The 107,012-nt window shown below is 39.5% G+C and overlaps 1 protein-coding gene across 1 annotated transcript; it reads right to left on the reverse strand.

Annotated features, from left to right (window-relative positions):
* Positions 1-1,079: 1,079 nt before the first annotated feature.
* Positions 1,080-83,109, reverse strand: gli2a (GLI family zinc finger 2a). The gene is made up of 14 exons (XM_077617559.1): positions 82,710-83,109; positions 58,699-58,828; positions 37,467-37,572; positions 31,371-31,576; positions 29,685-29,891; positions 19,777-19,978; positions 17,554-17,752; positions 14,514-14,624; positions 11,293-11,433; positions 9,122-9,271; positions 8,267-8,431; positions 7,749-8,030; positions 5,333-5,699; positions 1,080-5,248 (listed from the first exon to the last, which is right to left on the reverse strand). Exons 2-14 carry the CDS (start codon positions 58,805-58,807, stop codon positions 2,988-2,990), a joined length of 4,506 nt encoding a protein of 1,501 aa, XP_077473685.1. The 5' UTR covers positions 58,808-58,828; positions 82,710-83,109; the 3' UTR covers positions 1,080-2,987.
* Between the last annotated feature and the right edge of the window lie 23,903 nt (positions 83,110-107,012).

Genomic DNA, 107,012 nt, shown 5'->3' on the forward strand with positions numbered 1-107,012 from the left:
AATTGAAACCTGAGAGCAAAAGCCAGGCATACAGCACAAAATTTTATTTAAATACTGTAGTTCACACCCATGGCCTGGTGGGCGAGTGATTTAGCGCATCGGTGTCACAGTTCTGAGATCCCAGGTGGGTCCTCACTGTGTAGAGTTTGTATGTTCTCCCTGGGGTTGCATTGGTTTTCTCCGGGTACTCCGTTTTCATCCGATGTCCCACAAACATACAAAAGAATCTGGTTCAACACTCTAAATTGTCCCCAGAGTATGTGTATGCCATGACTGGTTGTCCGTCTCCTTCTGCCCTGCGATTGGCCTGCCACTGAATTAGGGTTTTCCCCGCCTAGTGCCCGGAGTTATCTGGGATAGGCTCCAGCACCCCCCACGACCCTAGTGAGGATAAAAAAATGAATTCTCTATTAACAGAAAATCAAAGTGACGAAAAAAGTTCTTGGACCAATTAATTAAGTAGCGGTACCACTGCATTTTGATTCTTTGAGCAACCATCGTTTACAAGAACGATATTTATACAGTAATCCCTCGAATATAGCGGCTTCACTACATCGCAGATTTTTTTCTGGGGTGAATTTTTTTTTTTTAATACATTTTTCTTTGGTAAGTTCATTAAAATGTGAAATTCCACGCTGAAACTCGCAAGGAGAAGCCACTCCCCTTTCCTGCGCTTGCTACTAGGACTCAGCACTGAAGTTAATAAAAATAAAATGTTTTTTCGTTTATCGCGGCCATGCCTGGTCTACATTAACTGCGATAATCGAGGGATTACTGTATTAGCCCTTTATGCCGATTACATCGTTTGAAAATGTTTTGACATTGTACTGACACCGTACTCTCTTTTAGTCATTTTAGTTAACTGCCTTATTTTTCCAGTTTTCCCAAATGTTTGTCTATTTCTGCTTTCAAATGTTGTATTTGTTAATAATTTAAACCCCAATACCTTGTGTATAAAATGTCCGATATCAATGAAGCTACCTTGCCATGGCCGAAGTGTGAGTGAGCCCTGTAGCCATTGTGCGACCCCAGTTAGGAAAATATGTGAATGGATAAATCAAAAGAATTTGAAACACAGAAAAAAGGGACATGGTTTATTTGAAATTTACAAATGCTATATACACTGTCAAACAAAGCCAAACAAACCTGTAAAAGTATACACTGTTGTTGCAAATAATCAAACACTTAAAAGCTACTAAGAAATACAGGGTACCTAACAAAATTGAAATTTTGCTGGGTGATGTCAGAACAGGATTTTGAATATCAAAGTCTGTCCCTTCTGCAGTTCATCCAATGTCTAGGGAGAGAAATGGGCTGTATCAAAAAGGTGGTGGGGGTGATGTTATGAATGTGTTAATTAGAGTTGGATCCCATTAGGAACACACAGAGGTACTTGTATATTCTTTTAGAGAATGTTCTTCCTCACACACAGGGGTCCAAATTCCTTGATAGACCAAAGCATGCCCTTGTCCATTTCAATCATTTACCCTTGTGGATTTGACACCCCCGAGAGTTCATGCCTGTGATCCAAAGGGGCATCCTCAAAAGTTCAGACCATGATCAAAAAGCGAGTTTGTGGAGCCATATGTAAATGTATAACATTTTACCATGATTCTGTAACTCAAGTCAGTCATTATGTCAAATAGTTGGCAGACATACTGGTTATCTTTGTGTCATCATGAATGCATATAACTTTTTACAAATTACAATGACCTCTATGGTCTGCAACACATGAAGAATTTCCAGGGGGGAAAGATTGGGAGGCGCGACACCTTCCAGTTCCATTTGTTTCAAGCTGCATTGAATTGTGTAAAAGGTATTGTTAATAGTTTGTTACTGGTAAAAAATGTCTGTTAACGACAAAGGTTTAGCTCGCATAGCCAACACTTGGATGTAATGCTGAACAATTTATTGCTTGTAAATTGAAATTGTGATTTGTAAACAGGATGTTGAAAACTGCCAAAGCCATAATATTTTCCATTTACACCTGAGTGACCCAGAATCACAACCCGTATGCTTATTTCATTCATACAGTACATATAGAATTCATAACTTATTAGGTCAAAAAAGTACTGGGTCTGTCCTACAATAGTTTGCCCCGAATGTGGCCCACGGACAAAAATGAGTTTGACAACAATGCTTTACAAGAACCAGCTGGGTGATTAGGGAAATGAGTGAGACAGCAATTAAAGTAATTGTTTTGAGATAAGTCTTTGTTTCTGCTGAGCCATTCAGATTTAATCTGCAAAATCCTGAAAGGCGATGCGACATATAGCAAAAGTCCTAGGACTGAGTTATACAGTGATTATTGATGAGAAAGAATTTGCATTAGCTGCTGTTTAACTACATATACACATTGATAGATGGTTAGATATGACAGTGTATTTATTATTTAAGGATATTTGAATGTTTGATTTGAACATGTTTAACAGTGAACCACCTTTAGCAAAAGGAAAATGAAAACTCAACATTCACTGTTATTGTCATTTCTATGCGTTAGCCCGGTAACAAGAAAGTAGCACGCCTCCCAAAACACAGACATGTGCATGCATAGTCCATTACAAAAGCCATGATTTTAAGGAAGTACCATTTGTTAAATACAAAAAAACGTGGACTCCATTGAAAAATATAGCGCAATGGATACAAAAAAAATCCTTTTTCTAGATCTGCATTATTCTCATAATCAATTATCCTTAGCAAGACAATGTGAAATGTCAGTGCAACACTATACAGTACTATACAGTGTGTGTGTGTGTGTATGTGTGTGTGTGTGTGTGTGTCTCAGCACGCGTGTGCATGAATGACTCTTTTCTACTATCTACTTAATTCTTGAGGTAACATATAGTCTGGTACAAATATAATATACTGATATAGACAGTGTCAACAAAACAGATGAAATGGCCGCTCATTTCTCATTAAATCAGTGCTTTACCTAGTTCCTGATGTGTGTATTATTGTGACAAAAAGTCTTACATCTCTCTTCGTTTCTAACTAATCATGGTGAGGAACTTACTTTCTTCAGCCAGTGCTGTCAGCATTGAGCTCATATCACCAATGGCCATGTTGCCAATTCCTGCTGGTACTGATGCAAGTGTAACAGAATTGCGAGGAGTAGTGAGGCGAGATGAATTCTGGGAGAGGCTCTGCAAAAGGCCAGGACTCAGGGTGCCTGACATCAGGCTAGAGTGATCCCCATCATCTAACATGGACTCGAAATCTATTTGGGTGTGTTCGGCACCACCGTTCCCATTTGTGGAGGAATCCACCGTACTGCTGGAGACCTGGTTGACTCCTGGTGAGGCCATGCTACCCACAGCAATGTTGTTAGTGGCAACGGTCTGGCTCCCATTGGGAGACATTGGGGAATCAAAGTTGGCAGGAGTTGGTTCAATCAAATGAATCTCACCTGTATAAAACATTGGATGGTGGGGATTCTCAGAGTTGTTTTGTTGGGCTGTTGACCCATTGGTCCTTTTTGGACTTGCCTCTGACGTATCATTACACAAGCCGGGACTCATGTCATTTAATTTGGGTAATCGGTTTAATTGCATCATGCCGGTCCCAGGATGCTGCCTGCTACCTGGCTTGGGCTCTACCGGAGGTCTTGGTGGCAACATTCCACTCATACCGTTACGTACATTGTTGTGTTGGGGTGAAATATTGTGCTGCTGTTGATAAAGCACGCGAGTCACATGAGAATAATCATCAGTTTGTGTTTTTTCTCGGTAATTTTGCAGTCCTTGATCTGTCACTACATTCCATGTTGGTCTCATATTATTATTTTGAGAAATAAAACTTTGAATTGTGTCTTGGCTAAACCCTTGCAATGGATTTTGATCACTAAATTTCAAATTTCCGCAATGTCGTTGCCGATGGTGAGGGTTGATCAACTTGCTGTTGTTTGCGTAGCCCTGCTTGAAAATGTTCGGATTCGTAAGTATGACCTGCTGGTTGCTGCCAATGCTTTGACCTTGTGCCTGAAAGGAACCAAAATTGCTTCGCTGTGGAACAACAGCTAGGTTATCCCTGAGAGAATTTTGCTGTTTGGGGTTCTTTGTTACAGTGTCCACAGTTCCTGAACTCACCTCATTCCACTGCACTGGCATATTGTTCTTATTTAAGTGTGGCGAACCTGGAAAGGGGTGTTGCGCGTCACTATGATCCATATTCTGACCAGATTGTATTATGCCGGCATCAACCACGGCTAATCTTCTTTGGGAATAAAGTGAGGCTCGTGGGGCAATGCTTGGTTGATAACCCTGAGACTGGTTATTCAACTGGTTGTTCCCATGTCCAAAATTGTGACCTTGGGTGCTAGAGTTTTGGGACCTCAGGTATTGCACCATGTCATCTGGAAGAACTAAATCATCCACTGTACCTTGTTCACCCCCATTTCCCATTCCATCTATTGCCATGTTCTCCATAACCACATTCTCTGAAATGCTTGGTGGTCTGGGGTTAAACGGGTAGCGTTGCAGGTTACCATCAGAACGAGTGTACCCATGCATTGCCAATGCTTGTTGGCATTCTGCTGAACTATTCATACTGTTCATACTGTTGTAGCGCTGAACTGCTGAAAGGGCCAGGTGGTCAAGTGTGGGTCGACGCACTGGGTCACTGGCTCGGCGTGGAAGGTTGGTAGGTACCTCATGGGGCATCATGCTGCGATTGCTGTATCCAATATCACTACATCGCCTGGCCACAGTTCCTGAGGGTGGCTGGTGGTACTGGTGTGATGAACATTCCTGAGAGTCACTATAGAGGGCCATTCGGGTTCTTAGGCTCATTCTTTCCAGGTTAGGTAAGGGGGTAGGTGGGGCTCCACCAATGGCAGCTGCATACTTTGCCTTAAGACGATAATGCTGAGCTGGAGTCAAACTGAGGACGCTCGGGAGATTCCCCCCACCTGCTACACCGACAGTGCCACCTCCACATTGGCTAGCCTCACTGGAGCGTCGGGATAAATCAGTAGAGATTGGGTCGTAAGAATCAGCTGAACTGATATTGTTGTGACGATTAACCCCAAATTGCGATGCTTCACTGGAGCGTCGGCTGGAGTAGCAAGGTGAGATGCCGGAGGAGCGCCGACTCGTGGTGTATGTTGAACTGATCGTGCTGGTTGTGCTGTTACGTCGATCATTTAGCTGGTTGAGCAGAGTCAATTCACAAAAAGACTGGTCTCCGAAACGCTGGCCATTGTGTAAATTGTTAAGATTATTTATTAAATTTGAATTCTCCAGCAGTGAACCTGTAGATGGAGTAGACATGATTAATGGTTTTCATAATTTTGTCTTGAATTCATCTTACTCAAGATGTCAGAAATCATACTTACCAATTGCAGGTATCGGGGGCAGCTTTGTGTTGCAGCATTGGCCATGCTGGGGCTGTGGTGCTGAATTGACCCATGGGCAGGGATTTCTAACTGTCATCAGTCTTTCTTTCTTGATATTCTCAATTTTGATGGTATCTGTGCCACAATGACCCACTGCTTTCCTCAGATGGACACCCAACCCTACCTGATGGCCCCCGGCAGAAACAGTAGAGTCAACCATGGGGCACTCATCCTGTGCACTCAGGTCCCCGAAGCTGCCCCCACTGTGCAGGGCCATCTCTACCCCACTGTCGTTGTTGTTGGTGCTGCTGAGAGGTGATGGTTGACTGCTACATGACGAGTGACCACCAGGACTGGACTGATACATCTAGTGAGGGAAAGCAAGAAAGAAATGAATGCAAGGAAACTTTATAAGCCATAATGTAACCCCGAAAGGAAAAGCAATGTAACTTGTTCATCCAATTTAACTGGGAACAACAGTGTCCTTAGATCAATGGTATATAACAAGCACGACATGTCATGAGGTGTAGTCTATCTGTTACAACCCAGCCAAATCATTTGGTACATGTCCTAGCTTTCCTACAATATCAAAGTCATATATGTGTGAGTACCAATAACAAAAGAAAACCACATTTAATTTTTAAGTAATGCTACTAAAACATTTAAATACAAACATCGTTATTGCCGAAGAATTGTAACTGTAAATTCTTCATGCATGTCATCAGACATTTTACACAAACACACACCCATTTACATGTTTCAAAATAGGCAATGAATGAATGAAGGGCCAATTAACTCTTGCAAACTACATCACAAGACAAAGAAACTGGTGTAGTGCTCACCTCATTGAAGACTATCCATTACGATGGTTTTGAGGGAAAGAGAAAATCGTTCAAGCCAAAATGTGACTTAAGGATGCAAACAATTGTCACTTAAACATTTAAGTGTCATGTTAGTAAAATGGAAAATAAAATTCGGACAAGTAAGAAGCCTGGTAATGTTCCGGTGTTTACTCGAGTCGTGCTTGTGTGTGAACACAATGACCCTGTTCAGCAGACCAGGACCATTTTCCCAAAATGTATTGCCTCTCAACCTGGTCACAACTCAGGATCATTGACGGGTTGCATCGTGTCTAAAAGATGGAGATAATTTTTTACTTTGGAGCGTGGAGCTTGATGACTAAGCTATCATGTGACTACAGTGCGCCGCACTACTTTCCTCATTTTACCATTATATTAAATAACATCCTATATACACACAGTGGTATAGTAGAAATACTTTATTACTCTATACATTAGATTGTAAACTACATTCAACAACTTTTAGAACTAAGATTGGCCTTAGGGTTTAGGAAGAGACTTAACTTTTGGGACTATATGTGGGCTGAAGAATGGGCCAAACCTATGAGTAATTATAGTGTCTTCTTTTATGAGTTATTTTATATGTAATTTTGTGAGTGACAATGTGCCATTGTTTAATCTATGTCTGAAAGTAGCTGTAAAACTTCAATATCACTGTATGATGTGACTCCCATTCAAATCAATATAACCTCTGAGTCGATTTTTCAGTCAGTATTTCATAGCATGAGAAGTAAGAAGTGGCAAAATATAGCGAGACAAGCTGAAAATACCACTTCTGTCGTCCTGCACATAGGGGCTACTCGCTGCTACACCATAATGATAACCCCGCCACTGCCATGTAGTTAGTGCTTTGCTGGCACTTGCTTGGCCCAACAAAGAGTTGGTTGCTAAGTCCTCGTTTCCAGCCCTCGAACGTAGTCCTTGCTTGGTCAAAAGAAAAGAACCGGTGCTAATCTAAGTACAACCATGGTATGAGCACGAGCCAAGTGACCATTGGTATGACCTGGATCAGTTGTGTATGCTGACACTTCTGTTATAATGAGGTCATTCAATGAGATTTACAAGCTAACCTTTCCGCATCCCTGGTTTCCATTTCGGCGGGGTGTTCCTATTTGAGGGCTAACAGATTCTTCCTAAACCCTAAAATTGAAGAACAGTTGTCAGATCTCGTTTGGCATCTCTAAATATTTTTGCTTACTGCTTGTCAAATGTTGCTATTCTTTCTTGGTGAAGAAGAATGAGAAAATTACAATCTTTAAGCGCAGAGGCGCTGTAGTCACATGATAGTTACGGCATCAACCACGTGTTCTAAAGCCCAATATTACCAACTCTATTAAGGCATAACACATACCACAAATTATCCGGAATTGTGAGTACCTGCCTATGGGATGAGTTTCTGGGTTTCAGTCAACAGAACTGGTGTAGTCACATGAAAGTTGAACCAGCTAAAATTGTTCCATTATTCAACTTCACATCATGTCTCAAAGGGGTCAAAGAAACAATTGCACTTAAATGACAAGAGTAATGACAAATGAATTGTAAGTAATCCAACTCACAATGGAATTCTCAGTCTTGATTGATTTGACTTGTAGACAGTCTTCCATGGTTCGAGTGGTGCCTTTGGCATCAGTCCTCTCATCTGCACTTCCTGTGCCATTCTTAGAAAGGAAGTCATTCTCTCCATTGTCTTTGGGTGGCTGCAGTCCTCGAGGAGCATCACTTCGCTGTTTCTTCGTCACATGAGCTTCAGGTCCGTGAACAGTTTTAACATGCTTCCTTAGCGAGCTGGGGTCCGTGTAACGTTTGGTGCAACCCGCAATTTTACATACGTAAGGTTTCTGTAAAGATATTTAACATATTTTGTTTTAGTAGACCTGTGATTGGAAGGCTACCAATCCAGGGTGTCTGCTGCCTGGTGCCCACAGTTGGCTGGGCTAGGCTCCAGCACACCCCTTTTGAGGTTAAGTGGTATGGAAAATGAATAAATGAATGTTTTAGTAGAATTGCAATTCTGTATCAGACAGGCAGTGAAGATAAGTTGATAATAAAAATACATTAAAGCTGATTGACATACCTCATTAGAATGTGTGCGGTTCTGGTGCTTGGCACGGTCTGAAGCATTTGAGAAAGCCTTGTTGCAACCTTCATGCTCACAAACATATGGCTTTTCCCCTGTGTGGGATCGAAGGTGGGTCTTAAGATTCTCTAAACGGGAGTAAGCTTTTGTGCAGCCCTCAAACTGAAAGTAGAGAGAAATCCAGAATATAACACTTTGTTTTGGTTAAATTCAGTGACACCTTTTTCAGGTCAAACCACTTAACAATAAATAATTAATAATTGTAGTAAGGCTTTTCAGAGTTAGGGTACGACAGCAGTACAGAGTACAGTGGTACCTCGACAGACAAGTGCCCCGACATACGAGCAATTTGAGATACGAGTAAAATTTCAGGAAAAATATTTATCTTGAGATACGAATAAAATTTCGGAGCGCATTGCCGTGCAAAAAGTCTCTCCCACGAAATCTGTCTAATTTTAGTAGTATTAAACACATCTTAGTACTATTAAACCACTAGTTATTTGTTACTTTGTCAATGGATGGCGAATTAGAACAAATAAAAATGTTTTTCCAATCCAATATCCTGTTTTGGGTGTTTTTTCAGAGGGTTGGAACGAATTAATTTGTTTTTAGTTCATTTCTATGGGAAACGTTCATTTGAGCTACGAGTAAATCGACATACGAGCTCAGTCCCGGAATGAATTAAGCTCGTATCTCGAGGTACCACTGTATTGTCATCAGTAAGTACAACACATTGCAGCTTTCAATAATATGAATGTAATATAAATGTGCATCATATGAATAACTTTTAGGAATACAGAAAACCATTAGTTGGCTCATGTATTCCTGTGTGTGGTGCTCCTTTCTACTTACGGTGCATTTATGTGGCTTCTCGCCTGTGTGTCTCCTCATGTGGACCACCAGCATATATTGGGCCTTGAAGGGTTTTTGCTCCCGTGAACACTCCATCCACCGACACACAAATTCCTTCTTTTCGCCATGGATATGGTCATTGTTAATGTGCTGAAAATACAATACATGTTACAATGAGGCACAGTTGTGCAATAGGGTTTCAGTCCAATTGCTTGATGACAAAAAATGAGTCAGCAAATTCTTGGGTTTTACAAGTACTCACACACAATAATGAGACACGTCGTGATTGACACTGCCATAAATAATCTCTGGCAGTCATTGTGCTTTTGTCAACAGTAGTTAAAAAAACAACAACTACAAAAACAGCATATGTTTGTTCAGGCTGTCTGAAAGCTTGTGTTGGTAAAGAACTGGGGAGTCCCTTGAAAAAGGATTTGCTGCTAAGGGTGGATCTTTTCTCCTTGTATCCTGCTCAAATTTATTAGGCTCTTAAACAAAGCTGGAGTTTATTGAATTAATGTAACTTGAATTGTTTTGTTCAAAGTGACAAGGGACACTTAAAACGCCCATGCACTGCATATAAATACAGTATCTACATCCATTTACACAGGAAACACCCAAAGTGCGCCACATTTCATTACTTTTTCACTAGCTAAAACCATTGAGTTGCACGGAATTCAGCTGAGTTCTATTTTGAGTGAAGGAAAAGGAATGGAAACAAATGTGTGGCTCAGCACAGACTACTATTTTCAGGTTGCACACACCACAGGTCTTTTATTTGTGGCAGTTTGAAAAAAGATTATTTCGCTTAATCAGAAGCCAAAATTCACAGCTGCAAAAAAAACACCTTCAACATGAGATACTGTCAGGACTTCCTGTACGGATAGAAAAAAACACACACAAACCATCAAACTTCACCTCTGCCAGTTTGCAATCTCTCACAGATTGTGTCAGGAGTTGGGCCAATGGTTTTTAAAAGTAACATTGATCTTGGCTTGTCAAGTGAAAAATAAGATCCCTTCTCACTCACCCAATCTCAATTATGCAACTGACCAAGCTCTGAGGCATAGTCAGTCAGTCAAGAAGTAGAAAGCACACGTTTTCTAAACCCCAGAACTGCTGGCATGGAGTTGGATTTATGAGTTGCCCGCTGGGCTTCAGGAGTAGGGGGTGTTACTAAGAAAGAGGTTGGGGGTTTCGGCCCAAGGGGCTGTGGCCCAGTGGCGCAAACCCGCAAGGTGGAATTTGGCGAGAGCAGGAAGCCTCATGAACGTGAATGTGTGTCAACTCAAAAAACGCATTCATTCATTCGTACCGCTTATCCTCAAAAGGGTCGCGGGGGGTGTTGGAACCTAACCCAGCCAACTACTATGGGCACCAGGCGCGGTTGCAGGGCACAAGGAGATGGACAACCATTCACGGTCATATTCATACATAGGGGCAATTTACAGTGTTGAACAAGCCCTCCATGCATGGTTTTGGGAAGTGGGAGAATCCGAAGAAAACCCACACAAGCCCAGGGTCAACATGAGAACTTCACACAGGAAGGTCCGAACCTGGGATTGAACCCACGATTTCAGAACTGTGAGATAAACCGGTCGAGGGCCGGACCTAAAAGACTTGATCAAGAAGAATTTAACAAGTTTCTGAACCCATCAAATTATTTTAAGCTTTAACTTAACTTCCGAGGCGGCCCGGTGGAGCGAGTGGTTAGTGCGTCGGCCTAACAACTCTGGGGTCCTGGGTTCAAATCCAGGTCACGTCCACCTGTGTGGAGCTTGCATGTTCTCCCCGGGCCTGCGTGGGTTACCTCCGGGTACTCCGGTTTCCTCCCACATTCCAAAAACATGCATGGTAGGCTGATTGGACACTCTAAGTTGCCCCTAGGTATGGGTGTGAGTGTACATGGTTGTCCGTCTCCTTGTGCCCTGCGATCGGCTGGCCACCGATTCAGGGTGTCCCCCGCCTATGGCCCGGAGTCAGCTGGGAAAGGCTCCAGCACCCCCACGACCCTAATGAGGATAAAACGGTTCAGACAATGAGATGAGAACTTAACTTCCTAATGCTATACACTGATGAGGCTAATGGAATTGGTTTAGATAAATAAGGAAAATAAAACAGATTTTCTAGATATTGAGTAATGACTAGTAGGTCTTTTATCAGGTACTTACGTGTACAAGTTGTTCTTGGGTATCATACTCCTTGCTACAACCCTCCCAGTGGCAGTTGGTCTCATATACGGCCTCAGGCTCCTGTTTGCATTCGTCTTTATCAAGTTCCTCACTCAGGTCTAATGTCCCTTCACTGTGGTCCTATAGAAAAGAGAAATCTTTTTTTCATCCAATTCCATCTTTTTTCCATTGCTACCATTCATCTTAGACAATTTATAACCAACTACAGAGCATCCACAACCACTACAGTTCGTACACTTTGTTTGGCTTTTGTTGTTGCTGGGGGAGTTCGTTGTCATCAGTTCTATTAGCTAAAAAATAAAAGTACAAAGCCAACTTACATTTCCAAGCCTGTAAACTGACCAAAAGCAATAAATCAATTTAAAATGAGCACGGACACAGTTATAAGACCGCTTTAGATGATAGCCAATTCCAATACAGTAAAACCTTGAGATACGAGCTTAATGCATTCCTGGACCGAGCTCTTACGTTGATTTACTAGTATCTCAAATCAACTTTTCCCATAGAAATGAACTAAATACAAATTAATTCATTCCCACCCTCTGAAAAAAACCCACCAAAACAGAATATTACAATGGAAAAACATTTTTATTGGTTCTAATTCACCATCTGCGAACAGAGTAACAAATAACTATCGAGTGGTTATGACGTTCAATACTAAAATGAGACATTATTCAGTACAACGCGGAGTGCGTGGAGGGGAGAGAGAGAGGGAGAGAGAGAGAGAGAGAGAGAGAGAGAGAGAGAGAGAGAGAGAGAGAGAGAGAGAGAGAGAGAGAGAGAGAGAGAGAGAGAAAGAGACATTTTTTGGACGACAGCACACATAACATGAACATGAATTTAACTTAAATGAACTTAGATTACGATACAGTCATTTAAAAATAAGTTTTAAACTTAACTTACACTAAACTTGATACTAATTTTGTTTTAATTTTTTTACTTTTCTTCTTCCGGCTTGGCTCTTTTTGCCTTGCTTCCACCTTCACTTTTCGCCCGAGTTTTTAAAAGGAACCTATCTAGGGTTGTTTGCTTTTGTCTCCCCTTCAAAATATTACGGAAATGACACACACAAACATCCTTACAATAGGATAACGCACGACCACTTGCCAACTTGCCCGGGTGCTCCTCTCGTATTGGCGAGGCAGCTCTGTCACGCGTACAGCACTCTCATGTTTTTCGATTATTTTGTGCTTAATATCGATTTTGATCATATGCTTTTTGTCCGCACTACGCTTCATTGCACCTGCTTGCTTTGGACCCATTGTTTTTCCCTTAATTCTGGACTGCCTAATGCAAAAAACAAGAAAAAAATGCAACGCTCTGGCTGCACTTGTAAAACTTTGGATAGGTGAAAATGTGCTGCTTTAAGTGTATCGGTGCTCTTTTAAACAGCTCACTATATATTTATTTGTTATTGCTATTATTATTGATCATTCATTCATTTTCTTAATTGCTTTTCCTACTGCCTACGATGACCTGTCTTTTCAGCAGCTGATTAATACAACGAGACGGGCGGTATCAACACACCTGCAGTAGATTGAGGCATCCGGAATGTAAGAACTCTGGCCTCATCCGACAGATTGTGGAGTGTTGCGTGCCTTGCCCTTGCTTACCGTCCTGCCTGCCCAACACTTTGTTGTGACTTTCCCCAAGATTTTGACGTTTGCATTTTGTACTTTGAAAACCTTAGCTTCTTCGCCTACTCGGTCGTGCTGTTTTGTTGTACCGTAATTACTCGAATATAACACGCAGATTTTTGCTATATAATTAATTCCAATAGTTGGGGGTGCGTGTTATAATCAATAACTAAAATAAATTACAAATTTTCGATCGAAAAAAGCATTGTCAAACTCACTTTGACGCACGGATTTTACGTCATCTCGTAGAGCCGACGCACGGATTTTACGTCATCTCGTAAAGCCGACGCACGGATTTTACGTCATCTCGTAAAGCCGAGACCACCACTGCCCCCCTCTAGCCTCGTACTCGTCTCAGTTCACCCTCTCTCAGTTCAGTGTTATAATCAATAACTAAAATAAATTACAAATTTTCGATCGAAAAAAGCATTGTCAAACTTACTTTGACGCACGGATTTTACGTCATCTCGTAAAGCCAATCGGATGATGTGTTGTGGGAGGAAGAGGAAGTGGATGAAGGAAGCGTGGATGTTGATAGGATTCTCAATGAAGAGATGTATGAGAGGTGTCAGGAGTGGCCCTTTTGGCCCTCCTGGGTTGCCGTTGACGCATACCGGCTGTAGCCAATCCATTGATTGCTTTCGTTTCCTGTATTTAAGTAGCGACGCGTCATCACACGTCGCCGGATCGTTCACTATCGTTGACTATCATTGACTGTTGTTAGCGGTTGCTAGCGGTCGCTAGCTGTCGTTATTCTGTTGCCTCTGTCCGTATGCGCGCCGCATGCGGCCACGTTTGTTTCCATGCCTTGGTTGATTCATTAAAGGACTCCGTATCACGCTGAATGCCTCGTCCTCTCCTGCTTCCTGCATTTGGGTCTACCTACATCCACGGTCGCGTCGCACAACGCGGCGCGACCGTAACAGATGCCCCCGATCGCGCTGCGACGACCCAGCGACGCGGCGCGATCATAACAAGAGGACAGACAAAGAGAGAGAGGAACTCTTCATTTGAAGGATTCTAATGAATAAATTTGTTTGAACAAAACAATCGTGAAACGAAGAAAAAAAGGTAAGATTTCTGATTTTCGTCAGCGGGAAATTTTAGGTGCGTACTATATTCGATTACTGCGTTTTTCCAGATATTTTTGGCCCAAAATTACCTGCGTGTTATTTTCGAGTGCGCGTTATATTCGAGTAATTACGGTACTTTTGATCCTTAGGCCAGCCAATCGCAGGGCACAAGGAGACGGACAATCATGCACACACACACACATACCTAGGGGCAATTTAGAGTGTCCAATCAGCCTACAATGCATGTTTTTGGAATGTGGGAGGAAATCGGAGTACCCGGAGGAAACCCACGCAGGTCCAGGGAGAACATGCAAACTCCACACAGATGGACATGACCCTGATTTGAACCCAGGACCCCAGAGCTGTGAGGCCGAGGCGCTAACCACTCGCTCCACCGGGCCGCCCCCCATGGATAATGCTATCAAATAAATATTTTTTTGTGTATTGATATTGTTCAAAAAGATTTAGAATGTATTGTGGGTTCCCTCACCAGAGAAGATGGTGAGATGGGCAGAAGTCCTTCTACTTCCATCTTAACCTTTGTCCTTTTGGAGTTTAGGGGGTTGACTGTGCTGCTTACTGCGGGGTCTCCACTAGCATTCTGAAGGAGAGATATGACAGACACTTTCAAACAGTCATCGACATTGTTCAATCTATTTCAAGAGGAAGTCATGAATCAGACTAGGACCGGCTGTGGAGACTAAACAATTTAGAGTGGTTTATGATAGTCCAGCCATTGGGAAATATGAAAGCAGTGGAGTTATTAGCCTTGTTAGCAAGGGCAATGGTGTGTTTGTTATACTATATTAACAATGGGGAGGCTTTGACTTTTTTTCAGTATCTTAATTTGACAAAAACACAAAGAAACATGACATCTGAAAGCTTTAATGGAGTTGGGAAACAAGACCAATATTAATGGCATGCATGATAGGTGTGTCCTAAATCCCACACAGTGACCGCCCTTGATAGCTGTACAGATTTGAGTGCTCAGATATATACTGTCTATTGTTTGCAAGTCAAAATCACGTTGTCGGAAATGATGAAGCAGAAGCTGAACATTCAATATGTGTAATGCAAAATTATTCACTACGTGAATGTTTACAGAAGGAGTTACAGCAATCCCTCGAATATCGCGGTTATTGTAGCCGCGATAAACGAAAAACAGCGAAGTAGGATTACCCCCATTCTAACTACCACAATACATGTTTTCGCGCCTATACAGAAATACAATTACAAGTACAATTATCAAAGTGTATATTTATTAAATATTCTAGCTTTAAGCATGTCAAAAGACTGTAATGCATTAATATCTAAATATAATATATATTTAAAAATGTAATTACCCTATTTTCACGACTATAAGGCGCACTAAAAAGTCTTAAATTTTCTCCAAAATAGACAGGGCGCCTTATAATGTGTAAGCTCCAAAGCCTGACTGAGAGCACTTCTTGCCAACACGCTTCTTATATAGAGACAAGGCGGACGTGGGTGGGGTCAGACGCTAAAGGCACGCCCCTACCAGGTACCCGTAATAGTGTGGACATGTGTTTATTGCAAAACAATTTCGGTTTGGTTTCTAAGGCCCCCCGAAAATGAATAATACAAATAGACACGCTTATGAAGCTCAGTTCAAAATTCAAGCCGTCAATTATGCAGGGGAACATGGGAATAGAGCAACCGCGAGGGAATTTTAGATCAACGAATCCATGGTTAGCAAATGGAGGAAGCAGGAGAACGAGCTTCGCCAAGTCAAGAAGAAGAAAAAGCTGAGTTGATTTGCGCGTGCCCATCTCGCAGCAGCGGTGAAAAACCAAGTCACGAAAATGAACTCTGAGCTTGCCGTCATTCCCGGAGGCTTAACTAAAGAACTCCAACCGCTGGACATCGGCATCAACCGGGCGTTCAAAGCAAAGTTGCGAGCGGCATGGGAACAATGGATGATAGGTGGCGAACACAGCTTTACGAAGGGTGGCAAGCAGCGCCGGGCTAGTTACGCCACTACTTGCGAATGGATTGTGTCCGCTTGGACGAACGTGTCTGCTTGCACTGCTGTTCAAGCTTTTGCCAAAGCCGGCATCATTTCTGTAGAGCCACATGGCAATGTGAGTGACTCTGACAACGAAGAGAGGGAACCCGGCGTTTTTGATGAATCATTTGGACAATTGTTCAATTCGGACACAGAAAATGAGGACTTTGATGGATTTGTGGGTGATGATTGATCAAAAAACGTGAGTACATTGTAAAATGGCTAAATAAAGTACAACCGAACTCAGTTTTGCTTTGGTAGCCTTTGTGTTTTTAGCATGTGTCTGTATGTTTAAGATGGTGTATGTTTAAGCTGGTGTGTGTTTTGCCATGCCTGGCTGCATGTTTTGGTGCGGTGCGTCTTGTGTGTGTCAAATACAGAAATAGCACTCGTTACTGACACTGCGCCTTTAAATGCGGTGTGCCACATAGTCGTGAAAATACGGTACTTTAAATACTGTACTCAGTGAAAATAGTTCCTCTCCGCTTGATTTAAATAAAATAAATAAAAAAAACAGGTAAATTGGAGTTTTAGTCCAAGTCCTTTGTCTTCTTGGGCCATGGTTTCATTGTCCGCGATATTTGGGGGATTAGTGTACTCGCCTGACTAAACGAATCTGTCAAAAAATAGGCTTTGTTCTTATTTTTTAAACCATGAAGACAGTCGGCTTGTGGATCAAGGCTGGTTTTTCCATGAAGCCAGCCAGCAACATCCCCACACATGCGATGCGTGTGAAGCCTGGATTTTTCAGTGTGTTTTTTTTAAATAAAAAATGTCCGGCATCATCTTACAAAAAAACGTATCGCTGCCTGTTCCGGGGCTGACCTCGCTTGTCTTGGGATCATCGGCCGACGTCGTGGGCACGTCCCGCCGAAGCTCTGGCCAACGCCTCAAGCACGGGCCGCCGAATCGTCGGCCGACGCCACGAGCACGGGCCGCCAAAGCCCCGGCCAACGCCGCAGGCATGGGCCGTCGAATCGTCGGCCCACTGGTCGGGAAATTAAACTTCCACTGCAGCGTCCATCGCCCAGGCCCAGGGCTTGCATTTCTAAAAAAAATCTCCCTTCGCTGATTCTCTGCCGTCCAATTCGAGGAGCAAGTTTTATTTTCAAATAAGCACTACGGCATAAGGCCATAAGGTTGCACGGGGCTCACATTTCTGATAACAATCTACCCGCACACCGGCTCCCGGCCGCTAAGAAAGCTCTATTTTCGGATAAAAATGTCCTCTGCCTTCCCCCATTTTCCTAGTGGCAAACGGAAGAGAGGGGAGTGGCTTCCGCTTGTGAGTTTCAGCGTGGATTTTCACGTTTATGAACTTTTTTTCCAGAAGGAAATCTGCGAAGTAGTGAATCCGCGAAAGTTGAAGCTGCAATATTTGACACCGTCTGTGTCCTATGATACACCGGCATTATCAATCAAAAATTGAACTATTTCACAAACAGTGCTGCTTCGTCAATATCATAAATCATAGATTTAGGTTCATTAGTGAATCTAATCTCACCTGATTAGCTTCTGAGTTGGTGCTGTTATGGGAGGTAGACATAGGCGGAGTGGCCAGGGACTGTTGGCGAGCAGAGAATGAGGACGGTGGTGGTTGAATGAGAGGGGGAGTGTGGCCAAAGGCATTCAGACCCCTCTGCTGAGACAACAACTGTTGATATGCCACCGGGTTAATGGGATGAGGGAAGCTGAATGAAGGGCTGGGTAGAGAGCAGAAGAAATGTTATTACTTCACAGGAAAAGAGAAACACAATTTGGTGCTTACACAACATTGTAATTGCCAAAATTAAAGATGTTCTTGGTACATGAGCATCACCGTCCATGATCCAAAATTGATTGCGCACATTTTGGCGCTTCTGTGACTTGGGCTAGTCTAGTCTAGTCTACACCAACACATTCTTCATATTGTACAGGCACTCGAGGTAATATTGGTACGATGTGGCAAAGCGACGCTCCTATTAACCCCTCACTCTGGGGCATGACTGTAAATAGCAGTGCATGATGTTACCTATGCTGTATTGCCAAATTTGAGTGTGTCAAAAATGAGCCATGACACTGTAAGGATAAAAACAACTTAATTTTGGCTATATCAAAACTGTTCTATTTTTTCATGATTTCCATTTGAAGAAGAAAAAAAACACCAGCTATTTCCAATACCAGCTTTTTTTTTCCTCTGTGTGGAAATTATTCCATAACAGGATGCTGCAAACTTTTACACTGTTGTCCGATTCACTTTTTTTAATAGAGAACACACGAAGGTGGCACCTAATGACAAGCAGGGGGCTAATTAGATTTTAATATTTTTCTAGAAGAAAGAAATTGTGATGTTTCACAAGATTGAAAACCCTGATGACCAGATCCAATGTGGCGACAGTATTTGCTCCGTGTCTCCTACCTCCTCCCAGCAAGGCAGAGCTGTCTGAAGGGCACTTTGCGCTGCAAATTCATGTCCTGCGCACTTTCATTAACCCCTCACTCTGGGGCATGACTGTAAATAGCAGTGCATGATGTTACCTATGCTGTATTGCCAAATTTGAGTGTGTCAAAAATGAGCCATGACACTGTAAGGATAAAAACAACTTAATTTTGGCTCAATGCTTCCAAGTCCAAATTGGTATTTTGTTTGGGAATGTCTCAGAGTCTAGGTGATGAAATAAGAGGCTGAGAATTTACAGTACGCTGCATTACGCTGAGAGTAATCTCTCCACAGTCTGTGATAATTTGTGATGCCATGGCGTCTATGTTTGCTGAAGTCTAGATGCATTTGACTACCAAGCATAGCACTTCCCTCAGTCAAAGCTGAATGGTGATGCTGAATTTTTTTCCAGTAGGACGTGATACGTATCCACAATTCTAAAGTTACCAAAAAATGGTTCAGTGACCATGGTGTGACCATGCTAGATTGGTCAGCAAATTTGCCTGGCCTGCACCCCAAAGAAAATCTGTGTGCTATTGTCGTGGAGAGGATGAGAGAAATCAGAGCCAACAATGGTGATCGCTTCAAGGTATTTTTTAAAAGCAACCTGATCCACCATTTCGCAGGGCCACAGGTTGATCACAACCATGTCAATGTGCAATGATGCAGCAATTCATGCAAAAGTAGGCCGGGGAAAGTATTGAAAGTATACAATTAACGTCATTATTATTAATCCTTATCTCTTAGAAAAAAAGATTAAAGAATATGAATCTGTGTGATTAATTCTTAAGATTAACAGTTTCTGATTCTGAAACTACCAACACATTTTAAAAAAATGTGAAAAATGGTGATATTACTCTTTTTTATAGGTATGCCTGTTCATGATACAGAGCTGCCAACCACTCTGGAATTTCAGGAGTTTACCCAAAAATGCAAGGCAAACTCCGGGACTCCGGACAACATCCCTAAACTCCGGAAATCCCCAAAATGTGTCACTTAAATGTTTTGGGAAGCAAGCATTTCAGAAAAGTACCAAATTTCCAATTTAAATGCCTCGAAATTCACACCATTGCTAAGGCTTCCGCCATCTTGATTCAACTGCACTGTAAACCGGAAGAAAAGAGTAACAAGAGTGCATTGTGAATCATCCAAGTTACAAGTTCTGACGAATGATTCGTCTTCAGCGCATATCGATTTAGCGTGAATCGCATTCACTCCGGACAAACTCCGAAAATGTGACAAGGGTACTCCTGAAATGGGGTCGACGGAGTTTGGCAGCTCTGATGATATATAATTGCTCATTTCTACCTGATTCCTCCAACTGAAAGATGCCCATATGAGCTGCTGGCAGCTGAACTAGAACGGGAGTTGTTGATGTAGGCAACCAGGGAGTTGGGCGAGGTACGGATCATGGTCTGCAGGTCAATGCTGGCATCTGATAGTGGAGAGATGGATAGCGCTCTCTTCCTGCTCATTCGGGGTGTCATTCGAGGACTGGAGAAACGTGAAACTGCATGTAAAACAGAAAAGCCAAAACATTACGTAATTTTCATCGTTACATGCATTCTTGTAGATGCAATGAAAATATTAGCACAGTTCCATACACTAATTCTTGTTTTAAACTAAAGATTGTAGAACCAAAAGTTTACCTTGGATGAAAAAAATCTTTAGACACTCTCATGGAGGTCACATCAATGCTAGACTACACTATCGCTGGGATCTCTTACTTGCACAAACAGCTCTTCTGTTTAACATTTGCATCCTTTTATGCATAATGAACACCCACTAATCATTCCCAGTAATTACCATGATAACAATCTTCAAAGTTACATGGAGACAATTTAAACAAATTGATCACAGAATACCATTATAAAGTGCAAGCCTGACTCAGAAAGATTATTTACGTATGTAAAGTAGTAAACTGGTTGTATGCAACTAGAATCTGGACCATCTCACAAATGGCACAGAAAGTTTTTTTTCTCCCATACAGTAATTCCTCGATTATCGCGGTTAATGTAGATGCATCATTTATGATGAAAAAAAGAAGAAAACTGTGCAATCGTCGTTAGATCGCTTCTTTCGGCCAGTTTCTAATACATAAATCTCTCTCTCTCTATACAGTACTGTACATATTCTCTCCATTTTATTAAATGTTTTTTTCAGTACAAACCAATGCGTGTTACTTATACAAGCCTTAAACATACAAATGCACTTATATAAACCTTCAATATACTTATATAGGCCTTAAACATAAATTATAATACAAAACATAGCACTCAATCAACTTACAAACAAATTCAACTTATGAACAATCTCTCGGAACCTAACTAATATATATTTACTTCAGTCCTGAGTCCTAGTAGCAAGCTGCGGACGGGGAGTGGCTTCTGCTTGCGAGTTTCACCGTGGATTTTACTTTGAAAATTATATATATATTTAATTACTTCAGTGCTGAGTTGTAGTAGCAAGCGGAGGACAGGGGAGTGGCTTCCGCTTGCGAGTTTCAGCGTGGATTTTCAAATTTTTATGAACTTAAATTTTTTTTTAACTTTACTAAAAATTCTCGATGCAGTGAAGCTGCGATATTCGAGGGATTACTGTACATATTAAGAGTATCTCACCCTTGCTAATCTATGCAGTTTACATGATCAAGACCTGCCAACCAACCCCTTTTTCTAGACAAGTCCCTTGTTTGGATCAACAGCTGTTGATTCATAGTGTGAGAGGATAGAAAGCAGAACTAGTTGTTTGCAAGCACATGTAATTAGGTCTTGCAGCACATTATTAGAGGTGCGAGAGGCAGGAAGCTCTTAATGGGCATATCACAACTCACCTAAGCGTATGCAGCGACCTGACAAACACAGTTTCCACACCTCAACTCCTGTCAATATATAGCAATGACTGAGAGTAGCCGGTGGCCCTCAAAGCACTTTCAGCCAAATGAATCCTGGCACCATAATTACTATGCCAGACAGTTGGCCATAAACCTGGGTCTTACTCCCAAAACTATTATGTTTGGATGTGGTTGTCATAAACTAAAGACATATGTACGATGTTAAAAGGCCTGTGAAATACAAAAGCAGATTTGAGGATAAATGCTAAAATGTCAACTTTAAACATGGCTATATAGAATGTGCCTATCCTTCTTACAAGCAGTGTTTCTTTGTAATGCCAAGTATTATAGCATTGCCAAGAGTTTTAATGGTTACATATGTGTATTGCAGTTTTACGTACCTGCTGAAACACTAAATCCCATTGTCTAAATTAAATTAATTAAAACACTCTTTTGGCCAAACCTTTAACACTATTCAGGTGCTTTGAATCAAATTGCAAACCTAGTTACTCTTTTCAGTTTTTTTTGTAAGACCTGAAACACATTTTCATTCCCAGTTATGTAGCACATTGTAATAAGCGTGTGATTAAAATATTACGGAGACTCCCAAAAAGCGGGCAACTCTGTCTCCATGATGCCATATAGAGTAACATTTTTTGGGGGGAGAAATTAATGATTTTGGTGCAAAAAAATCACCCTGTACTATTGTCAAGAAGCAACAATTTCACCATAAAGACCAATTTCAAAGTTCATACAAGGCTGTTTTTTAATGGGGAAGTTGGGATCATTAAAATTAAGCGAAGGTCTATGAAAAATTGTTGTTTTGACACGATCAAGGCAGCACAATTCACTTTTCTGAGCGAGTATACAATATAATTTTATTACCATATAACTATCACATCTTTTTTCCTTCAAATTTCAAACTTCTGTGAATTAGTAAATAAATTACTCTCCCCGTTATTCAATTATGAAAGGAACTGTGTTACCCTACTTTATAAGAAAAGAGAATTTAAATATGATGATTTTAAAAAGACTTTTTGTTAATCCTTACACTATGATAAGTAATGAATAATAAAACATGCAGAAATTTTGACAGGCGTCTTTATTTTTATAAATTTGCCTTCAAACCAAAAGTTGTAGTGCAATATGAAATAATCAACCGAAGACATCGTCACCATTGGCAAGCAGACTATTTTCAGCCTCACAAAAAGAAATGATGTAAATTTACCTCACATGGCCATTTAAAAAATGTATTTCAAAAAGTTGCATGAACTTAACCCATTTTAACCCAACTTTTAGAATTTTGCAATGCTTTCCATAAAATTTACATAAAATGGCAAAACTCCTTGAGACTGTCCTCAAATAGGGAGAGTGGGTTAAAATGGGCAAAGGAAGATTTTTATAAGGCTGCTGTTTGTGCACTTAAGTACTTAAGAGGCTTTAGAAAAAAAGAAAGAAAATGACAGTGAGACTTCACTTGGATCTTTTAGTGGGTTGGCTCGGTGTTGTCCAGCATCCTATAATCGCTCGTTTTCGCTGTGTTTTAGTCTTTTTGCTTTCATGCTCTGTGTTAGCAGTTCTATTGCTAACCATGCTAAAACAGCTTTTCCTTACCATCTTCTACTTGAACGTTGGTCTGGAACTGGCGTTCACGTTGCATCATCTTTGCGGTGTTCGGGTGGTATAATTGCAGTTTAAATATATTTAAATTTATTAAAAGTTTTTATTATTATTATTGTTGACAAAACTTCTCTGACGATAATTAACGTTATTGTTTTATCACCCAGGTCTAGGTGCAAGTTTCATGAAATGTGTTTTAGCAATTTGAAAAAAATGGTCATAATCCCTTTTATAACGCAGGAAATGGGTTTTGCAGTCTGGAAAACGGGTAACCTGGCGCCTTAGCCTCGCCCATTTGGGCCCTTGCCTATATCAAAGCAATCTTCTCCATCTTCTAACACTTTCTTCAAACTATGCCCCAACCCTTGTGAAGGCTTTCTGGCTCTAGCAATCAAGCCACATGCTATTCTTTACACTGAATAAATGAAGATTAGTTTCCAACTGAGGTGTTGTGCCATCGGATGTTATTGTTCAAAACTAACATGGAATAAATTGTCACTCTTTAGGAATGAGTATTTTAGAAGTGGTGACTATACTTGAAAGGGTGAATGGGTTCCGGCATGGAGTGGGAAAACAGATGTGCAGGCCATGTTTGTTAAGATATGTGCACTCATACTAAATTGCGTTTTGCGTGTGTGCGTGCACTTGTGTGTGTGTGTGCGTGTAACAATCCACCGTCTGGTGGAGATACTGATCCCAAATTTACAGCGAGTGCTCACTTGTGTGCACTGATTTATTCAAGAAAAACAAAAGTAGTAGTTATGCCAGTACGGTTAGTTTATCAGTAACAAGGAATCTAAAAATAATAGCCATATTACATTGAGCATAGAAGTAACTTAACTATAATTACTTCTACAGGTAAGTGGATCGAAAACTTTCACTGTAAAATCTGTAAAATTGGTGTTCTAAGTGGATTTGCTCAAGTAAAGTAATCAAATTTCACATAGGTACAACAATTAAATGAGACAATATAATTCAGAGTTACTTTGAAACAAAAGAAATTTAAAAACACAAAAATAATTACAAATAAACAGCCCATTAAATTTTTCATCTTGCGTTTTAAATCAAGTAGTTAGTAAATTTACTTTTTAAATCAAGTACAGTAATACCTCGACATATGAGTGCCCCAACATACGAGGAATTTGGAATAAGAGTAAAATTCCGAGCAAATATTTACCTTAAGATACGAGACAAATTTTGAGATACGACCATTTGAGACAGCTAGTTGGCCAAGCCGCGAGAGGCTGCTTTATGATTTCACCGCACTGTCTCTCTCTCCGCATCTCTCTCGTACAAAGATCTCTATGAGCACTGCGCGGAGCGTTGCATTTTTTCAATTTTTTCCCATAAAGTCAGTGCAGAATTAAGGGAAACACAATGGATCAAAGCAAGCCGGTGCAATGAAGGGTAGTGCTAAGAAAAGGCGTATGATGACAATCGATATTAAGCACGAAATAATCGAAAAACCTGAGTAGTATACGCATGATGAGCTGGCTCATCAATACGTATGGAGAAGCAGGAAGTCTGCCTCGAAAGCCACGGTGGAATACATTAACCTCTTTGCCTGGGTTATTGCACAATAAGTTTTAAATTTAGTGTAACGTAAGATTAAACCACAAGTGTGTGTGTATCGGAATCTAAGTTCAATTCAGTTCAGTTAAATTGAAAGTTTATGTTACGTTACGAGCACATCCGTCAAGTGACTCTCTTGCTCTCTCTTTCCCCCATCCACGAACTTGGACATTTCGTCGACGGACACTTCGTCGCCGGACGTTTCGTCCCCGGACGGTTCATCAAACGGACGCTTTGTTGCCGGACAGTTCGTCGACCGGACACTTCGTCGACGGACAATTCGTCGCCGGACAGTTCGCCTAACCTAAACCACTAACCTTAACCACTATTAAAGAAGACAAAGGAAATTCACATATAAAAGAAAATAAAACAGCAAAAACTCGCTCGACAACACAAACACATTAACATTTGGGCGTGTGCAAGTACTAAATGTGCTCGTCTCCAAACACACTATCACGAAACGGTTCCTACGTTGAGCGCTCCACGTTTGGAAAGACCCCCAAAAGAATCAACGTGAAATTCACAGATGGGAGTTTTTCTTTTTCTTTATTAAAGAAAATAAAACAGCAAAAACTCGCTCGACAACACAAACACATTAACATTTGGGCGTGTGCAAGTACTAAATGTGCTCGTCTCTAAACACACTACGCACAAAACGGACCACATTTAGTACTTGCACACGGCCAAATGTTAATGTTTGTGTTGTCGAGCGAGTTTTTGCTGTTTTATTTTCTTTAATAAAGAATGTGAATTTCCTTTGTCTTCTTTTTAATACAATTTTTGATAAAATAATTTTATTTATTGCCTTTTATTTAAAAAAAATCGTTTGCGAGTCCGGTGACGAATTGTCCGTCGACTAAATGTCCGGCGACAATATGTCTGTTCGACGAACTGTCCGGCGACGAAGCGTCTGTTCGACAAACCGTCCGGGGACGAAGCGTGTCTGTCTGTCGACGAAATGTCCGGTCACGGTTCTCCCCGGGCTTGCGTGGGTTTTCTTCTAGTTCTCCGGTTTCCTCCAACATCCCCGAAACATTTGGTAGGCTGGTTGAACACTCTAACTTATCCCTTGATACGAGTGTAAGCATGAATTGTTATCGTCTCCTTGTGCCCTGCAATTGGCTGGCCACCAATTCAGGGTGTCTGGAGCCCGTAATCTGTTTAGATGGGCTCCAGCTCCCCCCACGACCCTTGTTAGGATAAACGGTACGGAAAATGAATAAATGATTACGTGAAAATGACAAACAAACTTATATGCTCATAATAATATCCTACCCCATTTTAGGTGATCCAAACAGTGTTTTATGACTGAAATGTAGGATTAGTGATTCTTTTACAATATAGTGGTCAAGATTGTTCTTTGCTGCAGAGCTGGTAAGTATTTGGCCTTAAACAGTGCGTAGTCTTTGGCTTGTCCCCCTTGACCTTGACATAAATAAATAAAACCTCATCACACTCCCCCTCTGAGGTGAACAGAACCTGCTCTACATTAGACCAACACCCCTCCCAGACTTCTTGAATTGATGCCAGCAGGACTCAAGGCCTCCACATCTACCACCAGCCAACCCCCAGAGAGGGGAAAATACATGTTTTCTTTCTTAAATTTTACTAATACTAACACTGTGATTTTCTAATAGAAAAGGAACTTGTATCAGGTCCTATATGAGGCTATTAAAAAAGCTGTTGTTGTGATTAACATTTTACGCATAAACTCACACTCATGCATATAGTCAAGTGTTTGTGTATATGTAGTCTTAAGTAAAAGTCCCACCTCTCAATCATCTCACCACCACTTGGTTACACACAACTATCTTGCTCACCCGAACTGATGCATCAACAGAGAAATCCCTCTTTCCGACATTTACCTTGGCAGCTGCTTTTGTCCTGGGAACCTCAACACTTTTCAAAATGCCAACCTGATATTTTTCTGCCCAACCTTCTCCTAACAGCCGCTTTTTAGAACTTTGATTCTGAATGTCTCCCATTGTAAAATATGTGCAGTAATCCCTCAATTATCGCGGTTAATGTAGACCAGACATGGCCGCGATAAACAAAAAAAACGCAAAGTAGGGTGACCCCTATTTAAAAAATATATATATATGTATATATATATATATATATATATATATATATATATATATATATATATATATATATATATATGTGTGTGTATATATATCTGTGTGTATATATATCTGTGTATATATATATATGTGTATATATATATATATATATAACTTCGGTGTTGAGTCCTAGTAGCAAGCGGAGGACAGGGGAGTGGCTTCCGCTTGCGAGTTTCAGCATGGATTTTCAAATTTTTGTGAACTTACAAAAAATGTAATTAACAAAAAAAACATTACCCAGAAAAAAACCGCACTGTAGTGAAACCACGATAGTTGAAGCCGCAATATTCGAGGGATTACAGTAAATGTCCTTGTATTTGTTTTGTTTTGGCTATGGTTGCATTTGTGACCTGTTTTTATACTACCTACACATTATTCATTCATTCGTTCATCTTTTGTACTGCACATCCTCGTAAGGGTTGCGGGGGATACTGGAGCCTCTCCCAGCTGACTACACCCTGGACTGGTCGCCAGTCAGTCGTAGGCCACACTACATTAATTTTAAGAAACAGTGCCTCTATAAATCGTAGAAATTTTAAGATCACTAATTGTAGATATTCAAATCATTTAAAGGAAAACAGCTAGTATAAATGATCACATAAAATACTTTCTCAAAGTACTTTAAGGTATTTTATGGAAGTTTTTCAAACTTTGATAATGAAGAAAATGTGTCCACACAAAGAAAAGAAACCACCTATGAGGGCAGCCATCAGTTACATGCACACTCGGCCATCCGTGGACTCTAATGAACTCAAAAACGAAACGAGTGTAAGAAGCCAATAAAAATATATAGTTTCTGTACCTGTTTAATCCATTGCTATCTTTCTCTTTTATCCAAATGAGACACAGACAAAACTCATAGGGTCCTCATGTACAGCGTGGACCCATTTCCAACTTAAAGCATTATTTAAAATCGTCCTATTCGTACCACCGAAGCGAAACAATAAAAAAAAGATCACTGAATCATGGTTACGGCTTAAATGCGCACAAGACTAACAGCAATTTTCACCAGTAGATGTTGGCAAATTAACATTTACTATTTGTTGGTTATTTTATTTGTACCACTGAAGCTAAACAATATGGTGTACTGAAACTCATAAAGTGATTTTTCGAGCTAAATCAGTGTACAAAACGACTATTGAAATGATCGCTTGCATATAATCAGTGTTAATGCTCTATATTGGTAAAATTGGGTATGACTGACATCAGTAGGAAAAGCGGGCAATTTGGGATACTCACATAAAACTGTAATGGCCTTTAAACTACCGTATTTTCTCGCATATAAGCCGTATTTGTCACAAAAAACTGATGACTGAATCCAGGTTTGCTATATTCCTTTTTACCAGTAGATGTAGGCAAATAAACATTTAATATTTGTTTGTTATTTTCTGTTTTGCAGTAAGAAAACAATCATTACTGGATGAAAACTGTTTTTTTCTGTATGTAGCCAGATTAAATTTTTGTACCTATAGTTTTTTTTTCTGAAAATCCGCATGCGAATGAATATTTTGCTTTTCCATGTTCCCCCTCTGATAATGACTTCCTTTTTGAATTCGTCCACGTGCAGGCAACATCCTTTTGGAATGTGCAATCAAGCAGACGATCCTTTGGATTCATACAGTATCTCAGAAATACCACGTGCAATGATTTTTCTTAAGATTTTCTTTTCAAAGTAACACATTTGTACTCCCTATTAAATCGATGAATATGGAGGTGAAAATTGTGAATCAGGGGGCGGCTTATATGCGCGAAATGGTAAAATTCAACGTTTTTAAGGCAATTTTAAGGGGATGGCATGTACGCGAGGTAGGCTTATATGCGAGAAAATACGGTATGTCTGACCCCACTAATGATGGTCACTTGGAGGGAAATACTGGCTTTAATGTATATTTTAATACACCTTAAAAGATAACAAAAGAAAAAAAAGTAATTTTCATTTATCAAATGAGATTATTTCCGCTGGGATGCACATGATAAAGGTGTTAAATGATAAATGAAATTGTAAACAGGTTTTCATTTATGTATTTTTTTCAACAGAGGATGAAAAATAAACATTAAAAAGCAGCATTTTTCTAACACTACATATACTATCCAAGCGGGCATCGTTCGATATCTTTTAGGATGAAGAGATCACATGGGTGGCTGCATTATAATATAATAAATGGAGTAAATAAGTCTATAGCCATGTAAGACAATCTGTTTTTTGTAAAAGTCCAATCAAAGGTCTTGAAATTCACTCTCTTTTAACAGTGTGAGTAGAAACTCTTTGATAAGCCAATTTTGGGGTCACTCAGGCCTCCTACCTTTTGCAGTGGGTCTACCGAATGTTACTGTCTATATGAAGTAATTTCTTTACTGTGGTTTAATCTAGGTTGCCATCCAAAGCAAACAAACTAAGTGATGAAGCACATATTTACCACCTTAGCCACTACTCGTCTTCTCTTACACCGGCAGTAAAATAAGGTCTTTGATTCAGGCTGAGGCTGCCAGCACAGGCCGTTAGATGGCTGCCTGGGTCTATGTGGGCCCTGTGTACTGTCAAGGCTGCAACGCACGCACTTTCATGCAAGTACAAGGCCAAATATTGACCACATCGTGAACACAAAATACAAATTGCTGGGTTGGTGACAGTCAGAATATAGTGGGGGAAGGGGTGTTCAATTTAATAGTTTCTCAAAAGAATTACACTGTTGTGGTTGATGTAATTTTTGTGCTCTTTGGTTTAACGATCAATTTATGGTCCGTGTGCATCAATGTTTGTTCATTGGAGCTTGCACAAAAACGTTAAATTTACCATGAACTATTGGTAGTTTAGTGGACAGAATTATTTTGTTAAAAAAAAGAAAATTGGACAATCATATATGGTTTACTGTCAAATTGCCAGCAAGCTCCTATAAAAGAAAAAAATCCAAATGTTGTTGTTTTACAGTAGGGCAACCTTGCCTCACAGTTCCTAGATCGAGGTTCCAACTTTACTGTATGGAGTTTGTATGCTATCTCTGTGCTTACATGGGATTTTCCCGGGTACTCCCCCATACCAAAGTAGTAGTGTGTTAACTTGTTCTTACCATCCACTGGATTGATGTAATCTGGTAAATGAGCCGCTGCCGCCGCTGCTGCTGCAGCAGCTGCAACACCACCCTGCATTAAAAGGTCGCCATAAGGGTTCCGCTGGCTGGCACTGGCCATCAAATGGTAGTATTCTGTTGGGTTCGCCCCTGGTGGTGGTGGTGGAAGAGTGAATAGACCTCGTTCTTTTAAGTGTTCATGGGTAACTGCGAAAGAAATAGGAAACAGAAAATCAATGTAAGGGCTGCTGGATTGACGTTTTGAGTTATACAGTGAGTTTGGTAATTTTTGATTTTCATGGAATGATTGGTATCAAATACATGTAAAATACCTTAGAATACTGAAATGTATTGTTGTGAATATATTTTTGTTGCCTCAATCGGTTCCTATATTGACCACAACAAGCTTATCACCAGGAAGACTGTTTAGGCACGTTATTAGGCAATCACGTGCTTTAACCCTAGAATTAACCCCCTATTTCAGAAGCGTGAAAGGTAACCCTTTTCATGCCCTGTATCTAACAGTTGAGTGTATGTATAGTACTGTATGTGTTTCATTTATGTACTTTGAGTCATTTGAAGCATAATTTGCCATACTGAAAGTGTTGAAAGGAAAAAAAAATTTTTGGTACGTACTGAAAAATTGTAAAAAAAAATTCTGTCTCCCATACAGATTGTAGACACCCGGTCAGCCCAGGTTACCGTATTAGGGTTAAACATTCCAGAACAATTCTTTTTTTTTTAAATCTGAATGTAGGTTTAAGTTTTGGAGAAATTTAATATTTCATTAATGTTATGTTCATTTTTTGTAAGTTTGTACAACCCTAACAACTCCAATTCTAAGTAAGTCTTAACATTACAAATGTTTTTTTTTAAATAAAATTGCCTCAATGGGAAAATTTTGCCCCATAATAAATTTTAAAAAAAGCTAAGAAGCACAAAATCTCAGAAAAAAATTCAGACACCCACCAAAATGTTAATACACTTCCTGTCTTTTATTTTGAAATTGGCATGGTAGAGTTGCTCTCCCAACACCGCGTGGGCCCATCATTGGCTGCATGATGTTAGTCATAAAGGAAATTTATTAGTGTTATGTGAGTTTTTTGAGTGTGCTTGAAGCATTGTTTTTGCCAAACGTTTGTCTCCTTCTCTCTCACCTACACCCTTGTCCTTAAACAACAATAGAATACTATACATGTCCTTGTAATTTATATTAATGGCTTGACAAATAATTGTATTGTGTTTGTACTTTTTTGTGTTTCCCACATATTTCATACAAACTTTGTATACTTTAATCATTTTTTAAAGTGTTTAGTTTGTAGGACTTGGGACAATGGAAAATGTGTTAAATTAACATTTCAGTCAAGTTTGCTTCTTTCATGTATAAAAAATGATGTCATTATATTTTTGTAAAAACAAGCACGTTAGGTACAGTGTTTTAGTTCTACAGTTCAAAAATGTGTTGCTTCATAATGTAACTAAAAACATCTGTCAGATGTACAACATCAAAAATTGTGCTTCCCATTGTAATTGTGTGACATAAGATGTCCTACAAATGCACGATGGGGTCCTATCGAAAGCGGGGTGAGTGTTGGTTTTGATTGAAATCAATTTCTGCAAAATGTGCCTTAATATTTTTGTCATATAATATTACAGAAATATCACAGAGGACTCAACTTATCTCACCTTCGGCAGGGCTCAGTCCTCGTGCTGCAGAGATCATGGAGAGTGTGGGGCTTCCATGCACTGATCTCAGGTAATGTTCCATGTGGGGGCTGACGTAGGGATGTGGAGGGCTGAAAGGAGACTCACCCGGCCCAGTCTGTGCATGAGGTGATAGACGAATCAAGGAGATATCTGAGATTACTGGACTGCCACTAAGGCCTGGAGCTCTGTGGGGAGATGAATCACACAGCCTATTTTGGTTACCATTTTCACAGCTTTTTTATTTTGTTTTTCCATTTCAACAGCGCTCTCCGATAAAAACATGTTTAGTTGTCATTAAAAGTTATCAACAATAGGAATAAAAGGGTTCAAACTAAGATTTTATGCAGTCTTAGAGCAACGGTAACGAACGATTTCCACATTCAGCACCGTAGAAAGAGGAGCCTGACTTGGCACGCTACATTGATTGTTCTATATTGCTGCAACGAGTATATTTACTTATATCAATCTAGGCAAGCTCTAATTGAAGCCTTTTTAATGGTACGAACCTTCAAAATGTAGGATCTAATTGGATGGCTTGTCTAGTCACACTTGCGCAAACATTGTTTTTCTGCTTTTCGTGGCATACTTTGCGTATTTCTCTGTGTACACGTTGCACTCGAACATTATATTTAACCAGATATTCTCTACCTGGCCATGTATCTTGCCTCATTTTCCTGATTAACGCGGTAATCAGATGGTCGCGAAGTGGTTTTTGTATGATAAATCATTGAATCAGAGCTGTATGGTGAAGCAATTGACTCGTGTTAACCAGAATGCCCTGAATGACAGTCTTGAACCTTTGCTCCAGGACCACTCCCAGACAGTATACCTTCTTTGTAATCATAGAAACACACCTCCTGATCAGCTTATCCAGACAGTTCCTGTCTCTCAGGGTCATTCTTTCGTCCCTAAAAGGGAACCCCCAAAAAACTGCGCTGGCTACTACAGACTGAAAAATAAGATGTGCTGCATGTCCCTGCTCAGAACCAGACCCCTAAGTCTCCTCAAGAATTGGAGCCTGGTATATCTACATCTTTTCTTGAAATACATATACCGTAATTACTCGAATATAACACGCAGGTTTTTGCAAAATAATTAATTCCAATAGTTGGGGGTGCGTGTTATAATCAAAAACTAATTTTTTTTTTTTTTTGTGTTTTTTTTTTTTGTGTCTTGTTACATGGCCCTTAGCCTGGTGCTTTTTCTTGCCAAATAAATTGAATTGAAATTGAATTGAATAAAATAAATTACAAATTTTCGATCGAAAAAAGCATTGTCAAACTCACTTTGACGCACGGATTTTACGTCATCTCGTAGAGCCGACGCACGGATTTTACGTCATCTCGTGAAGCCGAGACCACCACTGCCCCCCTCTAGCCTCGTACCCGTCTCAGTTCACCCTCTCTCAGTTCAGTGTTATAATCAATAACTAAAATAAATTACAAATTTTCGATCGAAAAAAGCATTGTCAAACTCACTTTGACGCACGGATTTTACGTCATCTCGTAAAGCCAATCGGATGATGTGTTGTGGGAGGAAGAGGAAGTGGATGAAGGAAGCGTGGACGTTGATAGGATTCTCAACGAAGAGATGTATGAGAGGACAGACAAAGAGAGAGAGGAACTTTTCATTTGAAGGATTCTAATGAATAAATTTGTTTGAACAAAACAATCGTGAAACGAAGAAAAAAAGGTAAGATTTCTGATTTTCGTCAGCGGGAAATTTTAGGTGCGCACTATATTCGAGTACTGCGTTTTTCCAGATTTTTTTGGCCCAAAGTTATACCTGCGTGTTATTTTCGAGTGCGCGTTATATTCGAGTAATTACGGTATGGCTTTTGGACATTGCCTTTTCTCACTCATTGTTGATATTGTTAAAACAACATGAGCATCAAGGGAGGGGAAGAAATCTACAACTCCTGTATGCCAAGCAAAATGCTTTGGTAACTAGATTATAAAAAAAAGAAAAGTACTATTACAGTAAAATACTGGACACTGAATGTGCTATAATCTTTAAAAAAAAGAGTATAGAAGGGAAAACCGTAAAATACATGTGACTGTCACAATGAAATTTCCCGAATACGGGATGAATAAAGTTATCCAATCCAAAATAGCCATCATGTTTCATTGGTTCTTTGGTCTAACTTAGGTGCGAGCAGCAAGGGATTGATTCCCACTCAGTGGCAGTGTAATTGTGAGTGCAAATTGTTGTGTGTCTCTATGTATTTCCTTTGACTGAGTAGTGACCACTCTAGGGTATAGTCCAACTTTTGACAAAAGTCAGCTCCAGGACAGGGAGAATAAGTGGGGTTAAAGATGAATGAATAAATACATGTGAAAAAGGTTGGTAACTGTAGATTTTATGGCATATATTTGTAGATAAAAAAAATCTAAATCATGGTAGTATAAATTTAATGCAGATGGTTTTTATCCTGTATTGAAGATGTGAGCCCGCCGCATCATTTTGTGTGGGCCGGGAAAGTAAATCATGAGTGCCGACTTTCTGTTTTAGAATCAAATTAAAATGAAGAGTATAGATGTATATTACATTTCCTGATTTCGCCCCTTTTAAATCAATAATTGTAATTTTTTAATCCATTTTTTCTGTGTTTTTAGTTCAAAAATCATTTTGTAAAATCTAAAAATATATTAAAAAAGCTAAAATAAACACTGTTTTAGATCTATAAAAAAAACTGAATATTCAGGGCTTTTAATCCAGTTCTTTTAATCCGTTTATAAAAAGTCTATCTAAGTTTATCTAAAATGGTCCGGCCCACATGAAATCGAGTTGACGTTAACACGGCCCGCGAACCAACCCGAGTCTGACACCCCTGTTCTAACCAATCTACTAACCTAACCCTACCCCAGACCAGTTGGTAGAAGCGGTGTATTTCTAGAAGTTTAGAAAAACGTGGTTTCCTGAGAGGTTAAAAATGCATTGACAGCTGAAGCTAGACTGTGCTGTTTGCACAGCAATCAGCACACCTGACTCCCACAGTGACAACGTGGGTTTATTCTCTAGTAAAAAAAAGGGGAACGCACAAAAGGTAGCACTGTGACGTCACTACCAATAAACGTAATTCTTCTATCCAAATCACTCAACTCTTCAGCTGCCGTACTCAGACTCTCATCGACCCATCCCTGGTCAGACACCAACCAGCATCAACAAAGCCCTCCCCACTTCAGGCTGGGCCAATGAACCAAGAGTCTTGGCTCTTGTTCCATTTCCAGTAAACGTCTGCAGACTGCCGGCCTTGTCTAAGAGCCAACTTTCTGCCATCGGTCCCAGTCTTCCACTACAAACAACTAAAAGGAGCCTTCTGTCTTGAATGAGAGGGGAGAGGTGAGAAGAAACTTTCACCCCATAAACAAAAACACACGTCCTTTGGTCCAAATCAAAGCTGTATACATATACTGTAATTTCAACACTACCTCCTCAGACCTGAGCTTGGTTGTTTCACTTAAGGGTTGAAGTCCTTTCTGTTTCAAGGCAGTTTCATAATAACTAGTCAGCCGTAGGGCACACAGAGATAGACAACCATTCGCGCTTATAATCATATCACCACCAAGTGGGAATCGATCTCATACTTGCCTGCACCGAACTCAGACGAGTGAACCACTACACAATCAGGTGGCCTTAGCTGTACATGATCAATGTATTTTTCTATTAACAATATTATTCAATGACACGGTCAAGTAAGGGCCACTGACACCGAGATCAGTGAGGGACAATGTTGTATCAGTCCACACGACTAAGCAATGTTGCTGCTTAAACAAATGCATCCTCCAAATTTGGAAACAACTTTCCATAACCAAACTTGAGTTTATCACTCATAAGACATAAATTGAGTAGAAGACATTTACAACTGCCTGTTAGCCGGTTTTAAATAATAGTCCTGTCTGGTATGAGCCATTATTGAAGCTTTGTTGATCCACCCTTCCTGACAAGATGTTACTTGAAGACTGTGAAAATTCCTGAGGCTTCCTGTGAATGAATGGGCAGCAGTTTGAGGAACTCAGAGGCCTTGCAAAGCAGGATTCTCTAAATCAGTAGCTGCCATTTTTAGGAACATCCACCATACCGCCAAACAATTCCACACACACAAATAACTTAACAATAGACATGAATATGCCATTTAAAAATCGAAATTCTTTCAAAAATTGGAAGAGAGTGAGGGAAGCAGCTGACATATTGAGAGAGCGCAGCACCGCGAGTGAGAGTAATCTTGTTTGTCATGCTTTGAACACGATAATTGCTATTGGTCTTTGACATTCATATAATCCTATGCTCAGGTGTTCCATTGTTAAAATTTAGCTGTGAGTAAAATGTCATTTGGACATGGCACAGCTTGTTGGGCCAATAAATAATGAGTACGAGCATACCAGTGTGCATACGCATGTGCATTCCTCGGGAGTGTGATTCCGTGGCATTGGATGCAGGCAGGCGCGGGCTCGATTCCCGATGGTGGTGGTATGATTAGGAGTGATTGGTCGTTTGTCTCTCTGTGTCCCCTATGGCTGACTGGCGACCAGTCTAGGGTGTAGTCAACTGGGTTAGGCTCCAGCAACCCTGCAACCCTTTCGAGGATGCGCAGTATGGAAGATGAATGAATAAAAGAGTTTACTCGTGAATCTTCTCATTTTGCTTGTTATACCCAATCCCTATTCATCTATTATTATAGGATGGTTTACGCCTACTACTGACTGCCTTCACTGTGATGTGGATAAGGGTATCAATTAAAAATATAATAATTAGGCAGGTTTCTGAAATTAAGTTCCAACCTTTGAAGTTTTAAAGGATACAAAGTGTTGGACAGCAAATCTGGCTTTAGGAGGAATGTTGAAATATTTAGTCCCTACATGATGCCCTCAATTCTGTGTTTAGCCAAGCGGCAACTTCGGTAACAAAACAGCAGGTAATGGAGTCATCTTGCTTAACCACAACTCAGAAACAGTCGCCTAAGGCCCTCATTATTATGGATGCCAATGTAATGTTTTTGATCTCTGATAGGAACAAGAATCTATTAACCTCAAAGCAGCCGACAGCTGTTGAAGTCTATGACCAAGTGCCATGCACCTCTTGCCCTTTGTAGCACGTTATAGTCATATTTGACACTCAGAAGAACAGCTGGATTAAGGTGATAATAGGGTGTTTTCTGTATAAAAGGCATTACATTAACAAAACAAAACAAGTACACTTAGTTTTGTTTTAATGCATAACGTAAGAAGGCCCCATACAATAGAATAGCTCAGAAAATAACTATAGACTCAATTTAGATTATACAAAAGTCTCGAGTTAAAATTTGCTAAGCATCAGTGACAGGGAGTTTAGCACAAATATTATTCTTAAAAATATACCAGAAAGTTTGACATTAGCCTGCGTAATCGGGAAAGTTGATCATTTTTACCTCTTGATTAAAAGACAAGAAATTAATTCAAATAGACAGTCCACAAAATGCCCAAAAATAAATGTATTCTAATGTCATTGGTGGTTTAGTAAATGCTGGAACATCGGATTTTTTAAAACTGCATTTGCATATTTTGATTTTATATAAAGATCTGGCCACATGGAGAAACACAGAAATTTGTGGATTTTTTCTGTTGAAACTGTCGAATTTTAAGTCAGAGGGGTTTAAACAATCAATTAAGTTGTCATCATTAGATATTCAATTGGCTGGCCATGAATTAATTAAATTGCTATACCTCGGGGGATGATGCGATGTATCCATCACGGCAGAATGCCAAATTATGAGTCCGAAATTATCACTTATTTGGGTCTTTTGCCGGGAAAACCTAATGGAGAAGCACTACCAATTTCGTCATACGCAGTTTCTGGGTATAATGACAATTAGGCTTTTTGTCGAGTTTGTTGTCCAGTAAAAATAAACCCCAAAACAGACAAGCAGATGCTCTATTTTTTTCATAATGGCTTCCGAACCCCCCTTTTCACGTCTATTCTGCTTCAGGAAAAGTTTTACTATAAAACCCTGCAATTCTCATGTTTTACTACTTCTCATTGCATATAGTATGTAGCTTTCATCTAATAGGGAGTATAGATACTGTTGAATAAACTTACCCATGCATAGCGTGCAACGGGTGAGGCTCATAATGGTACCGTCCCTCATGGTGTCTCATGTCGATTGGGATGGGTGTGTGAAATGTCGGGAAGATATGGTGAACACCTGTAAATTAACACAAAATACATCATTATGACAGCAAAAAAACTGAACGCAAAAAAGCAAACCTCTATAATAAGAACCTCACAATTTCAGCATGAGTTCCAAGGGAATGAGTTCACCACAGTATGAGATCTGACTACTGTTTTACGGTTCCTGTAACTGGTAAGTAATGTGTACCCTCTACACTTCTGGTGCCTTAGGCCTGAACAACTCTAGTTAATTAATGCCTTTTTGTATCCAATAATACCAACACATATTTTACACAGCAATGAAAGTGTTTTTATGCGTGAGACAACAACTGCACAAACACCATTTCCTGCTATAAAATGATCTGTTGGATTATGGGAATGCTCATTACAACAGCACACAGCTGACGCTCATTAATGGGCATTATAACAGCTGCAGTGAAAGAAATTCTATTCTTTAAACTTCACTTGAAATAGATAGCTAGTAAAAAAAATCATACATTGAGATAATTTTATCATGTTTTTCTTATCTCGTGTACATGGTACAACCACCCATTTAATATGAAGAATTTATCAGTGTGTAAAAGAAGCATTTTATACTATAAGGCAAAACTAAAAGACCCAATTTTCTGTGCGCCTTATAATCCCTCAAATATCACAGATAATGTAGACCAGACATGGCCGCGATAATCGGAAAAAACGCGAAGTAACATCACCCCTATTATTACTACCATACGACATGTATGAGTAGGAAAGGACGTTGGAACTGAGTTTGTTTTTGTCAGTGTAGCTGACCACGGTCTGTGCCGAGCAAACTAAGTATCATGCAAAATAAAAAGTACAAATATCAGTGTCTTCATCAAAATGCTAGAAGACACCACCCAGCTGTCTTACCCGTCCAGATAGCTCTAATTTCAGATAAGAGCAACGGTGTCAACACTTAGAGGAAAATGCAGCTTGCACTCTGCTCCTTCGCGACGTCCTGCCATTTTACCCACCCAGAGAGCTCTATTTTCGGATAAGAGTGACGCCGTCTCCCTGGTGCCCTCCATTTTTCTTCTTCGGCGCAGAGTTGAGTGGCGGCCCCTTGTCTTCTGCTTGTGCGTTTCAACGCGAATTTTGACATTTTTTAAAACATTTTTGATTTGGATACTTAATATAACATAATAGACTGAAGCCGTGAAGTGGTGAAGGATGACAGTATAATTATGATTGCTATCGGACATCTATCGCTCCTAAGCTGTTCGCCTTACATCTGCGGAAACTCAGCGTTGTCTTTACTACTTGTCGAAGTTTATTTTCCAGCTCCATCCTCTTGCAAACCATGGATTTATTTATGTTTTCCAGGTTTTTCCACGTAGCAGGTCACAGTTTAAACTGTGTCTCATAAGGTAATGTCTTTGCAGGTGCCATTTTGGGGGGGTCAAACCAATATTGTTTTCCAAAATGCATATTGAAATACGTTCCTATTGGTACATGCTCTTTTCTTGCATCTTTCATGTCAGGCCTTTTCCTGTATATAGAAGTAGCTTGTCGGCAAGAAATACACCCAGACAGTCAAGCGATCAGGGTCATACAGTGATGTCTACAGGATTTTTAATTTAGTGCATACACAGGATCATTGTAGAGAAAATTTTAGACTTTTAAGTGCGCCTATAAGCGTGAAAATACGGTACATGAAAATATTGACCAGTCAGCAGGCCTTTGTATCTTTGAATGTTCGCAAGTCGGATGATCGTAAATTGGGAACCTATGTATATGAATTTTTTTTTAAGAGAGGCCATTTAATGAGTGTGCATCACTCGTGTGCCTTATAGTGTATAGACGCTAAACTCCAGTAAATACTAAGATTTAGAAATTATTATCGGTGCTTAAAGTGTAAAACATCACCTTATGTGTATATACAACTTACATTTCACACCCTCAATCACACATGGAGAATTTGGATAGTCCAATCAGCCTATCATGGGTTGTCTTTCACCATTAAATTATTGTCTATAATAGGTTTACACTTCAATTAAATAAACCACAAACCTCGTAATGTTAATTCCCTCTCTCTTACACTTGGTTTTGGGGTCAGAAGGTCAAAGACCCTGTGTTTCTATCTTTGATCTTTCTCACTGGATGACAGCCAGAGGTTCTTGTATGTGAGACACTCAACCAATGCCGAGTCAACAAGTGTACAGAGCCAAGAGAGGCACCTAATAAATTAATTCATGCAAATAAAAGGAAAGAAAAGGGGAGTGAGCCTGGTTTGGGACCAGACGTTTGGACACTCTGTGAACAACAGTGAATAATTTGCATGGCCTGTCACATCTTTGGTGGAGAGTGTACGAAGGGTCCAAGACAAGAGGTTACACTATTTCAACACACTTGAAGTGGTATGGGACGTACTACAGCTGACTTTGTCTTCGAGAATATCAGTAGTTGGTGCCAACAGTTTTTAGAGTTACTACTTCAATTACACTAGGGGATGAAATTAGGCAGATGAGAATGGGAGACTCAGTGGCAAATCCTGATGGAATGTATGAGACTGCACATTTACGAGAAACCACAAGGTCCTCAACAATAGGATTTGACACCCAAGGTGTCATCAGTACATTTATGACTGCGTAGTACAAAACTGTCATTAGACAAACTTTTCAAATTGCAACTCCAAAAATATCAGTCAATTAATTTAATTCCATTTCCATGTCACTTTAAAGATCAAACTTATGTCCCTCTGTCCAGGCCTTTTGAGATTTGTTAATTGTGGCAAACACTGTGTTCCTCATCTTCTTCTTTTCAATTTGCATCCAAAAGCACTGTCTGAATCTTGCACTGAAGACAATGCCAACATACTCACCCTGTTTACACAGAGACACTCCAATTAAGACAACATGAAACGCCCTGTTCCAAATTTTCAGTCACACCACAAATAATTTGAGTGTAAAAGAAACAAAAAAACCAGAAGAAAACTATGAGCAATGTTGGGGCTCGTTATGTTTTTGAGCAATATATTAGACATTCTCGTAACAGTTGCGGGGGCTACCAGAGCCTATCCCAGCTGACTTTGGGCAAAAGATCATAATGATCATACTGGGTGTATTGAAGAACTGTGTGTATTGAAGAACTGGGTGTATTGAAGAACTGGGTGTATTAAGAACTCGATATCCCAGCAGTCACTGCGCAGCACTTTATCTACGGGAAATAGTAGAGTCTGGGGCTGCTTGGCGTATAGTTGTATATAAATATACATATAGTTCACAGTCTAGCTTTGAATGCTCTGTTGACAGGATTTCTTTTGTAAATATAGCCGAAATGACGACGAGCACCAAATTAGTGTGCTCACGGGACGTCATACTGGGTGTATTGAAGAACTGGGTGTATTAAGAACTCGATATCCCAGCAGTCACTGCGCAGCACTTTATCTACGGGAAATAGTAGAGTCTGGGGCTGCTTGCCGTAGTTGTCCTATCGACTGATTTATTTGATTTTATCGTGATAACAATTTTAGTACTGGTCCATATATAAAGCGCACTGGATTATAAGGTGCCCTGTCTATTTTGGAGAAAATTTTAGACTTTTATGTGCGCCTTAAAGTCGTGAAAATACGGTAGGTTCTTTTAATAGCAAAAGTTGAATATTCAAGTGACAAACTAAACAGGAGGAGGACGCACACCGACAAAAACCAAAACATGACTTACTGGTGCGAGACGCATGAGGTAAAGGTAGTAATACTCCCACACCGTCGTCACCAAACATTCTCCTTATATACCTCCCAGGGCTAATCAAATTAACACAAAACAGCAGACTAAGAGGGGAGGTGAAAACATGCACACACATACACACTCCACCAGAATGTGACACACACACGCTCACAAACACACACTATTGGGGAACTCAAAACAAGTGATTTATTTCACATATTGTTTTATCCATCTTGAGACTTAAGAGACCACAACAAAGATTAATAGGAAAAATTAACAAATCTTATTCAATGTTGACTACTTATCTAGGTTGGCAACTACTTATTTATTATATTGACTACTTATTTATTTATAATGTATTTATTATAATGTATTGATTATTTATCTGTTTGTTTGTTTGTTGTTATGTTTGCACTTCCATTCTTATTTATTGATTATTTATTTGTCTGTTTGTTTGTTGTTGTTATTTGTGCACTTTGTGGTGAAAGCTTTAAATCTAATTATACTTGTATAATGACAATAAAAGCATTCAATTCAATTCACCCAGGTACATTGCTGTGGTAGTCAAATGACAACCGGGTTTTAGACCTTGCGGCTTCGATACGCAACGCTGTACCATGCACAGTTGTTGATGGGTCGTCTCGGCTGTTCATTGGCAGCCTGCATGGGAGCTTAGCTTAGCGGTTATAGCACTTAGATGTAGGATCCACCCTCAACTATTGGTCCAGGTTAGCAATAAAATTGTTAGCCAGTAGTCACACAGATGAAGTCTATGACTTTGTATTGTACTGTTATTTTTCTTAATTAATATAACACAATCGTATAAAGAACAAAACTACCCAGAAAAATACGATTTTTTTTATATTATACTTTTGTTGGTCTTATCAGCAAAACTACTGTAGTTTTATTCCACCTTAATGGTTGGTGTATTTTCACGTACTTGATGTTCCTCCACCCACTGCATGTAGTTTATGATATAAATACAACACAACGTGACCAAATTTTTCAGGATACACAAGACAAGGTGGCAATTTGCGTGGTCAAAATGAGGTGTTCTATGTGGGCATGTCATTGCAGCAGCAAAGTTCGCTGAGGTTTCTGTTTAAACGGCTGCGGTGTAAACCCCGCAATAGAATCCTACTTTAGATCCAGCAGTTGAAAGCAGGCACTTTTACTCTCCGATTTGACTGTGGTTGTCAAAACACGAGGCCTATTCGCAACACAATCATTGTGGATTGGTTTCGCGGCATCATCTATGGAATTTTCTGTCCAAACAAAGTTGGTTTACAGGATTGTTCTGAGGCAAAGCATGGAGTCTGCTCATGCATTTAAGGAAGTTCGTAACAATAATAATAATTTACCTCAGAGAGAAAGCCAGGGGGAAAAAGTCTTTGTTATGCCATAAAAGAAAGGGGCAGCAAGAGAAAGACTACAAGAGGCCTTGAGAGAAAAAGAAGCAAACAGTAAAAGAGATGTGAAGAGCAGAAGAGTAGCACTAGAGGTGGGGGTGCTCCATTCAGACAGGAAATTCCATCAGAAAATGTTGGCTAGGTTCCTAACTACAAAGCAGAATGCCAATGGCCATACACAAATTCTCATAAGCGTCCATGCCCCTGCACGTACATGCATGCCCGCACACACACACACACACACACACACACACACACACACACACACACACACACACACACACACACACACACACACACACACACACACACACACACACACACACACACACACACACACACACACACACATTTGTTCTAATTAGTTCTGCAGTTCAATCTTAGTAGGCAGTCCAAAGGCACAAACGCATGTATCTTACTTAAATGAAATCAGACCCGGAGATTTGAAAACACATGCTGTTCCCAACAACAATACAAACTTATGTTAGTCCATTACATGCTGCAAAACATTGTGAATCCTGCTGAATTAGTTTGCCAAGACATTGCTTCCTCCAGGGCAACATATGCAGGTGAGTAATGGCGACACAGGGATTAAGGGGTTTATAGCAGTGGATGTAGCACTACTATCCAAGCAGAAATCTTAACAGAACAACCTTAGACTTTTAAAAGCCTCGGAGCAAGTAAAACGATATGTTTTTTATTGATAGAAGGATAAGGGTAGAAGATAAGTGGATTACTTCAATTGTCTCCACAAAGGTTTGAACGGAAATTCATTTGTCCCCTGGGAACATTCCAGGGGTTCTTATGTAAACATGAAATAGTCAGTGCTAGGGATAACCTACTAGCCATTGGATTATAAAATAAAATGGTCGTTATTAACTAATGCATCAGCAAAGTATTTAAAAATACGTGTGTATTTGTTTTTTTTTTTGATATGTAATTTCTAAGACTTAGTTATCTAAGTGACGGGCTGAACAATAAAATGTTCACAGATTATAGATTTTGGAGGATAAAAAGCTGATGGAATTCATAAAATAGCTTTTTGCACATAGAGTGCATGAGCTTTATGTTAATTTTAAAATGCCCACATTTCATACAAACTAAAAGAGATAACCGTATCATTTTCTGATAGTATTCACACTTTATTTGATGGTGTGCTGGTGAGATTCGTCTTTTCAATGGGTGCCTTGGCAAGAAAAAAAATCACCAGTTATCAGAGACTCAATTAATTATGGTCGCCACTTATGTTCTCTGGTCATGCATGGATCAGTGCGAAGTTGTCACTGTTTTCTTGGGACATTTGAAAGGAATAAGAGGATACAATTTATTGGCTCTGTAAGGAATCAGCATATTTGTACCAATGGTGCTGGAAACCACAGCTACAAACAAGGGAGATTACTAATACCCATAATTGTTATATTTGCAGAGTGTGAAGCGTGGTAGGACCCAAATGCGGGGAAGCAGGGAGAGACAGGGAATGAGGGTGCACTAACAAAACTTTAATAACTGAGGAACGTTCTCAAATATAGCAAAGACATAAAAACCAAAGAACAAAACCACGCCTTGTGGTGAAACGAGGAGGATTGGACATTGTGAGAGCACATGTGAACACAAGACAATCCAACAATGACTGACAAATACACAGGGTTTAAATAGACACACATAGGTTGACGAGACAATCAGAAAGACCTGGGTCACACAAGAGGCAGCAAGCAGGAGATAAACCAGGGGCGGAGAAACGACAGGTGAACTCAATGGGCAATAGCAAGGACGAGTCACACAGGGGCAAAATCCACCAATCCCTGACCAAACCAATATCTAGCAATAATCTCCCAAATTGAGCGTTTGTGTTGATCTGTGCTAGTTATGAAGTGTCCACCGTTTTACTTCTTTTAATATTAGGTCAACCAGTGCCATACCAAATTACATTGGGGAAAAATCTCCTATGATCAGTCTCTGTCTTATCCATACACTTGCAAGTGTCTAATACCAAGTCTCTTGTCAACATTGTAAAATCACTGAAAGTATAATCTATCACAATAGCTACAAAGTGCTAGGTCACCACACCACTCAGTTTTTCATGTCTTCCTCCACCACCACACCTGAATCAAATAATCGGGATCCGTATGAAGCTTCTGGAGAGCTTGCTGTAGAGTTGATCATTTGATTCAGTTGTGGTAGAGGATGGAGACATGGAAAACAGACTGGATAAGGGCTCTCGATGACCGGACTTGGCCACCCCTCTACCACTAGAGAGATCCTGAGTTTCACCTGGATTTACATTAGCTAGTGGTACTTTAAGATCTCCCATCTCATTTTCTGAACTGCTTTATCCTCATTAGAGTAACAGGGGGTGCCAGAGCCTATCCCAGCTGACTTTGGGCCAGAGGCGGGGGACACCCTGAATCGGTGGCCAGCCGATCGCAGGGCACAAGGAGACGGACAACCATGCACACTCACACCCATATCTAGGGGCAATTTAGAGTTATGTCTCCGATAATGGAAGTAAGTACACTGAAATGAATGAAGTTACAGTATAATGTGCCTGTCTTATTTTGACTACTTGAGATGTGGCATTGTTTGGACAAGGGTAATAAGAAATTGTTGGCTAGTTTCCACTAAAGTGATGAAAATCACACATATATATGTATATATATATATATATATATATATATATATATATATATATATATATATATACACAGTGGTAACTACTTACAAAATTAATTTATGGATGAGCTTTAATACATTCCGTCCATTCTAAAATCCCAAATAGCACCCCCGAAAATCCTTTGTATGAAATATTTAAAAAACACGAAAAAGAGAAAAAAAATATTTATCAAGCCATTAAAATTAATAGAATCAAAGACGTTTTTCCAAGGCATATGTTGTTAAGCTGAGCTATACCAAAATGTGCGAACACAATAAAAACATAGCATGCTTCTTCTTTTCACCTTCTTGGGGGAAAATTATCCCAGGCAAAGAATAAAGATGCATTAAGCCTGGAAAGGGGGCTTTTGGTTGGGCGGTCACCGTCATAGTGCTGCGGTGGCCGCCTGTCTGTTGTTTTCGGGTGGAGCTTCATTGAGATGCAGCCCCTCTGCGCTTTACAACTTTTACAAATTTCTTTTGTTTCAAGAGACAAAAAGTTTTCGTTGAGGGATTTCGTAACCTGAATCCTTTGAATATAGAGACATTCGTAAATAGAGTCAGCACTATATTCGTATAAAAAAGGATCCTGAATGTTTATGGTTAAACCATTATTCAAGCCAACGTACTTCAAACGGCGGGAGCTCAGAGGCCAGAGTTTCTCCATCTTCCATGAGCCTTTTAACCTCAAAGACACAGCTGACTGAGAAGCTGCCAGTTCACACAATGAGTGTCCTCATTGCCTTATGGCGACATTCTTGGTGCAAGCTTGGCACACCCCTCCCCCTTGCCTCGTAAATAAGGCATTTTTTTAAAATGGAAAGATAGAAAGAAAGCAGGGGAAATACCCAAAACAGAATACAATGTGTGTGAAAAGCAGGCAGCGCACATCAATCTGGAGTGTCACAGACGGGGGTCACTCTGAGGTGAGGGAAACTGTTCTCCAACCCTGAGTGGGAGTCTAGGAAGTATACACTAAACCTGGTCTGGGCTTCATCAAACTGCTACATGTAGCCTGTTCCTGAAGAACGGTTATATCCTTTGTTGGCTGCTTATTATAAATGACAACTATTTTGTGGTGGCTTGAAGAGGGAAAATATTTGTAAGTGGGCTCTGAGGTGGAACCTTTGCTACCTACATGTTGGCAGGCAGTGTAAACTTTGGAAAGCATTCTGGCCTATGCCACTAGAGAGCCAGCAGATTAATTAGATTTTTTTTTTTTAAATACTAAGTTGATTTGCAGTGACATCTTATAAATCTTACAAATACAAATGTACCGTATTTTCACACCTATAGGGCACACCTAACAGTATAAAATTTTGTCTAAAATGGGCTGCGCCCAATCAGTCGATGTGTGCATTGTGTTTCGACTAAATTCAAAATTTTGTATGACCCTGACCGCTTGACTGACTGGTTTCATTTCTTGCCGACACACTACTTACTGCGGTCAACCCAGGAGATTTTCATGTTCTCACGGTCAATGACAACCTCCCTAAACTGCGGAAATCCCCAAAAATTGTCACTTAATTTTTTTTGGGAAGCAACCATTTCAGAAAAGTACCAAATTTCCAATTTAAATGCCTCCAAATTCGTACCATTGCTACGGCTTCCGCCATCTTGATCCAACTGCACTGTAAACTGGAAGAATTCGGTAACAAGAGTGCATTGTGAATCATCCAAGTTACAAGTTCAGACGAACAATTCGTCTTGTGCGACTTCAGTGCATATCGATCTTGCGAGAATCGCATTCACTCCGGATAAACTCCGGAAATGGGACAAGGGTACTCCTGAAATGGGGTCGATGGAGGTTGACAGCTCTGTGGCCCTGACAGTGAGATGGAACCCAGTATGTTGTACGGCGAGCTCGCCCATTTGTCCGAACTCTTTATGTCAGATACAGAAGATGAGGACTTTGACAAATTTGTAGATGTTTGAATGCTTTGACTTATATTACCACAAATACATATTAATTCAATCAAACTCAGTTTTGATACTTTTGCCATTTTAAAACATACGCCAGAGTCAGGAGCGCCCCGTTTTGTCCCTCCTGGCCTGCCGTAGAGGCAGAGCAGCTGGAATCAATCATGTTGATGACTTCCTGAGTTAGTATTTAAACACCAATAGTTCTATTATCATTGTCTGATCGTTCCTGCAAGCTCCTGCACAATTCCTGCATGTTCCTGGAGGTCACTGCGTGGATTCAGTAGCCATGCAGCCACGCTACCTTTCTCCTCGATACCTCTCGTTCTCCTGTTTCCGGTTTGGTATCGCTTTCGTTTCACAAGTCCTCGTTGCTTTTAAGATCCCTTCTGAGTTATTAAATATGTTGCTTTGAAGCTAACTGCCTCGTTCCCCTCCTGCTTCCCGCACCTGGGTCCTAATCCATTCCCGATCGCGCCACGACAACGCGGCGCGATCGTAACAGCTAGCATGTATGCTAGTTTATGTGTCATGCTAGCATTACCATATGTTGCGGCCATTGAGCCGAAGCACCTTGTGTATGGTCAAAATACAGAAATGGCACCCGCAAATGAGACAGCGCCTTTTCAGTCGGTGCGCCCCATAGGCATAAAAATACGGTATTCTTAAGAATGTCTGGATTTGGCATGACATAGTGTTGAACTCAATTTTATCATTAGATCTGTGACATTGAGTTTTTTGTAGCATTTTTGGATAGTTTTATTTACCAGGGGGTTTTAGTTGTAAGATGGCTTTTATTTTACATTTTATAATTGTTTAGTGGACACATTTTGACTTTTGCTTAAAGCAGTAATATCCAACATTTGCATTACAATTATTCTGTTCCTAATATTTCAATAGACATTAAAGAAACATGTTCATTGGAAATACTCATAACATGATTCTCAAAGGTTTGGCTGATTTTTTTACCCATTTCAAAAGTTGATTATAAGCCCCTATCAGTCGGTAATTTAAAAAAAAAGGGCTTACAATGTTTTTTTTCTCTCCACCAATCAGTCAATTACGAGAGATGTTCCCAGAGCTCTGTTGGCTGCATACACTAAGTTAAATGTACATGCATATATCTTGCACTTGTACTACAACTATCTGTACTTGTACTATTACAAGCATGTGTACAAGAACGTGAATGTGTAGTTGTGAGTACTTGTGCTCCAAATACACTCATACCTCTACTTACGAATGCCTCCAGGTACGGAAGTTTTAGGTTACGAATTTTTTTATATGCAAATGAGTGACTCGAGATACGAGAATGGTCCAAGTCACGAAATCCTCCAAAAAGTAAATGCATTTCCTTGTCCGTTATTTTATTTTGAATTCCCTTTATTAAGCGATTACAAACTGTACAAATGCAACGTGGCACACATTTTCACATACACACACAGGGGACAAAGTAAAAGTCTAAAATGTACTACAAAGTGGACGGCTTTCAACCCTGGTAGAACGGGCTCTTGCCGCCATCTGGCGGACAAACATGGGTATTACATCTATAATGGCTGCGGAGGGAGATAGCTCAGCGGCACAGGGCACATTTTCATATACTTATTTATTTTAAGACATTAATTAATAATTTCCTTATAATTTTCTCTCATTTTTCTGTGTGTCCTCACATCTTTCATACAAAATTGGTAACGAATTACAGAATTTACATATAAAGTACACCTCTACTTACGAAATTTTCAAGTTACAAAAAGGTCTTGGAAACAATTAATTTCGTAAATAGAGCTACGACTGTACATACATACGCGAGTGTACTAATCCAACAAGTATGTGTACTAGCACCTTAAGTACATATATGTGTACCGTAATTACTCGAATATAACGCGCACTCGAAAATAACACGCAGGTATAACTTTGGGCCAAAAAAATCTGGAAAAACGCAGTACTCGAATATAGTGCGCACCTAAAATTTCCCGCTGACGAAAATCAGAAATCTTACCTTTTTTTCTTCGTTTCACGATTGTTTTGTTCAAACAAATTTATTCATTAGAATCCTTCAAATGAAAAGTTCCTCTCTCTCTTTGTCTGTCCTCTCATACATCTCTTCGTTGAGAATCCTATCAACGTCCACGCTTCCTTCATCCACTTCCTCTTCCTCCCACAACACATCATCCGATTGGCTTTACGAGATGACGTAAAATCCGTGCGTCAAAGTGAGTTTGACAATGCTTTTTTCGATCGAAAATTTGTAATTTATTTTAGTTATTGATTATAACACTGAACTGAGAGAGGGTGAACTGAGACGGGTACGAGGCTAGAGGGGGGCAGTGGTGGTCTCGGCTTTACGAGATGACATAAAATCCGTGCGTCGGCTTCACGAGATGACGTAAAATCCGTGCGTCGGCTCTACGAGATGACGTAAAATCCGTGCGTCAAAGTGAGTTTGACAATGCTTTTTTCGATCGAAAATTTGTAATTTATTTTATTCAATTCAATTTCAATTCAATTTATTTGGCAAGAAAAAGCACCAGGCTAAGGGCCATGTAACAAGACACAAAAAAAAAATAAAAAAAAATAAATAAATAAAAAATAAAAAAAAAATTAGTTTTTGATTATAACACGCACCCCCAACTATTGGAATTAATTATTTTGCAAAAACCTGCGTGTTATATTCGAGTAATTACGGTAGTTGAAATGTAACATTAGTATTATAACACAGCTTAATTCTCCAATGCAGATCACATATCTGGCTGCCCAAAGGGTAAGGGGATGTTGTGTGCAATATTTTTATCCACCCTGAAGTAACATTTTTGGTAAACATACTTACACTAAATTACCAATGTTGGCTTATCTTTGAATCTGTATGTGACACCATACTTTCGCTCATGCATTTTGTTCTTATATTTTCTATAAAAATCTTTAAAAGCTTAAACTTGATGGTCTGTTAATCCGAGGGTTATTTTGACTTAATACAAGTATGGTGCCCTACGACTGACTGGCGACCAGTCTATGATGTAGTCTGCCTTTCGCCCGAAGGCAGCTGGGTTAGGCTCGAGCAACCCCTGCAACCTTTTGAGGATGGGCGGTGTGGAAAATGAATGAATGAATGAATACAAGGATGGAAATGAAACAAACAGGCCTAATGAGAAGCACATGTTGCTTTCAACAGCTTCGTTTTGGCGTTGGAGGTTTAACTGTTTAGGGTTTTGTGACTTTGACAGAGAAAAACGACGACACCATGTTAGTTTATATGTCGATCTTCATTAGATTTTAAGAACACAAATGGGAGGAGAGGCGAAAGCTCAGGTCACATCTAAACTATCAACAGCTATGCCTGTAATTTTAAGACAATTGCATTTGTGCAAGAAATATATTCATGTGCATATTTCATCTTCAATACACTGACCTGTACATTCTTTTGCCATTTTTTCTAAAAGATTAAAATAAGGACCGAGACTTTGTGTTTTGATGGATACAGATTTGATTGTGCTTAACTATTCCCTACATCGGTGCCGATTCATTTAATACCCGAGGGTGTACTGGTAAAATGCATGAATTGACTGATAAAATATAACCAACATTTTAATGCATTCCTGCCACTGGAGGAAATGTGTGAGAGAAAATCTTTGACAAATTTATATGGGTAGGTAGGGTTTTTATTAGATTTTAAGAACACAAATGGGAGGAGAGGCGAAAGCTCAGGTCACATCTAAACTATCAACAGCTATGCCTGTAATTTTAAGACAATTGCATTTGTGCAAGAAATATATTCATGTGCATATTTCATCTTCAATACACTGACCTGTACATTCTTTTGCCATTTTTTCTAAAAGATTAAAATAAGGACCGAGACTTTGTGTTTTGATGGATACAGATTTGATTGTGCTTAACTATTCCCTACATCGGTGCCGATTCATTTAATACCCGAGGGTGTACTGGTAAAATGCATGAATTGACTGATAAAATATAACCAACATTTTAATGCATTCCTGCCACTGGAGGAAATGTGTGAGAGAAAATCTTTGACAAATTTATATGGGTAGGTAGGGTTTTTATCCACTGGGAAGTTGCTCAACGTTTAAGGTCATTTTTAAACTTAAGTATAATTGAGGACGGCCCGGCGGCTGAGTGGTTAGCTCGAGGGCCTCACAGTGAGGATCTGGGTTCAAATCCTGAGCGGTTCACCTGTGTGGAGTTTGAATGAACTCCCCAAGCCTGAGTATAATTGATTGAATTTAAATACGTTACATTATATCTATCCTACATATTTTATTGGGAAATAAATATTACAGGCGGCCCGGTGGAGCGAGTGGTTAGTGTGTCGGCCTCACAGCTCTGGGGTTCTAGGTTCAAATCCAGGTCACGTCCATCTGTGTGGAGTTTGCATGTTCTCCGCTTTGTCCTCACTAGGGTCCAATCAGGAATGTGGGAGGAAACTGGAGTACCCGGAGAAAACCCACACAGGCGTGGGTTTCCTCCCATATTTCCAAAAAAATGCATGGTAGGCTGGCCAACGATTAATGGTGTCCCACGCCTCTGGCCTGATGTCAGCTGGGATAGACTCCAGCACCCCCTGTGACCCTTGTGAGGATAAAGCTGTTCAGAAAATGAATGCATTGTGAAGAAATTACAGTGCAATTTTAAGGTGACAATACAAAAACAAATAAAAATCATATCCCCAGTTCAATGTTTTATGAAAGATATTGAGACCAGATGTTATTGGTGGAGTCGAAAATAACTGCCTGAGAGATATGGTACACCCTTTTCGCAAGTTTCATTCATTTTCTGAACCGCTTATCCTCAAAAGGATCGCCGGGGGTGCTGGAGCATATCACAACTGACTTTGGGCACGAGCCGGCCTGAATTCATGGCCAGCTAATCGCAGGGCACGAGCAGACAGACAACCATTCAAGCTCACTCATAACTAAGGGCAATTTAGTGTTCAATTAACCTACCCTGCATGTGTTTGGAATGTGAGAGGAAACTGAAGTACCCGGAGAAAACCCACGCAGGGCCAGGGAGAACATCCAAACTCCACACAGGAGGACCGACCTGGATTCAAACCCAGGACCCCAGAACTGTGAGACCAATGCGCTAACCACTCACCCGCCAGCCCGCCAGCTTTTCGCAGGTTAATCACAAATAACCATTTACGTACACTCAATTTGATAGACAATAGGAGTTTTCAATTAAGCAATTATAAATGTTTTTCTCCATGGCAGAAAACCAAAGTAGTACAAAAAGCAACGTGCAAGTATTGGGAGGATAAATATACCATAAGCTTAATTAGATTAGCATTTTTTCTTTTTTGATTACAATAAAGTGTTGAAAAGGTTTTGACAGCACCTCTTTGCTCTCGTATGTTTGAATTAACGTTACAAAATTTGGATAGTTGTTCAACAGTCTCAAGGTTTTTATTTCATTTTAATATACATTTTCATATAAAATCTAATGCTAATGCTAAAAAATCTTTTGCCACCTTTGTCATGGTGATTGACATGGCAACAGTCAAAGGTAGCACAACCTTTTTGTCCTTATAAAAGAGGTAAGTAGAGTAATTACATTTTCAAAAGTGCTCTGCTAAGATTATGCATAACATCCTAAATATTCATATAAGATCAAATACTAAAAAAATATTTTCTCACCTTGGCCATGGTGATTGACATAGCAACTGCCCATGATAGCACAAACCTTTTCTTTCTTTTAAAAGATGTAAGTAGACTACCATACTTTTCGGAATATAAGTCACACTAAAATATAAGTCGCAAGAGTACACAATGAAAAGGACAAAACAATTTTTGGGAGGGAACAAACAAACGTTAAAGCAACGATAGTCAAGTAAAGAACAACAGGCTAAATAGGAATATATTAACATAATAGTTTTTTCCGATAACTATAGCCTAAAAAAACAACATATGTCGGACTTTATTATTAGTTGCAGGCCCAGCCAAACTATCAAAAAACAGTAATTAGATGTTTAACATTTTCAACTTCAAATTTTAAAGAGCATACTTTTTGTCTGCTCATAAACGATCTCTGAGTAAGATCAGACTTGCAAGTCTAAGCATGTAAGTAAGATCCTTTGCAGAGTTCAGCACTGTGGTTTATTCTTTTCCCCATTAATGTTTTTATAAGAGTGAACCATAGATGTATCTTCAGGTGAGTGTGGGTTGGAAGGGTTTGGAGCCTGACCAAATACTGTCCTTCTCTAGATCAGCTAACTCCTGCAAAAGAGGGTCAGTTTACACAAGCAACTCCTGCCCATGTTTAGAGTTAGTACACATTTTTGTTTTACTATGTCTAAGCTATTTCAATGTTTATTTTGTCTCTCTCATACTGTGAGGTTTACAAGACCTAATCAAATTATCCCACACCAAAGGTTAGGCTGGTTCAGAGGCAAGCACATGACACAAATTCACACGAAATAACTTTCTCATGTTTGCGTCAAATACTTTGATGGCCTGAGGCGACACCTCAAGAGAGGAGGAAAAGGCTGGGTACCTTATTGCACCAATTCCTATCAGTTCTCCAAGCAAAGAGTATGTATGAGCATGTGGTACATTTATTTTGAGTTTTGAACATTTTTCAGTAGCATTATTAAAAAACAACAAGATCGAAAAAGGAATTGTGACATTTTTTTAAGCTTGGTAACATAAATTTGAGCATCCAAGCAACAAATAGAAACAATCTGAATCTTCTTTGCACTAGGTTCCTTAGATCAACAGTAAATATTATCAACCTGGAGGACAACAACTATAATTACTATTATATATAAAAATTGTTAGCGATAATACCAGATTTTTTCTTAGGCTTGTAAATACACATTGGGATAAATGATAACAGGTGTGGTGACGTCTGGAGCCAAATTGTTAATGTACAGACATCGTGTTGTTAAAAATGAACTGTTTCAGTAGTCTTAGCCAAAAACAACTCGCTCACTCGAATGTCTTTGATTCCCCCCACTGAGAAGAGGAATTTGCTGATTCTTTCAACTAAGGTGGAGGGCCAAGAAGTTAAAACCAAAGGGGGCAAAAGGATCTGGCATGCATGCGGTCATCTCTGGATAATGCTGACCTCTGTGCCCCCACCCCATTCCTCTACCTCTCACCCAGTCTGTGAAAACCACAGCAGCATAAGAGCCTCATTTAGGGACACAGAAAGAAAGGCAGAATTCCCTTTCTCAGGAAGATTAGTGGCTGTCCCTTTGGAGTAGGCCTTTGGATAGAGCAAAAAGTGGGGAGGAGTGCATTTTTTGTTGTTGTTTTTTTCCTTTTTTTTAATTCGCTAGGACATTTTTCTCTGCCAAAGGGGCCGTGACCTGCTCCAGAGCGCCCTCCAGAGAGACACAGTTAAGCGCCTGACCTGCATCTGAAATTGAGCCACGATAGCCATGATTAACACCCCAATTTTTTTTTATCTCGATAGCCACATTCTTCTTCGAACAGTAGTCGTTATTCAAGTTGTTATTTACGGAGCAACGTAGGGACAGGGTTCTCTACTTATGAACAATGTTTAGAGTGAGACTGTGTTTGTATACAGTGTTTTTTTTAAAAATTTAATTCATTTAAAAATGATTTTATCTATTCATTCATTCATCTTTGATATCACGCATCTCGAAAGGGTTGCGGAAGTTGCTGTAGCCCAGGGGTAGGGAACCTATGGCTCGGGAGCCACATGTGGCTCTTTCGATGGGTGCATCTGGCTCTTCGCTAACCTGTGAGCTAAAATATGGAACCCGCTGGTGACAGAACTGAGATACTACGTCCAGTGCTGCTTAAGGCTTCTTTTTTTGCATCTGCTAGAATGCATACTCTCATTGATTAGCAACTGCATAAGAATGTTGTCAAAAGTATTCTTTTTTTCCACTTTAAAAGTGGTGAAATTACTAAAATAAAAGACACCCATTTACATGTATTTTGACTTTTAAATTCAGAGTATGGCTCTCAAGGAATAACATTAGAAAATATGAATTGTTTATGGCTCTCTTCGTCAAAAAGGTTCCCGACCCCTGCTGTAGCCTAACCCAGCTCACTTTGAGCGAAAGCCAGACTAGACCCTAGACTGGTCGCCAGTCAGGCGTAGGGCACACAAAGAGACAATCAACATACTCACAATCAGACCGCCACCAGTGGGAATCGAGCACTTGACTGCCCGGATCAAGTTAGGCGAGAGAACCACTACGCCATGAGGTGGCATGTGACAGAAATATTATCATTATAAAAATTACACAAAAAATAGAGGGAAGAAAGGGTTTAAAAACAACCTTATTATTAGTGTAGTTGAGCCCTATGTCAGTAAACAGCTAGCCATATCAGATTAGCCTCATCTTTGTCTTTTGAGAGAAATATTTCAATAAAATCTTTGGAAAAATGCAGTCAACAAATATATGATAGTGTGTAGGTATTAACAGCCTATTGCTGTCAGCAGTTTACTCAAGCTAGTAATACGGAGTTGGGACTGGCCAAATAAACTTTGTTACGTAACGTTAGTTGGTCATCAATAAATTGTAAAGGTCTTTTTAACTTTCACGACATGCGAATGAGAAGTGCGAAGCATTTATACTTTGTCGTTAAACATAACTATACAGTCAATAGTGTTTTCTTTGAAATAGTTACAGATTATTCAATTTATAACTGAATTTGGAATGACTTGGTTCATTATAAAGGTTAGCGATGCAGCAATTTTAATGCTATTTGAAAATTCTTTATAATTTCATTCTAAAAAACTTTTGGGGGGGCTTGTGCACTGTCAAAGGTCATAAAAATATGATGGCTTGTCATGGAAAATCAACAAAATAACTATAAGCGTATGCACTTTGCTGGTGATAATCAATAGGGTCAGTGATTTTCAGATGCGCACCCAACTCAGGATATCTTATTTAAAGGATTATTTTTGTGTGACCATAATGCTGTGACCAAGGGGCTGGCACTGAGCCGTACTTTTAATAATCCAATCACTACTTGAGTAGGAAGCATGGGATCAGTTTCTTCCAGGAGGCCTTGAACAGACTGAGAATACTTTTAATAAGGTTGTAAAACAAGTTGTAGCAGCTCCAATTAAAGCCACCTAATAAGTTGCAAACACAAAAGACAAGAACATTTGCAGTATGTTGTCAAAAATGGAAGTGAAGGCATGTTTTTCATAGTTTTTACTTAAGAAAGGGTTTGATGTTTTACTGCCCTGGAAGCAGGCACCTTACCTGAACACGTTACACTGACATAATTAAGGCTCAGGTTAATGTAGGCTCGTAAATCCTGGGAAAATGGAGTCCGGTTGCAAAGACAAGCTTGTGGAAGCATGAGAAAGATGCAGGTTGTCTCACCAAAGGCGGGTGTCCATTTAGAACCATTAACTAGAAAGCAGTTTTATCCTTATCTTACATTGACTTTAGAAAACCTGCACTTGTTTTACACACATCTCAAAGCTCTCTTCTTCCTCCAAGATGTCTTCACACTCCTAAACCGAACAGCTAAAAAAAGTAGGAATACCTCCATTTTCTTGATGGCGAATAAAGAACCCAAACACATTTTAGTGTGTTTATAAGTTGTTGTCTTTTTTTAACCTTGTAAAATTATTGAAGTTCCTGGTTTGGATTTGAAATTCTTAAATACACCCAAGCTAAATGAATAATGCCCCTTTAGAATAATGTTCGCCAAACTAAAAAGGGATTTAAACCTTGATGTACTATATACACATTTGCTCTACTTTTTTTTGCACATGCATGCTTAAAAACTGGAACACTGAATGAATAAAGGAAATGACAACAAAAGCAGAGCAAATGTCAACAAATGTTCTACTTTTGCATTCCTCCTGAGTGTTTAAATCAGTTTTATGGTGGTATTAATGATTTGATCCTGCAGTTGCCCTAAGATAATGCCTTTGTGTCTTTCTAAGGGGCTTCAAAGTCTACAAGCTGGGTCCACCACCAGCATTAAGTAATTTATAACGTCGGTGCCTTAGAGGCATGAGCAGGGTCCTGCGACCTCATTAAACCCCATTTTCATCACATTTTCGCAAATTAAAACAAAAGCTCTAATTTAATGGTTATTTTTGTTTTGTGACTTTGACCTAGGTTGAACTCTCAAATGTTATATTACTTCCCCATACTTCCCCAGATCAGTGAGAATTCCTTTTTGTCAATGAGGTAAGGTAATGAATTGTCAAGCCTTATTGAGTGACACGACATGCAATGGTCATAACTATAAATAATTGATCTCCAAGCTAGTTAGATATTTCCTTTGCTGACTTGAAAATACTTGCAGACCCTTTGTGGAGATGCCAAGGAGGGTGCGCTGAAACGTCCTAGTTTCAACCCCGCATCCCTAAACAATTAATGCTCACGGCTCATCTTATGGCAGGCCACCAAGATCATTATTACGAAGAAAAAAAAATACCACAATATCGTATGACATCTTGTTTGCATTTCAAAGGACCTCTCTTTTTTTCAGCCTTTACCAGAGGCCTCTGATTCACCATGTCGTCCACTCCTATGGCAGGCTTTTTCTTTTTTTAAGTAATTCATGAAATGTACACGCGGGAGGTGAGAACAAGGTCTTTCGACCTCATTATAGCATTTTTTTATCAGCTCTCTGACACCCCTAAATGATGTAGCCCCTATCTATGTCTTTTCGTGTTGCTTTGACAGATCGTGTTGTACATTATTTTCATACCAATCTTGAAGATTGTCCAAAAGGAAATACAAACTACACTAATCCCTCGAATTTCGTCGATATTGTAGACCAGATATGGCCGCGATAATAGAAAAACCGCAAAGTAGGATCACCCATATTATTACTAGCATACCATAAGTACACAAGTACAATTATCAAGAAGTGTGTTTATTAAATTTGACAGTTATAGCCATATGAAAAGACTACAATGTAGTAATATCTAAATATAATCCATGTATTTATAAAATTGTAAATAAATTAAGTACTGTACTCTCTCCGCTTGATTTAAATAAAAAAAAACACGTTATTAGGAGCTTTAGTCTAAGTCCTTTTGAGAAGCATTGGATCATCGATGGAATCTTTAAGAGGCACTGTAAGGGCAGCAGGAGGAGCTTGCAGCGCATATGCAAGTAAATACGGTATACGAAACTGGATGACTATGTGGAGAGCCATTAGACCATAGCAAAATGGCAACCGCTACTCACAGTACAGCTATGACTGGAGAAAAGTTTATTTATTTCGTTACAGTCGTCCTCCATACACTGGATATTAAAATGTCATCGACATGGGGCAATACAGAGTACAACAGTGAAAACCAGATTTAATTTACTCTAAAGAAGTCCACACCTCCCATTATAATGAAATTTGCAATAACTTGGTAGTATTGTAGCGGCTAAATTAGAATGTCGCAATACTGTAATGGAAGAGTTTAGGCCTGCTTTGAATGTGAATTTAAAGATTTGAAACAGCGTTCATCATAACTATCCACTTTGAAAAGATTCGGTAACTCTAATTTTGACATGAATAAAGTTATGGAAAAATGCTCTACCTCTGGAGGTGGGAGATGGCTTCTTTGGAATTTCTGAAAAGCTGCTTCCATCCATACTAGGACCCTTGCATTCCTTTTTTTCATTCGGAGTTGGAGCTGAGGTCTCCATACTCTTTCAGTGTCGGTCAACCTGGACAGAAACATGGACAATAGTAAGGTTTGGTCGTTAACATACGAGGAATAGTACAATTCATTTGCCTTTCACGCAGATACCACGTTATACTTGACATTTTTTTGTTCTTTTTTTCACGCGAATCACATGATTTCTATTTCAACATTTCTAAAGAAAAAAACACAATAAAAACGTACAGGTCCATTTTTTAAATTCAAACGATCCCATTTTTTTTTTTACCAAAACTTCCCATGAAATTATACTGATTTATCCAAATACTTGGTTCACTTGCGTTCCAATTTTTACACTTTATTTGAGATAAGATTAAAAACATTTTTACCCAAAAAAGTGACCATTAGCATGTTAGCATTTCCATGCCCTTTTTCGAGAAGTTGCACAATTTAGTAAGGTGAGTAACATAGTGATGTGGTAAAGGTGTCTTAATGTTTGATTAGTCAATAGAATTAATTTTTGGTTTGTTGTCCTTTTTTCTGCTAAATTAGTAAGTGTTTAAGGTTTGGAGTTTTTCTAGAGAAGGTAAGAGCAAGTATAATTCAATATTTACATGGTTATTTCATTATGGTTGTCGACATATTTATTCTGTCAGTGTAAATAATGTCAGGTCAAACCCTAAACACACATGGGTTTTTCTCAGTTTGATGTAATGAGTTCACAGTGCTCACTCTGTTCCAATTGTAAATGTGAGAGGCTCTTAGTGGTGAGGTTTTAGTCACACACTGTGTCAATACAGCCTCGTGTGTTTGAATGGATTGGTGACGTGGCAACGTGCCACTTGTTTGACTTGAGCGGATCTTTCTCTGCTGCTAACAAACATGATTTGGTCAAGTTTTGTGAGTAAAACATTCCACGCTCTCATGCAAGTTGGTTTTCATTCATTTTCAGACCTTTGTGAGAAAATGTCTACAGACGTTTACATAATGTTGTGAGGAAAGGGAACACTTTAATGTGAATAAATAGAGTCATTCACCCAAAGTCAACTGGAATAGGCTCCAGCAACCCGCGCGGGACCCTGATGAGCTCATCTTTTAGTGATGTTACTAGAATGATTCTTATTTATGGCGATAGCATACAGTAGTGGTCTCCAAACTATTCCACAAAGGTGATGCAGGTTTTCATTCCAACCCAGAAAGAGGACACATTTTTTCACCAATTTGGTGTCCTACAAGTGCAATCAGTGGATGCCAGTCAGGTGCTTCTTGTTTTCTGCAGAAATCTCATTCATCAAAATGTCTGTGCTGGATCGGTTGGAAAAAAAAACCTGCACCCACAGCGGCCCCCGAGGCCCGGTTTGGGCACCCCTGGAACATAGTATCAATTATATCCCTTGAACCTGTTATTTGTATATTTAATGTTATTCCAGTGAGAAGATGCTGCATCTGATGCTGTATTTGCATGACAGTTTTTCACATAATAAAAGTGATATTTTGAAAATGTTGCATGTTTACGTAAGTTTAAGCCTGGTTTTGGAAAAAGCCTTGTAAATCTTATGAAGTCTCATTTCATGAAATTTCACTGAAGGCAAATGAACTGTGGCATATACTATAAATTTGATAAAAGTGACGTTATTACGTGCTCGTGTTGTACTGTATTTTAGTATTAAAAACTCTCAATAACATCCTCCTGGAAACCTAAAAACATTGTTGAGATATTTGAGTGTGTTTATGAAATTTGGCCATTTCCATATTTTGTTTGTCACATTTCGGTTGGGCAACGATTGACTACAAATGTAAAACAGCTGCAGATATAGTATCGTTGGTTTCAAATTCGGCGACCGGTGGCCATATACGACCCGCCACATCATTTTAGGTCACTTTCAAAATCTAATTATGTAAAACAACTTTATGTTTCTGGCTGAAATATTAAAACTACAGATTCTCGTCACAAAAAAATCTTGATATGTCATAAACCATTTTTGGAACCAACATCCATTTCAGCAATTTAATGGTATATTAAGAAAATCTAATTGTTGAGATTATGTTTAAAAGGTGATTATGGGGTCCACAGTCTTAATAGCTCTCCAAGGAAAACTGAAACCACGACGAGGACTGAGACAAAAATGTGTTTGAGAGCTACTTCAATCAAGGTCAGCAAAAATAGTCTTCACAATTATTACAATTTTAAAACAATGCTTAAATGAAATCCCATTTTATCGATAAATTGTGAACCTTTTAACCCTCGATTCTAAGGTCAACCCTAATTTTAACTGAAAGCCTCTACTGAGATACAAATTCAAGAAAAAATAAACATGGCTTTAATTTAACAAAAACAGTAGCCACGAACATTCCTTCATTCATTTTCTGAACCGCTTTATCTTCACTAGGGTCGTGGGGGGTGTTGGAGCCCATCCCAGCTGACTTCGGGCCAGAGGCAGGGCACAGCCTGTATCAGTGGCCAGCCGATCGTGGGGCACGAGTAGATGGACAACCATTCACACCCATACCTAGAGGCAATTTAGAGTGTCCAATCAGCCTACGATGCATGTCTTTGGAATGTGGCATGAAACCGGAGTTCCCAGAGAAAACCCACGCAGGCCCGGGGAGAACATGCAAACTCCACACAGGTGGACCGAACTGGATTTGAACTCAGCACCCCAGAGCTGTAAGGCCGACGCGCTAAGCACTCATCCGCCATAGCTACGAACAGCAATTCCAATTTCATTTCGTGTAGCACATCCACCCAAAAAAATCTTCAACCAAGTAATACATTTCTAAGATTACTGTCCGCACAAATATAATTGCCAACAGTTTTTCTTTTATGTATTTTTTTTTTCACCATGCTCGGCTAAAGAGGCACCTTTCTTTTTTATACGGATCAGGTCGAAACAAAAACTGGCTTCAGGTTAGAAAGTAAAATGCAGCTTCAGAATTTGATTGAATGTGTGACGAGCTGCTGACGGTTTCATGCGGCAGTGCAACATGTCATCTTCTATTATGACATGAATGTGAACTAGCACACGTCTGTGAGTCTTCAGAGGTGCCAGCCGCCTGTCACAGAGCCAATGTAGGCCAATTAGACGTGAACAACAAACAGGGTTTTCCTGCACCTGTTTCTTTTTTTCCCAGCTGGTAGTACTCAGCAAGCTGATTTGTCTCAACTCAGGTACATCATATTTATTTATTTATTTTCATTATTCATTTTCCTGTCACACTTTGAATTGATTAAATTGGGGAAAAACTGAATCTTCAATTAAAAATGTTCAAATATCTTCTTATAAAGACTCCCTTATAAACAATCTTCCTATAAGATTTGTGCCAGAAATACAACTGGTATCTTCATATCCATAACAAAATGGGGTAAATATACCTAATGGAACTTTTGCACACTGCTCATTTGGTCCGAGTCTACAGCAAATATTATATTGTACAAAATTGTATGAGGGGTTCTCCAAACTCTGTGAAGCACTATACATAGTTCCCATATTCACTATGCCTCTCAACAGGCTCGTGCCATGACACTACCAGAGACTGGTGGCCTAGCATGCAGGCGTCAGAAAGCAACTGGCAGAGGCCGAAAGAGAATAAAAGGGTCCATTTTTTCCCATTTTCTGGTTGACTAGCCAACCCAGAGCAACATGAACAGGCTTTACATGAGAAAGTTCATTCATTCATCTTCTGTACCGCACATCCTTGCAAGGGTTGCTGGAGCCTATCCCAGCGGACTTTGGGCAAAAGGTAGAATACACCCTAGACCAGGGGTCGGCAACGCAAAATGTTGAACGAGCCATATTGGATGAAAAAAAAAACACAAAACAAATATAATAGTATATTCAAATTTCGTGGACAAAAGACATTTGGATATAGAACTTTTTGCCATACTTAATGCATTTCCAGGGTATCTGATCGGGACTCGGTATCGGCAAATTCTGCAAATCAGGCCACTCAGTCATGCAAAAATATGTGATCGGGACAACCCTAATTTGTAAGGGCTCTTATATGGGGATCCTAGATTTAGACATAGATATAAAAAAGTCAGGCTCACTGTCATGGATATGCAATTACAGAAAGTACATTTTAACAATAGAGAGCCTCCCTTTTTCCCTCTCGATACTTTGTCTTCTCTCTATCTCCTACCCCCTTTCCTGAGACGTGTAGATTTGTGTTCAAACATGCAGTGTTTTCTTAAAGCCTTGTTCAGTTTCAAGTGTTCCTCTCCTCTACTACCGTTCAACAGATCCCCTTTCACCAACACTGAAAGGAATGAAAACACAGATCAAACAAGACCATTTCATTTTGAAGATATCCAGGCTTCTAACTTTCTTCCTGCCTATCTTTCAGTCAATGTGATCCGCATGCTGGTAGCCTCACGTTCCACAAAGGATATTATGCACATACTTGCTAACTACTGCAACAGACTCCGTCCGATTCGCAGATACTGGAGATGAGTAGCTAAGGTCTGGCACCTGTAGACCTTCAAACTCAGGTTTCGGAAGGTGACAAGTATGCAGGTTATCAAAACAACATCTAAAAGCCAAAATACAGCTTTGTTTGACATATTTTTGTGTCCTTATCATACCGGATTCTTTCCGAGCTGGAGAAAGAACAGTCATTATGTGATGTGCTCTAGATATTTAAATGTTTTTATTTTTATTTGAAGGAATTAGTAATTGATATTTTACAAGCAAACTAATTCGGAGTAATAATAATTAGAATAATTGACTGCTTTCTAAAACAGCCCAATGAATATCCAAGCCTTTTTAGACGCGCCAAACATTCCAAACCCCCTAGCACCCTTTTGGAAAGAATTAGTCACGACAACCATTATAATTTACCTTTAAAGAAGATTCACCACATCCAAGGTTAAAATTTGATTAACCTTCTGCTTGGTTAAGGACAGATTTGGTCATGGACCCAAGAGCCCAATGACAACCGTCGGTATGTGACAACCCCTGAAATGGATGACAGAATGGTCTTTTTGCTCCTCACAGGGGGGCTGCCGAAAGCAAATAACTGTTTTGGACAGCTTTTAAATAGTCCTTTCACTTGTGGTAAACTTTACGGCCTATGGACACAGGTTTCCGGATTATGCTGAAATGTGAAAAAATTAAAAGGAATGCCTGTGCCAACTCACCAAATTTACAGGTGGACAGGTGTCATGACTATAAATAAGAGGCATGAATAATTGTATTTTTCGAGATCCAGTTCCGAACAGATGCTTTGCCATTCAATACTGTGTCCACCAGGAACTTGACCCATCTTAGAAAAGATCCACTCTCTACAAAAAAAATCTCCAAGATTTTAGTAGTTGCTTAGGGGTTAAGCTGAAATGTCACTCTTTTTAGTAACGCCAGCACCCTGCAACCCTAAATAGGATAAAAGGTGTTGAAAATCAATGGCTAGAAAAAAACCAACCAAATTCATTAAATCTTTGACTGTACTGTCTAACTTATAACTATGCCTTTTCTTGCTACTGTCACAATGAAATTTCCCGAATACGGGATGAATAAAGTTATCCAATCCAATCCAAATACTACTACATCCAGTCAAGTATTCCTATTGGTAAGAAAAGCTACTATTACTCAGTTACTTTGGGCTGCATTTATCTTGCTATATCAATATCATTGCAGTAGTAGTACTTGTGACAGTAATATGTTCCGTCTTACACATTTGCATTTAATTATTGCCTGTCTCTTTTTCCGTTGAGAAAATACAGTATTTACTAAAGAAGTTCTTTCAAAGTCCTACTTTCAAAATTAAGTAATTGTACTTGAATAAAAAAAATGACTACATTTTCCAATTCTACCCAACATTGAACCTTATTAATTAATTGTTGACTTCTGCATGGGTTTTGATCGCTGGGAGAATAATCAACAAATTCTCATATTCTTATTCAGATATAGCTCCTATGTACTGTGTCTGAATCCAAAATACTCCAAATATAATTCCGACAAAAAACAGCTATAAATGAAAATGGCCTCAAATTACCAAACTCTGACCAGCACAGGGGACGTGCCCTAGATTTGTGAAGCAATTTAATGAGAGCCCTTTAATTTACACTTCTATTTGTTCTCCCTAATGTGAGCTCTCTTCTCTAACCAAACACGTCCTTCTTTAGCTCATATTTAGTCCTTGCAGTGGTGGTTTCAAGCAGGCAACTAATTTGAAAACCACAGTCTAAAACTTTGTTGTATGGTTTACCACATTGTAAACTGTATTTCTACCACCAACAAGATGATTTAACAGCAACTATTTTAAGCTGGAATTAGTTATCCAAGCAGTTAGTCATTTTCTGTCTCTGTTGTGCGAGCCCTTCATTACGACATTGTCCTTCTCAGTATTCTCATGGAAAGTGTAGTATAATGAACAAATAATATAGATCGATGTAAAGTTAAAAAAAAACCCATCTAAGACAGGACGGAATACTGCCTCAAGGATGAATGCTTACCCCACCTCTCAGTCTAACCCTTCTTACAAAGCAATATCCTGTAGTTGATCTGTCTCCTTGAACCAATTGAAAACACATGTGAAGCTGATGGTATTCAACCTCAAAAGAAATGAATGAAAGAAAAGATGCATGTTTGAGTTTTTATTTGGGAACCGATCCTTTGATGCTAAGTGATGCAGGTGTAGTACCGTATTTTCTCGCATATTGACCTCCGCGTATAAGCCGCACCCTTAAAATTGCCTTAAAATCGTTGAATTTTATGATTTCTCTCATATAAGACGCCCCCTGATTCACAATTTTCGCCTCCATATTCATGGTTTTAATAGGGAGTACAAATGTATTACTTAGAAGGGAAAAATCATTGCACCCGGTATTTCTGAAATACTGCATGAATCGAAAGGATTGTCTACTGGATTTCCGAAAGGGTGTTCCCTGCACGCGGATGAATTCAAAAAGGAAGTCACGTGAGCAGTACAACCAGGAAGTGTGTCTGTAGTGGTCTAGGTCTAGGCTACTCGAGTCGGGCCAGTCAGAGCACGTTTAACTACCAGTAAAAGGTAAGATGGTGGCGCCCCGAGAGAGCAATGCCAGGCACAAGTAAGTTTTTTCACGTTTTATGCAAGATACATTTTTTTTGCTTGAATTTCATTCAAAGATGTCAAAATTAATTTTGTTTAGCGTTTTATCTGTTTAGCTTTTCTCTATTTTGAAATAAATGACCATATCGGCCGCATTGTCTTGCATTATGGCATTTTGTCTTTGTCACCTTGCAGTTTTGTGCATGTCAAGTCTAATTTGTGCACATATAAGCCATACCCTTGATTCAGTCATTATATTTTTGAGTTACAAATACCGTCTAACTTAGAGGTGGGAATATTGCAGTTTCTACATACGTATATCACATACTCTGCTAACCTCATTGGACTACTTATTTATTCATTTCTTATTTATTGATTATTTATTTGTCTGTTTGATGTTGTTATCTGTGCGCTATGTGGTGAAAGCTTTAATTCTCATTATACTTGTATAATGACAATAAAAGCATTCAATTCAATTCAATTCAATTCAAATTTTAATTTAATGGTAATGAATAAGAAGTTCATACGATAAGTGTGGATTTGTTTTGACTTGTACATAATTCAAATATTTAGGCCATAAACCATCTGAAAGAAGAACACTAGCACGTTGTTGATGATTCTGTACTGAAAGGGGCATTGATTTAATAACTTCTGTTCATTCTCAGAGTTTGTAAAAGGCCTTGAAAAACAAAATGCATGACATTAGTGTCGAGTACCATTCCATAACGACTGCATACCTAAGACTCCTCTCTTACATAAAAAAACAACTGCAAATCACAGCAAGTATGAATTTCTTCAACACCAAACTGTTACAGTCATGACTCTAAGGGCAGTTCTGTGGGGACAAAGAAATAGGGAAAAAAACGGGTTTCCGAAAACTCTTCCCACAAATTTGAAACCATATAATTGTCTAAACTTAATTCGTAATAGGAACCCAGATGAGGGAATAACTATCTTACATTAGCATAGAGGAATAAAGATTTAATATGAAATGCAAATGTCATTTATATCAGTCAATGTAATCTCGGCAATTAGCCAGACCTTTAATTAATTAACAATTTATGATATGACTATCTTTAAATGCATGGAGGACTTTCCTAACGTTGAACAAAGTCAACGTGTAACGGAATGTAACAGCTGACTTAACACTTAAATAACCCTTTGGCTGTGTGTTAAAAGATACATCTGTCATTGGTACCAAATTGCACATTGCTGAGTCAAGCTGGCAGAAACATTTGGCTCTGGTCATTAGACCTAAATGTGTTGTCAACTCTCAATCTTCTTTCCTCTCACCTGTTAAAAGCAACAGAAAAATCTTCTTTGTGTTTGAGTATGCTCTAAATAGTAGAAAGCTACAACTTGTGATTGGTGGACATCCCAAAAAATTCCCCTCACATTTGACTTTAGTACATATTGTTCCAATAAATTTACCACACTATTTGAAATCCCAATGAGCACTGTGGCTTAACTATTTCAAATTCCAATTCAGATCTAAGACTTTCACAGACAAGAGATGCCCTGAAGTTCATGATGTGATTGTGTGCATCTGTGGCAGTGAGGACACCAGTTGACTGCTACAGCACACCCTGTATCTCATTTTAACAAGTATCGGACTGGAATGGTTGCACTAAAGAGGTCAGACGGAGTGCCTACTTTCAACAAAAATTAATAGAATAAAAGTATAACAAATAATTCCATTGGCGAAATGTGTAATGTGTGTATTGTCAATATTTGTATGGAATCCATGGCAGACAGTCAATCTAATCTAACCTAATGTAATCCTGATTGTCGGTGCAAAGATGAGTAAGTACCGTATTTTCTGGACTATAAATGGCAGGTTTTTATATATAGTTTGGCCGCCGATGCAAAATTATTCACACATTATTGTATCATTTCACATGTTATCTTTATTTGAACTGTGAGAAGGCGGTCTAGGCCTGTGTTGATTATTTCAACATTGGCAGTGGATGGACTTTTGAATTATTCTCTCAGGGGTCGCCATGGTGAATCTGTAGAATAGCTTGTAAAAACATCTGAGAAGGGCTTACCCAAAAATTTTTATTGCTTTTTTTTAACTTTTTTGTAAAGAAATGACATTCAGTCTGTTGTTGCCTCTATTCTGATTTGTATTATTATTATTTATTTATTTATTTTAAATGCTTTTCAAGGCGACATGTCTGTTCTTTGTTTTGGAATTTATCAAATAAAATTAACCTAAAAATGCAACTTAGACTCCAGTGTGACTTACTTTATATGTTTTTTTCCCTTTCATTATGCATGTTTTGGGTAGTGTGACTCAGGTGACTTATATAGTGTGTGTGTGTGTGTGTGTGTGTGTGTGTGTGTGTGTGTGTGTGTGTGTGTGTGTGTGTGCGTGTGTGCGTGTGTGCGTGTGCGTGTGTGAAAAATGTGTGTGTGAAAAACGTGTGTGTGAAAAATGTGTGTGTGTGTGAAAAACGTGTGCGTGTGAAAATATGTGTCATGTTGCATTTGTACGTTTTTTAACCGCTTAATAAGGGGAATTCCAATCATTAATAAGGGGAGCATTTTGCCGAGTTGGACAGGTATGTAAGAGAGAATCTTGAAACATGGATAGTGGTTGTTGTGAGACAGCCAATTGAATTGAATGCTTTTATTGTCATTATATGAGATAGAATGAGAGCGATTTAATGAGAGCCCAGTAGAGGGTAGCAATGTTCTAAAGAATCAATGCATTAGCGACAATATTTTCAAAATAAAATAACGGATAAGGAAATGCATTTACTTTTGGGGGGATTTCGTAACTTGGATCTTTTTCGTACATCTAGTCACTCATTTGCATGTAAAAAAATTGTAACCTGAAAATTTCGTACCTGCAGGCATTCGTAACTAGAGGTATGATTGTACTAAGATTATATGGACTAAATTGTCAAGGTTAAGCTCATTTATACAATGAGCCATGTTTTTGTCAGCAACTAAATTACTGTAATATGCTTGTGCCTTGCAATTGGTGGTAAAGGAACTTTAGGGAGACCACACCACCAGCAAGGGGGTGCTAATGATACTAGGGATTGACAGTGGTTACAGGTAGAGGGTGGTGACAAAGTTTCTCATGCTTGTAATTTCTACCATACAATCTTACATATGAAACATCTGAAATGTTTCTGTTCACAACCTTGATCTGAGTACCCTGTGAAAATTCTAAACAAACGAGCAAATCTCATTTGCTTTGAGCTGGGGTGAGAGAGTTAAAGTCTATCATGTTTTTAGAGTGGACGAGAAGTGGGGGGAACTTGAGTCATAAAGACAACCACATTTCTACTGTACCGTATATCTGAGTATGACCATGTCTGAAGTGTTTATACCAGAGGAGTCTGTGGCCTGGCACTTCATCAGTACAAATTAGAATATAGTCTCTTCCAACATATAGATATACTGGGGGAAAACATCTGCACAGCTTTTGCATTCTGGCAATTTACGTGTTAAGACCTCAATATACGATAAATCATGACATACATATGGTTGCAGTTTGTTGTCAAGCATTTACATTGGATTAGGCATGTATTAAAGATTGGAGGCAGCATACCATTCCTGTAGCCTGGCAAGACAGCCTGACTTTCACCATGTACACAATCTATTGCTAGTCAGTCTGCTATTTTGTGCTTTCAATTGGATTTCAACTCCAGTCTAATATCGACGAATGAATCAGCCTTGTGATGCGTCACTAAGGTGGCGAAAGCAAATCTAATTTATTCTCGTCTTTTTTCCGATCATGAGGCTACTCAGGGGAATCAATAGCCCTTTTTTCAGTGTCATTCTATTGGCTGTACAAGGTTAAATCTTGCTTGAAACGTGAGAAAACTCCAAACTTTGGTCCTCTATCAAATAGACCTTTAGTGTTTGTTCTTGTTCCCCAAAAGATTCTCTACACAACAGTATATCATGTACTTTTTTTTTTTTACACAAAAATGGCAGTTATCGTGCTTAAGAACTACAAATTGACTACAACCGACAGCGCAAGTCATACTTTCAATGTCACAGCCGCGCTTCTGAGATTGGTTTTTAGATTCACTCAGTGCTTGTTAGCACTGACTGAAGTCAGGGTGGCATACCAGGCTATACATATATATATATATATATATATATATATATATATATATATATATATATATATATATATATATATATATATATATATATGTATATATATATATATATATATATATATATATATAGTTGTACTCCCTATTAAAACCATGAATATGGAGGTGAAAATTTTGAATCAGGGGGCGGCTTATACACGCGGGTGGCTTATATGGGAGTAAATGCGGTCTGTGTATGTGTATGTATATACAGACGCTCCCCTACTTACGAACGAGTTAGGTTCCGAGCGATTGTTCGTAAGTTGCTCAGTGCTATATTTTGTATTATAATTTATGTTTAAGGCCTATGTAAGTCTATTGAAGCCTATACAGACGCTCCCCTACTTACGAACGCAATTGGTTCCGAGCGATTGTTCATAAGTTGAATTTGTTTGTAAGTTGATTCAGTGCTATATTTTGTATTATAATTTATGTTTAAGGCCGATATAAGTATATTGAAGGTTTATATAAGTGCATTTGTATGTTTAAGGCTTGTATAAGTAACACGCATTGGTTTGTACTGAAAAAAAAATAATAATAAAATTGAGAGAATATGTACAGTACTGTAGAGAGAGAGAGAGAGATTTATGTATTAGAAACTGGCCAAAAGAAGCGACCTAATGACGATTGCACAGTTTTCTTCTTTTTTTCATCATAAATGATGCGGTAGCACTGTATGGCATCATTCAATTGATTTGCAAACTTTGTGCAACGTTCAATATTTGGGTCCTGCTGCTCGATCTTTCTGTTTATAAATGGTACTGACGGTCGAACGATTCAATGCCCGTGAAACGCTCACCACTCTCACGCGCATCAAGCTTCGTTATTATTGGCACTCGTTTCAAATGAAATGGCTTGCCTCTTCCTTGCAACTCCCTCAATAGAAGCCTTTAGCTTTTTACCAACCATATTCAATATTGGATGCATGAGATATTTAATGATACAAATGAAAAAGGTTCTTTGCACACTGGAGATACATTCACGCACTTCCGCATTGCAACGAAGAAGGTAGATGCTGGGTGAGCTGAGCTCTCACAGCGCCAGGCGTCGGTATTAGCGGCGGAAAGAAGTACTACTCCAAAAAAGGCGCGAAATACAAAATTGGACTTGCGAACATTTTTGGACTTAAACGCAATTTGCAGACATGTTCGTATGTACCGTTGTTCGTAAGTTGAATGTTCGTAAGTAGGGGAGCGTCTGTATAAGCATATTGAAGGTTTATATAAGTTCATTTGTATGTTTAAGGCTTGTATAAGTAACACACATTGGTTTGTACTGAAAAAAACATTTAATAAAATGGAGAGAATACATACAGTACTGTATACATAAATTAGAGAGAGAGAGATTTACTAGAAACTGGCCGAAAGAAGCTATCTAATGACGATTGCAGTTTTCTTTTTTTCATCATAAATGACGCGGTAGCACTGTATGGCATCATTCAATTGATTTGCAAACTTTGTGCAACTTTCAATATTTGGGTCCTGCTGCTCGATCTTTATGTTTATAAATGGTACTGACGGTCGAACAATTCAAGTTGTATTCGCGTGCAACGCTCACCACTTTATCACGCGCATCAAGCTTCGTTATTATTGCCACTCATTTCAAATGAAATGGCTTGCCTCTTCCTTGCACCTCCCTCAATAGAAACCTTTCGCTTTTCACCAACCATATTGAATAATGGATGCACGAGATATTTAATGATAAAAATGAAAAAGGTTCTTTGCGCACTGGAGATACGTTCACGCACTTCCGCACTGCAACGCACTGGGCAGAGGAAGGTGGATGCTGGCTGAGCTCTCACAGCGCCAGGCGTCGGTATTCGCGGCGGAAAGAAGCACTACTCGGAAAAAGGCGCGCAATACAAAATCGAACTTACGAACATTTTTCGACATAAACGCAATTTATATATATATATATATATATATATATATATATTTATATATATATATATATATATATATATATATATATATATATATATATATATATATATATATATATATATAAGTCTATCTTGATGAAAACCTGAGGCTTTCTAATGACAGAAATTACAATTTTCTTACCAGAAGTTTAAGATGTTGTGGCAGCCATATTGCGTCTAATGTCAAAATATCTCAATTCTTTCGATGCTTCGTATTTTTGCAATAGGTGTCACTTTCGAACAAGAAATACAATGAAAAAAAATCAAGCTGGAATTTCGTTTTATTTCAAAATCAAGGCTACTCGCTCGCATCTGGCCAGCCAGAACACGTTTAACTAGGTAAAACGGCTGCGTAAGATGGCGGCCCTAGGTAAAATGGTGACACCCTGAGCAAGCAGTGACAGGCACAAGTGAGTTTTTTCACGTTTTTACACGTCAAAATAAATATTGTTTAGCATTTTATCTGTTTATCTTTTCTCTATTTTGAAATAAATGACTATATTGGCCGCATTGTCTTGTGTCATTGCGTCATGGCGCCATTGCATCACGACGTCATGACGTTACGGTGTTATGGTGTTGTTACCATGCAGTTTTGTGCATGTTGTCGTTTTATGCGCATATAAGCCGTACCTTCAATTCAGTCATAATTTTTCTATCTGAAAAACGCGCCTTATATACATATAAATATATATATATGTGATTTAATAAAGTTCAAGGCTGTCATTATTCACTTTTTTACACTTTTATGGCCAATGAATATCGGCTCTAAATATTGGCTATTGGCCTCCTTTTTCTAGTAATAAAATAAATTTAGCACCTCCAAGACTTTAATGAGGATAATCAGTACTGAAGATGAATGAATGGATTTACTGTATGTAGAGTTATGAAACTCTCCAAGCCATGACTTTATGGACCTTTGTTGTCTGTGCAACTATGCTACAATGTGCCCTTCCAAAACCGTTCCCAGAAATTTGGAAGTATATTCGAAACGTAATGGTTTCATGAATAATTGAATGAATAATGAATCTAAATTATTGTAAAAGTCTGGTTAAATGTTAAAATGCATGCAACTATGTTTTCCACATAGTATTTAGTGGACCCCCATATATGTTTAGTTTAGCATTTGCAAATTTACTTATTTGCTGATTTATCTTTTACCCCAGTGGTCTCCAAACTATTCCAAAAAAGCCACAGTGGGTGCAGGATTTCATTCCAACAGAGCAAGACAACACCTTTTCACCAATCTGGTGTCTTACAAGTGTAAACATTTGATTGCAGTCAGGTGACGCTTGTTTTAGCAGAAACATCTTTGGTTAAATTGTTTGTCCTGGATTGATTGGAACAAATCCAGGACCCACCACGGCCTTTGGGAAACGGTTTGAGGACCACTGTTTATAAAGCTAACCTACCACATTTCTGACTCAAATAGGTTCAAAAACTTTTTTTAAAATTTATTTTTTAATGTCTTTTAAAATTTGAAGATCCTAAGGTAACCACAGGCAGTATTTTCATGCATTTTCTTGGGATTAATTAGAAAGGGAGTGTTAGGAGCAACACTCAAACAGAGAACAGATAATAACAGATTTATTCATTCATTTTCTGAACTGCTTTATCCTCACAAGGGTCGCAGGGGGTGCTGGAGCCTATTCCAGCTGACTTTCGGGCACGTAGCAGAGGACACCCTGAATCGGTGGCCAGCCAATCAAAAGACACAAGAAGATAGACAACCATTCAGGCTCACACTCATGCCCAGGGGCAATTTAGAGTATCCAACCAGCCTACCATGGATGCCTTTGGAATGTGGGAGGAAACCGGAGTACTTCGAGAAAACCCACGCAAGCCCAGGGAGTACATGCAGACTCCACACAGGAGGACCACCCTGGGATCGAACTCAGGACCCTGGAACTGTGAAGCCGACACGCTAACCACTCACCTACCTGCCTTCCTGCTAAGATATGCATCAGTTTATAAACTATCTACTATCTACTATTTCAACCCTTTTTTAAAATTTGAGAAACAAAAACTTTGAAACTTTTTGTTCTTCTGAATATTAAAGAACGAAAAAGGATGGAAACACATTACAGAGAATTCTTTCATTTGAATGTCAGTGTGCCTAATGTACGTGTTGTGGACTTTGAAAGGTCAGTTATTGTTATTCACAGATTATAAATACTGTAAACTGAACAAGAGCTAAAGCAACGCACTATACAGAGAATGTGAGATAAACATAAAGAAAACCAACAATTGGTTTTAATAGTTATGACTCTGCACTCTGCAAAACAACAATGGTTGTAAGTGTGCAATGTTAGGTAATTTGGGATAGTTTGTGGTAGCTTATAGCATACACTCTACTATAAACCAATATAATTACTCTTATGGCAGTGTTATTTTTGTGGTAATTACCTGTTTGTGGTTAGGCTCAGTCCATATTTCCTACAAATTGTGAGGCTGCACTGTAATCCAAATCCAGAAAACCTACACTGTCTAAAAATATTGCATTAAATATGAACTGTCAAGGAAATTCAAAGTCTATGTACAGTATACGCTTCCAGTTAAATATCAACATTAGCCAAATAGTGCCACATTGACTACTAACCAGACTGTCTGAACACGCTAAAATAGTGATGTAACTTCGCAGAAGATCATGAACAATGATTTCACCTATTAAGTAGATGCAAAACTATTAATTCACATCAAAAAAATTTATCACTGTCTGAACAAAAGAATTCGACACATTGTGGTCTTGTGTAATTCCTATGTTATATCGACTTTAAATTGCTTGTTTGTTTCTATTGGGTAAACACTTCTTTTTGGTTATTGTAGGGATTTTTTGAAGTGCAGTATAAATGTTACTAAAATGGCAAGTACTGCAGGAGGAAAAAATAATTTCGACATGTTAAAAAGTCTATTCAAAAGCTTTAGATTTACCACCAATTTTTAAAGAGGACAGAGAAAGAAGAATCTGACTCTTTCCATTGTCTATTGTCAGGAGAGTTAATCTTGTGTTGAGATAATGAAATGTGTCTTGCCATCCCCCTTTTACAAACTTTCTAACCTCCCATGACCTGGGCTGGGTTTCCCCAAAAGACTTTTGAATTGCATCATCATTGTTCCTTTGTAAGTCAATAGACAAAGATAATATTACTGATGAAATGGATTTCTTTGAGATACAAGTTCATGAAAAGTGTGGTCAGCGTTATTTTACTTTTGATTATCCACATGGATCAAAAACATTTCCTGAAATGAATTACTCTGATTTACAATATTTTTTTCTGAATTAACCTAGTCACTGTTAAAACTCAACAAAGAAACTGAAATCTGCTTCAACACTATTATTTATGAAGATTAGTTTTTTTGAGCTGAACATAACTATAAGATTCAAGTGAATTATTTATATACATGTCAAACCAGAGAGTTGATGGTCTGAAATAGAATGACTCTAATATTCTCAACGACTTCTATGTTCACAACTTTAAATAGAAATGATAGTTTTGCTATGACTATGTTTTGAATGCCAACTATTTAAATTACTTCTGGAAGGCTATATTTTTTTCAGTGGTATTATACTGTAAAATTATCCTGCTTACTTGCTCCTAGCAGGATAACGACAAAAGTCGAGTGGTGATCTATATTTAGGTGGTGATCGTTAGTGGTTAGTAGCCCCTTATGTTTAACCTAACCACCATGTGTGCTGTAAATTACAGTTACCAGTGAATTCAAACATTTTACAGAATGATACCTGACGGCACCATTTTCTTTAGTAAGGTACCGTATTTTCTCGCATATAAGCCGCCTCCGCGTATAAGCCGTACCCTTAAAATTACCTTAAAATCGTTGAATTTTACAATTTCTCTCGTATGAGACGCCGCCTGATTCACAATGTTCCCCTCCATATTCATGGTTTTAATAGGGAGTACAAATGTGTTACTTTGAAGGAAAAATCTTAAGGAAAATCATCGCAGGTTGCATTTCTGAAATATTGTATGTATCGAAAGGATTGTCTGCTGGATTACACATTATTTGGGTCAATATCATAAGGAAGTTAATATGCCTGCCTTTGCAAATGCAAAATTTCAAATTATTCAATTTGAAAAAAGAAATAAGTCTATCTTGACAAGAACCTGGTGCTTTTCAATGACAGAAACTACAATTTTCTTACCAGAAGTTTAAGATGTTGTGGTGGCCATATTACTTCTAATGTGGAAATATCTCAATTCTTTCGATGGTTTGTATTACTGCAATAGTTGTCACTTTTGAACAATAAATAAAAAGAAAAAAAAATCTAAGAAGAATGTTGTCCCTTTTCTTTGTTGCAAAAGGTTTTGCCTGCAAGTAGACAAAAATGATTTTCTAAAAGGAGAAATTCTAAAAGGAAGTCGTGTGAGCAGTACAGCCAGGAAGTGTGTCCGTAGCGGTCTAGTGTTCACCAAGTCTCTGGGTGCAATAATAGCATGAGATACACATTACGCAGGTATCAAGGCTGGTATTTTAATGATCGACCGCAAGACCTTCGATCAGCCTTAACAACTACAGTGGTACCTCGACCTACGAGCAGCTCTACCTACGAGATGCTCGAGATACAATGAAAATTTTGATCAAATAATTCGCCCTAGATATGAGAAAAATTTCGAGATGTGAGAAAGCCAGGTGGCCATGACATGAGAGGCTGTTTATAATTGTAGCGCACTGTCTTTTTTGCTGCATCTCTTTCGTGTATAACAGATATCTACGAGCACTGAACGATTTATTCAGACGAGTTTCCGCTACACATGGACCAGAAAACGCACAACGCGCATGCGCGGGCAAAAGGAGGGCTTTCTGGGCAACGAAGTATACTTGTGCACACAACACCGATAGCCAATGGCACCCTTTCTCAGAATAAAACTTCATTACCCACAATCAATACGTGGGTAAGCTCAGCTGTTGCATTTCCTGTTATTCCTTCCTTAGCATGTTAGCTGCCGCGATCGCTCATTCAAGACTACTTCTCGTTGGCAAGTGGTCGTGCATTATCCTATTGTGAGGACATTTGTGTGCATCATTTTCGGAATATTTTGAAGGGAATACAACAGCAAACAGCCCATCGATAGCGAACGTGAGGGTGGAGGCGTGGCAAACAGCTAACCTGGCCAGGAGAAGGTAAAAATATTAAAACTAAATTAGAATTCAGTTTTGTGTAAAGTTACATTAAACGCCTGCTTCTGTGTGTATCCGTCTGTGTATCCTCTCCGTCTAATTTTATAGTTCTATTAAACACATTTTAGTACTATTAAACCAATCGTTATTTGTTACTTTGTCAATATATGGAGAATTAGAACAAATAAAAATGTTTTTCCAATCCAATATCCTGTTTTTGGTGTTTTTTCAGAGGGTTGGAACGAATTAATTTGTTTTTAGTTCATTTCAATGGGAAACGTATTGGATTGGAAAAAATGTTTTATTTCTTCTAATTCGCCATATATAAACAAAGTAACACATAACTAGTGGTTTAATAGTAATAAAATGTGTTTAATCTAACTAAAATTGGGCAGATTTCACCGACGGGAGACAGAGACGTTTGGGGGCGTGGGGGGGTTCGTTGTATTTCCATGACAACGCACTCGTAAACGGAACAAACAAATTTAAATTAACTTGGATTAATATATACAGACACTCAAACATACGTTTAATGTAACTTTACACAAAACTGAATTCTAATTTTGTTGTAATCTTTTGTTACCTTCGTTTTTCGGGTTGGCGGTTTGCCACGCCTCCGCCCTCACGTTCGCTATCGATGGACTGTTTGCTGTTGTATTGCCTTCAAAATATTCCCAAAATGATGCACACAAATGTCCTCACAATAGGATAACGCACAACCACTTGCCAACGAGAAATAGTCTTTAAGGAACGATCGCGGGACCTTTCCTAAGAAAGAATAACAGGAAATGACATAGCTGAGCTTCTCACGTATTGATTGTGGGTAATGAAGTTTTATTCTGAGAAAGGTTGCCATTGCCTATGGGTGTTGTGTGCAGGAGTATACTTCATTACCCAGAAAGCCCTCTTTTTGCATGCGCGTTGTGCGTTTTCTGGTCCTAGGAGGAACTCGTCTGAATTAATCGTTCCGTGCTCGTAAATATTGTTATACACGAAAGATATGCAAAAAAGACCTGGCTTGGTCGCATCACGAAATTTTGACCGCATAACGGGCGAATTATTTGATCAAAATTTCCTCCGTAAGACGAGCATTTTGTATGACGAGCGGTCGTATGACGAGGTACCACTATATATGCAAGATACAGGTTTTTTTTCTTGAATTTCATTCACAGCGTTTTATCTGTTTATCTTTTCTCTATTTTGAAATCAATGACCGTATCGGCCGCATTGTCTTGCGTTGTGGCGTTTCATCTTTGCAGTTTTGTGCGTGTCAAGTCTAATTTGTGCACATATAAGCCGTACCTTGGATTCAGTCCTCATTTTTTTGCGACAAATACAGCTTATATGCGAGAAAATATGGTACATTTTTCTAATACGTAGTGTAGTTATTCATTCAGACATGATGTTTAGTGGCTGAAATTTTTGTTGTTTGTTTCGTATTGTTAAGTTTAAAACCTGCTGTACTGTGAAGCCGTAAATGGGTAAACTCTTGTTGTGTTTCAGTTTGACAGGGATTTGCTTAAATGGCAGAATGCTATTACCCGCAAGTAACACAACCAGATGTAGATAAATGGGGAGCGTACTGTCTCAGGTTTCAAAGGTTGTGGGTTTGAACCCCAGCTCAGTTAACCCTGTGTGTAGTTTGACTCTTTCAAACATTATGTTAAACTGAATATCTTTGGCTGTAAAAGATAAACATGAACATTGCACCAATATGTGACTTGCAATAGAAAAATGGTTGGAAGTTACACAGATGAATTCCGAGAAAAAAGGCATCACAAATTCAGTCAAAATATTCTACATTTCCTCCTTTAACATTCCATAAACAGCTCTTATCGACTTCAAAGTTCCACTATCATTTTTTCTGTGCCAAGTCACATACATGAGGGTGTAGGTATATCATATCCTTTTAAAAAAAACATGATGGAAATACATTTTTTTAAATTTTTAAATTTTAGACACTTAAACAATTGTCTTCATCAAATTATTACTTGATCGGTAATGTTAAGGATAATGTTTACAGAAATACTATTTTGTGGTATATGTCATCCTGTTTTCCTGGCAGAAGCACATAAGCTGTATGATCTCATAGTTTCTCTTCAGGGGATTGAGTGCTCTCTCATTCCTGCTCTTGTATAAAGAGGTAGTAGTAAGAGAGGGTTAAATGTGCTCACCCTGATTTCCTTCACCTCATTCTTCCCATCCAGGATATGATGGGTGTCTATTTAACTTCACACTTGAAGAAGAATTAGTAGGATTTCTCAAGTAGTGTGAAACAATGCGCCTTGAAACAAGCAAGGCTTGCTGCTGTCCACATGCCAAAAGCAAAGAGGACAGAATTCATTGAAGTGCTCTACAAATGAATGTAAGCAACCATCTCCGGCTCACTCTTTCACTTCTCCCTCTATTTTAAGTCCAGACTCAAGATTGTAATGGATTCTTTACATCACTCTCCCCATTGCCATTCCAGTTTCATTAATTTACTTCTGCAAAAGTGTAAATACAGTAAATTATGTGCTACTCTCCTTGTGCATACTGTATATTAAACTGGTGTACACAAAAGGGGACTATTACTTCTAGATATTTTCCAGTACTTGTGTAATGCACTTTTTTTTTATTAATAAAACATATCATCATGTTTTAAAGTGGCGATACATAGGCACATGCAGAATTCTGAGATTATTATTCAGGAGCCAGAGTCTGGATTGATGACTGACCCTTCAGTTATTGAATACCTTGCCCTACCTGCAGCAAAGAAAAAATGTAGGAACTCATTGCATAATATGTGACCACTCATTATGTATAAATTCATGTTCTAATATTGATGTTGTTAACGCGCCTTTTAAATCATATTTTTAAAAATTAAACTCTTCCCCATGCATATCGTCATTGATACTCATTGATTAGCAACGGCATAACAATGTTGTCAAAATAATTCAGTCTTTTTGTACTTTAAAAGTGGTGAAATGACAAAAAAACCCACACATTTTCATGTATTTTGACTTTTAAAGTATGGCTCTCAAGGAAGAAAATATGAATTTTTTATGGCTCTCTCTGTCAAAAAGGTTCCCAACCCCTGCACTACGGCATATTATGATAATTTTGTTTTGTCTTTTTGTCATGTTAATGATGTTGAAATATTTGCAAAGAATGTTTCATGTGTAATACTGTATGTATATATTATGTATGTAAATATATTTCAACCAAACCACAGAGGCCTCAATAACCCTGCACAAGCTGTATTTTCTTACGGTGGCTGCTAAATGGCTTCATTGGAATAGCACAGTGACTTAGCTGAATGAACCAAGTGCTGGCTAGGCATGGGTTTGGTTTGAGCGCCTTCTCCTTCCTTCTCTTTTGAGGTCACTCAGCAGGAGTGGGTGGTTGTAGTAAAAGAGGGTACTCCTCCCCCACCTTGGAGTCACTGTGTTCACCCGCTCCTCTAACACTCCTTTCTGTCCCTGTACGCTAGACTTCATCGGTATTTGCTTTCAAAAAAGCTGTTCCGCCTCCTCTCACTTGCTGTCTTCTTGGGCTCTCTAACACACACATACACACACACACACACAACCCAAGCACCCCACTATACTTTTCTCCAGAAATATAGACAAAAAGGATCGGATCAATAAAGCAAGATATGTGTGGAGCAGCGATGTGTGAAAATAGGGGCTAGAACAGCATACAGTACATACACATCGTGCCCCTTGCCCCACTACACACACACACACACACACACACACACACACACACACACACACACACACACCGGGTTGCAAAGATGAAAGTGACATGACCACTATAGGTCTCTGAACGCTGCAGAGCGAAGCCCCCGAATTGAGACTGAATGAGTTGAATAGGCTCAGCCTTTCTTTACTCCTTTCACTCTCTATAGGCTTTAACTGTTGGAACTCTTCATTTCTCACAATAGACAAATGCACTAAAACTCTTTTTTTTCCACAACCATGCAAATCAGCTCAACTCTGACTAAGGCTGTTAACTTGTGGAGAGAAATACATACACTCTAAACGAAAATTGTTTCGCAAATATGTGATGTTATACATTTGTTTAACCTTTTTGAAATTTATTATTTTTATTTAACCTTTATTTAACCAGATAGAACCTATTGAGATCTCATTTGGAAGGGCTACCTGGCCACGTTCACACTCACAATCATACCTAGGGGTAATTTAGAGTTATCAAACAGCCTAGTATGCATGTTTTTTTTGGGAAAGTGTGAGGAAGCCGGAGTACCCAGAGAAAACCCGTGCAAACTCCAAACAGGAGGACTAACCTGGATTTGAACCCAGGACCCCAGAAGACACTCATCCACTCATTCTTTTCCTTAAATTATATGTTTGTATTAAGTGAAAAGGTTGTGCACATACTCAATTTCTTCAGCTTAATTTAATATTTGGTTTCAGTTTTGTTCACAATAGTAGTAAGCCAAACTTTTTTTGTAATTTAAAAAATGCATTTCACAAAAATAAACTATATATGTGAAATGCCTTGGGTACACAAAAGTATTCCCAGAACTTTGCAATCGAGAAAGTAAAGCTTCTCCATATAACAAGTGCATTTCCATAACTTGTGTTTAATTAACTTGACATTTACACGAGATGAAGTGAAACTCATAAGTCCAAAGATGAGTTTGAAGATCATTAGCAGTGTCTAAGAGATAATAGTGAAAGCCAACAGCAAATATCTCTGCTAAAGGGGCTCACAAAGACATCAAGTGTTTGTTGACTGCTCAGGCTGAAGAGCAAACACAAAACTTTGAATCTTTCAACAATAATTACACTTTTACCATAGCTCTGCGATGCTCTGTATCTGTTCTCGCAGCTACTGCATTCCCCACACGCTGATGTTTATTTATTTGTGGCTTAGTGGTATTAGGAAACCAGGAGATGGGATTGTGTTACTGTATTTACTCTCATCCAAGCAGACAACTAAAATAAATAGATAAATAAATAAAATAATATAAAGGGCGTCCCGGTGGAGCGAGTGGTTAGCGTGTCGGCCTCACAGCTCTGGGGTCCTGGGTTCAAATCCAGGTCGGTCCACCTGTGTGGAGTTTGTATGTTCTCCCTGGGCCTGCGTGGTTTTCCTCCGGGTACTCCAGTTTCCGCCCACATTCAAAAAACATGCATTTTAGGCGGATTGGACACTCTAAATTGCCCCTAGGTAATAGTGAGAGCGTGAATGGTTGTTTGTCTCCTTGTGCCCTGCGATTGGCTGGTTAGGGTGTCCCCCGCCTCTGGCCCGGAGTCAGCTGGGATAGGCTCCAGCACCCTCCGTGATCCCAATGAGGATAAAGCGGTTCAGAAAATGAGATGATAAAATAAAATAATAAGCAGTTTGTATTACACGTATTATCACGTTATCATACAGTTTATATTTAAAATTGTATGACTTAATAGAGAATGCAGGGAGAGGAAAAACAAGTCATGAAGATTTTTTGCCATTTGAGTTTCATGGGCAAAGGAGCTTAGTTTTTTCGCATAATGGATCAAGTTGCAAAAGGAAAAAAATGTTTGGATTCCGATGTCGGATAAGTTCAAAGATCAAATATGAGGTGGAACTGTCTTGTCCACGCGATGCAAAACCAAGTGGAGGAGGATGGCAGTAAAACACTTCTAGCGGGTTTGAATTTGGAATAGAAATGCGTGAAAGACGTATCCGTGACAAAAGAAAGTCAAGTGAAAGTCACTTAGTTAATGTCAACATCACCACAAACTTCTTACCTCTTTTCACTGTGTCGCTGGTACTCTTCTTTTTGTCCAATTTTAACTTTGACTCTCCGATTCCTCCGGGAATGCCGAAGCACAATTGGTGAAGAAAAAAGAACACGGCTTTAACTCGCGTCTCCGAGGGTAACACAAAACTCCATGTACGAAGTTCGTCAAAGTTTTCAAACAAGGCAAAGTTTTTCAACACTCCTCAAAAGGGAGCCGAAAAAGTCACGTCCGACTTTTTCAGCCAGCCCATCGTCTCTCCCCACGCAGAAAAGGTGCGCTTTGTGGTTCTCACTTTGTGCGCCTTTCTTTCAGCCACCAGTCGTGAGAGTTTGGGTCAAAGTTAGCAGGAGCGAAATGTGTTTAGAATCGGATTGGCGGACAGTTGCCGAGAAGACATGCGGTGGTGTTGAGATCATCAGGGCTGCTGATCTGTTTTCAATCCGACCCCCGTCTCCCCCTCTTCCTCCTTCACCTCCTCCTCCTCCTCCTCCTCCTCTTCTCTCCCTCCCCATGCTCCCTGGTGAGTTGGGACATTTGCTGCACCAGATGGGCCGGGCTAACTCAATCCAGAAGTTTTAGGCCTGTCATTGACTTAGATAATGTTACATTTATTTTTCAGTTGTTGTGGTACTTAATGGAAGCGTCTTAGTTACTTAGTTGACTTATAAGGAATACTACAGTAAAAGGTCAAATCTACCGTAGACACAAAACACGCGTTTTCAATGAATTCCATTCCGATGATCACATCGCAAAACATCCCACCGAGATGGGTGTAGTTCATGTTGTACAAAAATAGTTACAGTTTTGGATGGAAAGTGTATTACCTAACAAACTACTTACCTGGAAACTTAGCGTATTTTCACACCTATAAAACCGTCTGATAGAGCGCAGTCTTATTTGCGAGTATATTTTCTGGTTTTTGTCAATACATTGGGTGCTTCCTCTGAAAAGGCGCTAGCATGACACTAGGCTAGCGTATGTTATGCTAGCCACTAGCGTATCTTATGCTATCTGCTAGCGTATGTTATGCTATCAGACAGCATAACATACGCTAGCGGATAGCAGCTATCCGCTAGCGCAGGGGTCCCCAAACCGGTCCTCGAGGGCCGGTGTGGGTGCAGGTTTTTGTTCCAACCGATCCAGCTCAGACAGTTTGACCAATGAGATTTCAGCAGAAAACAAGAAGCACCTGACTGCAATCCACTGATTGCACTTGTAGGACACCAGATTGGTGAAAAGGTGTCCTCTTTCTCGGTTGGAATGAAAACCCGTACCCACTACGGCCCTTTATGGAATAGTTTGGAGACCACTGCGCTAGCGTATGTTGTGCTATCCGCTAGCGTATGTTATGCTAGCCGCTAGCTTGTTTTTTTAAAGACAGCACGAGCAAAACAAAGTTTGATAATGCTTTATTGAGGTCAAAGGTACACTCTGATATAAAGAGTTCGGCGTTCAACATGCTAGGCTCCACTGTCAGTCAGAGATGTGTATTCCGGGAACTTGATACCAGTCTTTGATTCTCCTCGCGGTTATATCGGCATCGACAATTCATTCCAAATCGTCACGTAACTCGTGCGACGCTGCCTGCCCGAACTACTATGTTGGCCATCCGTTAGCAATCCGTTAGTAATCCGTTAGCAAAGCTGTTAAATTGTGTTCGATCCATGGCTTCAGTCCATTTTCCAAGCGTTCACACCCGCATTCTGTTGTCATTCACGTCAGGCATTTCCTCTGTATAGCTCTAATGTGCTGTTTCTTTGAGTATTGAGAGTGTTTTTGAGGGTTAAAAGTGCGGCGAGCACACGGAAGTCAAATGCTTTACCTCTCCCCTGCGATGTTTTGAAGGGATTTACCGTAATGCTTGGAATGCGCGAGGAGGCTATTTTTAGGATGAACGTCTGCTGGTTTGATCGCAAAAAGTAGCGTGCCGGCAAGAAATAAAACCAGTCACTCAAGCCGTCAGGGCCATACAAAAATCGAATTTAGTGCACAGACAAGGCGCACGGACCAATTGGGTGCATCGACCATTTTAGAGAAAATTTTAGACTTTTAAGTGCGCCCTATAGGTGTGAAAATACGGTATCTTGTGCTAGAAAGAAGATCGAGCCTAAAAAATCCAGCCCGACCCGACCCGTGTGTATTAAAACCCGGTCCAGCCCGTGCAATTAACTTGATTTCCAGTCCGAGCCCGAAGCAAACCTGAAATTTCATATTTTAATTGTGAGGACCCGGGAATCCCGAGTCGGGACGAGGAGGGGAGTTTTATGATAACAAATTAAAGCCTGTCTTTTGTAACGAAATCTAAGTTAAACAAGACTGTATAAACATTTACATCTTTTACATGATAATACAGTAATACCTTGACATACGAGTGCGCCGACATACGAGGAATTTTGGATTTGATTGGATTGGATTGGACAACTTTATTCATCCCGTATTCGGGAAATTTCATTGTCACAGTAGCAAGTGAGTGAGAATGAAGATACAGGAAAATACATTTTAGACATAAATAGATAGGTAATAAATAAGTTAATAAATAAATAAATAATTAGAGATATGAGTAAAATTCATAGCAAATATTTGCCTTGAGATACGAGACATTTTTTGAGACACGAGCATACGAGACAGTCAGGTCAGTCTTTCTCGCCGCAACACCCTCGCGTAAAGATCTCTATGAGCATTGTGCGGAGCGTAGCATTTTTTTCTGGGTTTTTTTCCTCAATAGTCCCTGCAGAATTAAGGGAAAACAATGGGTCCGAACCAAGCAGGTGGAATGAAGAGAAAAGGCGTATGATGACAATCAATATTAAGCGCAAAACAATTTAAAAATATGAGAGTGGTGTACGCGTGGTGGGGCTTGCTCGCCAGTACGAGAGGAGTACTTCCCGGACAAGTTGGCAAGTGGTCGTGTGTTATCCTGTTGTGAGGACATTTGTGTGCGTCATTTTCAGAATATTCTGCAGGGAAGACAAAAGCAAACAACCCTTGATAGGTTACTTTTAAAAACTCCAGCTGAAAGTAAGGGTGGAGGCGGGGCAAAAAGAGCTCACCAGGGTAGAGAAAATTAAAACAAAATTAGAATTACCGTAATTACTCGAATATAACACGCAGGTTTTTGCTATATAATTAATTCCAATAGTTGGGGGTGCGTGTTATAATCAAGAACTAAAATAAATTACAAATTTTCGATCGAAAAAAGCATTGTCAAACTCACTTTGACGCACGGATTTTACGTCATCTCGTACAGCTGACGCACAGATTTTACGTCATCTCCTAAAGCCGACGCATGGATTTTACGTCATCTCGTAAACCCGATCGAAAATCGGAAAGCCGAGACCACCACTGCCCCCCTCTAGCCTCGTACTCGTCTCAGTTCACCCTCTCTCAGTTCAGTGTTATAATCAATAACTAAAATAAATTATAAATTTTCGATCGAAAAAAGCATTGTCAAACTCACTTTGACGCACGGATTTTACGTCATCTCGTACAGCCGACGCACGGATTTTACGTCATCTCGTAAAGCCAATCGGATGATGTGTTGTGGGAGGAAGAGGAAGTTGACGCATACCGGCTGTAGCCAATCCATTGATTCCTTTCGTTTCCTGTATTTAAGTAGCAACGCGTCATCACACGTCGCCGGATCGTTCACTATCGTTGACTATCATTGACTGTTGTTAGCGGTTGCTAGCGGTCGCTAGCTGTCGTTATTCTGTTGCCTCTGTCCGTATGCGCGCCGCATGCGGCCACGTTTGTTTCCACGCCTTGGTTGATTCATTAAAGGACTCCGTATCACGCTGAATGCCTCGTCCTCTCCTGCTTCCTGTATTTGGGTCTACCTACATCCACGGTCGCGTCGCACAACGCGGCGCGACCGTAACAGATGCCCTCGCTCGCGCTGCGACGACCCAGCGACGCGGCGCGATCATAACAAGAGGACAGACAAAGAGAGAGAGGAACTCTTCATTTGAAGGATTCTAATGAATAAATTTGTTTGAACAAAACAATCGTAAAACGAAGAAAAAAAGGTAAGATTTCTGATTTTCGTCAGCGGGAAATTTTAGGTGCGCACTTTATTCGAGTACTGCGTTTTTCCAGATTTTTTTGGCCCAAAATGACCTGCGTGTTATTTTCGAGTGCGCGTTATATTCGAGTAATTACGGTAACTTTAGTGTAAGATTAAATAAAATGTATTTTGAGTGTATCTGTATCATAATCCAAGTTCATTTAAATTTGTTTATGTTATGTTACAAGCGCGTTGCCGTGCAAAAAGTCTCTCTCTCTCTTTCTCTCTCTCTCTCTCTCTCTCTCTCTCTCTCTCTCTCTCTCTCTCTCTCTCTCTCTCTCTCTCTCTCTCTCTCTCTCTCTCTCTCTCTCTCTCTCTCTCTCTCTCTCTCTCTCTCTCTCTCTCTCTCTCTCTCTCTCCTCTCTCCCCCTCCAGAATAAAGTCTCTTTTTAGTATTCAACATCTTAACCACTAGATAGATATTAGTTACTCTGTTTGTAGATGGCGAATTAGAACAAATAAGAATATGTTTTTCCATTTCAATATCCTGTTTTTTGGTGTTTGTTTCAGAAGTTCGGAACCAATTAATTTTTATTTAGTTTATGTCTATGGGAAAAGTTTGAAATTTGAGTAAATCGACATACGAGCTCGGTCCCGGAACACATTAAGCTCGTATCTCAAGGTATTACTGTACTATAGATGTTTGACAATCACTGTGAGGAGTTTGCCTGTTCTCCCTGAGCTTGCGTGGGTTTTCTCCGGGTACTCCGGTTTCCCCCCATGTAGCAAAAACACGCAGGGTAGATGGTTGAACGCTCTAAATTTCCCCAAGGTATGAGTGTGAGTGAGAATGGTTGTCCGTCTCCTTGTGCCCTGTGATTGCCTGGCCACTGATTGGCTCCAGAACCCCCCGCGACCTTAGTGAGGATAAAGCAGTTCGGAAAATGAGAGGAGATACATATGTAAAGCAGTACTTTCCCACCCAGTTGTGTAAACAATATACAGCTAAAAACAGGAATGCAAGACTGAAGCAAGATGAATGAAGAATGCTTAATATGTATATAAAGATACCAAATGAGGTAGGGGTAACCCCCAAACTAAAAACTGTGGAAATAATATGTCATAGTAATATCATATTTCAATCATTTATTTGGCCATTTGTTGATTAGCAATTAAGAAATACATCTTCAATTGTGAAATGTGTCATTCTTAATGTCAAGTTGTTGCCCCACGAGTATAGTTTGAGTTTGATCTCTTTAATAAGGGACAGCACATATTAATGAACATATTCATGTTAATGAACATATATATGTAAATATGTAGATTGTAGCCAAGGTCTAATTTCCATCTTTAATCCCTTGTGTAGCTTGAAGATACTATATATATTCCACGGTCTGGCAGCATAAGCATGTCACCACAATGATCTCAGAAACAAGATGGCCAAATGTGAAAATAAGAGCCAAATAAATCATTCATTACATCAAAGAAATGCTTAAAACAGCATATAATTTGAAGTTGGTCCAGGAGTGGAGTCGTGCTGCTACTCCCTCCTTACTACTTGCTAGGACCTGTTGCACAAGAGCTCTCTGTGTTTTAAAAAAGAAAACAATGTGACTCGGGCAGCCTGGTGGGGCGAGTGGTTAGCGTGTCGGCCTCACAGCTCTGGGGTCCTGGGTTCAAATCCAAGTCACGTTCATCTGTGTGGAATTTGCATGTTCTCTCTGGGCATGCATGGGATTTATTTACTCTGGTTTCCTCCCATATTCCAAAAACATGCATGGTAGGCCCGATTGGACCCTCGAAATTGCCCCTAGGTATGCCACCGATACAGGGTGTCCCCTGCCTTTGGCCCGGAATCAGCTGGGATAGGCTCCAGCACCCTACGCGACCCCAATGAGGATAAAGGAGATGAGACAATGTGACTCATTGGATGACTCTTCCTACATTCGAGATAGCCGCCCCGAGAATCGTTGTTTGGATTACTCGTGGGTTCTGTATCGATTGGGGATCTTGCCATCGATACACGCTTACCTCTTGCATTTATGAATGGATATCTGGTTGAATCGTTTTTATCTTTTCAGCGCTAATAAAAGTTATATACTCTATGAATGTGCGGGAGAGTGGTGGAGTGTGTGGAGTTTGCATGTTCTCCCCAGCCTTGTTTGGGTGTTCTCCAGGTATTCCAGTTTCCTTCCACATTTTAAATCATGCATGGTCGGCGGGTTGAACACTCTAAATTGTCCTTACCTAAGCGGAGTGTGAGTGTAAATGGTTGTTTGTTTCATTGTGCCCTCCGATTGGCTGGCAACCAATTGAGGGTGCCTCCCCCTTTTGCCTGTAGTTGGCTGGGATGGGCTCCAGCACCCTCCGTGACTCATTTGAGCATAAACGGTACGGAAAATGAATTCATGAATACATATGCACACACACACACACACAAACACACACAAATATAACACTTAGCGGCCCCTTTATAAGGCACAAAATGCAATGCTTTTAGGCATTTAAACATGCGGCAGCTGTTCAAAGCGAGCACCTGAATTAGGAAGAAAGGTGTTTTACACACAACCATCTCTAGGGTTTACTGAAAATTGTCCAAAAAAGAGAAAACACTGTTGTTAGGGGAAGTTCTGTGTCCGGAAATGCTTTGTTGTTTTAAAAAATCAGAGGAGAAGGGCCAGACTGGTTAGAGCTGACAGGATTGCCACCTGGTGTGGTTTTATGATGCCGTGGCCACTTTCCTCAAGGTTTGACTTGGATTGTGTTTATTGATGCCGTTCTGGATTTCTCCGTTGGAATGAGCGGTTACTCCAGTTACTGCTGCCCTTTTCTCTAAAATACCGACTAATACCATAGTCAAACTACCTATCAACCAAAATCATTGAAGTTTGGCTGTGTTGCCAAACTTTGGACTCCAAAGCAGACTTCACAATGAATGAGCAATAAAACTGAATTTAAAAATCAATGGTGCACACACAATGTTACAACATGAAGAAATACTGAAATGAAAGACAATGATTACAGATGGCAAATGAGATGATAAACTGCTCTTCGCATAATGTTGGGAGATTTAAGTAATATAGGGAATAACAAAAGTCGTAATGTTATGAAATTTAAGTTGTTTTCTTGTTTTTACGAACCCAAAGTTGTTTGGTTTCAAGGGCAACAACTTATGACGACGTAAAGTCTGTTAGCACAACATTGCTTTTCACGTAATATTAGGAGATTTAAGTAATATTGGAGTAAAAGTAATACAATTATGATATTTAAAACGTTACATCACTTAGTTCTGCGTCACTCAAACTGAAAGTTGTTTGGGGTCCGCACACATCAACTTTTGGTTGAATTGGGTCTTTGTGAAAAATTTGATTTTGGAATCATTTGTGGAGTTTATTTGATTCCTGGTGATAAAACCTTGATGAGAATGACTTTATATTGTAAATATTGAGCTAATAGTGTGCCTTGAGATTTTTTTTAAAGGGAACACTGAAACCTGGTTTCCCTCTTTCTTCCCCCAAACATAAAATCAGTCAAAACTTTACAAAACCGTGTTCTATTTTGTCCCCTTTGCTCACCATGAAAGGAGATAACACTGTAATGTCTCACCATAATCCAAATTGGATTGCAAAATAATACATTCATAAGGCCAGGAACACTGCGACAAAGCATGTTCTTAGTTGTAAACAATGGGCTCGTAGCACACCATATTCATATAGTTTTTTAAATCTTTTTTCCAAATAATTTTGTATTGTTTTTTAATGTTTTATTTTAGTCACTGTCGGTGTTGTGGGACAATTGCCTGACTTGAGTGCACGCAGCGTGGGCTCGATTCCCACACCATCGCAGTGGGATTGTGAGTCCAAATGATTGCCTATCTAACCATGTGCCAGGTGACTGACTGGCGACCAGTTTTGGTTGTAGCTCACCTTTTGCCCAAAGTCAGTTGGAATAGGCTCCAGTACCCCGTGACCCTCACAAGGATAAGCAGTGTTGAAAATGGATGGGTGTTATTTTAGTTTGATTTTCTTGAAATGATATTTGATCAAATAAATATGGCTCCCTTGCGTGACCGGACGTTTCGTCGAAAGACGTTTGGTCCCCGGACGTTTGGTCGACCGGACGTTTGGTAGAACGGACGTTTGGTAGAACAGACGTTTGGTAGAACGGACGTTTGGTCGCCGGGTTTGCTCGCTATCAAATTATGACAGACAGTTTACTGTTGATATTTTGATATTAGATATTTAGATATTAAATTCACTCTCTCTCTCTCATGATTATAATTTTGAGAGCTGGTTTCAACAGTAACAACCCGGCGACCAAACGTCCGTTTTACCAAACGTCCGGTTGACCAAACGTTCGGGGACCCAACGTCCGGGGACCCAACGTCCGGGGACCAAACGTCCGGGGACCAAACGTCTTTCGATGAAACGTCCGAGTACCGCTCCCTTGTGGTGTAGAGGTTCACTCGCCTGACTTCAGTGTGGGCAGGTGTGGGCTCAATTCCTGCTGGTGGCAGTATGATTGTGAGTCCAGATTGTTGTTAGTCCCTCTGTGTGCCATACAGCTGGATGGCGACCAGTCTAGGGTGTAGTTTGCCTTTCGCCCAAGGTCAGCTAAGGTAGGCTTCAGCGACTCTAGTATCCTTTTTGAGGATGCCTGGTATGGAAGAGGATGAATGAACAAATAAAATAAAATAAATTAAAAATCATGTTTTGAATATACGGAGAGAGCCCTTTAATTAAATCACTCTTAGTCTTTTTCGCGATACCGTATTTTTTCGGGCTGTATTTAAGTCGCACCAGCCAAACAATGCACAATGTTGAGGCAAAGAATATACATAATTCATACTGGAGTATAAATCGCATTTTGTCTGAGGGATTTTTATTTATTTATTTAGAAGCCAAGAACAAACATACGTCGAAGTAACAATTTTAAAATGGAGAACAACAGGCGAAATAGGCATGTGTTAACATAACAGTTTTTCAGATAACTATAAATTGAGAGGTTCAGAAAGAAAAAAAACACTCAAAAATATGCATGTCGCATTTGAGATTTTAAGTGACCGGACAAGCCAACCTAAGAAAAAAAAGCCCGACTTATAGTCTGGAAAATATGGTAATAACATCAAACAAACGTTTCCCTGTATAATTGCAATGTGCACAACCATAAGGATACATTTTGTACTCTCCCTCTTTAAAAACTGTTGCAGCTTAGCAAAATTCCTGGTAAAAAACAGTCAACTATTTACACTAAAGTATACAAGGATTTTCCATTATTGGCAATTTTTTGTCATATTGAAGGAATCACTTAACTTCTCAGTGAGTCACAGACAGGCCAATTCATTAATAATTTACAATTTGTCACCAATACTTAGGTTGGGGCGCTTCTTTTTTCACCTCTTTAGTTTGGTTGAACAAGTGAAGTGGTTGGAAAATAACTACGTATATATCTATTTGTAAAATGAGCTAAGAATTAATGACTGCATGTTCCAGATGGTGCTGTGTCACGTCTGGTTACGTTGTGTGTCCTATTAGAGAGAATGGGCATCAGATTGTAATAAAAAAACTCAGGCAAAATGAAAAAAAAATAATTCAGGTGAGTATTTTTGTCTAGAGAACAAATGAAAAGAGGAATGGCTCAAAATTCCTCCTGATATTAGTTGTGCTTGTTTGATCTGCAACTAAGTTAACCTTTATCTGTAATTACTGCGGCTAAAAGAGGTCAACCAGGAGTTGAGTTATTCACTGTCTAACCCAATTATGTGGGCAGAGTATATGAATGTTTTGGGTGGTAGACAAAATGACCTTAAGTTTGCATTATTCTGCGTATAAGGTATTACATTATATTGGATATCTCATCTCTCTCTCATTTCTGAACCGCTTTATCCTCATTAGGGTCGCAGGGGTGCTGGAGCCTATCCCAGCTGACTCCAGGCCAGAGGCGGGGGACACTCTGAATCGGTGGCCAGCCGACCGCAGGGCACAAGGAAACGGACAACCATACACACTCACACCCATACCTAGGAGCAATTTAGAGTGTCCAACCAGCCTACCATGCATGTTTTTGGAATGTGGGAGGAAAGCGGAGTACCCGGAGGAAACCCACGCCGGCCTGGGGAGAACATGCACACTCCACCCAAGTGGAGGTGACCTGGATTTGAACCGATTTGAAGGTTTTCACTTTAATACAATGTACGTTGTGCCGTCGAGTAATTAGCGTGTCGGCCCCACAGTTCTGCGGTCAAGGGTTCGATCCCTGGTCGGTCTGTGTGAAGTTTGCATGTTCTCCCCGGGTTTGCGTGGGTTTTCTATGGATACTCTGGTTTCCACATCCCAAAAACATGGAAGGTAGGCTGAACACTCTAAATTCCCCCTAGGTATGAGTGTTTGTGAATGGTTGTCCGTCTCCTTGTGCCCTGCGATTGGCTGGCCACCAATTCAGAGTGTCCCTGCCTCTGGCCCGAAGTCAGCTGGGATAGGCTCCAGCACCCACGCAACTCGTGTGAGGATACGCGGTTCTGAGAATGAATGAATGAATTACACTTTGGAATTTTCCCTGAGTTTTGTCTTAAGGTTTAGTTGGGAGAAATGTTTATGTTTATTAAAGTACTTGTCACACACCAACTCTTTTCTTCCACCTGGCTTCCTTGTTCCACTACCGCACACCTAAACTTAACAGTTAGCATTCCTTTCCACACAAACATGCAAGGCTTTGCCACTCTGTGTAAACATTCGGGAAATGGAAAGGGGTAATAGAATGTTACGGCAATTAGTAACACCACCATATTGATGACCGTGTAACTGGAACAGTTGAAATGGCAAAGCAGCTCATTGGAAGACCAATGGTGTTGACACAGCTTCGTCATGGAACACTGGATTCCCATAGTTCGGACATTAACACACAGCTGATGCCTTTTGATGAATCCAAGTGTGGTAGACTGACTTTTATGGCTAATATATACATATTACACTAATTGCAACTAGCAATAATCCTTGTTTAAACATTCAGTAATTTTAACCAAGGTAACTGTCTCATTTTGGTGACAAGGTTATGTACTATGCAGTTATTCGTTCAGAGAAAGGAAAGTCACAAGTGTTGTATTAAAACAGTGTTCAGGTCCAGGGAATGCAGGTTTTGTTCCAACTGATCCAGTATGAAAATTTTAACCACCTGACCGCAAATCAAGTGATTACATTTTTAGGACACCAATTTGGGGAAAATGTTTTCTCTTCATTGGTTACAATGAAAACCTGCACGCAATGCCGTCCTTTAGGAACAGGTTGAGCGTTAAAAGGTTTCAAGTGATAAAAATTCCAAGTGAAGTTGTGCTACTTCTGTAGGCTGTGAATTCCATTAAAAAATAGAATAGAGGCTCCTATTATTTAGACTAGGCAAACAAAAATCAATTGTTGAAAGCCTCTATTTATTGGGTATTTCAGTTTGTTGCATTCTTATTCATTTCCAAACAAAGGACTGAATTTGTTTGATCCATTTTTTCCATTTGTCAAATTTCATGTTTTTTGCCTTAAGTACACTGTGCATCTGATGAACACATTCTTTTCAAACCTATCTAATGTACATAAAATTAAATAAATGATACATATGTAAGCGCGTCGGCTTCACAACCCTGGGGTCCTGGGTTCAAATCCAGGCCTGTCCACCTGTGTGGAGTTTGCATGTTCTCCTCGGGCCTGCGTGGATTCCAAGCATGGTAGGTTGATTGGACACTCTAAATTGCCCCTAGGTATGGGTGTGAGTGTGCATGATTGTCAATCTCCTTGTGCCCTGCGATCGGCGGGCCACCGATTCAGGGTGTCCCCCGCCTCTAGCCCGGAGAATGTCTCTAGCACCCAACCGCGACCCTAATGAGGATAAAGTGGTTCCAAAAATTAGATGAGATACATATGTAAAGCAGCACTTTCCCACCCAGTTGTGTAAACAATATACCGCTGAAAACAGGCATGCAAATGAAGCAAGATAAGGGTTAAATGAGAGGATAGCGATGCACCCCCACTAGTCCTTATTGAAGCGAAAGCGCTTGAAAGTGCGTAAAGTACACGTACTCTTGGAATTGACAAAAAAGTGGACAAAAATGAAGAGTCTACATGGGGACTCGCAACACTGGTTGGTGTCAGGACGAGAGGTGCTGCCACCTATTGTCTTTCAACTTGGTTGCATCATGCTTGAGTGCACATTTTCAAAACAAGCCTGTGCACATGAATGGCCTCCATTGCCCCCTATGTCTCTGTGCATGTGCATGTCCTCAAAAGAGGGTGAATGGCAGTGTCAGCCCCACTGGCCCTCTCACCCATGCTACCACACACTCACGAGAAGGAATTTTAATGAGTTTGTGGGAGCATTCTGATTTAAAAAGGAGAGTTTTTTTAATGTGAGAATTGTACAACGGAGGACTTTTGGATAAAATCAAATATAGTCACTTTATAGGAGAGGTTGTTGTCTGTTTGGCCCTTGTTATGTATTTATTATGCTGCTCTTAAGTGGCATGAGTAGGATTTAGTTAAGGAGATACAGAGCTCTGTACACTTCTAGTGTGTTTCTCACTATGTGGTCTTGGTGGTGCTTGTAAAATGTCATCAAGGTGCTGTTCAGTCACTGGATGTTGTTCTCACCCCATCCCCTTCATCGAGTCTGCTCCAGAGCAGCTTCCTTTGTAGCAAAACATGCAAGCATTAGGCAAGTGACCAACAGGCAAGCGTGCTTGCGCTCTTACTAAGCCGGTACATTTTGTGTTCTCCGCAATTCCTCAAAACATGAGCACATATACTTGTGTCCTTAACGATTGAGAAACGGCCCCCTTGTCACCTCTTAGCCGTTCTCCTTGTCTTTCCTATGAAGGTTTTTCTTCCTCTAATGTTATTTCAAACATGAATGTTTATAATATTTTGGTTTCTTCTTTTTGTTTTTGACTATTTGTCATTTAAGAAAAAAGAATTTGCTGCTGTAGCCTCTGCCTCAATGTTAGATGTGTTTTGTGTTCTGATGAGCTTTTCTTCGTACTATTACGGGTAGTTGTTTTAGCTACTGTAGCATTTCTGTCATCCGGTGGTTCAGTGGTTCTTCTGCATGACTTCGGTGAGGGCAGTTTGTGTTCAATTCCCACTTTGTGATGGTGTGATTGTGAGTGGTTGTCTGATTCATTGTGCCATGCAATGTTCCCTCTAATTTTTCATAATTTTGCATATAAACAACATCCCTGAGCACACAGAGGACCAGTGTGAGCAACATCATAAATACTCTCTATCGGCACACACCAGTATCACACCTCTCATAAGCAGGTGCATGTCTACTCCCCGTAAAAGATCTAGTCATAATAAAATTTTATGATAAATATCTATGAATAAAAAATATTTTTAAATGTCACTAGAATATGCACAAATCTGTCCTTCTCACTTTTCATTCTCATTCAAACGACTTTTCTGCTGAATGTCACTTGAGATAGTCAAGCATGCTCCGTAATACATTATGCAATATTTTTCCATCGGAAAACTCGCTTACAACTTTAGCTTTGCTGCATGTGTTGAAGAAGAGACCTTTCTCACCCAATTTCACCGCTTGTTCTTCTCTTTGCACATACTCCGACAGCAATTCCATCTTAAAAGAAGCATATTTCTTTTTTACTTTGCCTTGTTGAGTGGGTCTGCATTTCGCCATGATAAAGGGTTGGCTCCACCGAACCGTTAGCTATATGCTAACCTGCAAAACACAGGCACCTATGCATAACGCGTAACTAACGCAGCCAATCAATGTTGTTAACATATACTTATGCCACGGAAATAAACACACGTGACGTGAACCGCATCATATTATTGGCTGGAGACAGTCTTAGTTATAGTTTTATCTGTAATTACCGTTTCTTGTCATTTGTCAGGGACAGGCTGCCACTCTCTGAGTTGTGTTGCAAAATGGCACATAATTTTTTTTTACAATTCAGGTTGGATTTTATTTTGTGTGCTGCATTTGTTGTTTGCAATTGCACACGTGTGCACATTAGAGGGAACATTGATGGCTGGTATAGGCTCCAGTACCCTCCGTGCCCCTTGTGAGATTAAGTGGTATGGAAGATGAAAGAATAGATGTTGCAATTCAATCATTTTGAAAGAGCATTTTTGCTCACAAATGGCTTCATTATTGCAACCCTGATTTTTGCAGATGATGTGGTTCTGTTGGCTTCATCAGTCCGCGATCTCCAAGTCTCACTGGAATGATTCACAACCGAGTGTGAAGCGGTTTAGGATGAGAATTACTACATCCAAATCTGAGACCGTGGTCCTCAGGTGGAAAAAGGTGCCATGCCGTCTGAGTCAGGGATGAGGTCCTTCCCCAAGTGGAGGAGTTTGAGTATCTCGTTCACGAGTAAAGGTAGAATGGAGCGGGAGATCGAGAGGCGCATCGGTGCGACATCTGCAGTGATGCATCGGTCCGTCGTGTATTCACTGCTCAATCTGCATTCCTACTCTCATCTATGGTCATGACTCACAGCTTGTGACCATAGATGAGATCCTGGATACAGGGGCCTTAAACTGGTGAGAAGTTTGGTCACCTAGGAGGCACGGGGAGTAGAGCCTGTGCCCCTCCGGATCGAGAGGACCCAGATGAGTTGGCTCGGACATCTGATTAAGATGCCTTTGGGATGCCTCCCTGGTGAGGTGTTCAGGGCACGTCCCACTGGGAGGATGCCACATGACATGCTGTGGAGACAATGTCTCCCAGGAATGCCTTGGGACGTCTGGGCTTCCCTGCTGAAGCTGCTGTACCTGCGACCCGACCTCGGATAAGCGGAGGAAGATGAAGATAAAGAAGAAATCTGCCACTCGCTGGATGAGCTCTTTTTAGAAATATTGTCTGTAAACTCTATAGATGGTTTTGTGTGAGAATCCCAGTATATCAGCAGTTTATAAATTACTCAGACTAGACATCATATTTCAATGGGCATTAAAAAAACACGTTTTGGGGAAATACTTCTAAAACTGTTACATTGTTAAACTATGATTTCCTCATTTTAAAAGTCAACTGTCAGCCTAGAAAATTGTTAGTGTTTTGATTGTGTTCACAACGGATGTCCCGCTCGCACCACTCAGCCAGTTATTTGTCTTTGTCCAGGTTGCATGAACTCCTAAATTAAATTTGCAGAAATAAGATATGTACATATATGCGTATAGCGCGTTGTGCACTTGTACTACAAGTAGGTTTACTCATACACCACGAACATGTACTTAATTGTACTCAAACAGGGTTACTTGCACCATGAATGCCTGTACATTGTTCTACAAGTACATGTACTTACTACTACAAATATTAGTTTTTTTAAAAGTACCATCACTGTCAGATATTTAAAAAAAACACAGACGCCAGAATTGGGAGAATACTGTTAAAACACAAAATATTCCATCACCAAAATTCAAAGAAATTGTAAAAAAAATATCCAACAGATCATCAAGAGCTGGTTCTAGTAGTGACTGTGTAGATCCGAAACAGTGCATTTAGCCAAACCACCTTCTCTGTTCGTGCCTCATTGAATTTAATTGAACTGAATTGAATTGAATTGAATTGAATTGATTTGATTTGAATTGAATGCTTTTATTGGAGTTCACATATGGTAATTGGTATTGAGTTCCAGGTATATGATATTTCATGTGGTGAAAGCTTTGAATCTCATTATACTTGTACAATGACAATAAAAACAATTGAATTGAATTGAATTGAATTCAATATGAACATATATATATTTATATTATATATATATATATATATATATATATATATATATATATATATATGTTCATTAATATTTATTTTCTCTTCATTAAATAAATGAAATACATGTACTTGTACTTTATTCTGATTAGCACACCAAAGCCTCCGATGCAATTTTCCCCAAAACTGCATTTTCTAATTTCTGATTGAAATGGTATGATTGATTACACAACTTGATTCTTCATTGCGAAGCACTTATTTGGCAACCCAAAACAGAAGGGTTGTTCGCTTCAATATTTTCATCCTGATTGCAGTGCTATTTTTCTGGCTAAAAATCTTACAAAATGCGCCTTTAAATCACCTTTCTTCCTCATTCGGGTCTCAGTTTCAACAACAGAAGCGTCTTTGGCCATGTCTACAAACTGGAGAATGCTGCTCTCTAACGAGTAATCAAGATATTGCAACTTGTCTTGAGGCACGAGTCTAGTGGACTCTATATTTAGTATTTACAAACTTTTTACCCACTAAACATATACACTTGTGATGGAAATAGAAATAATTGTTTTCATTTGCTCATCTCAAAGTCAGCTGAGAAAGGATCCAGAAAAAGACGGATGGATGATTTCTATATTAGTCTGTAATTGAATGTTTTATTCATATGGAACAGATGACATTTTTTTAATGTCATGACTGTTTTTAATGTCATTACCATGTTGGCCTGGGTAGGAGCAATGTATTTTTTTAAAAAATGGTTTAAATCAGTGGTCCCCAACCACTGGTCCGCGGACCAGTACCGGTCCGTGGGTTACCTGGTACCGGTCCATCAGGGAAATAAATATTAACGCTTTCAATCTCGCACTCCTACTTGAAATGAGAAAAGTTGTTATAATAATAATAAATAATTGCTATTATGTTTGGGACTTGTTTTTTTGTTTTGATGTCCTGGACGTCGTTCGTGCACCCCGCACAATTTTGTCTTAAGTTGTCACCCTCCCCATTTGCCGGTCTGCAGGAAAATAGAAAGAGATTTACCAGTGCGCGGTGAGAAAAAGGTTAGGGACCGCTGGTTCAAATGGGGGCGGCCCGGCAGCTGGGTGGTGAGCGCGTCGGCCTCACAGTGGGGGTCCTGGGTTCGAATCCAGGTCGGTCCACCTGTGTGGAGTTTGCATGTTCTCCCTGGGCCTGCGTGGGTTTCCTCCGGGTACTCCTGTTTCCTCCCACATTCCAAAGACATGCATGGTCGGCTGATTGGACACTCTAAGTTGGCCCTAGGTATGAGTAGGGGCGTGAATGGTTGTTTGTCTCCTTGTGCCCTGCGATTGGCTGGCCACCAATTCCGGGTGTCCTCCGCCTCGTGCCCGAAGGCAGCTGGGATAGGCTCCAGCACCCCCCGCGACCCGAGTGAGGATGAAGTGGTTCAGAAAATCAAATGAAAAATGAAATGAAATGGTTCAAATGGTTGGTAATGAAGCATTGCCTCCACAAGTGGGAATCATAGGGCTACTCAGTCAAGCGGGGGCTTTGTTTAAATGGCGTTCGCAGGTGAGAAAATTCTCATGTTTTTGGATAGGGGTCAAAATGCAATATACTCACTAGTAAAACACCAATAAAGTCGCCAAGTTGGCAGCAGCCGGTACTTGCTTTTAGAAGATCCAATGCACATCAACATTTAGAAGAGCCATTTGATTATCTAACAGAGATTATGTTCAATTTGGTCACACTAAAGAATTAACACGTGTGTACACATTAACATTTAAACAACAGATTAGATAGAAGTCTCACCGAAGATTATAAAAAAGCATTAAAATGCAGTGATAGTCACCAAAGGTTATGTAACGAGGTAATTGAAAGGAAGTACAAGTTTAGTTCAGGCCTCTTTCATATGTTTGTTTCTAAAAATATTCCTTGAAGGAGGGAGGAAAATTTTAAAAATAATGTTTGTTTTTAATTATGTTCAGATTTATTAATGTCGAGTTATTTCTGGCACCACTGTGGGCTTTTCTTTCATTGGCAAAGGGGTTTCAACAATTTTAAGCACTTGCAGATAAACAATGTACCATCAAATTTATTTTAAAATGCATTTTTAGATCAAACATTGCCTACACATGAGCTTTGTTGAATGTATATCAATCATACTTTAGTGTACTTTAATGTTTTATAATCTGAATATTCTTATTTTGTTTCTTTCCCTGTTTTTTTCCTGTGCACCAAAAGTTTCTGACCATGTCTGTTTTAGCAATTTACTCTTGGAATCCATTATTCCAGCCTTTTCAAAGTAGCTTGCACAATGGAGTCGTACACCCGGAGGTCGAAAGCGACAAAACAACCCTATAAAATGAGTAGAACTGCCTTTGTGGCCATTTCCTTGCCTTGGGTGATAAATCACGGTGTTTGTAGCAGCGCGGTTTATGTTGTTTGGGCACAATCTGCCACCACTTCAAAGCCATTTGGGGGGAGTAGAGGGGGAGGGATAGTGCTGTCCTCATTCAGGGTCTTAGGATCCACCTCAAAGGACCCTGCCCACAACATCCGGTTGAAGCATTTGGCAGAAGTCATCAGGAAATGATCATGTTCGGCCTGTTTAACAATCCGACAGGTGGTTTCAACACAGTTAAATAGATTAGATTTTTACTCCCCTAGTGTGACCGATGAGAAATCTGAGTAGATACGATTTATTCGGGAATCTCCCCTCTGTAGTCTATGACAACATAAACTCTGGCCAAACAAAAGCCCAGACTCGTAACCCACATCCTGACAGCGCATCAGCCGGATAACTCAGCATTCAAAACCTGACCACTGCAGTTGCAGCGAGCTTTCTCAACCTTCGAGCGTACCACACAGCCATGTAATCTGGTCAGACATCAGACTGAAAACATAAACCTCTCAAGGGGGGAATGCTTCGATGATGTCCTAAAACTATCCTGTACAAGTACAGCCAGTTGTTGTGTTAAAGAGAAGGCTCAAAATCATCCATGACAGACAGCTTTACAGCTGCTATCAATGTTTTTCATTCATTCATTTATTTTCTGAACCGCTTTATCCTCATTAGGGTCGCGGGGGGTGCTGGAGTCAATCCCAGCTGACTCCGGGCCAGAGGCAGGGTACACCCTGAATCGGTGGCCAGCCAATCGCAGGGCACAAGGAGACGGACAACCATGCACACTCACACCCATACATAGGGGCAATTTAGAGTGTCCATGCAGGTTTTTGGGCTGTGAGACCGACGCACTAACCACTGTTTTAAAAAAAAAAAGTTAGAGCCAGGTGGCCCGACGGCTTGAGTGGTTAGCACGTCGGCCTCACAACCCTGGTATCCTGTATTCAAATCCAGGTCAGTCCACCTGTGTGGAGTTTGCATGTTCTCCCTGGCCCTGCGTGGGTTTTCTCCGGGTACTCCGGTTTCCTCCCACATTCCAAAGACATGCATGATAGGCTGATTGGACACTCTAGATTTCCCCTAGGTATGAGTGCGAGTGTGAATGGTTGTCGGACTGCTTGTGCCCTGTGATTGGCTGGTCCAAAAGTCAGCTGGGATAGGCTCCAGCACCCCCTGTGACCCTAGTGAGGATAAAGTGGTTCAGAAAATGAGTGAATGTTAGAGCCAATGTTTTTTTTCTTTGCACAGATGGCTAAACCTTTTAGTTAGTGTTGCTTTCCATGTATGCCGTAGCCGCTTTTTCTTTTACAAACACCGGAGGGCACAAGTGATCTACTCCTCTTAGTTTCATTGCATATAACCTCTATAACCTGATGACAAATGTCTATTTGAAGGCTGGACTACCATTCTGATTTTTTTTACCTTTTAACAACTGTGATGGCGGCCCGGTGGAACGAGTGTTTAGCGCGTCGGGCTCACAGCTCTGGGGTCCTGGTTTCAAGTCCAGGTCGGTCCACCTGTGTGGAGTTTGTATTTTCTCCCCGGGCCTTCATGGGTTTCCTCTGGGTACTCCGGTTTCCTCCCACATTCCAAAAACATGCATGGCAGGCTGATTGGACACTCTAGATTGCCCCTAGGTATGGGTGTGAGTGTGAATGGTTGTCCGTCTCCTTGTGACCTGTGATTGGCTGGCCATTGGTGCAGGGTGTACCCGGCCTCTGGCCTGGAGTGAGCTGGGATTGGCTCCAGCACCCTCCGCGACCCTGATGAGGATAAAGCCTAGGTTTTACAAGTCATAAAAATCCTGTAACACATACAGATCGGGTTTAAATTTAACATGCACTTTTTTTTTTCCTCTGCTGGATTTAGAAGTTTTATATATCAATGGTAAATGTTAATGACAAGTGGAAAATAATTTTACACAAAATATGTTTACAGGTCAAACCACTCAGCCCTACATTTCTGGAAGGGTTGTAGTGCGTTAAACCATCTCATTTTCTGAACCACTTTATCCTCATTAGAGTCACGGGGGGATTTGGAGCCTATCCCAGCTGACTTTGGGCCAGAGGCGGGGGACAACCTGAATTGGTGGCCAGCAAATCGCAGGGCACAAGGAGACAAACAACCTTTCATGCTCACACTCATACCTAGGGACAATTCAGTGTGTCCAATCAGCAAACTCCACACAGTTGGACCGACCTTGATTCGAACCCAGGTCCCCCACTATGAGGTCGACACGCTACCTACTGCCCTGCGTTAAACCAATCTATGCAAAATGTATCCAATCATGTGCCGTACAACCTGAATCTGTTCCCAGCCAATTGCAGAGCACAAGGAGATGGAGAGCCAATCAGGCCTCCCTAGGGGGAATTTAATGCGTTCAACCAACTTAACATGCACATTTTTTGAATGTGGGAGGAAACTGGAGTATTGGGGAAAACCCACGCAGGCCCAAGAGAACACGTAAACTCCACATATTAACCCATGGGAGATTGAACCCTCAATTTCAGAACTGTGAAACACGTGCTAACCACTTGCCCACTTCCAATTAGGCTGCCAAAATTAATAGATTAATGAATTGATTGTGGAGAGATTATTTTTGGACATTAAAATGAGTACAAATCTTCTCTTTGAGTCTCTTAATAGCAAATATTCTTGTAGTGGATTTTTCTAAATTCAGAAGAGGGCAAATATTAAATACATCATGTTTTAACCTTTTGTTTTTATATTTAAAAAAAGGAAGAGTAAATTTTGCGTTTTATTAAAATCTGTTTATTTACAGTAAAAAATAAAAGGGGAAAAAAGGAAACAGTTTAGATATAATATTTAGATATTTTTTTAAAATTTGGATTAAAAGAACTGTATCAAAAGCCCTAAATATTCAATTTGTTATAGATCTAAAAGAGATTTTAAAAATACTTTTTGAACTAAAAAAACACACACAAAAAATTGGGATTTAAACAATTGCAATTGTTGATTTAAAAAAGGGAACAACGGGAAACATTCCCTATACATCTATAACCTTCATTTGAATTAGATCATAAAACTGAAAGTCGGCAGTCATCATTTACTTTCTTAGGGCGAAAAAAATGATGTGGCGGGCCAGATTTGGCCCCCGGGCCGCCAGTTTGACACCTGTGTGTCTAGTGGTGGTGAGTTCCTTAAATAGGCCAGGGAATCCACTCCTTGAACAATTATATGGTACCTATTACAAGCTGTGGATCAGGCAACACCTGCTCTGAAGTCACTCACTCAGCGGACCAACACACAAGCACACAAACACAAAAATGGGAAAGAAACAACAAAAGCCACAACTGACCCACAAGGTCATAACAATGATGACAGACCTAAAAACACAACATCAAATTCAGATTCAGATTCAGGGTAAGAAAGCCTTAATGCTCCTTTTTGTTCTGCAGTGCACCTTCTTAATTCATTATGCCCTACTCTCAAATTGATGCTTTTACACAGTGAAAACCTGATTGCATTTTGTGGGCGTTTAAAGCACAATTACTATAAATTTGAGCATACTGTACATGACTAGAATTAAGAAAAAAAACACACACACACATTTAGAAAATTTAATATCAGTTCCTGGGCATTGCCATCATCTCCATCCTCCAGTAATTGATTGATTCATCGGGGTGTGCAATAAAATTTGCAATATCTAAGATTGTGCAATATTTTATAATTACCTTGTCCGGACGTGACTTTTTAAATTACTTATTTATGTTTTTACTGGGAAACACGCACTTTGTGGAGTAGCACCACCAATTTCGTTATACGCAGCTGTTGTATAATGACAATAAAGGTTTTTGATTTGATTTGATAAACTTGCTGTAACAAATAGCTACATGGCGAGTAGTGTAAACATTCTTCTGTGTTGTCGTTGCATTGATTTGTCATTTTCTTGTGGCTCCTTGGATTGTTCTTTTTTGACACTTTACCGCAAACAGAGCTCTGCAATGCCAAACCAATGAAACAATGCCGTGTAGAGAAAAACAAAATTAGTGAAATTACAGCGAGATTACAGTCAAACAGTATACATACACAATGACAGTCAATAATCCATGAGTCATCCTTTAAGGGCGATGACCAAAAAATTCACAATTCAATTTGTATCACGATTCCTGAACCCCGATTCAATACATCATGATTTTTTGAATGTAAAGTATTAAGTTTAAGTAATATTTATACTAACATTTAACTTAATGTAATAAATCACCTGACTATTGAGCACTAATATGAAATAAAATGAATCTCATCTCAATCCTCACTTCTCCCCCAAAATATTTTTTTAAGGGATAAACAATTTATAACAAAGAATTTCCCCTTAAGCATAGAATCCATGTTAAAAAAGTCAATTAAATAAAAAACTACATTAAACATGTTTCATTAATAAACAAAGGTAACTTTTTTCCAACAAAATAGCCCTCTAGCCCGGAAAATGTGTCCAGAAAACTCCAAAGACTGTGTAGCACACATTGGTAGGTTAAATGAATAACATTTTAATATATGATAGTATAAGATTAATATGTTATTGTAGACCGATACATCATGAGGCTTTGTATAATACCAACTACCCAGAAAATGCTTCTGATAGGCATACTGATAAGACTTAGGGATGCTCTTATTGTAAAACTGGAAGTGTACGTGGTTATCACATCATGTACTGTCACTTGACCAATGAAACACAACTAAGGCCGAGATAGATGCCATACAGGAAAGAATTTTTAATCCAAATGATTTAGCATCTCGCTTATCCGAGGTCGGGTCCCGGGGGCAACAGTTTTAGCAGGGAATCGGAGACTCTCATCCAGTTGCTTGTTGCTCACAGTTTAATGTTGCAATTCAGAAAAACAAACCATTCCCTCCGCTGTTTAACACACTGCAAATTATATCACATATATAAAACTGCGTATCATACATTAACAGTTAAGTCAGCAAAACCAGAAAGGTGAAAGATCTAAGCCAGGGTAAAAATTTAATTGAACTTAATGCCTTTATTGTCATTATGCAATTATAATGAGATTTAAGGCTTCACCATGAAGTGCACAAATAAATAATCAATAAATAAGTATAATAAATACAAAAGTAGTCAACATAATAAGTGTTGTCAACATAATAAGTAGTCAACATAATAAGTATAATAAATAAAAAAGTAGTCAACATAATAAGTAGTCAACATAATAAGTATAATAAATAAAAAAGTAGTCAACATAATAAGTATAATAAATAAAAAAGTAGTCAACATAATAAGTAGTCAACATAATAAGTATAATAAATAAAAAAGTAGTCAACATAATAAGTAGTCAACATAATAAGTATAATAAATAAAAAAGTAGTCAACATAATAAGTAGTCAATATAAATAAGCAGTCAACGTAATAAGTAGTCAACATAATAAGTAGTCAACATAAATAAGTTGTTAACATAAATAAGTAGTCAACATAATAAGTAGTCAGCATAAATAAGTAGTGAACATAATAAGTTTTCAACATAAATAAGTAGTCAACATAATAAGTAGTCAACATAAATAAGTAGTCAACATAATAAGTAGTTAATATAATAAGTAGTCAACATAAATAAGTAGTCAACATAATAAGTAGTCAACATAATAAGTAGTCAACATAAATAAGTAGTTAACATAAATAAGCAGCCAACATAAATATGTAGCAGAGCTGCCAACTACTCCGGAATTTCAGGAGTTTACCTGGAAATGCAGCGTAAACTCCGGGACTCCGGCCAACCTCCCTAAACTCCAGAAATCCCCAAAAATTGTCACTTATTTTTTTTTGAAGCAACCATTTCAGAAAAGTACCAAATTTCCAATTTAAACGCCTCGAAATTCAAAACCATCGCTACGGCTTCCGCCATCTTGATACAACTGCACTATAAACTGGAAGAATTCTGTAACAAAAGTGCATTGTGAATCATCCGAGTTACAAGCTCTAATAAATGATTCGTCTTGTGCGACTTCAGTGCATATGGATTTTGCGTGAATCGCATTCACTCCGGATGAACTCCGGAAATGGGACAAGGGTACTCGAGTCAAGGGAGGTTGGCAGCTCTGAAGTAGTCAACATAAATAAGTAGTCAACATCGATAAGTAGTCAACATGAATAAGTGGTCACATAAGAAGTACATATTCAGGTACAAAAAGTGACTAAAGTGGTTTGCTATGGAGTTTTATTGCAAGTGAAAGATAAGAAATT

This window comes from Stigmatopora argus, chromosome 13, assembly GCF_051989625.1.
Source record: "Stigmatopora argus isolate UIUO_Sarg chromosome 13, RoL_Sarg_1.0, whole genome shotgun sequence".
Taxonomy (NCBI): Eukaryota; Metazoa; Chordata; class Actinopteri; order Syngnathiformes; family Syngnathidae; genus Stigmatopora; species Stigmatopora argus.

Bases quoted from the DNA above. Each gene is read 5' to 3' on its own strand.
- gli2a (XM_077617559.1), bottom strand. From the start codon at position 58,807: ATGGAGACCTCAGCTCCAACTCCGAATGAAAAAAAGGAATGCAAGGGT. The intron at 8,432-9,121 runs GTAAGTAGAAAG...CTCTACTTTCAG, and splicing joins AGAAGCCACATAAATGCACC to TTTGAGGGCTGCACAAAAGC. The intron at 5,700-7,748 runs GTGAGTTGGATT...TTCCCTCACTAG, and splicing joins TCAAGACTGAGAATTCCATT to ATGTATCAGTCCAGTCCTGG.